Source organism: Melopsittacus undulatus, chromosome 3 (assembly GCF_012275295.1).
Source record: "Melopsittacus undulatus isolate bMelUnd1 chromosome 3, bMelUnd1.mat.Z, whole genome shotgun sequence".
Taxonomy (NCBI): domain Eukaryota; kingdom Metazoa; phylum Chordata; class Aves; order Psittaciformes; family Psittaculidae; genus Melopsittacus; species Melopsittacus undulatus.
The window spans coordinates 79,208,781-79,352,264 of record NC_047529.1 but is presented as its reverse complement, the minus strand read 5'-3'; the positions used below and the strand labels follow the sequence as shown (position 1 = coordinate 79,352,264).

The 143,484-nt window shown below is 41.5% G+C and overlaps 5 protein-coding genes across 5 annotated transcripts; 3 read left to right on the top strand and 2 right to left on the bottom strand.

Annotated features, from left to right (window-relative positions):
* The first annotated feature begins 2,839 nt into the window (after window positions 1-2,839).
* On the top strand, window positions 2,840-35,456 carry AKAP12 (A-kinase anchoring protein 12). The gene is made up of 5 exons (XM_034061107.1): window positions 2,840-2,977; window positions 12,386-12,572; window positions 25,725-29,515; window positions 30,245-32,161; window positions 32,789-35,456. Exons 1-5 carry the CDS (start codon window positions 2,840-2,842, stop codon window positions 32,795-32,797), a joined length of 6,042 nt encoding a protein of 2,013 aa, XP_033916998.1. The 3' UTR covers window positions 32,798-35,456.
* A 14,005-nt stretch (window positions 35,457-49,461) lies between these two features.
* Window positions 49,462-58,112, bottom strand: ZBTB2 (zinc finger and BTB domain containing 2). Its single transcript, XM_034061042.1, has 3 exons — window positions 57,932-58,112; window positions 54,041-54,224; window positions 49,462-52,519 (listed from the first exon to the last, which is right to left on the bottom strand). Exons 2-3 carry the CDS (start codon window positions 54,211-54,213, stop codon window positions 51,157-51,159), a joined length of 1,536 nt encoding a protein of 511 aa, XP_033916933.1. The 5' UTR covers window positions 54,214-54,224; window positions 57,932-58,112; the 3' UTR covers window positions 49,462-51,156.
* Window positions 58,113-67,566: 9,454 nt separating this feature from the next.
* Window positions 67,567-89,459, bottom strand: RMND1 (required for meiotic nuclear division 1 homolog). The gene is made up of 12 exons (XM_034060421.1): window positions 89,375-89,459; window positions 86,047-86,564; window positions 81,270-81,378; window positions 78,321-78,396; window positions 77,920-77,959; window positions 74,414-74,514; window positions 73,129-73,235; window positions 70,991-71,055; window positions 70,074-70,150; window positions 68,847-68,967; window positions 67,992-68,108; window positions 67,567-67,745 (listed from the first exon to the last, which is right to left on the bottom strand). The coding sequence occupies exons 2-12, from the start codon at window positions 86,548-86,550 to the stop codon at window positions 67,713-67,715; spliced, it is 1,350 nt and encodes a 449-aa protein (XP_033916312.1). The 5' UTR covers window positions 86,551-86,564; window positions 89,375-89,459; the 3' UTR covers window positions 67,567-67,712.
* An 85-nt stretch (window positions 89,460-89,544) lies between these two features.
* On the top strand, window positions 89,545-96,081 carry ARMT1 (acidic residue methyltransferase 1). Its single transcript, XM_031049869.2, has 5 exons — window positions 89,545-89,633; window positions 91,037-91,142; window positions 91,634-91,875; window positions 93,328-93,493; window positions 94,432-96,081. Exons 1-5 carry the CDS (start codon window positions 89,584-89,586, stop codon window positions 95,197-95,199), a joined length of 1,332 nt encoding a protein of 443 aa, XP_030905729.1. The 5' UTR covers window positions 89,545-89,583; the 3' UTR covers window positions 95,200-96,081.
* A 10,802-nt stretch (window positions 96,082-106,883) lies between these two features.
* Window positions 106,884-143,137, top strand: CCDC170 (coiled-coil domain containing 170). The gene is made up of 11 exons (XM_031049860.2): window positions 106,884-106,943; window positions 110,421-110,552; window positions 113,128-113,384; window positions 118,181-118,325; window positions 120,123-120,308; window positions 128,502-128,819; window positions 133,623-133,823; window positions 135,677-135,850; window positions 137,079-137,321; window positions 138,170-138,406; window positions 142,928-143,137. The coding sequence occupies exons 1-11, from the start codon at window positions 106,908-106,910 to the stop codon at window positions 143,126-143,128; spliced, it is 2,130 nt and encodes a 709-aa protein (XP_030905720.2). The 5' UTR covers window positions 106,884-106,907; the 3' UTR covers window positions 143,129-143,137.
* Window positions 143,138-143,484: the final 347 nt, after the last annotated feature.

The following is a 143,484-nucleotide window of genomic DNA, read 5'->3' as shown; positions in this document are numbered from 1 at the left end:
GGAATTGACTGGTCTCTGGGCGAGAGTGGAGATGTTGGATATCTCCAGGAAAATGCTATATTTACTCCAAGAGAGACAATAAAAGCAAACAAGTAAGTAAATGGAAAAAGAAAGGAGACAGAAGTTATGCCCACATGAGAGATTAGAGAGGGCTGGAACACCGGCCCATGGCTACAGAGATGGTTCAGAATGGGGAGAAGCTGGGTGTGTACATACAAGCCGTGATGCACTGCCTAACCTTAAAACCAGAAAGCAGACCCCATCAGGTTTCATTTCACCATATAGATGTAGCCAAAGGGCTCCAGCAGAAAGAAAGTATCTGCATTCAGAAAATGACCACTGGATGGGCGTTGAGAAGGGTCTCACTCAGCTGTGGTGTTTGCAGCAGCTGTGCTCTGAGACTTCTGGGCACAGAGCCATGTGGTGCCAGGCACCAGCAAAAGGGCTGAGGAGCAAGTTTAGGCGGGAGGCTGCGTTCTTGCTGCTCGTGAACAAAGCATTTTGTGGTCAATGAGCAGTAAAAAGAGAAATTACATGGCACAGACCTTGAATTATGTCATATTCCACTCCTTGAGAAACTCATTGGCAAACCCCTCATCTCTCCTTCCCTTGCATGTGCTGTTCCCAGCTGCTCCATGTGCTGTGGGGTCCCATGGCTGGCCCTCCCCTCTCCAAAACCTAGGAGACCCCTGTGCTGTGTGCAAGTTCCATGGCTGAAGGGGAACCCAAGATAGCCCTGCAGGAGCCCAGCTGGCCTCAGTGCTCACCAGTGCCTGGAAGGGAGCAACTGAAGGCAGGGAGAAAGGTAGATTTGTTCGTGGAATGGAGGTGGTGCCAGCTCTTCCTCCACTAGAGACATGGGCATAGGGGCCTTGAAGGATGAGTCAGGAAAGGCTGTGAAAGGGCTCCTCACTCCTCTGCTGTGGGTGCTGGCTGATGGGTGATCCAGCAGCATGAGGTGGCTGTGGGGATGTTCTTATACACAGTCTTGGTTAGACACTATCAGAAGCTTAGACCTGTGGCTCTTCTCCAGAGAGAAGAGCCTCAAATGCTCTGTCTATGCTGCTTCAAAGGTTGCCTGGAGTCCAGAGTGTACTAGATACTGCTCCTGCAGTGAGGACTCTGGCCTTTGGTGTGCAGCTGCCCAGCAGCTTTGGCCTAAGTTTAGTCACCACTTTTGCTGCGTTTTGTTTCTACCTCCCTGAACCAGGTGACAGCACAATTGATTTTCATTCCCTTTTGTTGCTCTCCTGTAAAAGAGATGCCCCAATACTAACTTCCTGGAGATGACAAACAATAATGAAATACTAAGAGAACAGTTAGGGAGGTAAGTGGCTTTAGGACAATCCGCTCCCACTGTGACACACACATATATGGAAGAAAAAAGGTTGATCTGAAAATGAGTGAGACTAAGAACAAAGGGGGAGATGTTGACTCCACCTGTGTGATCCATGATGTTAGTTTTGTGGTGCTGAATACCAACAACTCTGGTAGATTCTCGTATTAGCTCAGCAGGGTTGGTGCAGGGGCTTTTTCAATCATTCATGTGATATGTCTTGATTTTTTCAGCCGAAAAACCTGATCATTGTGAAGAAATCGGGCAATTTGTAGAATGGATTTTTAAGAATCTGGTTTTGGTGAGTGAGGACTTGTTTAAATGTTCTAAAGGAAATTGTACATGGCTCTATTGTAGGTGATATGAACTTTTTGGATCATACCTGATTTTAACCATGAATTCCACGGAGGATGGATAGATTTATGTGTTTAAAAAAAAAAGATTTTATATTTATGGTATAGAACAGTGAATGGACCAGTTTGCTACTCTTTTAGAATATTGTGGCTGGTTTATTTTAAAGTATGTGCTATCTCTCCTCTGATAGTTTTGGAAAGTACTGGGTAAAAGCTTGGTTATGCACGCATTGGTCCTTCTGTGACGGGAAAAGAAACTGTGTATTCTGGGCTAGGAGAGAGACCACCATGTTCTTTGCCTTACTTGCTTACGCCATGTAATCTGGCGTGAAATCATAGACGGGAACCTGTCCTGCATGACAAAAAAAAAAAAAGAAAAAAAAAAAAGAAAAAAATAAAAGAAGAATTATTTTGCTTTCTTTTCCTCCAAAGTTGCCAGAGACATAGGACCCTGCTCCAGTGCGTCAGATGAATGCGGACGTCCCCCTCGCAGTCAGGCCCAGCATGGCCGAGGTCTGCAAGCCCATGGCGGGGGAGGCTGGCCGCTCCGGAGCCGAACCTTGTGGTCAAGAGCCGGCAGCAGCCTCGCGGGGTGCCGAGCAGCGCGGCCGGGCGGGGGGCGAAGCCCCTGGGCCTGAGTCCCCGGAAGGTGCTGTCGGGCGCCGGCTCGTCCCGGTCCTGGTCCCGGTGAGGGCGAGGAGGGGGCTGAAACGCTGAGTCAGCGCGGCAGTGTAGCCGCCGAGGGACGGGACCGGGACCATGCGGTGCCCCCACCCCGGCGGCACCTCCCGGCGGTCCCGAGAGGGGAGCGGCCCCGGACGGCGGGGCGGTGGCGGCGGGCAGGGCGCTGCCCCCCTTGGCCGCTCCTTATCAGCCCGATTTGATGCTGCAAGGCGTGTCCAGGGCTCTGCTCATGTGATGGAGCAAGAGGCAGACGGGCGGGGGGATCAGGGGAGGAGGTGATTTTCCTCGCTGGCTCTTGCTCGCTCTCTTCCTTCCCCCCCCCCCCCCCCCCCCCCTTTTTTTTCTCTCTCCTTCTCTCGCTCCCTAAAGGAGTTTGCGGAGAGCAGGGCTCCTTCATTCCCGGCTGCACTGCCGCCGCCCTCCGCCAGCCCCCGCCCGCGGCTCCGCACGGCCGCGGGGCAGCGCCATGGGAGCCGGCAGCTCCGCCGAGCCGCCCGCCGCGCAGGACGGGGCCGGGGCCACCGCCGAGCCCCCCGGCACCCCTCCGGAGCCGCTGCCGGCAGAAGAAGCGGCGGCGCCCCAGGCTCCAGCGGAGCCCGCCAAGGTAAGGCAGGGGCGGAGGGGAGTGGGGGGAAACGCTGCGAGGCGGCTCCCGCCGCACCCCCGGCCCGGGGAAACTTTCCCTCCGCGGCGGCGGGCACCTGCCGCGGCACCGGGCTCCCTCCGGGCCGGGCGCAGGGCTGGGGCTGGGGCTGCGCCACCGCCAGCGCCGCAGTCATAAAACTCCCGCCGGTGGCAGCGGGCGGCGAGCGCGGCCGAGGGGCACCGCCGCTTTTGTGTACGGCCCGGGGGGGAGGGAGGGATGGTGGTGGTGGAGGAACGGCCGCACCCACCCTCGGCGGGGTCTGCGCCAAGAAAGCTCCGGACTGCGGTCCTGCAGCCGCCGCCGCGGTACCCAGCGCTCCCGGCGCTCTCCGCAGCCTCCCCCCCTCCGTCCCTGCCCTCCCGGGGATGCAGGTGGGAGGCGCGGCCGGGCGCGGCCAGCCCGCCGCTTTGCCGTGTCTTCAGCGGGGCGCCGGTATCGCTGTGCCCCCCCCCCTCCCAAACGCCCGCCTCTTCCCCCCTATTCCTTGGGTCACCGGAGGCGCAGACCCCGCTGCGGGCGGGCGGGCGGGCGGGGAAGGGGCGGCGGTGGCCGCGGCGTGGCCGTCTACGGCTTTCGCGGTCCCTGGTGTTTTACCGCATAGGGGGGAAAGGGGGAGTGACTTGCCAACTCTCAGCCAGTGGGGAGCGAAGGAGCTCTAGGTATGTGTTATTTTTATTAAGGACGTTGAAGAATTGAAAGAAATTTTTTTAAAACATGTCTGGTGTTTAAAAATAGATTATGAATGAACCCATTTATCCCTCTGGAATAGGCGCGTTTAGGGGATTCTGGGACTGAAAGGGAGATTATGTGCATCTGCGCCTTCACATAGCGTTGCTTCGGGGTTAGGCGTTAGTTGGTGAGGAGGGAAGTAACACCACGTTCCACCGAGATCCCCTTCTCCAGGCGCCTCGGAGTTCGGGCCCTCCGAGCTGGGTTACTCCAAAGTTTCTGTAGCTGGCGCGTGGGTGCGTTGGAGCTTGGGAACGGGTGATGACTTTGTTTCTTTGACCTTGTGGTTCAGATTTAACTTTCAAGTTGAATTTCCCATAGTTCCTGGCTGTCGCTCAGACCTCCGTGTGCTTGTTTTGACATATTTGAAAGCCACATTAAGAACGAACTTTAAATTAGCCGAGGATTATTCTATTTTCCTTTCTAAGTGTTAGGGGCTGGTGTTGGTGAACAAATTATTTAGCAATTGCATTGAACGGTTTTGTAATTCAGGTGCTGAATTTAAGACATGAGTGAGTTATTGAGGGCCAGCATTTGGTTACTGCTTTGGTTACATTTGTTTAAAAATGAAGATAATGTGACTTTGAACATGGGGCATAACATTAGTAGCCATATTTATCCAGTTATAGGAACAGGGACCCCCCAGTAAAAGATAATACCATTGATGCTGTTGTCACATACAGATTATTATTATTAATACAGTGGTTTATGTTTTTGACACCTTAGGAAAAATGCTTTCTAATAGTTTTTTACGTTGTTGTTTAAGTAGAACTACTTAAAGGTGGGGAAGTTCTTTTATCATTTCACTGCTGTAAGAAGTTGTATTGCTACTGTTCTGAAACAGCTATTTTTGCCCTCCATTACATTAAATAAAAAGCAAAATAAGTTTTAATAAAGTTTGGTCATACTTTTTTTTTGGTATCTCATTTAGTCTGTTATTACTACAGTAGGGCAATTTCATGCAGATTTGTGACACAATTTTTCACTGTTATTCCTTCCAGCCCTTTGAATTTGAAAATTACCAGATCCTGCACTGCCCCTGGAGAAATCTATCAAAGAGCTAATTTGTTTGCAGATGATACAATGGAGACATTTAAAAGATGGTTTTCTTTCTTGCACTTTCCAAACTAAAACACTTATCGTACCCCTGTCTTCTAGAAGAAAAACTTGGAAGACTGATTTTAATGGGATCCAGTTTGATAGAGCTTTGGCAGGTCAATCAGAAATTAATTGTCTAGGCAACTAGTCTAATACAGGTTATAACACCTCACAGCAGTTGTGCTTTCTTGTCACTTGAAGTTCTTTCAAATATTTAACCAAGTTTATTTCATGGCATAGTTGTATTTTGTACATGATGGAAAGCTTCTTTGCCTTTTCTTCTAGAAAGGGACAACGTTATACTCTTTAATCTGTTTTGTTATTCACATGTGACTCTGGCTAGATAACAGCTTTTGGGGTGTCCTAGTTACTGGAAGAGGAAGTGTGTATTTTGGTGTATCTCACCCCCACAGCTCAGGAGATGTGAGAAACCTGGTAAAGCACTAAGATATTTAGGAGTCTTTTGGTGTTGTCTCACGAGCACTGCAGGTTAAATGTGTGCTCAGCAGGTTGGGACCTCAGCTGTTCACCCCATCCTTTCACAAGTTGCTGGTGACTTGCACATAAAGGAGCTTCAGAGTTTCCAGCCCAGTATGTTATGGGACATGGAACTGGTGGGATTTTTTACTGTAGCAGACAAGGCTTAAACTCTGGCAGTGGAGGAGCTGCTCCTTATCTCGCATAGCCACCCTCTGCAGGAAGCCCCTCTGCAGGGGAGTGTGACAGATCCTGGAGGTACTAATCCGTTAGCATGCCTGAACTGAATGCATCAGATTTGTGAATCAACACCCAGAGTCCTACTGAAATCATGGGACAGAGTGTGGCTCACAGAGGCTGATCTATCTGATGTAGTTACCTTCTTGTTTGAGCAGCAATACTCTTTTCCCTCTCCTTTTCTTCCTCCCCTATCCTTCTTCTCTCTCTGGCCCCAGATGATGCAGGCTGATCTCACACTGTGTCTGCTCATGGCCTTGCCTTTCCATAAGCAGTTTAAACTCACTATGCCTTCTGGGAACAGTGGAGTTTTAAGTTTATGTTTTCTTTTTTTTATTCCCTGATGTGTTAGTGAATTCATTTGACTCCTGTGATGCCCAGGTGACACCCAGAGCCAGGACAAGGCAAGTAGCAGCTACAGTGCAGGAGGGGAAATGGAAAACCTCTGTGTTGGTGGCAGTGAGTTGGTAGGCCCTGTCTGCTTGTGAGACCTCCCTGACACACTGCCCTGAGCAGTACAGAGACTTGAATCTTGGCCTGAGAAGGATTTAAAAACTTTGAGGTGTCTAATGGAATGGGTCCTGTGCTCTTGCCTCCTCACCACAGCACCTGCATCATCGCCTTTGTTGCTTCCAGCACAGGGCAAGCTTGTTCAAGGAGCTAGAAAGCTGTTCAGCCTCTTTGGTGAGGTCATTATTTGCTGATTCAGCAAGATGCATTGGCTTCTGGGATTTGGACAGCAGAAGCAGCAACTGCAGGGGAGCAGTCAGGCCTTTTTGACTGGGACTGGGCAGAGTGACAGTTCTGTTGCTGGCAGCACATGGCTGGATTGGTTTGGGCACCTCCATCTTGTGAGCCTCCTCTCTGTTCATAGCAGTGGTACACTTCTTTCCCGACTTCCCGTTTGGATGCTGAGCATCAGGGAGAGCTGGAAAGAGATGTCAGTGCACTGCTTGCTGCAGTGGTGCCCTCCAAGGTCCCATGGGGTGGAAGGCAGCTATGAGCCACGTGGGTGACATGAGGAGAGCTGCGTCATCCAACCAACATCTCAGCTAAAGCTATTGCATTCCCCCCCCCCCCGCTTTTATTTTGTTTAGGAGCTCAAGGTACCAGTTCTAATACAGGGTTTTTTTCTTGCTGCCCTGCTGAGAGTGTGTTGGAACAGCTACTTGAAACAGTGTAGGGGAAATCCTAAAGAGAGAATCTGGAAAAATACCAGTGTGCTAATAGGCTGTTCTTGCAGCAAAACCTGGCTTTGGCAGAGATAATGTTTTATGGGAATTGATGGCTTTAAAAGGTCACGTGGTGAATTCCTGGCTTGCTTGCATGTGAGAGCCCCCACTTGAGCAGTGAGTCCTTCAACCAGTGTTTTCGGGATGGTTCCCGTTTCTGAGTAGTAACTTGATTACGCTACCTGCGTTGTAATGAGAGCAAGTGTCTGCTAGACAGTAAATATTTGGAACTGTCCCTTCTAAAGAGGTTACCAGCTGAGATGTCAGGGTGTCTTATTGTCTGAGTGCTTGACAAATAACAGCTGGGACAGACTTACATCTGCTGTTTAAACAACTGCGTTCTGGTGAGGGAGCTGTGTCAGCCTGAAAATACTGCATTAGCAATGGTAAAACTAAGCTTAATCAAGTATCAGAGGAAAGTCCTCAGACTGTGTCTCTAAGAGGCCCACTTTGAGGCACTTGATCTGAATGACAAGGCTGCAGGGTTCTCCTGGTGCAATGGGGTCTGATTGCCTTTAGTACTTTTCTTTTGAATGGGAAGGAAGAAGCTGGTGTAGTTTGGTGGTAAGGTTTGGAGGCTTGCCCGTGCCTGTGGAGTGACTGGGAAGAAAGCATAAAAATGTTGAATTGGAAAAATGCACAATGGAAATTGGTGTTATGGGTCCACCAAAAGCGTGAAATAACCCCCTAATCATGTAGGAGATAAGAGGGAAGAGGGAGTGTATGGGCACTTTGAAAGCCAAGGCAATTAGCTTGTGTTTGATGTTGTGGAGGCTAAAGAGATGCAAAGAGGAGTATCTGATCTTTGAAAGGCCTTCTGGTTGGAAATGCAAGCCCTGGTTGTAGTTACTAAAAGGAGAGTAACTTGTTTTGAGCTCAGTCCTTGTTCTGACCCATCCTTAGCGTCTACTGGTGAGTTGCACCCCTGTGAATGCGTAGGCAAGGTTGTGTGTGAGGGCTGCTGTGCAGGAAGAGCTGAAAGGTGAGAGACTGGGAGGGAGTTCAGATTGGCTCAGGCTTAAAGTGTGGACCAGAATGACAGACTGGGAGTAATGCTTCCTTTGCAGGTTGCAGAAAGAGATCACAAAGATGATTTGGGAACAAAGCCTGTTGGTTTTGGTTTAGCCGCATGGATTTTGAGGGTAGTCATCCATGGGGAGGTGTCACAACAAAGTTAGGCTAAGAGTTAGGACAGAAGAGGATATATCTGAGGGAATGAAAAGTAATGAGAAGGCTCTTGGCTTTGTCTGCAGAAATGTTACCCAGAAACAAGGTACTGGAATTAAGTATGTTGTTATGTGCCTTAGAGAGTAAGGGGCCTAATGTTTTCTCCACCTGGAACTTGCATTGTCCTGTGAACCTCTAATGCCTTAGCTAACGCAAAACAAGACAAACTGCTGTGAACAAAGAGCTGGAATGACCTAAATTCAGGGTTTTTTTTTCTCCCGAATGCTGGTGGTTGAAGCTCTTTTTAACAAAGCAGTGTGTGATAAGAGCAGACCCCCAGAGCAGACCAATAATGCTGCAAGCTTTCCCAGAGTTTCAAAATCAAACTTCAAGAAAAATATTAGAGACCATTATGTTAGTTTGCTCAGTTGTTCAGACAGCTGGATCTGGCTATTTTAGTAATCTAATGTAGAATCAGTGTAGCAGGATTAACAGAATGAGGCAAAATTAACTTGGGTGCATTTGGGCCTGGTGTGAGGAATCCCTGGAATGATTTGGGTCTGGTACAAAGAATGTTGGGAATGGTGGTGATTGCTGGTAGGGGAAGAAGCTGGGTGCTGGTGGCCCCTTCAGAACAGTGCATGAATTAGGCATGCACTAATGTACAGTGAGAGATCAGGGACCTGCTGTTCATCCGTATCTCATGTAATTCTTCGTGTTTTCTTCATGCATTTTACATTTTTTATGCATTTAATCAGTCCAACAGCTGGACCCAGTGCTATATGCAAAATGGAGCAGAAGCTGCTGCTGTTGGTTAGAGTGATGTGAGCAGCAAGCCCTATGCTTTCTTGTCTCATTAGCTGTGTGTCTGCCCTTTGCTTCCACCTTTGTGGTGGATAAGAGGGGAATCTTTAAAGACACATGTATGATGTATAGTAGTGGCATGACAGAAGCCTAAGTGTTGCTTCACTGGTGGCCCTTCGTTTTGGGAAGGAAGAAACTGAAGGATCAGTGACTTGGGTAGCCAGTTCTCTTCAGTTGCTCCTGCATTTATTTGACAACGCATCCATGAATTAATTAATAACCAGAGGAGAGTGATAAATGTGAGATGCAGAAACCTCATAAACATTGATAAGCCTGCCAATATTTATAATTGGTAGTAATGTCTCATTACCTGCAGATAAATACACAGAGCTGAATAAAGCATTTCCTAATACCGTTAATTTTGTCTCTAAGGTTTTCACCCATTTCTCTAAACTTTGAGTTTATGTTTGTCTAAGCCTTACAACTATTCTCAATGGAATTAAGAACAGAGCTCACTAAATTAGACATAATTGGACTGAACTGGGGTTTAGATCCCTTCAGAGAAATTAAGCAGTTAATGTGAGGGAAAATGGAAATTAGTTTCTTTTGAGAACTAATGCAGTGGGATAGACTGCACTGGCCCTCCTAAAGAGCCTGAGCAACTTCCCTCAGCATAGAAAATGTTTTTGTTTTTAAACTAATGATGCTGTTGTGTCTTCCTTCACATTACAACCTCCTCCCCCCAAAGATGCATATTTTCTTCTCCTTTGCATGCATTTTAATTTGAAAAAAAAAATACCTTTGTTTTATTAGTTTTGATTATTCAATTATTTAAAACAGGACACTTGATTTGAAAATCTAAATTTGCCAAGAATCACATCAAACTCTTTTCTGAGAGACTGGGGCAAAAAAGTTCCTACTCCCTGGCAGAGTAAGGTTAAGCTGAAGCTCTGGTCAAATTTGAGAATATGGGGGGTTTAACGTATTTACATTTTTACTCAGTTATCACTAATCCTGCTTTTAAAATTGAATTTATGTACAGGGTGAACAGGGATTTTAATTATGCTAACTGGTAGTAAAAAGTGCTTATAGTCTTACATTTAATAATGTTTTTACATTTAGTTTTGCTCTTCATACTGGGAACTGTCACAGCATTTTACAGATCCAAAGGGTTATCTGCCAGATCCAGTGACTTCTGAATTTTGGTCATGAATCTTCGGGGTGATATATAGTCACTGTTTTCCTGAATGCATCATGGCTGTGAAATAAATTCAGAGCTGGAGGAATACTTAGTTTTGCCATAGTTAATATTTTGTCATAACACTCAGAGCTCAATTTAGAAAAGGAGATAAGTTGTACTTGATTTGGGTTCCCAGTCCCTTTGCACCCTAGTTCCTTGCAGAGTCTGCTTTGTGTCTGTACACGTATATGCATACATCGGGCTTTAAAATGGTTTGCTGACTGGGGGAGGTTTGGAAAGAAAGGCATGGAAATCTTTGAATGAAGTGAGGGGTGCTAAGATATTCAGTGCTATTGCCTTTCTTGTGACTTCAAAGAATTGTTGGTGCTAATTCTGAGGGTGTCATCTCGAAATAGCCATCTGTGGATTATCTCCAGATAGCCAAGTGCCCTTAGAGCTGGTAAAGTTAAGGTTGTTCCTGTGTTTGCAGGGCTAGCAGTTGTCTTACAAGAATGAATGAGTAAAATTTGTCATTAAAAAAATAAGTCTTTTAATAAATGTGCATTGCAGAATCTCAAAGCCGATTGTTACTTCTGTGTCTATTTGTTGCAAGTCTTCAGCCAGTTGCTACCGCTCAGTTAATGCTGTATGCAACTGCAGAAAAGCTTCCCAGAGTTTACATGCCTTTGTTCAGTGGTGTGGCATTTTTATTTCTCCTGAGTTCCTGTGTTTTAGATTTATGAGAAGGATGATGTGAGACACGGGAATGTAATCTGAGTGTTGAGCCATTCCGTATTTCTTCTATTTAATATCTGGTCTCAGCATGTGAAAACTCTGAAGCCAAATTATTCCATCTGTGGTATTGGCAGTAGAGCAGAATGGGGTCCTTTTTCGTGAGGTGGATTATGTGGCTGTGAAAGGCAGCTTTGAGGAGTGCAGCAATGCCAGGTGGAAACAATTTGGCTTAATTAAGGGCTTCTGAACTGAGAACTGGGAACCCGAACGCACACTTCGTTGCCTGTGGAAGCAGGGGTATGGCACTTCTCTTGGATCCTGCCCAGCGTGTGGAAAGAGGATGATAAGAGGAATGTTGTTTGTATGCTGATTTGAAATGCTGTTGCAGTAGGCTAGTTCCTAATGAAAATAAATACATGGATCTCCCCATTCAGATGCTTGTTTTAGTGGGTTTTGGAAGAGAATTGTCAGGAATGTGGCATCTTTCTGATCCCAGTTTGGCACTGCAAGCATTTGGATGATACATGACAGTGAAAGATGGGATTATCTGTGGTTCCTTCATGTAATTAACAGGGCTTCAGTGGCAGTATTTTGGGAGTACAGCTGAGTAATAAGACAATGATGTGTAATTAAGGTTTGCTGTTCTACCAGAGGAACTTGAAACCTATGCTTCAGGAATAGAGATGTAAGTCATGGTTAATTAGTTGAAATGGCTTCTGTTGGATTGAAATGGATTATGTTGGAAGGCAATACACTTGGTTGCAAAGCTAGTTAATTAAATAATTAAAGGGTAAGGAAGCATATTTTGATGACCACAACACATTTCATACCTTTTAAAGAAAAATATGCTTCTGAAAGGAGCTTCTTTGTTGTATGGCAAGCCAATACAAATTCTGAAAATAATTAAAATCTATCAAATGTGGAAGCTGAAAAAGAGGTTTTTTTTCACATATATTAGCAAATCCAGAGAAAATATTTCAAACATTACAGTGCAGAGTCACAAAGAATTGCAAAGCTTTTTCCCCCATGACAATATTCTCTGCCTAATAACTGAGACCCCAAAAATCTAGTTTTAATCCCAGTTTCATTATATTTCTTCATGGGATTTATATATACATACATTTTCTGCTTTCTGTCCTGAATGGTTCAGTTTCTTTGTAATTGCATTGTTTGTGATAATCAGGTAAGTGCATAAGCAGGGGAGCAATACCAATGGCTGTAACACAGGCAGGATTCATGCATATATCAGAGCAATTATGCCAGACATATTGAAGAATGGAAAATATCTTTCCATCAGTTAGACTCATGTTATCCTGAAGTTTTCCTTCATGGTAGAAACCAATTTCTATACAAGATTATAGGCTGTTGTCTGTAAGACTTGGTTCTTACAGATATTTCATGTGGGAGAACAGTAAAGTAAATAGTCCCAGATTGTCTTTTTTTTTTTTTTTTTCTTTTCCTCACAGAAGTACTTTGATTTATTAAGGTTAATTATTTTGAAAGGAGGAATGCTGCACAGAAGTATTTCTTTCCCAAAATGCTTGCTTGTATATATGCAAAATAAGAACAAAAGAACAATATGTTGTGTGGAGGAAAACCTTGCCTGATACTGATGTTCTTTTTATTTTTTGTTTTATTTTTCCTCTCTCTTTCCTTTCCCCTTCTTTCTTTCTCCTTCCCTACCATCCTTCAACCTTGGACGTGCAGGTTTTAGATGCAAGTTCACCAGTACCTGATGTTAATGCAGAGAGTTTGGAGCATGATACCCCACCTCAGGAGCCACAGCAGCCAGGAGCTGTTACAGCACCTCAGGAGCTGGATGGGCAGCAGGCAGAGGTGGCTTCACCCCTTGAAGGACCGTCCGGAGAGCAATCAGAGGCTGCTGGAACAAATGGTAAGTGAAAACCTGTGTTTAATGCACTGACTGTAGAGGCCTGGATGCTATATGGAGTGAGAAGTTGAAATGGGGCTCAACTAGCTAACTCCTAGTGATCACGTATTACTCAAGGGATCTCTTGGTTGCTCAACTGCTTCTTCCAGGGTATTGTTTTGTTGAGACATGTTTTCCCTGTAGCAGACTTTGAATATCAACTGGGTTGTGGATTGCAGCTGTCGGTCTCAGTGGCAGGGGATGCTACCCATTCCCCTGCAGGGGTGGTTCTCTGCTCTCAGTGCACCCTGCAGGGCCTCTGCTTGCCTACTGCCCATCGCTCAACCAGTCACCTGAAAGTATCCACTTGTTACATTAAGAGTTTTCACTGCACAGCTCTGTCTCTTTCTTCATAGGGCAAAAATCTATTTATGTTCATTCATTAGTGATACTGATGATGATAAACTGTTTTGAACTCGGGAGGTGACAGGCTGCTGATCCGTTGGCTCTACCTTGATTAAAATTCCCTTTCCTATTCCTTTTAATCAGGTACGCATTTTGACCACAAAAACTCTATCAGTTGAGGCACCCCTGTCTGCTCTGTCCTAGGCATCTCTTTCTCACCTTGCTGTGTAATCAGAGATGTGCTGCTCTTTCTCCTGTGCTGCCTGCCTCTCCTGCCCTCATCAGCATCTTGTGGCTGCCCCTTTCTCTCTGCTCCCATTCACAGCAGCATGGCAGGAGATCTACTTCCGTGATCCTGCTGCATACTGACATTTTTGGCAGGGGTGGCAAGAGGGAGGGATAGTTTTCAGTCAGAGCAGGCAACTAATACTGGTGTGAAAGGGTGGGATGGGGAAGGAGTAGGAGGGAGCAAGTTCTTCAGTGTCTGCCTGTAGAGCAGCTCAAGGCATTTGTGTAGCCTTTGGTGTACTTTGGGGTGTGGATCCTAATAAAGGCAATTCTTTGCCATATCTTCAGAATAATTGCCATAGCCCTATTATCCCAATGGAAGGTTGCCATGTTTTATGCTGAGAGTTTGTACTTTCTTCTTTTAGTCATATTGGGAGAGGTTTTGGGTGCTGTAGAAAGAGGAGGCAACATGTTTTATCTCTTATTTGTTATAAACACTGATTCTCTTGAAAATTTCACTCTTAAATGGATAGGGATGGAGAGAGGATACTCATTGACAGTCATGAAGGAAAGGAAAAAACGTGATGATTTGAAGTAGTGTCAGAAGATTCCATGTTACTATTCAACTTCTGGATCATGTAACAGTGAACGCCTTTAAAAGGGCATGAGTGTCAAGTTGAAGATTATAGTTCTTGTTGAATAATTCTTGGCTGTAGCTTTAGTTGTACAGAAATTGTGCTCCTAGGACATGTAATGAAGAAGAGGTGAGAAGCTCCCTTTAATGCAGACATGCAGTTACATGAGACTAAATGCATGATGTGTTGGAAAAGACCTGTAAGATCATCAAGTAGGTAGCATTAGGAGTTTGTGTATGAGTAGAGTGCCTGAAAATTCTTCACTTTCTTTGGTAATATTTTTTCATGTGGTCATGTGATATTACTGTTTTAATCAGGCTTTATTTCACTGCTGTCAGTGGAACCAAGCCTACATGGTAGCATAATTTTTGTGAAAGGAAAAACACTTCTAGGGTTTGGTCACAAAGTAAAAAAGCCCATTGATGGAGGCCATGCAGCATTTATTTTCGGGTAACAAAGCTGAAAATTACATCATCCATAGACACAAATAAAATCTGTCTAACAAGGGATTGGAAAGATAGTTCTTCAAGTAAAGACTACATTAAGATATTCCTAACTTTATATCCACCTCTCTGGACCTTAGAGGCTGGCGCAGATGAGTAAAGGTAGGGAAAACCTCTCTCTTAAATACTCTATGCAAAGAAATCTCTGCACATAAAGTAATATATTATTTTAGCTCTAGATTCCTTCTCATTTCGGCACTCATTCTTTACTTCATCTTGTTTTCAAAGTCTATAAAATCAGAAATAAAGCATCATAGCACTGAGGTAATTGCCTGCAGTCAAGGAATATTTATGATTGAAGGGGTTTTCTGTTGGCTGGTTTGTTCTTGTTGCCATTGTTTGAATCTCACATTCACAGCCATTTGTGAGATGATCCAGACTCATCAAAGCTGCCACTAGCAGATTAAATTAACTGGGAAGTAAGGTAAATCAACTGGGAAGTTGGTGCTGGCCATCGAGCTACAGCCAAAGGCTGTGAACGGCTGGTCCAGGCAGCTGTGTTTCATCAGAACTGTGGAGATACCTAATGTACCCCACAGAAATATAATTGGAAGTCACCTATATCAGATACTAATCCTTTGTGTTTTATTTAATCATACTGCCTCCATTTTACTAGCACTAAGAGATGCTAGTTGTGTTACTATACAAGTATCCAGAGTAATACCTTTCTGCAACCCTGGACAGCAGTATTTGAGACAATTTATAATGTATTTATGAATGTAATTATGGCTGTAGAGAATCCAACTCAAAAAATAAAAAAATCACCCCAATGGAAAACCCCAAAACAAACAACACCACCCCCCCCCAAAAAAAAAAACAAACAAGAACAAAAACCCAGCAGCACCAAAAACCCCAACCTCCTAAGTGACTGTTAATCAGCAAAGCAGCAAGTGTACTGGTATGGAGAAACAGTTGTGTTTCATATGTCTTTTGTTTATGAGGGGTAAACTACTTTGGGCTTCCAAGTATGGTCTCATGAGGTTTGGTCTGGATACTTTGTGGCATCAAGGACATCAAGGAGGTGTTGCAGAAATGGGAACCGAATCAGTCTGCTGCTTAGAAAGTGGCAATTTCTTACTGTGGAGGTGGCATCCCCTCTCTTTGGGGCAAAAACACCCAACCAGGAGGTACTCGAGAGTTTCAAGTTGGGGATTTTGGGGTGTAATGATATGAGTGGAAAAGCTGCCCAGTGGAAAAGGACCTGAGAGTGCTGATTGATGGAGCTGAACATGGGCCAGCCTGTCTCCAGGCAGCCAAGAAGGCCAAGAGCATCCTGGCCTGTATCAGAAATAGTGTGGCTAGCAGGGCTGAGGCAGTGATCGTCCCTTGTACTTGGCACTGGTGAGGCTGCACATTGAATTCTGTGTTTAGCTCTGTGCCTCTCACTACAAGACAGACCTTGAGGTGCTGGAGCAGGTGCAGAAAAGGGCAACACAGCCGATGAAGGGTCTGGAGCTCAAGTCTGAGGAGGAATGGCTGAGGGAACTGTTGTTTAGTCTGGAGAAGGGAATGCTCAGGGGGATCTTATTGCTCTCTGAAACTGCCTGAAAGGAGGTTGTAGTGAGGTTGATGTTGGCCTCTTCTCCCAGGTAACAAGTGATAGGACAAGAGGTAACAGCCTCAAGTTGTGCCAGGGGAGGTTTAGATTGGGTATTAGGAAAAATGTCTTCACTGAAAGGGTTGTCAAGCACTGGAACAGGCTGCCCAGGGAAGTGGTTGAGTCACCATCCCTGGAGATGCTTCAGAGATGTGTAGATGTGGCACTTAGGAGCACGGTTTAGCGGAGAACTTGGCAGTGCTCAGTTAAAGGTTGAACTTGCTGATCTTAATTGTCTTTTCCAACCTAAACGGTTCTGTGGTTCTATGTAATGATATTGCACGCCAGCAGCGCCCCTTCTGTGGGGCGAGGGGCGTGCCCGGACCAAGCTCTGCCCCCCTGGGGCGAGGCGATGGGCGGTGCGGGCGGTTTCGGCCCGGCGTGCTCGGCAGTGCGTCGGTCCGGTCCTCACTCCGCTCCGCATTCCGCCGCGCCGGCGGGGTCTGGGGCCGAGAGAAGGGAGCGTCTCATAGTCAGAGCAGCTCCGGCAGTGTTGGGACCGTGGCGATGACGGGTAAGGCGGTGTGGCACTGCTGGGGTGCAGGCACGCTCGTTTGCGTTTATTTTCTCCGTGTGTGAAATTTCTGGTTTAAATACTTTTATCCCGAAGAAAACCGTTTGACAGGCTCAAAGGTGCTGAAATTTAAAAATGTCATGTCTCCCCAGTCAGGATGTCTGATGCTAACTAGGTTTTTTTTCTTCAGCCCCAGAAAATGACATAGAATTAAGAAACGGAAAGAAAAATGACCGTATTGATGAGGTTATGTTAGTCAAGCAGTAAGGCAGTGCAATGTCTTGAGAGCCAAACTTGGCAAAAATGAAGGAAATATAGAAGTTAGTATCATTTGTATCCTGTAAAAAATATCTGTTGGAACAAAGCTGTTACTCTAGAGTTGTTTTAATTTGAATGGATGAAAATCCAGAAGAGACCACACCATGGCCCGGTGGGGGTGTCTGTGTGTGTGTACATGTATGTGTGGTGGCAGGGTCTCAGCCTGGGGTAGGAAGAACTCACTGCTATATTCACTGAACTCTGGACATCTTATTTGACAAAGTAGTGTGTGATCCACTGAAGTGCGAGAGTTCACACCATAAACTGAGTGGGCTTTCTGAAAACATCACAGTGTTTGGCGGAGCAAAGAATTAAAACGGAAAAAAGATTTTTTTTTTATTTTTTTTTTCTGATTTAGCACAAACTTGTGTCTTTTTCTGGGAAAGAAAAGTGGCATTACAAAATTTAAATAAACCTCACTCTCTTTTCCCCTAATGCATTTGAATTTCTCTCAGATTGGTGATACATGTCTTAAGCAATCTAGGAAATCTTTTTTATTTCACTGTATTAATAAGTATTTAGTTGTGAATATCGTATTGACTGGAGATAGCAAATGAATTCAGTGGATAGTGAGGTTTTTTCATGCAAAATACTTTAGCTTGACAATATGTATTGACAATAAAGCCTGTAGAAGTCTGGCCCCATTTGGAGCTGACCCTGGAGACAACTGTACGTGATTTGAATCAGTTAGTACGGGAGGAGATATCCTACTGCTGTTTACAATAGGGTTTTCATTAAACTCGATGTTTAATGAGCTTATCACATGCTGAGTCTTTTTCCTCAAGGGTTCTCTATTTTTTTTATTTCCTTTTATTGTTAGTAATTAAAGGTTAAACTGTTTTTCAAAAGTGATCTCTTTATAGGGTTGCACAGTTTGATCATTTGAGGTTTTCCTTATTTAATAATTCTTGTGGAAACTTGGGATTTTCACTACAGCACAGCTGCTTCTATAGTATGTTTAGCAAGAGCTGCATCTAGCTCGTAGTACAAATTATTGCTGCTTTAAAGGGGCAGAGTACCTCTCATTGCTGGTATGCGGGAGTGTCTTAAGCTATCATATGTCTAATTCATGCAGATGCAGCTGTATCTCCTTTGTGGTGAGTTGGTCCGTGGTGTTTATGTTGCTCTTTATGCAGTCATTTTGATAAAGAAAAGTTTCAATCTATTTTTCATTGTACATTTTTATTAATCATTGGGGTCCTTAAAAATGTTCCAGCATTTACTGATCTGTATCGCTTATCCCTGTATTCCGTGTTCCTAGCAGAGCAGATTTCTTTCTTTTCTTTTCTTTTCCCCTGGTCAAATCCCCTAGTGCTAGTGTTGCATCGATCTTATGCCTGGTGGGTACATTTTAAAGTGGAACCAAGTCGCTGAATGTGAGACATGGACAGCATGGGTAACTATAAAATTTCATGAATATTTGTAGCATGCTGGTTTGGTTCCCAGGCAGAACAGCTGGACTAGTTAAAAGCAGTTTATTATTACGAGTTCATTTAATGAAGAATCCATAACTACAGTAACTGTATGTCCAAGCCATAGCTAATGATCATTTCAGTTTAAAAACAAACAAAACAATTTTAAAATAACTTGAATGTTTTATTTTTATTTTTTAATTCATTTCAATGGTTTTTGAAACATTAAAATGAAAAAAGTATTTTAAGGTCTCAAATGAATAAAATATATCAGTTCCCTTGCTGGAATTTGAGCAGTTGTCTAGGTTGGAGCAGACAAGCAAAGCTAAAGCAAAATCTTTTTAACAAAAAAAGGTTTCTGAGGAATGTTACAGCATCACAGCGGAAATGATTGTGCTTTCTTGTGAGTTATTTCAAGTACAATGTCTTTTTCTGGGGATGTTGCTTTTGCTTTCTGAAGTTCAAAGCCATGGAAAATCACAGCTATTTTGCAACTTTTTCCTTTTTTCCATTATTAAAAATGGACATGCAAAAGTATGTGAGATTTTAAAACTTAACTCTGCAGTTGTCACCCAAGTACCAGAGAATTGAAGACTGAACTTAGTGGCATTTTTTTCTAAAGCTTTGAAAGTACAACATGGTTAGAAAGCTCATGAATTGCATGTATGCACTGTGAAATGTATGCAAAAATCTCTATGAATCCTCCCTTATTTAATTATTTTGAAATAATTCCCCCCCTAATTCACATGGCAAGTCAGTCTTTAGAAATAATTGAGGGAATAGAATAGGGAAGGAAGTAGCATGTGCTTTCCATGAAAGAAGTTTCTGTACATTGGAAACAAATATTGTGAATAGTAGGGAAAGGAAGGAGGAATTAGTGAAATTTATTGTCAAGAAACAGCAGTGTCACAGAATTTAAGCCTTGTAGTTAAAAAAAAGTTGGAAGGGTAACACCTGGACATATCTGTGTTATTTTGTTACTGCAAAGTGAGTGGCGTGTTTGATTTATTAAACCCAACTTACTGTAACTTGTTAAAAGAATTGGGACTTGTGACACAATGTCCAGTTTTTACATTCTGCAATGAAAACCTAAAAGCATAGCTTGCGTTTTTTTGGGGTTTTTTTTGTTTGGTTTGTTTTTTTTTAATTGTTCCAGTATTCAGTTCCTGTAATAATTCCAAATATCTACTGTATACTAAATGAGTTTGTTCAGGGCAGGTTTTTCATGGCTATTGTCATTTCAGTCTGTGGGGTTTTGGTTTTTTTCAATTAGTGCCTCTTCATCCTTACCAGTTTTTACCTTTTCTTGACTTTGTCTTTAAATGTTTCTAATAATAATTAGAAGAATTGTGCAGTTAAGGGCAAACTGTGTTTAACAAAAACTTGGTATATCATGAGCACTTGGTTCAAATTACCTTTTTTAATTGCATTCTGTTTCAGTGCCATGTGACTTGTAGAGCAGTAGGTGTTTTGTACAAGTCATATTCATAGCAAATATAGATTCGAATGAGAAATGATTGTAAAATACCTCTTCAACCCTGACATTCGTTTACACTCATGCAAACCTACCCATAGTATTGCGTATGTGACTGAAAGCACGATTTGATTCTAAATACTTAAAACACTGAATAAATGAAAACAGCACAAAGTCCTCTGGAGCCCTTCAGTGGCCAGAAGATTTTGGAAGGCGGGTGCTGGGTGTGTGAGACATCCATCTGAGAGATTGAGAATGTAGGGAATTCGTGGAAAAAATCCAGCGACGTGCTGCAAATCCTTAGGGGGAAAAGTCAACCAGCTCCAGATGTTGACATGGTTGACTGCAAGCACATGAAGTGCTGTGGATTTAACTCTTGCAGTCAGAGTGCTTTTTTGTTTTTTAAACTGTGGTGACTACCAGGAGAAAGAGACATTTTCACTTCTAGAGACAGATGAGACGATGGAGCAGCTAAATGGCACTGCCAACAGTATCTATCAGCCTCCTAAAAGCATGGTGTTATTTATTAATTCCATTTTTAATGGGATGAGACAGGAATTAAGTCATTTTGAAAATACTAATTTTTCTAATAGCTTATCAGTATACTTCCAATAAAACAGACGTAAATTCCTACCATGGGCTAAGCTACCTATGAAATTGTGTGATTAAGCACTTCTGATTCGTAAGGCTGTCAATTGCCTGGTTTTTTTTTTCAGAATAAAACAAACCACTTGCAGGTATTAAAACACAAGGAACACATTGATTCAATTAAAAATGTTTAAGAGCTGAACTGGTACATAAGCAGTTAAAATAGAATTTCAGTGTTAGTTCTTACCACAGTGGATTTAAATAGCAAAGTGGATCAATTTTATTATATCACCTTTGATTTTTATCGCTGCCTCTGGATATGTTTTTATTGTAGTGTTTTCCTTGACTAGCACATAGCTGGTGAATTGCAGCTATGCTCAGGACAGACTTAAGAGAAATTGGTTTGTGTTTTAATGGATTTTTTTTTTTGTCTTAAAGATGTGTATGCAGTGAGTTAATTCAGAAAGTGCTAGTTGTCTTGCCAAAATACCTGTGGTACTGACACTCTACAGTACTCTGAACAACAATACCTAGTGTAAATAACTTCTAAACCTTTCCAAGTGGAGTTACTCATGATTTACTTTGTGTTCAGAAGTGCACTCACAATGTTTGGGCACCAAGAATGCCATTAATAAAAATGTCACTAAAAAATCCCACTGTTAAATATAAATTTCAGTGCATACAGTTTGACTTCATGGGTCTTCTGTTTCTATTGTGCTCCACTGAATATGAAAATGCTCTTTGGGGTGTATCTTGTGAAAGCACTGTGAGCTGGTCATACACCAGTGGCAGCCTCCTGGCAGCTGGCAGCATGCAGGCAAATTTCCTCCTGAATGACATATTTCTCTTCAAATGCTGAGGAAGGGCACCAAAAATTCAGTTTAAAAGACTCTTAAAGGGATTTAAATGTGAAAGAAATAGACAAAGAACAGACTGGGAGCAACAGGAGCAGGTAGTTTAACAGCTGACATCCAAGCGCTGTGTTACCTTGGGGGTGAAATGCCTTCTGGACAGGTTAAATGCTTTTTGTTTGGAACTGAAGGGGAGGTATTTGGACTAAGTCTACAGGTATATGCACTGTGTGCTATTGGGGGAGCAATGGATGCATGATGTGTGTAGTAGCATAGTTGCAGCTCTTGAGACTGGTATTGGAAGTACATGTTAAGTCAGTCAACATTTCTTTTAGTTTTTCCTTTTGAAGTTTATTCAACGAAGTATTGCCAGGTAGCATGTTTGCTGGGCTCACAAGGAAGACCTAATTCCTATCAGCCTGAATTAACAGTTTTGAAAGCTTATCACTGTGCCTCCATACTGTGTTCTCCATTGTTGATTGCATTTGCTCTCTTAATACATACCCATACCTGCAGATTTTCTAATAGCTATTCAGTTCTTTTCACCTGCAAAGTGTTTTACAGAGACATAATCTGTATCTTAAGGTGTTCTGAACACATATTACAATTAAAAGAAGCAAAAATCCTTTGAATGCTTATGAACACGAAGGGGTGCTTTTATGCACTTTGGAAATGGAGTACCTCATTCATTTATGTTCTGTTTTATTCCACTTTTATAATAATCCTGTTTACCTGTAAAACCTTGAAACTTCCCTTAATAATTTTTTGTTCTAGGAATAAATAAAAAAAGAGAGATGCAGATGTTTTATGATAGTTTTGAACATCAAGATTTTCAAAATGGTAGGCATGCATTCCTGCAGCGTGTTTGCAAGAGGAAGGGGACCCTCCTAGAAAGCTGTGTCTCTAGCTGCCTACCAGTTGCCTGAACTGAGTCATGAGTGCCTTTTGACCTCTCCTTCACTCCTACTGCCTCCCTGCTTCTGGTCTTTCCCACTTAGACCTAGCATTTCCCACTGGTTCTCAGCCCCATTTTTTCATTCTACCTTTCTCTAGGTCATGTCAGATGGAGCTAGAGATTTCCATGTGGCTAAAGGCAAACCACATTGGCATTAATGCAGGACTGAGAAAGAACAGAAGGGAGACTATAGACCTTGTTTTCACCAGGGATAAGAGGCCTGGATTATGAACATATTTTTATTTGCTAAATGATCAGTGTTTGATTTCATATGTGGTTCAATGAGGAAAATTACTTTTGGTGTAGACAAACTGAAGAATATATTAAGTACCTGATACTGAATAATTGTAAGAGATGTGATATCATAGATTGGTTAGGGTTGGCAGGGACCTTAAACATCCTCTAGTTCCAACCCCCCTGCCATGGCCAGGGACACCTTCCACTAGACCAGGTTGCTCAAAGACCTGTCCAACCTGGTCTTGACCACTGCCAGGGATGGGGCAGCGACAGCAGCAACCTGGGAAATGCCTGACTTTGCTGCCCATTATTGGATTTTTTTAAAGAGTTGTAAGGTTTGCCCAGCCCTGAGTGGGGTAAGTTAGGCTGAGGAATATTTACAGTTCCCAGCAACTGTGGCAGAAAGGATAAAAGACTTGGCAAAGAAAAATAAAAACCTGGAAAGGGAAAAGTGATGTGTTAGGGGTAGCCTTGATGGCCACCCAGAAAGACGTTAATAAGCAAACTGAAAAAGAAACTGATGAATCTCTACTAGGATTAAGAGCTTACAAAATGAATTGGAAACTGAACACTGGGTATGGTGACAGGCTGAAGAAGCATTGGCTTATGAGAAAAGAATTACAGGAAACCTGTGAAATAGCTTGCAGGACATTTCCCAGGGCGAGAGAGAATTAAGATTAGGAATAGCCCACTGATGAGGAGCAGACCAAGACAGCAAAGCTGGGTTTTCTAGCCTCACTATGGAGGCTGAACTCCTCGATTGAGAAGTCCACTCTTACTAGCCCTGGAAACAGCTGAAAAAGCTAGGACTGATTTTCCTTCCAACCATAAATTTAGGTATATAAGAAGGCTCAATGAGGCTCAATTACATTTCCCTTTGGCTCTTTTAAACACTGGTTACCTTTCTAGAAGATGTGGGAGCCCAAATGTCAGCTCTAAATTCTGAGACAGCACAGCAGAGTGGGGTTATGCCTGACAAAAGACAAGTTTCTGATGTGTCTGGAGACTCTAAACCTCAGCCCACAGCTTGGGTAGAATGTTGATTACCTGTTGATTCCACTCTGACAGATTGTCATGGTATTTGGCACATTACCTTCTGAGATCTTGGGGATAGATCTATTTAAAGGAAAAGCTTGGATAATTCAAATAGGAACAAATGGCGATTCGGACTTCCCATGATGTCCATATGTCTTTTACAATTCACTCCCAAAATTTCCCCATCCGAGACTGTAAATGTAAAACTATGCCCCTTACCACTGGGTGCAAGAGAGGGGATCACCCCAGTCATTCAGGAGTTAAAAGATGAGTATTGTCATCCAGACCCACTCACAATTCTCTGCTATGCCAATTTATAAACCGAATGGAAAATGGCAACTAACAGTTGACTGTTGCTGCCTGAATGCAAACACCAGCCCCTTCACTGCTGCCTTACTCAATATAGCAGAATTGATATCTACGATACAGGAGCAGTGTCATTCAGTATGAGCTATCATAGATGTAAAAGCTATGGCTCTTACAGTACCTATCCAAGAAAATGACCAAGAATAATTTACCTTTATTTGGGAAGCTGATCAAACAGCTAGTTTGAATCCCTACAACCTCATAATTGGTTTAAGGGATGGATCCCCATTTCACAGCTGTCATCTGTGCTGTGTCACTGGGACTCACAGGGTGGTCCCTGGAATTGCCATTATAATTGGTTTTGTATTTTTAATGATAGGAATTGGAATTGTAAGATGCGTAAGATCTTGCCTACTTCCCTGGTTTTCCTCTCTCTTTCCTCCTTTGTGTGTTATGTGAGGATCACCACCAAAAATCAGGAAGATGTTCCTCCAGGTTCTATTATTGTTGAGTCACAGGGTTTCAACCTCCAGAGAGCCTGTGGTTTCTCCTGTCAACCACACAGAGTATTGTGAGGTCACATCCCTGCTCACCCGCTGAGCAGGACAGGACAAAGACGTGAACAGGACAAAGACGTGATAAGTACTCTGTTAAATTACATTGTTTGTTGGAAATGACAAGGATTTTATTTCTGGAACTCAGAGTAAGTGAACACTACTAGTACAAAAGCTGTTCTTCGGCTTTATCCTTGTGTAGTCTCAGCATACAACTTACATAATGTTTAATTTATAAGAGTCCAAAAATTTAGAAAATAAACACATGGGGTTTTTTTTTTATAACTTTCTTAAAATGAAAAGTGAGTTCAATGTGTTATTGCCGCTTCTAGCTGTGCTTACAATCTTATTTCCCTTCCCCACCCTGCCACTGCCTGAAGTGTTCTCAGAGTTATTTTTCCTTGCGGAGTGTTCTGGTGTTTGCAAGAGGTATATTACCAATAGAGTAATAATCCTGTCTTTAGAAAAATACCCATTTCTTCTTACTCTTCTCCCTTGCAAGTGACTAGGTTTGAACATCTATTTTAAGATGCGCAGGGAGTTAGGGTGTTATCAGAGGTCAGACTTCTAAGTGAATTAGGAATTAATCATTGAAGTAAACAATTTTAAACTGTTAGATAAAGGGGAAAACAAAAATCTTTCCTTATGTCGACTGTGAGACAACAAACAGTATGCTGCTGATAGTGACTGTAAACATTATTTGCCCTCTACAGAGCCAGTAGACTTGTAGATTTGTTTTTGCTTATTATTTAGTTATATGTCAGCCTTACCTAGTCTGCATTGTCTATATGCTTATGAAGATGCAGTTCTTTGCAACAGGGACATAGACAAGCAGAATGGAGGGAGCTTCTAGGCTGGAAGGGATCTCTGGAGACCAGGTGGTCCAGCCCCTGAGCAAAGCGGGACCAACTGCAGAGTTGGATCCGGCTTAAAGGTGGACCAAATCACTAAATCACTACTTTGGAGAATCTCTTTCTGGCTATAAAGGTGATGTGATGTATAGAGGGATTCCAAGATTCATCATCTTTAAAACAAGTACTTTGTAATGTAACTGGTGTTGGGGTTACAGGTTCTCAGAAAAACAGGAGATTTCCCATAGGCTTTTTCACATCTTACTATTCTTCTGGGACAGTTCTGTAAAATAGCTTTTATTCTTGTCATAATTTTAGTTCAACAAGGGGTTTTTGTTTGTTTGTTTCCCCTTTTCCCTCAGAGGTGTCTCTGTGCATAGGAAGAAGAAAGAATAGAATAGAAAAACGACCAAAACAAAACAACCAAACTGCAAAAGAAGGAAAGAGAATGAGAAAACATGAGTTTGAAAGGTGCATTTACAAATAAAGTTTGAAAAGACCAATCCAATGATAGGAGGAAGAAATGCAATTGCTGTTACCTTACAATAAAAACTAGTCCTTAAAAAATTAGCACATAGAAGAGGAACACAGATAATAGAACAGTATGTTTAGAAAAGTTTGATAAAAGTGAAAAATAAAATTCTATAAAAGCATAATATAACATTAAATGGGAAGTAAACTGACTGGGGTTTTCTTTGTTCTTTTTTGATCAGTTGGACAAAAAGAACATTCCAGTGTAACTTTGAAAGAAGACACTGAAACTATGGAGACAAATCCATCTGACTCAAGCACCAGGAATGGTGTAGATGCTGAGAAAGAGGATGTTCATGCAGTTAAACAGTTGCCATCTTCCGAAGAAGATGCAGAAGACCACACATCTGAGCCACAGTCTTATGATCTGGGTTTTAAAAAGGTTTTCAAATTTGTTGGGTTCAGATTCACAGTGAAGAAGGAAAAGACTGGAAAATCGGAACCAGTTCAGCTGCTTACTGTGAAAAAGGAAACACAAGCCCCTGAAGGAGCTGATGATCAAAAAGAAGTCAACATAGAAGAAACAGTGATGCCTGAGGATGCGCTCTCTGCAGAAGACACCACCAAAGACACAGTAAAAAATGACAAAACAGAAGATGAATCTCCTAAAACACCAGAAGCAAATGAGATTTGTTCTCAGTCAGCTGCCTTAGCCACCGATACTGCATCACCACTAAGAAAACTTTTTACTCAGGGATGGACTGGATTTAGAAAAAAGAAGAGTTTCAGGAAGCCTAAAGAAGATGAGCTACAGTCTCCTACAAAAGAAGAGGAGCAAGAAAAAGAGGGGGCAACATTAACAACTGAAACCACTGAAAAGGAGGAGAAATCTGAGCTGAAGAAGCAAGATGAAGAGAAGAATGTGACAGCAGTGACTATTGAAGCACGTGAGAAAGAGCAAACTAAAGGTGAAAAGCAGGAGTTAGAAAAGACTGTGGCAGCCACAGGAGTCGAAGCAAGTGAAAAAGAAGAGCTAACTAAGCTTGATGAGCAGGGTCAAAAAGAGGATGTAGCAGCAGCATCTGTTAGAGAAAGTGTGAAGGAGAAAACAGCTGAAGAAGATCAGGAAAGGAAACTGGTGGAAATCTCAGAAGATCTTGGTAAAAAAGAAGAAAAATCTGGAGAAGGAGAGAAAGAAAGTGAAATGATAGAGAAACTGGAAGAAACAGTGTCAGTGGTACCTGTTGTTGCTGACAGTGTGAACGGAGAATTGAAAAGATCCTCAAAAGTCCTACCTGTGGGAGAAAAACTGGAGCTAGTGGAGAAGTGTGAAATAGATGACAGGACTGAAATATCCTCTGAAAAGAAACTTGAAGAAGGATCTTTGGCAACTGAAATTTCCAGTGAACAGCTTAAAAAAAATGAAGGAAGCGAAGCAAATATACCTGCCTTGCTGGGGAAAGAAACACATGAAAAAATGGAGGAAGCAGAATTGAAAATGTCACCCACAGCAGAAGTCATCACAAAAGGAGATGCTCAAGACAGAACCACAGAGAAGAAAGAAAGCAAAGAACATGAGGCAAAATTGACTCCAGATGCTCCTGGATCAAAGTCCTTTTCTATTTCTGAACCTTCAGTTGACACAGAGGATGATCAACAGTCAATCAAACCCACTGATGAAGGCCTACAGGGAAAAACTGGCATAGTTACGACTGATACTATCAAACCAGATGAAATAACTCCTGAAGAGGCAGCTGGAAAGAAGCTTCCAGAAGGTATCACAAATGAAGCTGATCTGCTGTCTTCTCAAGAAAAAAATAAACTACAAGGCAGCCCTTTAAAGAAACTCTTTACAGGTACTGGATTAAAAAAACTGTCTGGAAAGAAGCATAAAGGCAAAAGAGAAGAATCTAAGTTGGGGGAACAGGGTGAGCCAATTCAACATTTATCAGATTCCCCAGATAGCCCAGAAGAACAAAAAGGGGAGAGTTCTGCCTCTTCTCCTGAGGAGATGAATGAAATACCTACTTTGGAAAAACCTGTAGATGGAATGCAGGTTACTGAAAATGAGGATGCTGCAATTTCAGATGTGGAGCGAAAAAGAGAAAGTGTTACACCCTGGGCATCATTCAAAAAGATGGTGACTCCCAAGAAACGTGTCAGAAGACCTTCTGAAAGTGATAAAGAAGAAGAAACTGATAAGACAAAGAGCATTGCAGCATCTGCAACTGAAAACACTGTTGATGAAAGTCAAGGAGAAATAAAAGAAAATGGGGTGGACCAGAAGCCAGAAAAAAACATAGAAGAGCCCAAAAGAAAGGTTGACACCTCTGTGTCCTGGGAAGCTTTTATATGCGTAGGCTCTTCAAAGAAAAGAGCAAGGAAGTCGTCATCATCTGATGAAGAAACTGAACATAAGCTTGGTCAAGAAAGCCAAAAAGTAGAAGAGTCTGGACAGAGCAAAGAAACAGCAACAGATGCAGTTCTTACTAGTTCTCAGGAGAGTGATCAAGGACAAGGGAATTCTTCCCCAGAACAAGCTGGAAGCCCATCTGAAGGTGAAGGCATTTCAACATGGGAGTCATTTAAAAGGTTAGTCACTCCAAGAAGGAGATCCAAAACCAAAATGGAAGAGAAAACTGAAGACTCTGTTGTGGGATCTAGCCTGGAGCATTCAACATCAGATGGTGAGCCTGGAAAAGATGAATCATGGGTATCATTTAGAAAACTGATGCCTGGGCGTAGGAAGAAAAAGTCAGATGGAAAGCCAGAACCAACTCGTCTTAAACAAGCAAAAGAAGACATGGCAGAAATGACTGAAGAAGATCCAGATATTCCAGCTGTTGTTCCTTTATCTGAATATGAAGCAGCAGAGCAGGAGAAAATGGAAGCCCAAAAAGCAAAAGATGCTGAAGCAACAAGAGAACAAGCATCAAAGGATGAGAGAGCAGAAAAATTAGAGGAGACCCTACGAGTTGAGCAAGCACATGAAGGATTGGTACATGCAGTTACTGTTACTGTTGTGGAAGGGGAAAGGGCCATTACCAGTATTGAAGAAAGGTCACCGTCTTGGATATCTGCAGCTCTGACAGAGTGCATTGAGCAGGCAGAAGAAGAGGAAGAAACTGAGAAAATACTTGAATCAGATGTTATTGTGGAAGAAGCAGTTATAGCTGCTAAGACAGTGCCAGAGGCAAGAAAGGATATAAGTGATGACACCACAGCAAGTGAGATAGAGCTAACCTCAGAAGCAGTGACAGCTCTGGAGGAGACAGCAGCAGCTTTATGCACTGAAGAAACAATGGAAATGTCCCTTGCTGAGGAGACAACTGAGATGGTTTCTGCTGTTTCACAGTTGTTAGAAACCCCAGATACTACAGAGGAAGTTACACCTGTACAAGAAGTAGAGGCCACTGAACAAAATTTGAAAGAACTGGACAAACAAACGCAAAAAGTTCTTCATGAAGTTGCTGAAAGAGTAAAGTCAGCAGATGTAGCACAGCTGGTTAGTGAAAGAACTGTGACAGCAACAGTACAAGGGATCGAGGCAGAAGTGAAAGATGATGCTAAAGATGAGAATGTTGTTGGCCAGGGAACTCTTTTGCTTGAACAGTCCTTGGGAAAAGGAGAACATGAGGAGGATGGCCTCCAACCCCAAGGAAGTGCAGGGAACATTCAGAGCCAAAATGGAGTCGAAGAGAGTGTTCTACATGAAGGTTCAGAGAGAAGTGAAATATCTGGTGCAGTGAAGGAAGGCACAGAAGGATATGAAAATGTAGATGTAGTGAGAGATGAAAGCCAGTGGCAGGCATGTGAAGAAGCAGTTGTAGAAGACCATGAAAAAATATCTGAAGTAGAGAGGACAATAGAGGAACCTTCATCAGATGACAGAGAGTTTCACAGCATCAAAGCAGTCACTCCCCAAGAAGAGCCAATTGCAAAGCAGGAGCCTTCAGGACAAGAGAAGCTGCCCATAACAGAGTTGAGAGTAGATGACACAAGAGATGAATATATTCCCAAAGTACAAACTGCAGTAAGTATTACATGTAACACAATGGCTGGTTTGTAAAAGAAAACAATCAGCAAGTGTTAGGTACTATGCCTAATTTAGAACCAGGTTATGGCAATATTACTGTCACAGACCTTCCTTGTGCGGCCTAGGTAACTGAAGTTCATTTCCAGTGAGACACACACACAGATGTCTAGAGACTGGTGTGCAGAGTGAGGTGGATGTGATTCCTACAGAAATAGTGAGAGACTGTGTGCGTGGATCTGAAGGTGCTAAAAAAATTGCCATTAAGGTTCCTGCACAGCACAGCATGATGGAAGATGCATGAATGCTTAAGATATGTATGTGATCCATATGGTACCGTACATGGTGGTATTTTCAGTTGTAGGCAGAGGTACAATTGTAGCTGAGATACTTCTGCAAAGGGAGGAAATGAAATGACAGCACTATCTCCAGCTTTAAATGAACAGGAGTTATTGTGGCTGATGTGTTCCTACCTTCTTCCTGAACTCCCCACCATCTTTCTGGCTTACTCTTGATTTCAAGTACTGTCAGCTGTCCTTTGCTCTAGGCTGCCGATTGTTTAATGAGCTGTGTGTCCTGAGAAACTGGGGTCTTGGTGCCCCACTAATCTCAGTGTCATCACCTCATGCTCTTCCTCATAGCCTTCTTCCTTTTGGCCATTGCTTGTACTTTTTTTACCCAGAACATTTGTGGTACCCTTTTTCACAAGTCTGTTGCAATTCTCCACAGGTGCAGGATGAGACAGATGATGAAATTGCTTCTTTGAAGTTTAAAGCTGAAGAGCCTGTGCAGCTTGAAGGACAGGACAAACCCCTTACTATGGGACCAGAGTGCACAGGAGCAATTGTCACTGTGGTCCCTGTTAAGCCTGAAAGACAAGATGAAATTCCTGACTTAAGCTCAGAAGACCAAGCTTGTACTAAAGGAGTGCCTAGCAGGGTGCTTGCTCAGAGAGAGGAAGAGAAAGATGGTACTGCACTCCTTGGTGTAAAAAGCACAGAAGTCACTGTTACTGAAGTTCCACTGCAGAATGAGGTAAAAACCTCTGCCCTTGCTTCAGAAGCAGCTGCAGATGCTGAGCCAAGTCTGACAGATGGGGCTGTCAGGCACATTACAGCAAAAGGTTCTGTGCCCATCTTAGAGCTGCAATGCAAAGAAAAAACAACTGAAACCCCGAGTGAGGAAACCAAGGGTGGCAAAATGGAAGATGCTATGCTCAAAACTGAAACACACTCAGAGAGCGATAACACTGTCACTGAGGCTCCCACACAGATTGAAGCAGACAGTGCATCTACTTTAACATCAGCATGCCCAGATATCACTGAAAATGGAAGCACTGTCCTCACTGACATAAGCCCTAAGAAATGTGAAACACCAAGCAGTTTTGCTGGAGAAGAGACTTCAGAAAAAGAACAAGAACTTTCAAACACTCAAGATTTTGATAAAGATAATGATGAATATGAGCAATTGGTGGAAAGAACCGAAGAAGTATTGGAATCTGGAAAAGCAGAAGCTGTGAGAGCTGATGCAACTTCAGCTGCTGTCCAGCAAGAGGTTTTAACTGTGCAAGGCAAAGGCTCTGACTCAGCCTTCCTACAAGCTGAAGGCATGGAGGCTCTGAAAGTGCCTGTGCCTGTAGCAGCCACAGCAGTTGAAGTGCATGTCATGGCAGAAAACGTAACACCCACAGATGTGCCAGCTGAAACTGTACAGTCCTTGGCAACCACATCAGAGCAAATGACTTCTGAAGAGCTCCAAATTACTGCTGTTGACTATTCAGGATGGGGGGCTGCAGATCTTGGTAATGCAGAAGCACCTGAACCTCAAGTAAGTCCTGCTTCCATGAATGGACTACCAGAGGAGCAAGAGAGGCCCCAGAGTACAAGGCAACCTGAACAAAATGGTATTCTAAGTGACAGTCTGTCTCTCACCCACACTGAATTTGAGCAGGATGTTGTCCAGTCTGTGACTATAGAGTCCCAGAGTACAAAAATTGTACTGAATGCCATCCACACGGCTGTTCACAAACTTGCAGAAGCAGAAGAGTCAACTGCCTTTGAGCCAGAGCAGCACATGAAGTCCATGGAGAAAAGCTCATTAGATACAAATATATCTGAACTTCTGGAAAGTATGCAGGTGGATCATCAACTTCCAGTAAAAGAGGGAGAGACGGGCAGTAAAGAACAAGAGCTCCAGCAATCAGGAATAGTGAAAACTGCTACCTTAACAGGCTCTGCAGAAATTCATGCAACTGTAGAAAAAACAAAAGACATGCTGTTAACTTCTGAGATGCTGAAAGATGGACAAAGTCAGAATTCTTTATCATTTGTAACTAGGCTCGAAGATGTTTCAAGGGAAAGTGTGAGACTTCAGAAATCAGCACTAGAACTAAGTACTTCAGAAGATTCAACCAAAGATCTCCTAGACATACACCTACCAAAATTAAGGGAAAAAGAGGCTGGACAGATTATGGAAATCCCACATCAACATACAAGTCAGCAGATATGCAGAGAAAGTGAGGAAGACCATCATCACTCACCAGTGGAAGATGGAAAAAGACAGACATGGGAAGATGGTAGTTGCCAGGAAGGAACTTCCTGTGATAGTCCACAAAGTCAGAACTCAGTGGCTGCTGATGCTTTGAATGTAAGTAGTATTTTTTAGACAGCAGTTTCTTTCTTTTTCCAAGATTATTTTGGGTGGTATCTAAAAAGCTGTGTCTTTTTCATTGTGGTAAAAGACAGCTGCTCCCCAGTGTAACCAACAGGCCACAGATCTTGTATTTCTTTTTCTTTTCCTTCCCTTCTCATTTTATTGCCTCTCTCTGGCTACGCAACACTTTATTTTCTGTACAGTTACCTACATCTTAATGGCCTTTGACATGGCCATAGTTTGGGGTGATATTTCTGGGAGGTTGAAAATGTGGTTTCGGTTTTCCTAGTACATACTCATATATGGCACATGTTTAATGTGTGGGATTTAAACCACAAACACGTGTCCTGTCTTGTCAATGCTCTTTTAAGATCTAAAGGATGTGAGTATTGCCTTCCATGGTAAACCTGGGGTGCCTCATGTACCAAAGCTCTTTGCACTTCAGTAAAATCTGAATCAGAAATTAAAGGTGCATTCTCTTCTGAGGGTATTTACTGCACTTGCTTCACTAAGTCATGAGACCTTTATCTCTATCTTTGAGAACTGCTTGGAAAAATAAGATTTTCTTGGGAGAGTAAGTTGTCATTAATAAAGCATTTTTTACTATCATCTTTCTTTCAGATGTGCTAAACATCCGTGTGGCATTTGGAGAGACGAGAACAGTCCTAGAGAACAACCGACAATCCTGTGATAAAACCAGGAGCTTTATTCACTACCTTTATTCTTGGATGTTAACGTCCGCTCTTTCGAAGACCTTACCTTCTTTGTCATTTCTATTAAAACAACGCCTTTTATGTTGGCTATGTCCACATATGTGTTCCATTCAAAGGTCATTTGCCTCTACCCCAGAATACACCATTTAAACCAGAGATGCACAACTGAGTGAATGGACAGACCACTAAAATTTGTGCCACAGCTGTTACTGTCCCCTCACTTGATGTGTGCCCTGTCTGTCCCATCTCCTTGAATCCCTTCAGTTCCCTGGACCCTCCTCCTTCTTTCTTTCTGCAGTCTCTCTTGCCCCCCCACACGTTCCGTAGCTGCCTTGATTTGACCAATGAGTGGCTGTAGATGCTGCTTGACTTTTATGTGAGGGGAAAAAGGAGGGCTGACTGATGAGAACATGTGAGACTTCTGGCCAAGTAGCAGACATGTCTATCAAACAGTAGGAACTGGATCACGCACAAATTCTTGAGCAAGATGCTTAAGATTGCTGCCTTTCAGGCCCATTCAGGTATCTCTATCCATCCTTCAGTTGTATTTGTGCAGGCCTGATTCAGTCAGAAATTACTTCTACAGTGTAGCTTGAAAGGAGATTGAAATTACTTCTACAGTGTAGCTTGAAAGGAGATTGATAATACCCTTCTTCTGTTGTTCCAGACTTCAGGTCTCAGGACTGGACTGTAATGTGTTGAGTATTTATATGTATGTCTTAAACCCAGTTCTGATTTTAATGTAGAACTATGATACTTCTGTATTATTTAGGCATACCCTTAAATGAATTTTGTAGAGTAGCCTGGAGAGGAAATTGATACCATTGGAGTGGAAATTGATAACACATTGTTTCCTATTTATTGTTCCAGGTTCTTCCCCTTGTAAAATCTCTCAAAAACTTGGCTGTCTTGCTTTGAATATTTATATGTATATCCTAAACCCAGTTCTGATTTTAATGTAGAGCTATGATATTCCTAAAGACAAAAGGAGAGCCCTGACCTGTGTTAGATCCACCGATCACTTCTGCTTGCAGTCCTCTCTTGTTTCTGAGAACCCTCCTGACTGACCATTTCTCTGTCATCTTGCTCATGTATCACAACCTTCAAATTGTAGCCTTCTCATTCCAGGGCCTTATCATTTCTGGTCACTGCCCCATCCAACCCCAAGCTTTTCCCTACACTTAAACCATCTAACATCCCTCCTTATTTCTTGCCCAAGTCCTGCCTGAACCTCTTTCCCATTGCAGCATTTCCTGAGATTCTTCATGCTCCTGTCAATTCCCGGTCTTCATAGAGGGCAGAGTAGGAAGGAGGGTAAGGGCTTAGTGATGAATTCTGCCTTGGATTGCAAAAAAACTTGTGAGACTGTAGGTGTGCTGAGATCTTAAAAACCTTTATGTAAGTTGGATTGGACTTGACAATAGCTGGAGACCAGAATGAACAGGAAAATTTAAAGATGGAGAGAAGTCCTAAGACCAAGAGTTGTGGGAAGTCTGTCCCCAACAGGAGCTGGTCCTCTCTTTTGTTGTTTACATTAAAATCAAACATGGGGTACAAGTCACTACTTTCAGCTCTGATTTCTAAAGTGAAGGTTACAAATCGCACTTTGTGAAACCGATGCCCATCAATTTGAACAATAGCTCACTATCCTACCTGTATAGTAATTTATTTTAAAATCAACTTTTAGTGTACAAATGCTCTTGTTATGGCAGGTGCTTGCCTCTCCTCAGGCTGCACATACAGCAAGCAATGTGACTGATTGCACTGGTGTGATTGCACCATCTGGTGCTGCCCTGTGTGGAAGCATCAAAAGATTTTTCCTTACCTCAGAGCAAATTACATAAATACTTAAAGCCAAACAATGTGGTTTCAAACAATCCAGTCTATCTCTGTCCATCATTAGTGGCAGCTTTCCCCTAAAGCTTTGGGCAATTCCAGCAACCTTGGTTTCCACAGGTTGGCTTGCAAGTTAATCATGCTCTTAATAACACCTCACAAGTGCAAACTTGGCTGAATTTGTACAAATTGTACACCTATGTACGTTAAGCCATATTGCAGTAACTGCAGCAGGTAAAACAAAGTAACAGTAGCATGACCTGTGTAATCCTGATTCTTATGTTTGTAGCTCCAAAGCTGTTAATAATATGTAAAGTTAATTCCTGTCTGAACCTCATTTAAATAAAGCTAGTGTTACCACAATGTAAATGTCTGTTGGTAGTAATTGGATAGGTGAGTGCTTTAACTTGCCTGTTTTCTCTATTAATCCAGGGCCTAGGTAAGCAATGCAACAAACTTAACGATAAAACAAATACAAAAGCTGCTTCTTATAACTGACAGCTAAATAAATACTGTACCTGAAACTACACTAGTGATGCAGGGAGCATGCCTCCACATAAAGATACTACCTTGTTCCAGCATATTGCTTTGGCCTCTGAAACTCTCATTTGAGACTGTGACTTCTGGCTTGTGCTTAAAAGCTTGAAGCTTTCTCTAATCCAGTGTATTGGGTTACCAAATTTGATTTTATGTTTTTAAGGTAGATTTTCGTTGATTAAATAAAATACAACTACAAATTTGTTCTAATGTGTATATGTGGTGTTTTTTCAGCTTGCTTACTGTAAATTATTTTCTGATGGTTACTTCATCTTCAGAGAGTTAGATTTGCTCCTGACACTTCATTGGTGACTGATGTTCAGCTCTTGATGTGAATTAAAGGAACTGATTACAGAATTAAACTGCTTCTAGATTTCTATGAAATATGCATACTTCACAAGAAGTAATAAGAGTAAGGTACTTCAGAAGTCTGTTAAGAAAAAAAAAAACCCTTTAAATTCAAGATAGATAACAGTATTCAGTGAGACAGAACGAAAAATTAGTAAATCATATACTTTGCTGGTACAACTGAAGTATAAAAAGAACCAGCAAAGCAAAAACATACATGTCACAAAAAAATCATAGAGTAGTAGATTATGGCCCTCAGGCCCATAACTGGTATCTTCTAGCTTAGCCAGCATATACTCCTCATGGCACCAAAAACCCAGAGGTACTTGTGATTTATGTTTACAGACCTTGGACTGAAATTTTTCCAGCCATCTATATTCTGTGGCTAAGGGTGTTTAGCATCATTTGTACCTCAATAGACTTTCATAGATTCACACCTGAACTCATTTTATAAAGCTACATGTATCTGCAACCACCTGCACTGATTACAGCAAACAAAGGGATGTTGAAACATTGCAGGATGCTTTGCCCCTTGCTTTTATATTGCATCAAATAAATTGAAATTATTATGATAATTATATGAAATAAGTTGCTGCAGGCAACTTATTTCACTGTCCAACTGGCATCTACAGGTAGGGATCCAACCAGCATCTCTGTCAGACTTTACACTCAAGGCACACAACCTCTGTCAGTCTTCTGCAAGGCTTATGCATTTGTACTATCTTGTTGCTCGTTAACATGAAGTCCCTAAATAGCCATCAAATTGGACGCCAAGCTTCTTACATCCCAGGAAGGTTTTTGTGCTGTTTTCTCTTCTGAAATGCTGGTTTATTGGCAACAGTTCAAGTATCTTGCCTATTAATTCAAGCTATAGAAGTGAGTCTGGCTCTCCCATTCAGATCTAGAACATATGGGAGGCAGCTGTGCTTGTTGTGGAACCTGCACAGCTTGGATACAGCAAGTGCCTAGGGATGGGCAGGCAGTTTGCCAAAAGTGCAGAGGTTTCCTGAAATGGTCATATCTGGGTGCCGGACATTTGTCATTCACGCTGCCACATGGGAGGGGAGCAAGCCTGAGGAGGCTGATGGCCCTGCAAGGAAGGATGTGGTTTGGAATGAGGAGCAATATGGATCAAATGGCCAGTGGGATTTACAGCATAGTTTGGAGGTCTGATTTGAGTGAAATGGATGAAATGTGGTGAAAGAGGGTGACTCTATGAACATGATGCTGCTAAGATGGAAGCCTAGCCACAACAATACTAGTACCCAATTTAGGGCTCATGTCATTTCTAGTTCGACATTAAACTTAGTCTTTACAAAAGTAAGAATGAAAGATAAGGGATAAGGCTGTAGTAAAGTCCTGTGTCTGTTCTGCTCCAACATCCTCTTGGAAAAATGTTGACCCTTTAAAATAGTAAGAACAGTTTTAAAAACTGTCTTCTATTCCTCCTTGAAAATGACATCCATTCCCAGAGCTTGAAAAACTCACACATCTCAGTCCTTAGTGCAAGGACTGGTAATAAAATGAAAGTAGAGAAGAAGTCCAATATGCCATGGAGTTGCTTCCTGGGCATGGTCTCTGTGAAAAGTCCTGTGGCAGCTTGACTGTGTTTGCATGACCTACACTACAGATACGTCTCTGCCCCTCTGAGAAAGTCACCAGACTATAAAGAAAAAACAGCAACATGCCTTTTTGTCTAAGCAGCTAGACAAGACAGAATTGTAAAAAAATTGCAAGGCATTTACAAGCCAGCTGCTCTTCTGGAAGGCAGGCATCCCAAGAAGCCTTCAGGAAGCAGCCTGCCAGCAATCCCTGCCTCTTCCCCAGTGCTACTGCTCCCCTGTCACCATTTTCTGTGGCCCCTTGGTTTTGCAGTGCTATGGCCTTCTGTCTGCTGCTTGAACTATCTGTCTCCCTGCTCAGTAAGCAGGCTCCTTGTGAACTTTTAAAGTAATTTCTGGGAGATTATCAGCACACAGTCCCAGGGTCAGCAGAACATTGTCAGCGGTGCCTGTCATTTCTCACAGAAACAACTGTATGAAGCAGAAAACCTGACACACAACCACCTGTACTAACACTTTATCCTGAGGCTCACAAACTCCAGGACAGAGAGAGGTGATGCTCAGCCAGTATCTGAGAACAGCTACCTGTATAGTGTATGCCCAGGGCTCCAGGGTATCCAGACCCAACGCACCCCAGGGTCCCAAGCTATCTCTGCCCCATGCAGCATTAGGTACAAATATGAGTTCACACACTCATGCATCTGGGCCCAGCCACCAGCACTAGGATCACCTCTTCTGCATGCTAAGACCCCCTGGCAAGACATCAAGGCAGGAAGGCAAACATGAGAGGAGGCTGACCACAGGATTTCAAATTCACTTGCTTTTGTATTTTAAGAGGTGCCTGGAAAAAGTGAAGGTATTAAGGCTGTCTCACTATAGTGAAGGGGATGGAAAGTTATATACAGCTCTGAGGGGGAAATGCTGGCCAAACTGAGATACTGACTGGAAAGGCAGTCTTCCCACAGTCCCTAGCACCAATGTGGGTGTTTGTTTAGGAAAAACTTTTCTTAGCCCAAATACATTGGGTCTGGGGGTTTTTTTATTTGTTTAACTCCCAGATGGTGTTTTCACTGTCATTTCATGTGAGCAATTAAGAACTACAACCATGACCTGCCCATTATTTTAGTGCTGACACAAACTCTTCTAAACATTAGCATTATTCTCTTTGGTATAAGTCTTCCTGCTGGGAAAATGCTTTTATTGGACTTTTGCGTAATCTGTCTTGATCCTGCAATTGCGTTCAGGCTTATATATCCTCTCTCCTCCCCACAGTAGAGCCAGTTAATGCTTCACAGATGCAGGGGAGGAACCCACATCAGTAAGAATTGTGTGGCAAAGGCTGGGCATATTTCTTACAGTTCTTAATACAAAAGTATATTTAATTAAAAAAAAAAACCAAACAACAACAAACAGACAAATCCTTTTAGCCAGCATTGATAACAATTGGTAGAAGTAGGCTCATGTTCACTATGGCAGCATATTGACTATGTTGAAATTGCTATTTTGTTTTCTTTCACTCATAACCAATAGTTCATGGAAAGAATAGATGCAATACTTCTTTCTGTAATCACTTCTTGATGTGCCTCAAGGCTCTGGACATCCTGTTGTTTATTACTTATTTATTTTTTCAATAAAAGAGACATCACGTCTTTGCTTTCTTGTTAAGAGCTTGGGTCACTGGGGAGCATCTAACCTTACAATCTAAGCACCAGAGATGATTTTGCTTAAAACTTCAAAACCTCCTATTTTTGGTTGTGGCTTAATGTACAGGAGGGCAGTGGTGATGTGCTAAGGCAAACCAACCTGTTACGCTGCTGGATCATAATATAAAAACCATGAACCTTGGCACATCCCTGAAAAATAACGTAATCCTGCTTGAATTTTGAGTTGTAAACTGTGCAAAGTATTGATTTATTGCCCCCACTGAGTGGCAAGGTACAACTAGCAGGGAAGTGGCAGTGAGTGGCACTGACAACATGCAGGGAAGCAGAAGAGCACAGCTGGAGAAGAACTGCACGAGCAGAGAAACATTCACGCAGTGATGTAAGATTTCTGTTACTGGGAACAAAACTCTTTGTTATGATCAACTTGGCTCTAGAAGAAAATCCAAGAGGCTCCACAATCTGTTGCAAAACCAGAAAAAGCTTGAAATGAGTTATAAAAAAAAGAAAGCACTTTTAATTGAACATTAATTTGAGACCTGTTTGCAGCAACACAAGAAAGTAAAATAGGTCATCCAAGGCAGCTGGGGGAAGCAGAATGGTAGGCAACAAGCAAGAGCTTCTTGGGGGCTGCATATCCCACTCTGCACAGATAGGTGAGAAATGGAAGGGGAAAGATGGGATCTTGATTCCTTATTCTCTACGCTTTTTCCTGTAGCCAGGAAATACACTTTACTGGCTATGGAGCTTCCATTCTATGTACTGGGTTTTTATACTCTCTGTCCTCAAGCCAACTGCATTTTAACCAGATACACTTTTCCAGAACTTGGCCCTGCTGTGACCATGGGCTCCTCCCAGGCAGAAATGTTCTGAACCACTCACTGCCATGTGCAAACCCCCATAATTGAAAAACCCCCACCCACCACCTCAAAAATCCTACACAAACCAAGGAAACCACAACAAACAAAAAAAGCCCCAAAGTGAATTTCCCTCTATATGCAGTATGGAGAAAACTATCTTGATAACAAATAAAGTCCATCAATAAACTGCAGCAGATAAATGCTTTCTGGCCACAGTGGCATCTCTGTGATGGAGTCCTTTTCAAAGAATATGTTCATACATATGAAAACTTGAAGTAAGAATATCTTCAATTTAAAGGTAAGTTCATATCTTTAAAGTAACACTTAGCAATGAACCAAAGATGCTGCGAGGCTAGTGCTTTCCCTTTCTGCTGAGGGAAAGGGAGAATAGTTTTTAAAATTTGCTGAAAGCAAGAAATACAAAAGTATCTATTAGTACATGATTAGTACAACTAATTATGATGTGTGAAGTGTAAAGTTGAGTGCTCAGTTTTCCCCCTAATTACCTATTTAACTAAGTAATAGAAAGGAAGACACCAGAACTGGCTCCTACTCTAGATACAGGACACAGATCAAAGTTTAGAAGGTTATGTTTGAATTTTAAATGAGATAGACTGAAATATTAATGATTCTTTAGCTCAGAAGAGTTTAAAGTAGACTCAAAAAAGTACTGAAGTTAGCCTGTCTTAATGTTCCATGGAAAAATCTACACTTGTTTCTGATCCTCTTGTGAGCTGAAAATATAACCAAACAATGTGGAGCAGAGTGTCTATAAAGGGAGAAGATACTCTGTTTTTTTAAGCAGAGAAAATTAAACAGATGGAGTATAGTGCTGATGTTTGGAGAATTAATGCTTCTTACCCCTCTTATAAGGTGGTGCTCCAGGCTGGAGGACCATTTGTATACTCTGTATGCGTGCATCCATGTACGCTCCCACTGGCAGGACATGCTCAGGCTCTGTCTCCTCTCTGGACCTGGGGACAGGGTCCCCAGCCACACTGAAGCCTAGGGTTACTTCCCCTTGTCCTTTCACTTCCCTGCTGTAGCTGGAACACAGCGTGCAGGGAAATGCTGGTGTTTCCGCCCTGCTGAAGTTTCTCTGTCACCTGTTTGTCAGATCATGGGTCTCTCAGGGTTACTGCCAACAGTAACACTAACACCCCCTTGAGGCTCATTTTCCCTTCCTGTCCTGTTCACCTCAGGGCTGGGGGACCTGTCATGTTGGTATTCCAGGGGCTGCTTGCTGAAGAGGCTGGTCTTTCCTGCTTCAACACCTTCCCCTGACTCCAGCATCTCTTTCTGCAGGAACCAGATGCTCAGATCCAGAGAAAGGTTTCTGTTTCACCACAGAGGCAAGAATTTCAAGAACAGTGATACATCCTGGAGTTCAGGAAACTATCTTGCTCTGTCTCCCACCTTTCAGAACATCTATTCCTACATACATTCGTATGTACCAATGTATGTATGTATCTACATATCTATATGTCTATATGTCTATAATTACCTCAAGGTGCTTACAGTGGGAAAGACAGACAGTCATCCAAGGCCCTCCCACAGGTCTTTCCATAGCAAAGTGTCCTCACCAAGCTGCTGAACAAGGGCAGGTCAGTGGCAGTGAAAGTGTTATCTTCTGCCTTCTGAATCGTTGAGTGGTGCCAGCACACTGGCCTGGTCCTCGTCAGCCCTGCATGGCAGGTGTGATGGTATAAGAAACTTTTTCTCATCACTGAAGATGTGAAAAGGTCCCCCCTTGTGCACCTGCTTCTGCAAGCCTCAGGACTTTGTGCTTTCGGATCTCTGCAGCCCACCGTGGAAAGGGCTCTGCTCTCTGGGGCAGGCCTGCTGCTAAGCAAAGTGCTTTCTGCCCTCTTTGGCTTCCCAGTGCAGCCTCTCGGAATAGCAATGCTGTCACAGGAACAAACACTCCTTGGGGTTCTCAGTGCTGGCCCCTGCGAAGGGCAGCGGGACAGCCAGCCAGGACTCCCGTGTGATTGTGCTGGTGTGACTGCACCATCTAGTGCTGCCTGCTGCAAATTCACCAGACAAAAGGAGACACAGCTTTTTGGTTTATCACCGGTAGGCGTGGATTGCACCCCAAATGCATTTAGGACCAGACTCCCTGTTTCATAACACCTCAAAAGCTGGAGAGATGATTGGCATGGCAAAATCAGCAACTTCCAGCTGTTGCTTTCCCATACAGGTGAGCTTCCATCCAACTTGAACAGCTGTTACAGAGGAAAAAGCATGACCCAGCACTAGCTTGCATCAGTGAAGTGTGAGCACAAGATATACATGTGAAATAATGAGCTGCCTCAGTGGTCTTTGCAGAGAAACGCAGATTTAGTTCTAGATTGCCACCTGTAATCAGTACTAGATTGAATTAAGTCAGGAAACAAGACAGCAGCAGAAATGGGGCCCAGACTCACAGAGGTAGCTTGCTCAGCTCCTGCCCAAGCACTGCCCTGAGGCAGAGCTGCTGCATGTGCCTGATGTGAACTGGGGGCAGCGCCTTTTGATTGCGGAAGGAAGATCATGTACACTGGGTACAGAGACCACAAAGAGGGAAGGCCTGCTGCCTCTACACCTGTGCTAGTTTCTGATAGGCATAAAAGTCTCCAGAACTACTTGCAACAAGACACATGAAAGTTATAGACCAGACTTCTGAGCTGGAAGGGTGGAATACACAAGGTTATCCCAAAAAGCTTTCAGAAGTGTATCCACCATGAGCTGGGCTGCTGATGCTTTCCTGCTTCCTACGGTGGTATAGGAGACACCTTCAGCATGATGGAAAGGAAGCAAAGGGAACACTGGAATTCTTAGCCTTAGCCAGGGTTAGGTGGTAATATCTTCTAAGAGGTCCTCCAGTGTATGTTTGCAGATATACCAGTATATGCCACAAATTATAAAAAGCAGAGGAAAACCTCATCTAAAGTGAATGTAGTGGAAAAGAACTACCCTGTCTCTATGCAAAAAGGAGAAAGCAAAACGGGAAAATAGAGGAGCACGTGCATTAATACTGAGCATAAGTCATTATGGAAAATACGTTTAGATACAGAGCAATTTTCAAGTCAGTTAGATGTGCTGACAATACATTTGATTTACAAAAAAAAAAAACCTTATTTACAGCAACAGGCTGAGTTTGCCTCATCGACTTTTCATTATCGTCCTCTGGGATCCATATCAGGGGGTGACAGTGACACAGTATCACTTAATGAAGTAGTGACTAAGGCAGAGTCACAGACCATGTGAGCTCTGGGAGACCCACATCTATCAACACTGACCCTACACCATGAATATGCAGGAAACCAAGGTAGGAGCTTGATCCTGTGCCAGTCCAAGCAGCTGCTACTTGCCCTCCTGGGGACTGAAGTACCAAAGTGATGGTGGCACCTAATGACTACTGCTTTACAACATTGACACAGGAGCCCAAATGTAGTTGGTAGATAAGGACACTTGCCAAGGACAGCCTTCACTTAGCAAAAAATTAGCCATAACTGTAGGTGTCAATAGGCAAGTCACTACTCACCCACTGGCCCCACGGCTATATTATTTCTGGAGAAGAGAAGGCTGCATGGAGACCTCATAGCAGCCTTCCAGTATCTGCAGGGGGCCTACAGGGATGCTGGTGAGGGAGTATTCATTAGGGACTGTAGTGATAGGACAAGGGGTAATGGGTTGAAACTTAAACACCAGGGGTTTAGATTGGATATAAGGAAGAAATTCTTTACTGTTAGCGTGGTGAGGTACTGGAATGGGTTGCCCAGGGAGGTAGTGAAGGCTCCAACCCTGGCAGTGTTCAAGACCAGGTTGGATGAAGCCTTGGGTGATATGGTTTAGTGTGAGGTTTCCTTGCCCATGGCAAGGGGGTTGACACTAGATGATCTTAAGGTCCTTTCCAACCCTAATTCTATGATTCTATGATTCTATGACCAGCACTCTACCTGACATTACTCTTAGGTCCTCACAGTAGGTGTCTCCAGCTTTCATGATCCCAGCACCGGAGGCAGATAGGATGAGGTCTGCTTTCATCTGACAGGGACTCCAGTACACGTTTTCTCTCCTACCTCAAGTCTTAAACACATAGTCCCAGCACTCGTGTAGCACACGCTCCATTGGCTGAAAAGCTGGAAACGTTACTATTTCCACAAGAGGTCACTGTGGGGCAGCGCATCGGTGATGTCTTAAGAGTTGATGGCTTTACTGAACCTGTGAACAGGCCATAAACGCTCGCTACAGCGTACACATGGTCAGCTGTGGTAGAGGTACCAGAACAAGAGAAACATAGGCCTTGTCACGAATTCATCTTTTGAGGAGTCAGAAGGATAGGTGGGAGAAAACCAGCCCTCGATAGAGTGCTACAAGAAATCCAATGGTTACCTCTGCCTCAGAGTAAGAATAGAATTAGGTGCTGTGCTAGAGATGTCAGGATCTTGGAGAGCACATATTCCAGGATTTAGTATAAAAGCCTGACCACTCCATAGCTTACTACAGAAAAATGCCATCTGGGAATGGACCCTACAAAATAACAAGGCCCCCAGAGCTGTTAAAGAAAACCACAAATGTTTATGTCACTGGGACTCATCCAGCCTACATATCCCCTCTCACCGTATGCTCAGGTGGAGAGAAGGGATGTTAATGAGGACTAGAGCAATAGTGGCTGTCTGGATCCATGCAACATTGCATCACTTTGGCCTCCAAATCACAGGAGAAGTTTGTGTAAGAGTGCAGTCATATACAACATAAGACTACTATTATAAAATTATTTTTTTAAAAAACCCAAACCAGCTGGTTTTGAATAGGGAACCAGAGATTATGCCTTTCCAGGAAGAGTGTGAGACTGAGAAGTGGGTCATTGTGAGGTCAAATAGACTTCCCCTTCTTGTAAAGCTCTGAAAATCCATAAGAGCATGAGTGGGTTTTTTTTTCATGGTAAGCATGGAGTGTCTTGCTCCCAAAGGATTTTGCACTTCAGTGAAATCTGAATCAGAAAAGATGACAGGTAAAGTCTCTCCCTAGACTATTTTACTGCCCCTGCTTAACTGAGACCTTTTTTACCTCCACCTCTGAAAACTGCTTGGCAAAATAAGGTGGTCTTGAGAGAGTAGTAATTAATAAAGCATTTCCAGTTGTCTTCTTTCTGTCAGACGTGTGAAGCGTTCACATGTGATTTGGAGAGATGCCAGTCTTGGAGAAAAACTGGTAAGGCTGTGGCAGAGCCAGAAGCTTTATCAATAAGGCTGCTTTTTTGGAGTCTTTTGAAAGACTTCACCTCTTTGTCATGGTCATTAAAAAACAATGCCTTTAATACTCAGTGTGGCCACACATGTGCTCCATGCAAAGGTGTACACAACTGACCCAAGGTAGCAGCAGATATCTCAGCTAACTCCCCTCACCTCCTTCTCCCCTTTCCTATGAGGAGATGGGGACAGAAACAGAAGCATCTCCTGCACATGCTCTCAGGCAAAAGGGAAAACTGAAGCTGAGGGAAGACAAGACCAAGAAAGAAGGAGAGAAAACCACATTCTCTTTAGTGCTTCCATGCTTGAAACACTTGTTTGGTGCATTCGTTTGGTGCCATTCCAGCTGAAGAGTGTCCTCTGCTTGCATTCTCCACCAGTTGTTACACAGAGTTTTTGCAGTCTTCCCCTTTCTTCTGCAGATCCTTAGCAGCCCTACCCAGTGAGAGGCTCCTATTCTACTTCTCTCCCAGTCCTAACCACCTCATTCTACACCTACAGCCTGGTTGTGAGTGGGGCCTTGTCCAAAATCACCAGGCCTGGCACAAGGTGAAAAACCCTTTGGGTGGGTAGAGTGTGGCCCCTCAGTCATGTGTACATGACTTGTTCTAGACTGTGGCATTGCCTGCATCAAAACAGCAGTCTCAGGGAGCACTGGGGTTGTGGCCTTCTTGACAGGGCCAGTGTGGCTGGCTGCAGCATAAGCCTTTGCCAGGGATGTCCCTCTCACCTGGAGAGGCTGTGCCATTCCTAGACCAAACTGTCTCTTCAGCAAGTGCTTGAATTTCTCTAGTTATACCCTGCAGTTTCTCCCGGGTTTCTGAGTAGCTGGAGCAACTCACCTGTGTAAACTTAATACATTTGTTACTGCAGGATGATACCAAGAAACTCCCTTGGAGAGCAAACACTGAAGAATGATTTTGCCACTTAGCTAGTAGGTCTTACAGACAAACTGAGGAACTGCCCTCTTCCACAGTGCTTGCAAGCTGGCATGTCTTCAAACCCACCAGCTTTATTTTAGTCATAACAATTCAAGGCTACCCAGAAGACCACGTAAAGCTCAGAGTGTTACTCTTTTGTAAATGACTTCTCCATATAAATCCTTGACAGCTATAGGAAATAAATGTGCTCATTTCCCACATAACAGCCACCACTGAGGAGTGGCACTGCAAGTGAGTACTGCTACCAGCAGCTACTTGCCAGAGCAAATAAATCCTCTTGGCAGCAGCTGCAGTTGCTTCCTCTCACCATGCAAAGACCTCAGCTCTTGTATGTCTAGAGGGGATGTATGCACTCTGGAAGGCATGGCAAGGCGCAGAGGAAGCTGTCACCTCACACTCACTTGCAGGAGTATCAGAGGCAGGAAAATGTTTTACATGGTGTTGCAACACTAGGTGACTTCCCATGGTAAAACACTGCAACAGGCTGCCCAGAAACGTGGTAGATGCACCATCCCTGGAGCCATGCATAGCCAGGCTGGATGTGGTTCTGAGCAACCTGATCTAGTTGATGGTGTCCCTGCTCATTGCAGGGGGGTTGGACCAGATGAGCTTTGGAGGCCCCTTCCAACCCAAACTATGTTATGAAATGTAAAACACCTCAGTGCTATTTCTGTGCCTTGAATTTTCCCACTCTCTTAAGAGGAAACAGTTACTAGAGTGTTAAAACTAAACACACCAACCCAAAACAACCCCAAACTCCACCCCAGAACAGGAAAGGTGGTGTCCTTAGAGGCACGGCCACAGTTTAGGTGGCTGCTTCCTGAGTAGCTGCATAACTGTCTTTCCGAGTGACTGTTTACCATGAGCTGCTTTCACTGTATGTCGGCTCTCACAGCGCAGCTCTGCACACAGCTACGAGCATTACAGATTTTAGCCAGGCACTGGTGACATGGTAGCCCTTTGCTCCGAGATACACTTTATTCAGTGAGACTTCCCAGGCCTCAATAACACTCTAGCCTGTGGGAAAGGTAACACACTGCCCCAGTCTGTCAGTTTTCAGGACTAAACCAACTGCGAGGATCCAATTCGCGCTACCCAAGCGGACAGCGGGTATCGGGTAAGACGAGCCCACTCCGCCCCTCAGGCACACAGCAACGGGACGCCATGTCCTTCCGCTCACACCAGCTGTGACCCGGAGTGGAGGGGGGCGGGGAGGAAGCATAAACCCGCCTGAGGAGAACGGTGATAACCGCCACCGGCTAACCGCAGCCCTGCGCATGCGCGCTGCTGGCTGTTACTGCTTCCTACAGTCTCCCGACCCGCTCTCTGCAGTGGCGGCTCTGCGCCTCTTCCGCCCTGTCAGGGACCAAGCACCGGCGAGCCGTGAGTGTTAACCTCCGCCTTCCAGCCCTGCACGCCTCGCCCGCAGCTCCCCGGCAGCGGCTCGGTGGGACACGCCGTCTCAGTGCCCCTTTACTTGGGGTGTACTCGGAGGGCTGCGTCATCGCCCCGGTTGGTGCTTTTGAGGGATGTTGTGGGGAGAGGGAACGTATTTGTTACACACGCCTCGTGTGTGAGGTGAGCGGTGACCCTTCAGGGCATACCCGCCGTAGGGGTTTTGTAAATGCAGGTGGTACCGCAGTTTTACTGGAAAACAGTAAGTAGGACAAGGAAACTGAACTTAAATAAAGTCGGAGAACAGGAGTGAGGTTTCTCTGAAGGTTATTTTGCAGTTCTTATACGCAAATCAGGACTTGTCCTGGGTCTCTTTCCTTTGTCAATATTGCCAAAGATGTCTGTATGCCTCAAAATGAGCCTTTTTTTTTTTTTTAAATCTGCAGATTAAAAAAAAAAAGCAGATTTAAAATGCATATCAAAGAGTAAGATTGAACTGTATAAATTGAAACATAAAAGTTCAGGTAGGACAACAGCTAGGCTTTTTAAACAGCCAGGATTTATCAGCACTGCTAGTGTATCAGCCTTGAATGATGGCTGATTTTCACTGGTTAGTCAGCAGTTCCTGCAAAGCTGTCGTCTTTTGTAAAAATTCACACCTTCAGGTGAGCATATTGACTGGATAATGAGCAACTGGGTCACAAATTTCTGTGTCAGAATTTTAACGTTAAAACCTAAAGTTATCTTTACCTGTAATAATAATTCAGGCAGGATTTAATGAAGAATCTTGAACAAAACTAATTGTAATTACCCACATTCTTGATGCAGCTTGTTAATAAACATAATATTCCTAATTCATTGTAGAGGAACAAAACTGCTCAAGCAGGGAGAGGCAATGACTTAAACATCATGATGGAACATCAGACAATAACAGGTATTTAAAATAAACCATTATCATAGCTGAACACATATAAAAATAATCTCTTTATTATGACTTTTTTTTTCCTCTTTACCTAACAGTGTTATTTCTTAAGAATAAATATGAACAGTTGAAAGTATCTTTTCTGGGCCTGCAGTTTCACGCTTCTGGCCACAGCAGTGCTGCCATAAGCATCTTCTTCCCTGTCTGCTTATTCCCTGCTCTACACTGCCCATTTCTTTCAGCAGCTGGGAGGCTATGCTGCCCAGCAGATAAGGGTCCACCCAGGTGGGAGTCACCACTTCCCACCCTCTTCAGCCTGGCTACTGCCAGCAGCAGCGCTCTCTTCAGTAAGCCTCCTCCCTCCTCCTCCCTGCTTGTTTCTGCCCTTGTGCAATCCATGAGTTGCCTAAAACCCTCTGCAGAGCTGAAATAGGGAACAGATTTTACAGAAAAATAGCACTTTTAGAGACTGGTTGTTGTTCAACACTTGAGTCCATTCAGCGTGTTCTCCAAACAGTGGAGAAGGAGAGGTGAGAGCAGGAATAAGGTAAACCTGGTGCTGCTGAATGTCTCACAAAAAATGGTGTGGCCATCCATATGTCCCCTTCTGATACAGCCAGCTACCTGGGGCGTTGAGCTGTTGTACTCTGCACTGGAGCAGAGCTGGAGTTCTGTAGAAACGAGCATCTGACTAAGCAGTAGCTGATAGATGAGGCAGCAGCACCTTTGGCAGCTGTAGTCATTTTGGAAATGAACTTGTGACTACCTCCTAAACCACAGCTACCTCAAAAGCCAACCTTACCCTGAATCAGGAAATATGAATTCTTTTGTTTTCCTGCTCTGAAAGAATTTCAGGCTAAGTGAGATGAAATAAAAATCTTCTAAAGAAATTGTACTGGAAGATGAAGATCCTAAACCAGTTTTAAAATGGGCAACACTAAAATAATTGTGTAGGATGTGATTTCTTTTTACCTCAAAACACTTTCATACTTCAAAGTAAAATAAATTGATATTAAATTATTACTATAATACAACAGATAATAAACACTACTTATAATAATTGTCACATAATAAACTTGGAAAAAATGAGTATGCAGCGATTTTTTGTTTCCCTCTAAATCCACTGCTTTAACCTTTAGTAAGGTATTTGTTCATATGTATGATGGAGGTTTCAGTCTGATAAACAGAATATATTGCTTAGGTTTTAAACTAATTCAGTAGGAGCTCTTTCAGGAAGATTGAAAGACAACAACCTTTCACCTTCAACTGAATAAATCATATCCCATTTAATTAAGTTTTTATTCAATGAAATGATGTATAAAAACTTACAAATCTGAGAACTTAACTATACACAAAAAGATGATACTAAATTTAAATGTATATGCAGAGAAGAGCTGTAGTTTGTGACTTGCCCTCCCACCCCTCCCCAAAACCACACACCGTCTCCATTTATGAAGGGGCACTTATTCTGTCTGCTTACGCCTTCTGTTGGCCCAGTAATTGCTCCGTGGGCTTCATTGCTGCTGTCAGTTTAGGGTTTTAGTCTACCAGCAAGAAGTCTGGGCATCTATATAAAATAATAAGAATCAACAACTTGATCTTGAACACAAAGATGCAGTGCTACCATCAGCAGTAACTAAAACTACAAAATTCACCCTTTCAGGTTTTGCAGACTTTGTCTTGGCTTTGAAAATAATGGGATGCTCACAAAGCAAAATTTGCCAGCACTACAGATTCACTTTAAAACAACCATGATCCCCTATTACTACAATGTCTCTTCACCACTTTTTCCTCTTAACTCATGCCGTTAAACCAAATGAAATTGTGGACATTCCTTGCCTGGGTAAAAAGCTTGTCTCTCTCCTTCCATCCAGAATGACTGAAACCTACAGCTAACAATCCATACTTGTGCTGCACTAACAATGGCACTATGCTCACCAGTATGGAATTCTCTAGTTTCCTTTGTAGCTTGGGTGACCTCACCTACCTATTAGCTTCTCCTCAACAGGCCAATAAAGATGCACACAGCTTGGAATGCTTCACATTTGATTAAAATAACCGTGCCATGGCTAGTTTTGACAAACAACTAAAAGACATTCTGGGCTGACTCTGATCGTAGATGGCCAGTTACTTAAAAAGGACGTGCATTTATTTGCCTGTACCCAATATACACACAAGCACTTTATATATATATATATGCATATATATATATATATATAAAAAATCTTTATACATATACAGTATTTATATATATATAAAGATTTCCATCACATTATTATTATTATAGCTACTTAAGTAAAAATTTGACCAAGTAAATACTTTGCTTGACTCAATGATGCTATCTGAAACAGATACCCAAAGGCATACTTGAAGGAAAACATATGGCTAATAGAAATCCAACACCCTCAGCTCTTTTTAACTCAATGAACAGAGATATTTAAATTCACTGAGAAAAGTTCTGAGGGTTTTAAGTTATAACCGTAACCAACTTGCACATAGTCTTCTAAAAAGCATGGCGTTTTAATCTGCCAGATCTTCTCAGAATGCCTTTTACCAGGGAAACTAATATAAATATATATTTTTTTCTTTGTTTACCAAACTGATACTCGTTTCTCATTATGCTCATCATTGTATCTAAATACACTTTTAAGCAATCTAAATTTTGTTTAAAATCTATTAAATTTGGATTAACTAATATTATCAGCATAGCTAGCTGGATTATTTTTTCAGACATTCCTTTGTATTAAAATCAATTATGTTGTGGTTTGACGCAATAGCTTTTTGTTTGTTTTGGTGGGAGAGGCAAGTCCAATTTCCTAACGTGCCAGTACAGTTCTTGTTGCTGAAGAGAAAGGGTGGGAAGGAGGCTGGTGGAAAAGATGGCAGGGGTACGTGAGGTAAGAGGTGGGGGGAGGAAAAGATTGATTTAATAAAAAATAAGTAAAGAAACTTTAAAAAACTGATATAGGTTTCACATTCAGTCTAACAACACTGCTTCCTGCTCCTTTTTGATGGAGGCTAACACTGCATTATCAGTCTCTGTGGCTTCTGTGTCCCCACCGCCTAGCAGAATGGAGCGATCTTCTTCTAGTGTAAAGACAGAGTTTTGATTTTGGCACGAATGTTTGACTACTTCATTGGGAGTGGAAAACGTTTTGTCACACAAGTTACATTTGTAGGGCTTGTTGGTCTGTACTAGCATGTTGTCCATTTGACTACCTTCCTCAAAAGTACAGAGTTCCAGAGTCTGTTTGTCCACCATGGTGTACGTGTCCATGCTCTGATTTAGGCACACGTGTCTGGCAGCCTGGTTAGCCCTACAAAAGCTTTTGTCACAAGTGCTGCATTTGAAGGGCTTGCCAGTGTGTATGTACATGTGCTCCCTCCAGTGGCTTTTCTGAATAAATTTGCGACCACAAATGGAACATTCGTATTTCCGTCTTTTTACTTCCCTCTCTTGATCTGCCTGCTCCAAGTTGTCTATGTCTGCAATATCAGAGGGGGGCGGTGTCTCTGACTGCTGCTGCCCATCAATTATTGGGGAGTCTGAGATCTGCTGCAGCTCGCTGTCACTGATCATCCCTGCTTCAGGCACTTCCACAGCATCTTTGTCACCTGTATTATTACAGAGAGACAAAGACATATTACTTTCTCCCTGCTGGTTAGATATGAAGGGAACTCCTGTGTGAATCTGCAGGTGCTCACGCAAACTACTTCGCAGATTAAACCGGCGACCACAGAGGTGGCAGGCATAGTATTTCGGGAAGCTTCCGTTCCTTTTCATAATGCTTGGCTTGACATGTGCTATTGTGAGTGAGGCAGGCTGCTCATCTGAAGAAGATGCTTCCATGTTGGCCTCTTCACCTGAAGGTGAATTATTACCAGCAGCAGACACCAATTCTGGAGATAAGGAAGATGGCAATGGGTCGGAAGCAGACATATTCGTCCGGCTCACTTGTGGCAGATTTGTAGCTAACTGCGAGAGCTGCGAGCCTTCGGAAACTTGCTCCTGGTTCATTCGTGACGTCTGTGGCCTTGGTTCTCGCCCGAGTTTGTCAGCTGCTGATGAAACCTTAGTGGGATGTCTTATCTGGTGATCTGCAATCTGAATGCCATATAATGAGGATGCTAATGGAAAAACTTGATCCGGGTGAGAAAAAGTTCCTTGACTTGCAAGGCTGGCCTCCTGAATTAGTGGATATGCATGCAGAAACTTTATTCCCTGTTCTAGTCGAACTGGGTCAATAAGTTGCGGTGCCATCTTCCCCGTGTACATCAAATGCAAGAGATAACTGAAGATATCAGGCTGTATGTCAGTCGCTTTCAAGCGGACACATTCACTGAAAGGAGAAACAGAATGATCAATAAGAGATAAGGAAAACTTTTTTTTAAACCAGATCTAGGTTATTCCAGCTTTGGTAAAAATCAGAGACATCTACTTAAATTCAAAAGGCAGAATCTGCGATAAATACAGAGACATGCTTTAATTTAAAAAAGCTCATCTTACTGGCCACTTGAAAGATGACTTTTTTTTTGTCCTCGGAAGAGCAACTGGCTTGAAAGACAAAGCTGCTCCGTTGCAATTTGCTCCTTTCTAAATTGCTATTACAGATTTGTTGTCACACGTTAACATGTTTTGTAAATTGTGATGGTATTTTCTCCCTTATTTTGGTTGGATCCAAACACATCAGTAGCTAAATTAAAATCTGCTAGCACTGCACTCTAAATTCACAATCCACTAAGCTTTTCTAAGTACTTAGCCCTGGAAACACCTAAAACTTGCCTGTTTGGCTTCTATGTCTTACTAAATGTTTACAGTTAAGAGTTCTGCAAATGCGTGTATCACCTTGTGTCAACTGCATTATGATCCAGAAACCACGCAGGACAGGATGTGAATCCCCTGAGGATCTGGTGCAATAGGTACAGCCTGAGCACATCCAACCCGTGGATGACAGGCTCCTTCCAAAGCAGAACAGTAACTTCTTCCCTTGATCAGGGAAGAAGAAATGGCAGCACCAGTGGTACACCTGGTCAGGTTACAGACTCTTGGTTACAGTGTTCAGCAAAGGGAGATGCTTTGGCTGCCATGGCAGCCTAACAGGACTGGCAGCCTAACAGGACTGAAAGCACCACCATCCTCCAGCTGAGAGCATTCCCTGTGCCATCAACCTTTTGAAACACCCACCACTCCTCCAACTGAAGCTGGATTTCTGTGCAGAAAGAGAGGCAAGGTTCACAGAAGAAAGAAAATCAGGAACACCTTGGTTAGGCCACTTGGCTAACAGGAGAGGAACTGTGATTCTTGCTGGTTTTCAGAGTTATTTGCAGCTCTTGTATTAAACAAGCATTAAGGAAAGGACAGAAATTCAGGAATGGTCATGACTCCACTCTGCGGTCTGAATACTCTTGACCACAGTAGGTTACCAAGCCAAAGAGTTAAGAGTTTCACTTACTTAACAAACTTTTTGAGATAGTTCAAACATTTGTGAAAAAGACCAAATAATCTGTAAAACAGTCTTATGCTTTCATTACAGAAATGCCAAGAATAGTGCCAAGACAGACTAGAAGATAGAGAGTGGGGGAATGAAAGCGTAAGAGTGTAGACAAGATCCTTTAAATTCTAGGAATTCTGTGCTTTTTTTAAGGATAAAGAACTTGTGCTAAATTGTAACAGTAGGGTTAATGTATCACAGTTTAACACATTTTAAAGTGAGATTCTATTTTGCAGATAAGTCTGGATTCCCTATTCCTCATGTCATTGCAAGAAGCAAAATGAACATTTTTAGGTTTCAAAATGCTGTTAGACCTCCTTAGCTTAGCTAACTTAATACCCTTTGAACACTGAACCTTTTTACAGTTACCTGGTTTGATGAACAAACAACATCTTGAAGTAGTTGGAGAAAGAGGCAAGGACCGATTTGTGTGCCTTGAAGTAGACATCACCAATGGCCACTGTGCAGTCACACAGGAAACCAAACTCTCTCTGAGCATTTAGCTGCTGCAGCAGAATAAGTCCATGGTTGGCCAAATCCATTTTTTTGCACTCTGAAAAGCAAATGACTTCCATGTAAAAACAGCAGATGCACAGATGCAACAGTAGCTGTCTCTTAACAGGTATTTTCCTCTAATATCCATATGTCATGCTCTAGTAACACCTCTTAATCCCAAGCTACTGTATAAATTACATCGTACATGCAGGCAGATTTCATGCTGACCAATGTGATTCACAAAGGTGCAAGCAGTTTGCCGAGCCTTAAAGAGCAAAGAAGAGCCAGGACTAAAGAGTGCTGAAAAGGTACGTGGGGGTTTGGATACAGAAATACAAATAACTAAAAGAGAGGAAGAAACATTGTTAAGTAGTTAAAACAACTACTTGTTAATGGGAAGGACAAAGTATTTTGATTATTACTTGACTGTTCAAACAGGAAAAATAAATCTCCCTTCTGGTATCAGCTATGTTCACCTAACTGTGGAAGAGACAAGAGCAGAACCCACTAAAAGACAAGTTTAGATACTTTTAACTTGAATTTTCAGTGTCTCTGTGTATCTTTTTCTTTTCTGTTCATAGAGCATCTGCACTGCCTATAGCAGTAAAACAGAAAAGAAAAAGAAGGTAAAACTAGGGGAAGTGCCTCAAAAGCAGTAAATTTATCATAGAATGGTTTGTGTTGGAAAGGACCTTAAGATCCTCTAGTTCCAAGCCTCCTGCTGTGGGCAGGGACACCTTTCACTAGACTGTTATCACCCAAGGCCCTGTCCAACCTGGCCTTGAATGCTGCCAAGAATGGAATAGTCTTGTTTGTTGCTTCCCCCGCCCCAGTGTAATAGGAAGTAACTGAAATTTTAGATAAGGTACAAAGAACTCATTTCAGTAAGAAACACAGTGAATACTTATATAATAGAACATACCATGCAGTATAATTTCAGTGAAAAGCAGAGTGTGGCTATTTTGGGAAAGGGAATAAAAGTGTATTCCATGTGTGCCAATATATTTAGTCATTGAAAAAACAAGTATTTCTACTTGCTGGACAGTGAAGAATGCACTCTTATTTAGACCAGCAACCAGACTGACCAAGTGCATTCCTTTGCATTCACAAGAGATCAGAACTCGCTTATGTCAGGGGTGAAAGGGCAAACAAATACAATTTAAGATACAGTTGATTATTTTCTTACACTAAAAAAAATCTTTAGCTCTCTTCAGGTCCATCCTCTCCTCCCTAAGTTACTGCATGTTTGTACAGACAATAATCCTCTCCTTTCCAAAAGGGGTAACACTCACTATCAGCAGTAGCTAAACCCGTATTAATCGTTATTTAATCCTGCAAAATGCCCCATGCAGGTAGACTTTGCCATGTTACAGAAAACACACCTTTTTCTTTTTTTTTCTTTTCTTTTAGCTTCAAGATTATTCAGTTTGCTACGTATTTTAATTCATCCGTGCTAAGTCCAGTTTGTAGTTGGACAGCAAAATTTGTCAGGCAAAGCAAACCATCAGTGGGAGGGAACTCCAAGCCAGAAAGGCATTTTTTTTCTGGTTACTATCACCTTGAGTTTGTTTTGCTCATAGTGACAGCAAACACTGTGGCACTCAAAGCTGTTGTCTTTTGTCAGAGACCTGAATTAATCTCTTTGCATGAAATGACACGGTTCATATGCAGGCACAACACTAAGTTGTTGTGTATATTCAAAAGATATTTAAATGCTTTAAACTGAAAGCACTAGAAGAATTACACAGCAGAGGGAAAGAGTAAGGAAAGCACCCTGTACATTATATAGCAGTCTTCTAATACCTGAAGGGGGCCTACATAAATCTGGAGAGGAACTTTTTACAAGGGCCCGGAGGGGCAAGACAAAAAGTAATGGCTTTAAGCTGTCAGAGGGGAGATTTAGATTAGACATTAGGAAAAAGTTCTTCCCTATGAGGGTGGTGAGGCGCTGGCAGAGGTTGCCCAGAGAAACTGTGGCTGCCCCATAACTGGAAGTGTTCAAGGCCAGGTTGGATGGGGCTTGGAGCAACCTGGTGTAGTGGAAGGTGTCCCTGCCCATTGGAACAAGATGGGGTTGGAACTAGACGATCTTTAAGGTCCTTTCCAACCCAAAACATGCTATGATTTTAGGGGTGTGTATGTGTGTATGTGTGTGTTCAGTTTTACCCTTAGCTACAAAAACAAACCAGTGATCAAGACCAGCACGGCCTGCTTTAGTGTTCACAGGTTCAAGAGCTGCCTAACATACTTCTTGTTCCCAGAAACGGCTTGGGCAGAGTCCTTCGGCCACACGGCTGACAGGTGGGCCGGCTCAGCCTTGTCACAACTTTTCACATCACCCAGCTCGACGGCGGGTGAAAAACCACGCGAGGCCGAGCCCTGTCTGAAAGCGTGCTTTTATTTCGGAGGCACGGGGGAAAAGCGGTGGGCACGGTTCAAGGACGAGACGGAGAAAGCGCCGGTGCCGCCTCGCAGAGGGGGCGAGGCAGGCCCGGGAGAATAGCGTTGCAGCCGCCGGTGAAAGAGGGGAGCACAGGGACGGCAGCGCAGCAAACACCTGCCGGTCCAGTGCTACCCGGCCGGCCGCTTCCCGATACTCACTCGCACACCTCACGGACACCAAACCCCCCACCGAGCGCCCGGCGTCCCTTCCGCTTCAGCGGCGGAGGGCAGCAGCCCGGGCCGCTCATGAAAGCGCCGCTCCGCCTGGCAGTGCCTGCTCCTCCGGGACAGCGGCAGCCGCTCCGCACCGGGCGAGCTGCGCTACGATCCCCGGGCGGAGACCCGCGCTGGAGCCCGAACCAGCCGCGCCCGTCACGGCGGGACCGCGCGCGCGCGCTGGCGGCAAGGAGCGGGAGGCGAGCGCGACGCTGGGGAGCTCCTGCCGGCGCCGTAGCGCGCGGCGGGGGCGTGGCCACGAGCCCGCCCGCTCCCCCGCCCCTCTCGTCCCCGGAGTCCCGCTCGGCCCCAGTGGCAGAGGTGCCGGAGCCCTCCCATTGGCCGGCGGGCCGGAAGGCCGGGTGTCCGCTCGCCGCTCTCACTGGCTGCGCCCGCCCCTCCTCCCCTCACCCTCTGCCCGCCTTTTCCCCACCCTCCCCTCCCCACCCCCCGCGCACGCCACGCGCGCACGGACGGAGGCAGCGCGAGACGCAGCGCGAGCGAAGCCGCCAGGGCGCGCGAGACGGGAACCGCCGCTGCCGCCGCCGCCGGGAGGGCCGCCCAGCCTGCCGGGGACAGACAGGCGGGGCCGCCCCCTCCGCACCGCCCCGCCCGCCTCCTGCGCCGGATGCCGCCGGACGGGGGGGCCGCCCCGCTGCGGGCGGCAGGCCGCGCGGGCCCCAACCGGCCGGGCCGGGAGACACCCCCTCCTTTCCTACCCCATCCCTTCTGTCTTTCCCTTCCCCCCCTCAAATCCCCGGCCCTCCTCTCCCCTCAGCGCGGGCCCATATCTCCCCCCCTCCCCGGGCTGTGTCCCGGATGGAGCCGCCCGGCCCGGCCCGGCCCGGCGGGGGTTTGTCAGGAGGGCAGGCAGCCCCGGCGGCGCCAGGCGCAGACCTCCGCCGCCTCCGCTCCCCCCATGGCCCGCCGCGGTGTGGCCGGACCCCGCACCCGCCGCCCCTCGCACACAATGAGGAGGTAGGGCCGAGCAGGCCCCGCCGCGCCCGCCGCCGCCTCGGCGAGGGCCGCGGCCGGTGCGGCGGAGCTGGGCGCACGTGCGGGCGGCGCCGGGATCCCCCCGCGAGGCACGGCGCGGCCGGTACTCACCTGAGGGGCGCGGGCCGCCGAGGCGCCTGGTGCCGCACGGGCCGCCGCCGTCTCCGCGCCAAGCAGCAGCAGCAACAACGGAGTCAGCGCGGCGGCGGCGGCGGCGGCTTTTCCTGTCCGGTTACGTTAGGGTCACATGACCGAGAGCGGAGCACAGAGGCTGCAGCGAGGAGCCCCCGCCGGGGGGGAGGGGAGGCGGCGAGCGCTGTGGCGGCAGCAGCAGCAGCAGGAGACACCCAGCCCCCGCCCGCCCCTCCCTCTCTCCGACCGCCGCGCGGGCCGCACCGGCGGGACCGGCCCCGGCGCCGCCTCCCTGCCGGGCACCTCCGGGACTGCCGCCGCTCCGGGGCGCTGCCCCTTTAAAACTGCCGGGGGTGGGGGCCGGTGCGGCTCCCCCTCCTCTGCGCCGCTCGAGTGCGGCGGAGGCGGCTCTGCCGCTGCCAGCGCCCTTCTGCTGCACGGGCTACGGAATAACGGGCCGGGCCGGCTTACCGGTGGGCCTGGCTCGGGACCGTGGCAGCGTGCGGGGCCGGGGCGGCGCTGTGCTGCGTTCGCTGCCGCCGCCGATGCATTCCCGGCGCCCTGCCGGCCTCGCCGCGGCGGTAGAGGCTGCCCGCCGCCAGCGTGCCCGGGGGCGCCCGGCCGCGATGCCGGTGGGCACCGGGTGGTTATTGCCGGGCAGTGTGTGTCCCCGGGTTCTCCCCTCGCTGTCCCGGTAAAGAGTGACGGGCGCAGATGTGTCCCCCCTTCCCCGGAGCTACCGGGGACAGCCCGGCTGAGGGGGTGGAGCGGGAGGTGCGATGTCCGGGGCTCTCGGGCACGAACTCCGCTACGTTTTTATCCGCGGGTTCTCGCTGGTGTCGTTTCTAGTACAGGCCCTCGGTGGGTGCTTGGGCCAGGGGGAGGTGAGGGCTTCAGGGCCTGGGCCCGATACAACTGCCCCGGTTGTTGTGGTTGAGCTGTCAAATGAGAGGTTGGTTACAAGTTCACTTGTCAAAAGAGTGACTTGGAGTGCAAAAATGGGAAAGTTGGGATTGCTTTTGCCTGTTCAGGTGGACTCATGATTTGAAACGAGTGTTTTTAGCTCTGCTCTTTCAGGCAGTGAGGTAGCAGCCTTCTGTAAAAATCACATCTGCAGCTTTGTGCAGCGTTGGGTTCAGGCACAGTTTGGGAATGCGGCTGTAGCCAGGCCTCAAGGACCCAAAGTCAAGGTATGCTTTGGAATTCACGGGTGCTTGTGCACCAATGGGCACCGTGATACGTGACAAATTGTCAGTCTTGCAGAAGTCAGAGTTGTTGGTGCGGAGCAGGGAGGCTGTCTTCTGGGAGAGAACGGCAAAGAAGTCCCAGAAATGGAAGGGTGAGCTCTGCAGTGGGCTTGGGGTGATACCTCCAAGTCACAGAATCAGTCTGGGTATGGCCTGGGTCTGTGCTTCTTTGTAAGGTGACATCCAGTAACTGGAGTGGTTGAGCAGATCAAACTGTTTTTGTTCTGGGGAGATACTTGGCTGGGAATAAAGAAGGATCTTTTGCACTGCTGCCCCGGGCGCCTGCTCCTGCTGTCCTTAAGTATGCTTTTTGTGCTACAGTGCCAATGATTTGAGTTAGGTTGAGATGGTTATTACCTTTGCAAAGGTCCTTATCTAAGCAACATTTGAGGTTGCTAGCTGTAGCTGGAATGATGTTTCCACAGTCGTTAAATAAGATGTTCTGTGGAAAAAAGGCTCAAACTCCTGTAATTTAGGGCCTTGACAGCAAGAGTGCTGTCAGGAGGAGGGTGAGTCTGGCTTCTTGTCTGGTTTGTAGATCAGCAGAGGGTTGCAGCCATCCCAGGCTAAGTACTATTTGTACAGGATTTAAATTGATCAAGGATTAGACCAGTTTATGTGAGTCTGACTCTGCCATTTCCCACTGATGTTAATGGAAGGTTGGATAGACACAGCTTGAGTCTGTTTGGATTATATACCCCAATGAATGTTAATTTATTTATCCAAGTTAAGCTGCCCTTGAAAACTACTCGGGTCTTAAGGAAACCACCGATCCCAAGACCCAACGACTTACTTTAATTCTGGTGGAGCTGAAAGCTGGTCATTTATGGCTAGTGCAGTACTTTGAATGAAGCAGCTGGACATACCTGCAACTGTAGAACCTGCCTTGAGTACCTGTGATGGGTGTGCTGAACTACAAGGGCTGTGTTCTTAGCAGCTCTCCTGCTGTGTGAGACCATAGCCAAAACTGATGGAGTGTATTTAACCAGCCTGATTGGCAAACTTTACATGTCCCTTGTGTTTCAGCCCTGCTGACTAAATGCAAAGTAAAGAGAGTATAGAGGAACACTTGAACTCAAGTCAGTAGCAGATGATTTTTCTCATTCTTGTGGAAGATGGTGAAAGCGATATAATTTTTAATTAAATTGAGTGGGATACTTAGGAAAACCAGTGTGTTTCTGGCAGGTACCTGCCAGGCTTTGTGGTCTGTTTTTTTCTCTTCTGTGCTGCACTCAAGTACTTCGGTGTTGGCATTTGTGCGGGATTCTCCTCTGTGCTGCCTCTGAAACTGGAGGAAAGTCAACTTAGTTATGTTTTTTTAATTAATAGCTCATAATTCAGCTTTAAAGCAACTTCATTTGGACCACAATACTTTAATCCTGCAGTAATGCATTTCTTAATTTAGAAGTATCCTCTCTGAAACAAGGCCTGCTGGAAGCTGTGGGAAGATTGCTGTGTTGAGTTTAATGCAGCTGAACTTCACATCCTCAGTACTGGCCTACAGCTGAGAGATGTCATCAGTGCTGATAAACTCCTTTTGGATGCTCAGCTCAAGACGTGAATCTAGAATTTTGCTTCCATTTTGTGTTTTGAGGTATATTTTAAACAGTTACAATCCCTGCAACTGAAATTATGTTCCAAGTTTACTCTTGTCTTACTAAGTGGTATTATTGTGCTTTTAGTTTTTATGTGCTTATTTCCCCCCCCCCCCCCAAGTACTAGTGTAGGATTTCCTTCCTACCTTTATGACTTCTGGAAAGGACTGTTCAGACTGACTCAGATAGTGCTACATATCTGAGAGCATCCCAGTTGTGCTGTTGTTGATGATAGGATCAGTCCTTTAGTTTTCGGTTCTGCTTTGGTCTGTGCGTACCCAGATTAAAGGCAGAGTTTTGTCTGGTAAGCTCATGTTTTGCATTGTAAATGAGCACACTGCTGATGATTTAAGTGTTAATAAAATGATGAAAGTGTCTGTTAATCTGAGTAAAAATTCACTTGAGCAGTGAAAGGGACTTGAGCCAGACTGAAGTCCTATAAGCATGCCTTTTAATGGTAGAGTTCAGTTGAAATCTGGACTGGTACAGCAGATAATTTTATCATTATAGTAAAAAACTTAACAGCTCTAGTGATTATAATTAGGCTCAAAATGCTGAGATTTCAATGAATTTTCAAATTCCTCACATTTTCAAAGAAAAGAGAGCAGAGTCCCTGTTCTGAAGAGCTCTTTGCGGTACTGCTGACCTGCTCCAGTGGGACCATTGCTGCCTCTGCTGGAGCTGTGGGAATCTGGGAGTTTAATGTGCCAGGCAATGAGTGGGAGCTGCTTCCACCTCGGTGCAACTGTCATAGAACATGAGTTTGTGTCAATGCTGTAAATCTGCTTTATTAGCTCAGCTGCCATTTCTAACACTTCCAATCCTGATTTATGTCGGCAAAGTGCAACAGCTGCAGTAGCTGCTCTCTAGAGCATTTACTGTTGTACCTCTGGTAGTCTCCAGCCTTTCCATCCAAGCCTGTGCCCTCCCTCCCTGTTAGGGTTTCTCACACAGTCTGAATTTTGCTTGTGTTTCACACCACACTGGCAGCACATAAAAGTGACCCTAGGAAAACTGCTGATGTGAGGGTACAGCAGCTGTCGTGGAAGGGCTCTGCTTTTCTCACCTTGGCCTCCCTGCCATGGGGAGGCTGTTGGGGTACACTTGTGATAGTGACTGATCAGCCCGAGTGGAACTGAGCTCTCATTCTTGTTGCGAGTAGGCCCGGCTGTCCTGGAGGTGCAGGAGAGCCATCGTGTGTGAACCATGTTTGTGTAGGCTGTGCAAGGTGAAAAAATGAAGAAAAAGGTCTTTGCCATTCTGTAGACTAAACAATGTTTCTGGTATCAGTGTGTTAACTGGGAATTGCCAGCGAACAAAGCTTTATCAACAGCTAGCGGTTAGCTGCAGCTTACACCAGGGGAACAAATAACGCTAACAATAATAATTTGTCCTTGTGTTAGTGCGAGGTATGTAATCCAAGGAAATGGCTTAATAGCACGCACAGAGTTGGGTTTTCTGGTTAGGAGCCTCATCTCTGTCAGGAATTGTTAGTGTGGCCGAAGTGACACAGCTTCTGCAGTGTAGATTAGCCTTCTGCTTTCTGGCTTTGTGTAAGTCCCAGATTAGCCATGGCCCTGCCCACTTTTAAATGGAAAAATTCAAACTGCATTCTTGTCTGGAATGGCATTTTTAGTGGAGCGTAACTATAAAATTGCAGCAATATATGTTCTTGCGTGTTTTGTTTTCCTTGGAGAAAGGGATTCAAACTGGAACTGTTATGAGTGCGTTTTTAAAGCCCATGCAGGTGAGGTATTCTGTAGAGGAGGAAGTGGAAGTGAAGTATCAGTTGATACTATGTTCACATTGCTAAGTAATATCTAAATGGTGACTTTGAGCTCCTGAGATACTTAATAAACAGTTATAACTAAATAGAGAGTTTGTCAGCATTGATTCAGATTTAGGAAAGTGTTAAGTATTTGGGGGGCAATAGAATTGGTGGTTACCATCATTTAATAGTCGTATTTCATGAGTTTGGCATAAGTGTTTCTTGAACGGCTGGAGCTTGAAGACTGACACAAACAGGCAAATGAATGAGCACTAATGGAGAAACAGTGATACCAGCCATAGCCGCAATGCTTTCAGCAGCTAAAATAGAGTGAAGGAGAAGACATGCCTGTCCGTGTTTTGAGTTTTTTAATGAGGTTTTTTAAAGAACCAGAAATGGGGTGGCTGTCATGCTGCATGTGCGAGGAGAGGAGACTTTTTGTCCTGTTCCCCAGTATGACTGGGTCTGCCCAACTCCGGCTGTGTGCACCAAGGAGCACCCTGCGCTGCTGGAATTGCTTGGTTTTCAGAGATCCAGCCACTGGGGGTTTGTGTCGTGCAGAGAACACGGGTGGCATCCAGAATTATGTCAGTGGCAGGCACGTGGGGGATCGGGAGAAGTGGGCTACCTCATACACTGTTTAGCTATGGCAAAATCATGTTCTAAGACTGACAGATCTTTGCTTTCCTGCTGACTGTAAAGAATTACAGTCCCTTAGAAATCCTTTTATCAGCTGCAGCTATAGACATTTCCAGGCACTTTCCCCCTCCTGGATAGCTAAGACAGACAGTTAAGCTCTTCCTCCCCCCCCCCCCCCCCCCCCCCCCCAGACAAATGCTTTGGGCTGTAGTTTTGTCTTTTAAACCCTGTATCACTTACTGTATGTGGCTACCTCAGATTCTGCATTTCTTTTTGGTAGTTGCCACACTAGTATCTTAAACCAGTCTGTACACAAGGCAGGGGGAGGGGGTGGAACTGGATTCTCTTAAGGTCCTTTCAAACATGAATCATTATATGATTCTGTGATAATGAGACTCTTGGCAGATGTTAAATGCCATCCAGTGAAGGAGGTGAGTACATCACAGGTCGGTAGTTTCCACCCTGTAGACTTTCCTTAGACAGAATCTTGATGGTCCAGGGAGAGTGACTGAGAGAAGTAAGCTGACAAACTCAATGCAGCTTCTAAATTGGTCTGCACATGAAGAGCCCATAAATCGGAAAGGTTCACTGCAACTGTTACCAGGACCAAGGACATCCATCTGTGTCTCGTCTTAATGTCTAGTGCATTCCTATATCAGTAAATAAACTCGTGTAGATGGGCACACACAGTCTGGCTTTTCCCCTCCTTTCGAAACTGAGCCAAAGCTTGTTCAGTTCCTAGGACTGAGGTAGGATGGGAAAGGACAGACCCTTCCTTACATGTTTTAGTGTTCCTGTGCTTTGTTTCAGGCCGGCGCTTGTAGTTGGTGTGTGCTGGCTGAATTGAACACGTGTTATGTTTGCAGAGAGCTCTAGGGAGGTGTCATGTATATACCGTTGCTCATCTAGCCAGCAGAGCTGATGTGCTAAGCGGGACAGGCTCTGCAGCCAGGAGAGCTGTTACCCCACAAAGTAGGGCTGGAAGTCAGTAGTCCCAGCTCTAAGCATTCTGCTGTTTTACAAGTAGCCAGTCTCACGAGCACTTCCTAACAAATCTGCTAAAAATCATCTCTAAGCTGTCCTTTACCTCATCTAATGGAACAAACACAAGTAGAAGCAGTCTGCACAGTTGGGATCCTCATAAAGGATAATCTGACGAAGTCCTATGTGAACAGAATTTTACCAGTCCTCGTGTTGTTAAAAAGGTTAAAATTTTGGAGTTCTGGATATACCAGATTCCTCTGTTTTTCCTTCTGTATTCTGTATTTATTGCTGTGGCATTTTCTGTTTCTTTCCCCAGGTGACCCTTACTGCTTAGAACAGGCACGTTTTGAATACTTGGACTGTGCAAACTGTGTAGTGACAGAGATGGCTCTTTTCAGTTACACTGTGAAGGCACATGGTGGACAAGGCAAATGAAAGGTGGGTGTGTTCAGCAGCTAAGACAGTTCTGTGTTGCTCTGGAACTGAAGTCTCATCTTGCCTCTGCCCTAAAAGCTCCTGCTGGTCAGGCCACAATACACTTGCACAAGGTCCCCATGGGATCTCCAGTGAGAACACTCTCACTTTGTAAGAGACTGTACAGTTGTTGCTGAAACAAACCCCTCATACTTAGATGCAGGTGCCCATGGATACATTGTGAAAAAGATGGATAGAGAGTTCTAATGCACAGTTAAGTCTTAACTGAAGCTGCAGAACTCTTAATAGCCACTGGACACTGTAAATGGCACTGGGGGTTTGATGGGAGGAAGAGAGCATGGTTTTATGGCTACAGTTTATGTGCCAATGTAAACAGACCTAAGGTTTCAAAAGTAACCTTCTCTCATTTTGAGGTGTTTGGCTGGTAACTCTTAAATACAGTCCCAAGACAGAACATTTGAGGTAATCACTTCATGCTTTTGAAGAGCATCCAGGAGTCCTCAAATGATTTTGTTAAAACCACTTTTCCTGATATATGCAGTTGGTCTGTAAATTTACATTTTAGCAATTTAGCTGAAATACTGAAACTTAATATGTGAGATGGATAGGAAGTTGATGCTCTTAAGTGTTACACTCAAATTGGGGGGAAAACCCCCTATTTGTGTAAGAGAGTGAAAAATGTTTGCTAGGAAATTTACAATTAAAATGTAACCTTATTGTTACTGGAATTAAGTGGTGCTTGGTAAGGTTCTCTGCTGCATAAAGGATGTAATGTACTGTTTCTGCAACAGCCCTGGGTCAGTCAGATCATCCCTGAGGAGCTGTTCTATACCATACTCCCAGACCCTGTTACCAGGCTGGTCTGCTGACCAGTTAACTTCTGTGAGTGGGGCTGATGGTTCCGACCTTCTCAGCAGTGCAGGGAAGTGGTAGGTGACCTATTCCAAAACCAGCATCTCTGGGTTTGACCTGTTCTGGTTCTGAGAAGAAAGCCTACTTCTGAGAGAAGCTGATGCTTGAGAGGTTCCCATGCCATTGCTAATGTAACATACAGCAAAAGGATGGGTTTGTAGTCAGGTGTTTTTCCTAGCTCTACCTGACTTTATTCTCTTCCCCATCATGCATGTGTTTGATGTATTCAACAGTCTAGCATCCCATTCAGAAATGCTGTTTTCAGGTGAAGACAGGACAGTAAGTTATGGCAAATGTGGTTGCACTTCCAGGCTGAATTTAGTGATCATGGCTTCAGGAGCTTTCAATAAACTTCCTAGGTTATGTTGCTGAAGCAATACACTGTGCACTAACCTGATTTTGAAAGGGCTGATAAAATAGCACTTGTATAGTGATTCCTGAAAATGTGTTTAGAAAGAGAAGTTGCTGGGGAAAAAAAGTCCCCTCATCTTCTCGTGAGTGGTAACATCCTGGAGATGTGAATCTGCACACCTGTAAACTAGAAATAGATTAAAAAACCCAACCCAAACAAGATCTACCTTACAGGGTAATTAAATTACATTTTCATAGAACAGTTTGGGTTGGAACAGACGTTAAAGATCATCCAGTTCCAAACCGCTGCCAGGGGCAGAGGCACCTTCCACTAGACCAGGTTGCTCAAAGCCCCATCCAACCTGACCTTGAACATTGCCAGGGATGGGGCAGCCACAGCTTCTCTGGGCAACCTGTGCCAGAGTCTCACCACTTTCATAGGGAAGAATTTTTTCCTAGTATCTAAATCTACCCTCTTTCAGCTTAAAGCCATTCTCCTTTATTCAACCCTTACATGCCCTCATAAAAAGCCCCTCTCCAGAGTTGTTGTAGGCCCCTTTAGGTACTGGAAGGGTGCTCTAAAGTCTCCCAAGCTTTCTATTCTGCAGGCTGAACAAGCTCAATGCTCTCAGCCTGTCTTCACGGGAGAGATGCTCCAGCCCTCTGAGAATCTTCATGGTCTTGTCTGAACTCTCTCAAGCAGGTCCACATCTCTCTTGTCCTGTGGGCTCCTGAGCTGAATGCAGTACTGTGGGAGGAGTCTCAGGAGGGGCAGGATCACCTCCTTCGACCTGCTGGTCATGCTCCTTTTGATGCAGCCCAGGACACAGTTGACTTTCTGGGCTGCAAGTGCACACTGCTGGGTCAACCAACAGTCCCAAGTCCTTCTCCTGAGGGCTGTTCTCACTCCATTCTCTGCCCAACCTGTAGCTGTGCCTGGGACTGCCCTGACCCAGGTGCAGTACCTTGCACTTGGCTTGGTTGAACTTCATGAGGTTTGCACTAGCCCACTTCCCAACCCAGTCCAGGGCCCTGTGGATGCTATCCCCTCTAAGCATGTCAACTGCACCACACAGCTGGGTGTTGCTGACAAGACTTGCTGAGAGTGCACTCAATCCCACCATATACTACTTCACTCCTTGCAGCTTCTACTGGTAAGAATCAGGAAATGTGATCAGGTAGACAGCCTAATAATAGAGAAGTTTTGTGAATTTTAGTTTATCATTTTGCTACAGCTTTGTGTGACCTCAGATGGAAGTTCAGCCAAGTATGGGACTACATTTATTTAGAAGGTATACAATTATGTAAATACCTTGCTGTGATGGGTAGAATATAACATTACATACAACTACCAGGTATATTAAAATCATGACACATAAGTTAAGGAGAACAAGCTTGGGGCAGTCATGGCTACTGAAGAAGGAGCTGGGAAAACTTAGAAATCCATGAAGGAGCAAAGTACCGAGCATCTTTTTAACTGTCCAGGGACAAGGCAGTAGAGTCCTTCACCAGATCAGTACAATCAGCACAGAAGGGATCCATCGTTCTGTCCTTGCTTATTAAGAAGACAAAGCTAAATCTCTCCTGCACCACCCCTGCATACATTTGGGCCTACTCACAGATTCAGACTTCTCTAACAGTGCTAGCACAGCAGCTGGGAACAACATTCACAAACTGATTTATTATTATTATGTTTTTTTTTTATTTGAGTAGAAGATGTACGTATCAATCAAGAGACATGATTCCACTGTTTTCCAGAAGGATACCATAGGCAGTCATTTTCTGGGCCATATAAGTTTGTCAGTTTTCTTCTTGAGTTTCTTCTGTCATCAGAAAACTACCCTTGCGAGTTCAAACAGAACCTGTGGAATAGCAAACACATGAACATGAGGTTTTATTTAATAATTCTTAAAACAGCTTACACAGGAAACAAGATAATCTGAAAACAACTATAGCTGCAATTCAAAAGTGCCTTGCGAAGAACTGAAGACCAATCCTACTGTACAGTATAGTGCATTACATCAATAAAGTAATATTCATTCTCAAAATACACAAACTACACTTGTTATTACGTATTCAGTGTGATAGTGGAAAAGAGCCCCACCAACCTCTATGGTGATGAGTATCACTATCATCCACTCGAGGCGCAGAGTGTGCTTTTCATTCAGGTGATTTCGCATCAGGTCTGTCAGCTCCATGCAGTGCTGAAGCTTCTCATTCATTACCTGCATAAAGAGATTGCAAATACATAGCAAACCTGTATTCTGTAACTGGAATGAGATCACTAAATAGAGGAACACAGTCCACAGAAGGGCTTACTGAACGGAACTAAAAGGATGTTGACACTCTTCTGTGAAATAATAGCCCTGAAGGCAATGTACACAAGCAACAGAGGTTTCAATATGTTGTTTCTATAGGTTCACAAAAATAACAGGAATTTAGATATGCATCTGCAGGCATTAAACTGCTTCTAGATGATACCTGCTCAGAGAACAGGCACAAGCAAAAGAAGATGCAGCTACTGGAATGCCTCAAAAGTAACTAAATATTTAAAACTGCTGAACCAGCAGAAGGGGCAGTTTTTGTGTTGCTTCTTCTGGTTCAGCAGTAAGCATCTTGTCACCCATCAAACTGACCTGGATGATTGTATCAGTAAAAAGAACACATCACATCTCAAATTTTTTTGTTTTCTTGCACACATTTCAGAAGAAGAATTAAATCTCGTAACTACTTAAAGCCTAATTTAGTGGCTCAGGAAATAGGCAGTCAATTCACATAAGGCAGTACTGTTAACCTTAAGTGGGTGGTTTATGAACACATGGAAAAAGGGACAGTGCACAGGATCCTGTTTTTCTTTATCCAGTTTCTGCAATTAAAACACATTCAGGAGCAGTATGTAACCCTGCTGAGCTGGAGACAGCTGATCTGAGCATGGAAAATTCTTATACCAGTAAGATACCTACCTTAACTCTGCGATTAATGTTGAGGAACTGGCACGTCTTGTCATAAAGTTCTTCAAGTTTTTCTCTGTCCCAGTAGAAGTCGGGTGTTATTAGTAGGTCTGAACTCAGATTTATACGGTGCCTAAAAAACAAATGAGTACTACAGCAGTTCAAACTTCTCTTTGGTAAGTACAGGAGCAAATATTTACGTAACAATTAAAAAAAACAGGGAAAATTTCCTGTAATTTTAAGTAAATTGTGAAAAAAATCTCCTTTCATAGTAAAAAATACAATTGTCACTGTTTACAATTAGCTACATCTCCTGAAACTTCTGAGAACACTACTGGGTAACAGTTCTGAGCACAAATGACTTTTGCTTTATGGCAATACTGTGTCCTCAGCTGGTCACCTTCCTTAACTTTTGATCTCTGCAGCAAAGTCCTTGACTGTGTTGAAGCTGAGGTAGTATATGAATGAGTTACACTATATGAACAAGTTAACAGCTCATACCTCAGAACTCTTAAGTGTGCCTGGTACTGCATGCTGGACATGTGGGCATGGCTCACCCTTCAGAACCAGGCTAGTGTCTCAACATTATAAAGGCCAAAAGCTAAAGCCTCCCACCCTCAACCTACTGCTCACATAAATCTTTGGACACTTAGACCACCACTGCTCATTACTTCACTAATCCTTCAAGTAAGGATATAAACCCCAATGTTTAAAATAGGGATTGCTTTTTTAATAGGCAATATTTCTTCACCAAGTTTGAAGTTTTTTTTAAACAGCTTGTAATGCTCTGTATTCTCAATGGCCAAATGTCACTGGGGGGGGGGGGGGAATCGCAACTTTTACATTCTTGTAACAGTGGTTTCTGATTAAGTCAAAAGAAGAACAGAACTCACAGAAGAATTTTACTAACTCTAGGCTGTAGTTAACACTTCTATCTCCTGGTATCCTTTGCATACTCTAGTATACACTAAAGTTACTGGTGATGAGACAGGTGCTGCTAGACCCAGGGAAGGGAAAGGGTGTGGAATTTGGACATTTACAATACACTTAAATACTGCCCATCTACAGCTGTAGTGGGTCCTCTAACACGAACAGCACGCACATCTCTAGCCAAAACAGGGTTGAAGGAATCCACTCCCAGACCCTGTGTCTAGTGTGTATTCTCATCTTTGTATCATGCACAAGTTAAAAATTAAGTTCTGTGTAAACCAATGTCTTGGGGGTAACAAAAAAAGTTACCTTAAAGCAAAAAGTTCTCCAATTTTTTGCATTACATCTGCATGAGACAGTTTTACCTTCCGTCGTGACTTCAGTATCTGCAAAGTAACAAGTTTTTCACTGCTTGATCAAGTAGCATGTACTAGTAGTTAACTGTTGTGGTGTTTTACAGCCTGAAGTATGGATATGAATTAGAATCTGAATGTGTATTGTACTTACTAACATCTAAGTTTTGTTTGCTTAGTACTTTGCTTACCTAGCTGTTTAAGCATATCACCATGCAACTGTTCATCCAGGTTTTCCAATACATCACTGTCATCAGTATCTATAACAAAATTCTGACGCATTTTCTATGAATGATTTCCTGAACAAGAGATACTTTGTTTTTTCTTCCTACTACTGTTATTTTTAAGTAATGACAACATTCTTTCACCGTTAGCCTTTTCCTTACAACAAACAATGTATTACCATTTATTTCCTTCAAATAATAAAAAAGATGCTGTTTTCTCTGTTGAACCCTACAAATCTTATTTCTACATGCTTTGTACTTCAGTTATTCTCACAAAAAAACTGTGATTTAAGTAATTCACTCAAACTCTCTATTACATTCCAGTTAAAGCATGTTATTTTTAGCCCAAACTGCCACACATGGTGTTTGGCCAGGTTTTTAAATGCTACTTGTCCTGTCACATATACACATTCAACAGCAGCATAACATGGGAAACATTATTCCAATGCAGAACCCCACTCCCAGCACTTCAAAGACTGAGATGGTTTCTTGTCCCACCACTTTGGAGGTGTTCTGAGCTTCTCCACATTGATGGCTTTACCATCAAACATGTTCAGCATTCAGTTACTTTTTCCATATCCTCAGCTGCATCTGGACTGATCTTTTAAAAAGCATAGGAGAAAAGGGAGGGGTATAAACAGGACCTCACCTCAGGAATTGACTGGATGGATTCCACAAAGTTATCCAATAATGATTCCCAAATAGCCAGCTTTACTGCAACACAGAGGTGACAAATAAGAACACTGTGAGTGGTATATATGCCTTCAAGTAATCATAACCTTAAATCTGCCAATGTGCTGCTTCCAGGCACTGTTTATATGTATCAATGCATTTGCAACAAGTTACCATTAGTATTATATGATCAATGTTCATAAGCCTATGGACAAGTCGAGGCTGGGCACTGACATAGCTCTGCACAAGGAACCACCCTGAGGGCAAGTCTCTTCTCCAAATCATCAGTTCAGATCCTGGGGAGTTTCCAGCTCAAAAGTTGGTGTTTAAGTGCTCCACTGTATTTAGGAAGTCTTTGCAAACTAAATTCAAAGGAGGTTCAAGATAATGAGTCACACTGGAGCCCAGCTGACTTGATCAGAGTCTGCAAGTTTCTGATCTGCAGAAATGCAAAATCACTGCTTTTCTAGTGTCCTGCAGAACTCTCATGCTCCATGTGTCCAGTACTTGGTGCAGCATATTCAAACCACAGTTAGGTTGTACAGACACACTACCTGTACTTGTTAAAGCTAAATTCCAACTTAAGCAATCTCCCATTTTGGTTATAGGTGAATATACTGTTCAGTGAAGATGCAAATTCTCTTCTGTGGAAGCTGTTCAGCACAGGCAATGGCAACACAAATTCTATCTCAAGCTCCAGCTTGAGCCTGGAAAGACGTTTCTACAGGAAGATGATATAACTCAGGCCTTTGTTCTTTAGTCTGCAGATTTCCCGACAAGAACAAAGTGGAAACAGATAAAAAATGAACCCTACTCACTCAGCAGAAATTAGGGAAGATTTAATTGTCAAAATGAACTCTTTCATGGTAGTAATCAGTGGTGTCATCTAGTCAGGTCACTGACAGTAAATCCAATGCCAAACATTTTCCACACTCATCTTCTGAATACAGAGGCCTACTCCAAGTCAGTGACTTAAATGACATCTAATTTAACCCCTGAAAAAAAAGCCAACAGGCATTTCAGCTATCACTGGTTATTTCACAGAGGTTGATTCCTGCTGTGTCACAAATCTGACCTGGACTATACTTGCATCCTTCATTTTATTGAACATTATTGAACTGTTTTCCTTTATGATGTGCATGTCTCTAACATAAATCGGTACCAATTACCTCCTGGGAATAAATTGCTTGCTCCATTATATGTGGCACTACTGTTCCACACAGTGCTTTATGAAAAGGAAAACTGTAGCGAACAAAAGGCGCTTTCTCAATTGCTCTTCCTTTGACCGTCACGAACTATGTAGTTATGCTGTACTCCTTGATCAAATGGTGTATCATTTCAAAAAACACACATTCTCTTTCTTGGTATCTCTTCTGTTTAAAGGTGCACTTCCACCAATACTACAGGAACCTACATTTAGGACCCTAAAAGTAGGGGTAGAGAAACCAGCCTTCCTTAAAGGTCTTTTTGAGGACAGGCTTCCTGCTGTCAGCTTCTACTATGACATCCTACCTCATCTGAGGTCTGAAGCAGCAGAGAGGTGTACTTCCTGAAGCAGCAGGCCCACTGTTGAGCCTGACTCCTTCCCAGTGCCTCCCACTGCCTCCTGCCATGGCCAGTACACCTGGAACACATTATCTGTGACTCTGGTCCACAGCCCTGATACTGGTACACCTCCCAGCTGGGAATCACTGCTCTACATGACTTCTTTAGCTGGCATCTATCTTTTTCTGCTAGAGGATATGATGTCAGGATGAATTACCTAAGTTTACTGACAGCTTTCTAATACTGGACTCTGCACTTGTTGCCATCCTGGAATTAGCTGTCAAGGGTGGGGAACAGGATGCTCAGCAGAATGTGTCTCTTTTGCAACATATGTTTCTTAATGTGCCTTGTTCAACTTGAAGACAATTAACACTGAATGAATGCATTCCCATTTACAGAAAACAAGGTAAAGCTTTGAAAAAAAGGCTTTGAAAATGAATCCTCCCACTGAAGCGCTATCAACCTTTACAGTTTGCCTAAACGAGATACAGCCACTGTACAAGTCCCACTTACGACAACATTTCACAAAATCTATAACATAGGCTGATACGACAAACAGCATTAACTTACCAGAAAGACAAAGGGCATTTGAAAAAGCGAATTTCTGCAGAACAACTTCATCACTATCCAGCTCAGAATTTAACAAGATTTCTCCTTTATGAAGCTTTGACTGCCCTCTGTTAAAACAGGAATGAAGCACCTTTACTGACTAAGCCACCAGCAAAGGAGCATTTTAAGAACAGTCAATGCAAGAAAGCTTGGTTATTTATATAAAGCATGCCCCTTCTACATGTATATTAACCCCATCCTTGCATTTTACTCATGTTCAACCTGACAGTTACAGAAACAAATCACTGAAGATTAGTTCCTCTAATATTATGATCAAATTTTCTAGGTTTAAATGAAACTGCAGCAAGCTATGATTACAATATTACTACATACACACAAATCAATCAGAGTAAGTGGGATGCTGGCCTCTCTCCTGTTCTCCATCTCCTGTACTATCTCTGTGCTTGCTTTCGTTTTCTTCTATCACTTTTACCAACCTCCCTCCCTCCCTGCTATGATGTTACTTTCCCTGAAGCCTCTATTGTACAGTGGGGTCAGGAGCAACGAAAAGAGTGTAGGAGTCATTCAATTTATCATGTCAATCTCACTATGAAACTTGCAAAACCACAAGGGAATACGTCAGGAATCACAAATTATACAGCTGGATAGCATCTGCAATTTTTAAATGACCAGGAAAAAGAAAAAGCAAACCAAACAAAAACTTGTCCTCTTAATCAGATTACCTTAAATAAGCTCAACCTCATTAGCTCGGCTCCTAGTGTTACAGTGTCCTGTCTAGGAATTGTTTTTTGGTGCTGTTGAAAAGTTACAGATGATTTATACAACAATTTACATTGAGAAATTTTCTGTAGAGATCATTTGCTCCCCAAGATGAAAAAATACTATTTAACAAGGTAAGACAACTTGCCAGGTTATCGTTCCACAGTATTCAAGTTACAGCTTTCCTAGGAAGTGACATATGTGCATAATTACATTTTTGTAAAGGAACCTACAGGGCACTAAGGAAACTTACGTAGGGAATACTCCTTAAGATCAGACTTGTCTCAGTAATGTCTATCTGTTTTTTAATGTGAGGAACACAGTTTCTGTTTGGGATTGCTGAAGAACACACTTACTATGGCGATTTTAGCAGTACAGAAAAAATATCAATTTAGATTTACTGTTTTCTCCTTATTTCACTAATTAGAAAAAAGAGTAAAGAAAGTATATTTTTACTAGCTGCTTCCATTTGGTTTTGTTTCAGGTGTCTATCAGCTTCTATATAGAGTGCCTAAAGATTACTCACTCTCCTATTCTATAGTTGATCTCTTCATTCTCCCAGTGGACCAGTGCAACTTCATATGGCTGAATTTCATGCTGTTCTAGCACTTGCATGACACTCTTCATCTAAGCAAAAGACAATTGCACACACAGAGGAACAGTCACTATGCAGGATACTATCACTCTACAAAGATCTCCCATACAATAGGTTCATGAATACAACTTTCATGCTGAAGTTATTTAAATAATGACGAATTGGTTTGCTAAGTAACAAAGTGATTATTGACACCATTCACCTCTGAAGCTATCAGTAGCCACATGGAATAATTTGTGGCTATGAACAACTGCAAGGAATCTGTGAAGATTAAAATTTCATTTAATGCCCACATATATAAAACAGGGTAAAGATTAACCACAGCAGCAGTAAAGACAACGTGTGCATTGTAACAACAAGCTGTACAAGATTCTGGCATGTGTTTGAGTGCGGGAATGAATCTTTAGGACAAGTACTTCAGGTGTCTGTTTCCATCAAAATTACTAGTTTGCTGCTAAAGTCAACAGTTTTGTTTCAACTACCAGAGATTGCTGAAACAAAAGAAATATTATAGACATCCTTTACCCCTACAGAAATCTGTAAGAATTGTTTCAGCTGCCCACATTTTAACAAACAGTTAAATACACAGCTTTACTTGCATGAATAATTTCACTGTCATTTTATTCTCAAGCACACTAAAACCTGATGCAGGAAGAAAGAGCCCTTTTCTCTCACAAAGCTTTCTTCTCCAATATCTGACTTAGGAACCCTCATCCTTGTTCCTTTCATGAGCTACAAGGCTCCCCTCATAAAAATCATTCTGCAATTAGAACAAATTCTGAACTAAAAAAAGCATTCACCTTAAAAGGCATTTAGCTACATGACAGCCAACAAAAAAAACCCCAACACAAACCCCAAACAAAACCACCACAAACTTTTGATATCTAAATAATTTAAAGAGATGAATCTTCTACTGAATCATACTTAAACCACTCTCTTCAAAATAACAGATAATAGTTAATCTGTTAGTGCAGAACTGTATGCTAGTAAACTGTTCATGAAGCCTGGTTTCAGGCTAACTATTCTAAAAAAATCTGTTGGATCACCTGCAAGAGGGATTTTCTTTTTTTCTTAATCTATGTAAGACATACCATTTTTCACTAAAAAACTCCAACCCTACAGCTCTAACTGCTTGTTCCTATAATCCTGTTAGCATTCGCATGACCAGTACTGCCACATATTCCAAATCTTGTGGTAAAAAAAAGGTATGAAAAATTATAGTCATTTTTTAAGCAAGAAGTGTGTGCTGTGTGGCTGGTCAGCTTGGCCAACCAGCTATGCTGTGTCCGGGGACAGTTCAGCAATGCAAACCCCACTGAAACAATGTCAGAGTTAACAGCCAATCCATAATGCAGCACGCCCGGCTCCACAAGCGTGTTCATTTGGATCCAGCTTTGTGAAGTCATTACTAATACAGTAATAATTATGCTACTAATAGGCTTCAGAACTACAACCAGCTCAGGCTTCCCAGGACCAGTACACAGCAAGATTTAACAAAGCTTTTCAGACCATAACTGACTCTCTAAAATTCATACCTCTTGTAACATGCACACTTCCAAAGTTCTTCCATTGCTCTGGATAATGACAAACTGTATTTCAGTGGCAGCTTTCTTTTAGCTAGATGGAATAATACAAAGGCTTCCACCAAGTGATGTGAGGCCCAGCCTTATTTTACAGAAGGGACTAGCTATGACACAGTACATTTAATGAGAACTTCAGGACTCACTAAATGCAAACTCCTGCTATTACAGGCAAATGCATCACACAATTTCCTGTTAAAAAAAAAACCCAAACAAACAGATAAAACTGCACCTCAAAGCTAGCCTTGCTTTTGCTCTTGCTATTTTTTTGTGGGGAAGCTGTTGCACAGCCTCCCTCCTCAGGTACGTGAAAACTGTTTTACATTTTAAATTTCTATTCATGATCAGTCTGTATTTACTGTTCCTTCTGTTCAGTGTCTGTTTCAAAATTTTTCTTCTCTTAATAGCAGTTCTGGAGTATCTTTTAAAAAGCAGTTTTGTCCATTCACAGTAATTCTCTATGTCGTGTTTTACCAAATTACTTTCGGTTTCGTTCTATAGACCAGACCAGTTTGGTTTGGTGCTGGTGGGGTTTTTTTTGTTTGTTTCAGTTCATTAAAACACGTAGATTAAAATAACTGCTCTATCTGAGCAAGCTGTTTGGAAGTTCAAGTTTTGACTAGGATTTCATAAGCAGAGAGAGGCAGTTCTTTTATAAATAAAGATAGCAAAGGATCAACTAAAGTTACTAGTACTGATAAGAAAAACATGGTATCAAATTTTCAAAGGTACTTAAGCACATACAGCAAACAGATTTTAGAGTACTGTGTGGGTAGAGGTGCCCAAGTTATAAAAACAACAGGAGTTAGTCAGCTAGTCTTCAGTAATACCTATAAATCAGTAGCATAGTTACAACCATAGCATCCTAAGCGTGCTACAGGTAAGGTTTGAAGGGAGAACTAGTATTTTTGGTAGACCAGCTAATACACTGAAACCCCCAAAACCAGACAGGCAATCAGGAACATTTCAGGTCTGAAACAGAAAAAAGTGAACTTGAATCCAGCAATTGTTTGCATCTGGAAACAACTGCCCTGTGTTTTTGTTTACCTTAATGAAAATCCTCCTGTGAACTTCTGTACATCTCAGTATCATCTGTTTAATCCACCATTTAATTTAACATACTCTGTATCTAGAATCCAGCTTTATTTAACCACAGTAATAAAAATCTATGTATTAAAAAAAAGCAACTGACTATAAATATGCTCATAAAAATAGATATGCCTGTGCCATACCCCCTTTGCTCAACAAAGAGTGACAGATTATGGTAAGGAATATGTCATTTCAGTATCAACATATTTTAACAACTACATCAACCAATACAAATCCTCCTTCAGGAAAATTGCTAACTGGTAGAAACAGTATTAAGAAGTTCCTTACAAATTCTGACTCTTTCAAAGTTAACCAAATGTTAAGTTTTGAATACTTTTGAGTTAAATCTAACAAAATATAATGATCTTTTTCTTCTAAGACATTTTCTGTTACATTACTGTGTCTCAAACAACCATTCACAGGCTTATTTTTCTCATCAACTTCTTTGACATGTACAGCTGCAAGAATTTTCTTCTTGTCAGTCTCACCAGATTAAAGTTTCAGATTTTTTGCCTTGAGTAGAAAATGTTACTCACTTTCTATGTTACACGTGTATTTGCTCATTTTGTACATAAAGTCAAGTTTCAAAGGTGACATATCGGCAACAGGCAAGGTGAGGCAGCAGCAGGCAAGTACCTGCACTCAACAGGAGAAGAATCTGTCCTTTGTGGAGAGATCCAAGCTCCCAAACAAAGCCCAACCTTGCTGACTTTGGTGGGACTGACAAAACATCTGCTTATGGTGTTTTAACAGTTTTGCTTTACTTACACTTTTCTCTTCCACATTCCAAAACACAACAGCCCCTTCCCTGTGAATTCAAGGAAAAACTGAGCTGTAATTATGCTGTTTTAAATCAATTTCAGTGCAACACTCAAGTTGTACAGTTGGCAATTTTTGACACTGTGAATCAAGAAACTTAATACTACCTTCACAAAAACTACCTAATAGTTGCTTTTGAATCACACTTTAACAAAACGCATGAGGAGGTAAGTCATCTTTCAACCAGTTAGACAATTCTGATTTTTTTTTTAATCATTCTGATAGGACAGTTATTCCTTGAGTTTCACGAGGTACTATTATGCAATGATCTAGCAAGCTACACTACTTCTTTCACATCACTGCTATTAATAAAACTTTAATAAAAGTTTTGGGTGTGATTTATAGCTTACCTGAAGAAAAAAATCATGCCAGGATCATCATCTTTTGCAGATTTCTCAGTGCCCATCACCAAAACGTTTGCAGCATCTAGTTTGAAATAAATGGAAAAAAAATAATTGGTCAAACTTCTAAACATGATAGCTACAAGCATATCATTCCAGCTTAACAGTTACATGCCAACACATCAGCCACACAGTCAGTCCCATATTTTATTTTTCTGATGGAAATACTTGCCAGCAAACTATAGTATTAAACTACATTGTTGCTCTGAAGTGCCAGGCTCCAGAGAGACTCAGCTGCTATGCTGAAGTTTACTGGAATATTTAGTTAATGAAATGCAAGAGTTCTGAAGAACAAGACTTAAGGGAAAACTGATGCAGGGCATAGTAAATAACCAGTAACAGAATACAGAAGCAGACAAGCAACTATCAAAGTTGCCCACAGCTGCAGAGAAATTACCATTCAAATCTGCTTACCCGGAAGAGCTTTCTTTTTTCTATACAGTAAGGGACTAATCTGCACTCAAATTGTGCTGACTTTGCTTTGACAGTCAGAAACTTGAAAGAACATACCCCAAGGCCAGGAGAGGGTACACCTGCATCTTCCTTCAGTTCAGAAGCATGCTTTTGAAACAAACCTTCCAGCCACCCTCATTTACCACACTTCTGACGTGCATTGCAGAACAGTGACAAGAGTACAAACTGGATTTTTTTTGTTGCATTAAACTGAAAAAGAAGCTCCAAAAAATGCACCTGTGGTACTCCAACTGCCAACTGGCATTTCTTACAAAGAACTAGACTTGAGCTAGTATAAGTAGAATGCCCCAAAACTTACAAACTGTGGATGCTAGGTTCTCAAAACAGGATCTTTTTTTTTCCTCTATATATCTGCTTACTTGCTTATATAGATAACATTTTAGAAATCCTGATGTTGTTTTGACAGAAAAGGTTACTTTTCAGCATGACTGACCTTGTTGCAGAACTACTGGGAACAAGACCAGCAACCCCCCCCACCTCTATTATAAAGTGAGACTCTGCAAAGAAAAATTTGCAGGGCCTAACAGCTAAGCCGTAGTAAGTTCAAATCCTCTGCAGAAAGACCACAAGACAAACAACAAGGCATTAAGTTCAACCTGTATACAAATTCCACATTTTGACTTACTGCCACAGAGGCCAGGTGGACTAAGGCAGCAGAGAGAGATGACTACATATCAGATATACTTTTGCTAATACCTGAATTGAGATCACACAATTGGTCTGTATGAACCCTGTAACTTTCCTTTCACTTGCTATTCCAGTTAGAAACACGTGATTTGATGAATCACTAGAGCAAGTTCTGGCTGTGAAGTTTGAGTCACCATGGAAGAAATATTTCTCTGCATTTTCTTATCTGACTTTTCAGATAGCACCCTTATCTTTCTTTATCCACCCCAGACAAAACATAACACAACTGGAGAAAATCTCGTCCATTGTAAGTGGAGGTAGAGGACTTGCCTCTAAAATATAATTTAAAAGCTTAAAAAAAATACTCATGCTTAGGAAGAACAATGCAAAGCAACAAATCCACACCATAATTGCTGATTTAGATTTCTATGTGCTAGTGTTTTTTGATTTTCCAAGATTCAGTGTTTGAGTTGGTAACCAATCATTGCTACATGCACAAGCCAACCACTACAACACAACCAATCTGCTGGCACAATCCACCATCCTGTCATCATTACTTCCTCCAAACTTTCTATAAATGAAGAGTCTATTGTAAGGAGTCAGAAACACACCATAAAGAAATCAAAGAACTGGCAAACCCCCCCACTCTCAAGGTAAAATATCAGCAACAGCCTTATGGTTAATTCCCAGTCTTGCTGGGATCATAGAAAGTTTCTATCCCAAAACTGTGAAACTAGTGCTGGTTTTAATAAAATGAAACTACAAAGAAAGACAAAGCCCAGAATCTAAAGCACCCTGTCTCTGTGCGCAGGATGATCATGAGTAAATCTTGATTTTGAGCAAGACCCACTGGAGAATTACTGCACTTGGATTATTAAGTGTTTGACAGGCAGCCAGATATTTGATAACCTCTACTGAAATGCCCATAAGCACTGTCATTTCCTTAGCTTCATCCACTGGTCATTCTAAGAAAAAAAAAAAAAAGACACTCTACTGCCATCATACGAAAACCACAGCTGCTCTAGGGCATAAGGTTCCTTCAGCTATAAAAAGCTCCATTTGTTTTTCTCTTGTAGTATACTTCAGCTATTTCTAAGCCATACCTTCCCAAGTCTTCAGAGATACCCCGTATGGAAACCAGAGCCAATTTTTTTCCTGACACATAGCTAAGCGAAGCAGCAATCAACAATTGCTAGGATATATTTGACCAAATAATAATAACTAAAACAGGTATCAACTGCATTCTCTCTACTAGAATTAAGCATTTATGCACATACCTTTTTCATTTCACTTAAGTCAGCAAGATTCTCTCTTGCATGCCTTCCTCTCCACCCCTCAGTGATTTTTACATTAAGAGAAGTGTGGGTATGGAAAGAAGATGCAACACTTCAAATCATAAAATCATTTTGACAGCTGAGGCACTATGGTATCACATTACTGAAAGATTAATTAAAATAAACTTTCAGATTTTTTCAGTTACTGAATTTTTATGGAAATTCTTTGTATTAGAAAATTTCTGTATTTATTTTTCCTGCATCTAATTTTTCACTACTTTTAGTGTAAACTTATCATAGGTTAACAGCAAATGCTTGTTATAGTCTACTCTGAAAAGTTTAGTTGCGGGGCCTTTTTTTTTAGGTGAATGGAATGTTTAAGCAAAGCAGTATTTTATAGGCAGTATGATATATTCCAGGGGACTACGAGAATAAGTATACATCAAGTTATAAAAATTATCTACCTCACCCGTATTTCATTTCCCAAGGTAAAACATTGCTTTAATATGTTTCAAAAATCTACCTCTAGGCAAACTTGTTATTTCAACATATCCATGTGAAGTCAGGTCATGACACAGATTACCAAGATGATATTCATCTGCTGTTGCAAAGGCTGTGCACTGCATCAGATTCTGTGCCAAAGGAACAGAGATTTGAGTTAGGGCAAGGCTGAAGCAAGATGTTCATAAAGACAACTGTTTGCCTCAAATGTATCATGAGAGTGACATTTTTCATTCATTCACTCTTTTCTACAACATCATTGCCATGTTGTCAATCTGGTGTAGAAGCACTAACTAGATTACTCGCTCCCTGTTAAGTGGAAAAGCAAATCACAGACTGAGATCAAACCAGGTGACATGAGAAAGCAGCACCAAAAAACTTTGTGATAGAACCACAAAGCGAACCCTTCCTCCCTGTATGCCGATCAAATGCTTCAACAGTAGAGATACACTTGCTACTGCTCTCCCATCCTACAGTTTATGACATACTCATCTGACCACTGAAATCAAAAACAAGACACCCCCAATACCAGCTTTAGCATCTATATTTTAAAGATAAATGGAGTTAACTATCACAGCCTGCTTATCAAGCAAACATCATGTTCTTTACTGTAAGGGTGGTGTGGCACTGGAATGGGTTGCCCAAGGAAGCTGTGAATGCTCCATCCCTGGCAGTGCTCAAGGCCAGGTTGGACAGAGCCTTGGGTGACATGGTTTAGTGTGAGGTGAGCTGTCCTTGCCCATGGCACAGGGGTTGGAACTAAATGATCTTAAAGTCCTTTCCAACCCTAACTATTCTATGGTTCTATGATTTCAGGCACAAAGCTCACTGTTGAGATAAGAGCTTACTGTTGAGATAATGAGCCACTGCAACACTGCAGCACAGAAAGCAACAGATCTGGGCCAGCTGTAGGTGCTGCAGATCTACAGTGTCACCCCGAGCTGAATCTTGTGCTAAACAACATGATTTCAACTGACACCACAGTCAAACCAGACACAACAGACAGAGTTTGTCTCAATATCCACCATCTTAAACAACTAAAATGCCATATTCAAAACAATGACTACACTGACTCAGGCATGGTGAGAATAAGAAAGTCAACTGTATAAAGATTTTCTTGATTAATCAAACAGGTCACAGTAAACCAATTCACAAATTCTACTACTCATTTTAAGTGGATTCATTTGTTCTGATAGCATGTATGTCTCATGATAATGTTTTTTAGTACAATGCAGTATAAGATATCCAGAAAGCAGTGTGTCTCATTGTGGATCAGTCATTTCCCAGCTTTTTGTAACTAATACAAATCAGGATGTAACTAACAACAAATGAACAAAAGAACTGTACCCATCTGCAAGCATTTATAACGATAATACACTTCAACTTAAAATCCAAATTATGTTCTCACAGCAATCATACATTATCAAACAGCAAGGCACTCCTTGGAGGGTCTGTTATCAGTCATCAGAATCATGACCAGACAAGTTTAACTTCTGTTCTTCAATGCTAACATTCTGTTATCACTTCCAAAGCTTTCCTTACACATCATCTTAATTCACTGATCACTAATAAAAAATAAACTTTAAAAGTAATTACAATATTCAGTGAGCAATTTTGCAGGCCTATTTCTGTGACTGTGCTATGAGGCCGAGTTAACAGAACACTGTTTTCAGTTCCTTTGCTACTCTACCTTTTAAAGTTGCATTATCACATTTTCATCTGTATAATCCATTCTCAATCCCTAAAATGGCAAGGCAAATTGTATATTTCAAATTCTTCCAAAAAATTCTGGTTATTAGAAGTATACATGCTCTGCCATTAAACTCGGGAGTTAAGGGAGCAAACTCTTCTAGCTAAGATATTATCCGAAAACCTCTATCCTGCTCCATGCTTCCCACAGTTTACTACTTGTGCTACTGTTCATTTCAGGGCAGATGCACTACAGGACAGACTTTCTGCCTTACTGCTGCAATTTAGTTTTGATGTAAAGACTTTACATTTAGTTAGAACCAGAAGGTTCCTACTAAGACTACGTACTTGAAATAGCATTTTGGATATGCAGTAGTTCGGTTCTTTTAACAATGTACTGTTTCATGGAAGTTTTTACTAAAATCTTGTTAGATGGAGAATATTTGGATTGCGTGTAATCGGGGATTAAGATGCCTAAAATATATGTGTCCATAGGCACTCTAAATGTCTAAGCTCCCATGACAGTTGGTGGAGATACAGCCAAAGAGTCTACAGTGAGTGATCTGGCACATTAACTGGCTAATTAATGCTATGCCTTCTGCTATGTCACTTTCACCTGAAAACTTCAAAAAAAAGTAAAAAAAAAAATCAAACAACCAAAACAAGCCTGGAGCACAAGATCTGAACTGGTGCTAGAAAGAAACTCCAGCTACTCACCATCCTCCTCCATTCTGCCAACAGCTGGGGCTTCACTGAGATTCTGTTCAGAGCACCACAACCTAGGAGCAGCCATCCTTAAGTACCTCAACAACTCACTTTCCACATCACCAACAACTGTAATAATCCTCCTCAGCCCATCCCTTCCACTTCAAGCATACAGAAATTTTTAAGAAAGAAAACCTGTAGGATGAAATTAAATCTTCCTATCACCATAGGAATCAATCTTTATCCTAAGTGTAGTAAAAACTACATCTTTAGTTGAATTTCAAGCTTTTTCTATACTATGTGGCTATAGCATTAAAAATTAGCTCAGAGGTTTTTCACGCCATCAGACTTTAAGAAATTAACTGAGTAGTGGTACCACTAACTGACAGACTGACTAAATCACTTAACTGCTTTCAAGTGACTCCTCCATCTATCCTGAAAAACTGGTCTTACAACCATTTATCACTGCTGTTGCTCAGCACTCTGCCTGTAAACACCATACCAAGACCAGTGCTGGGGAGGGGTGGGAAGGAGCTCATTCACAGTGTTCTGCAAAAGAAAGGTGTCACCTGCAACGCCCTCACAGGCAGAAAATACCAGAGATCCCCGGGGTTCAACTAACTGAGAAACTTAGGAGTGGGCCCAGAGCTAATGTCTCAAGAAGCAGAGCAGGAAAAAGAGGCAGCAGCTTGCCCTGAGGTAACAGCCTTGGTAATAGGGCCTGTGTTACCCAAGGGCCCTTGGTTGCCTCCACACAGACGCGGGAAGGCAGCAGTATGTTTTGTGACACCAGGATTTAGAGAAAACCAACAGTGCACTAAAAATGCCCTAAGGATTCTCCATTTGCACTAGTTCTATCAGTCATCTTGCAGAAACCAGCAGCATCTTTCAGCTGTTTTTCTATACACAAACAGGTAAAAACCCATTCTTATTCCCAAGTACCATCAGCCTGCAGTCAAGGTGACAGCCTGGATTCCTGTACATGGGGCTGTATATCTGACAAAACCACATGGGGTTTATTAAAAAACAGCAAATATTTTTGTTAGGTCTGAGTTTATGTCATTTCTGGCACAGCATTTTGCCATGTGGAAGCTTTCTTAGAATATATATTATTATTTCAGTATGTCAGGCAGTATTTTCTCCATTTCTTCACATTGGAAGAAAGTAAAAATAGCAATGTATATTACTTGCATACAATATGTATGAAAATGTCAAAGAAACTGTTTATGTTCTGTACTGCCATTTAAAAGCCTCACAAATCTAAAAAAAAAAAGGTCACTTCACCCAACAACAAAAAGCTGCAATGCCTGAATGTAGTTATCATAGCATTAATAGAAATCTTGAAACACTGCATGGTATTTCAGGACTCATACTCTTCACTTTCTTTTTTCAAAGCAATGGGAAAATACAAACAGGAGCTAACTTTTCTTGAATGGAGTCTTTATCTTACATTAAAGCATACTCCTGCTCACCATACAAAATATTAAACAGAAGCTTAGATGACAAGAAGGCAAGCATTAAAACTTCTGCACTCACATTCAGTGGATCACGTAATGGACACATTTGCATCCCTGAAGCTATTTCTGAAAGCACAAGACTTGTTTCAGTTTCATCTGTAACAAAATTTTATTAACAACATCCTGGAACTCAGTTGTTGTAGCTTGAAGAGAACAGTAACACTTCTGATAGCAGGATTTTCCTTTGACATCTTATATTCAAGTATTCTTAAGGCCTGCCTTGGATAATATTGAGGATTGTAAAGAACTATCTTAAGGAAAAACTGCCACAGGTATGCACTGTTCCACTTAACCATATCTCATTCTATCCAAAACAGTTTGTTGCTGCAGTTACTCTACAGACCTTGGAGCCTGGAGATCAAGGTGTTATTTCTCCACATGGAATAATCTTCCTCAAGTAACACTGCCTACATTTGCCATTCCATTTCCTATCTGAAACTTAATCTGAATATAAACCTTGTACTATTCATTTTCATCTTGCATTGTTTGAGTGAGGCCTTAAAACTGGGCAGAACCAGACAAGCAAGGATACCTAGGGAAAGTTAAATTATTCCGAAAGATAACTTTGTTTCTCAATATTGAATATAATGTGAGAGCACTGGTTAAAATTATTTTTAATGGATTTCGTATTTCCACATTAATAACCACTTATCTCCCCCCCCACTTTTGTTTACACATTGCTAATAATCTCCATTTTATCTTCAAAATACCAGACATGTTAACTTGTATCAAGCTTGTTTCTGTTTGCAGATAGGGTAAATAATGAAATCTTCCTCCCAGACAAACATATTCATTTCATTAACATGTTAATCTAAACCCAAATCTGAATCTAAATTAAACCGATGAAGTTCCCTTAATGTTGTACAGACTGTAAACCTTATCTCTTACCTGCATGTCTGACAGTAGTGGCTGGTTAGCTCTGGATGGCTGCTTAGTCCTTGGTGCCTTCGGTGGCCTCTTAACTGGCTGGCTACTGTGTTTTGGAATAATTTTGCCAGCTGATACAACTGTGTAAAATCTTGATGATATGTTCCTTAGCTTTGTAATATGCTCTGTACTGAGCTTGTAGTTTTCCATCATCGCCACACCAAAATGTTTCCAGGATGGAAAAAAACCCTCCCCACTCCGAAAGTAAGCATTTTTTCCCAAAGCCGATACATTTCCCTGGAGCAGCTGCCAATTCTTGACTTGCACACATCGACTTGTCAAACAAGGGAATGCAGTTTTCAGTGCATACAAATCCCAAGACTTTGCTCTTCTGTCAGATGTTCTGTTAACTTCATTATTCAGCTTTAATAGCAGACATCCAGTTTTATTAAAGCTTTGGCATCGGTGTATTGTTGTTAAAGTGTGGAAAGATCTAGCTTGAAGATTTGGAATTTTCAGTCTCATTGCTTCACTCAGAACTGTATTTAAAACAAAGAAACAAAATCATCCACCAGTGCTTTGTAAAGAAATAATAGTATTTTCCCCTTATCTAAAAGGTAAGACCCCTCCACTCATACTTCATGTGTTAGTACTCATAAGCACATAAACACTCCTGGGATTAAATGTCCTTCTTTTCAGTGCTATGGAAATACTGTAATTAAGACCAAAACACATTACTGATCCGTGTGCTCGCAACACATGGTGAAAAAGTAGAATGGGTTGCTATGTCAGTACGTAAGCAGGCATCTTTTCCTTCTGTTGCTCATTCTGTGTAGCAGTCTGTACCCTCAGTAACCCCACTGATGAAATTACTCATGAGCAAGCACACACCTCAAAGACGACATCAGACTCTGTGAATCATTATTTTACACATAATAAAAACAATTAGATTACTATGCAGTTGCATGGGAATGTCACCCGTGAATACTCTTACACTGAGCACCAGCTCAATCTGCTGTATCACAAACAGCCAAGCATGGATCCAGCTCCGTTCGTCTCTCTCGACTACAGCAGGTACTCACTGGTGCCACAGGGCCTGCAAGGCCTGCTTGCAGCTCTACCCGTGCTGACAGAAACCCGATAGAGTCCTTATTCTGTTATTCCAGGCGAAGGAAGCTTATTATAGTTATGCTATGTTGCAAGAGCTGATCAAATAAACTTCAGAAGTATTCACCTCAGTGGGTGTGTCTCACTGAAAAAACTGCAGTGTCAAGTCCCTGCCCCATCTGCTTTTATTAACCAAGAACATTTCCCTTGCAACATAAAATCCATCTTTAGCAATTTATATGAGAAATTAAGCTGTACAGTTTGAAGAAAACGCCAATTTCGGATTATTTTTCAAAAACTGTGTGAAGAAGGGTCTTTAATACCAATACATTTACCGTAATAGCTCAATCAAGCATTTTCTTTTAAGAACAAATAGTTGTGTGCTGACTGCAACATAACCTCCATCCTGACAAGGATGCCTAGATACTAGCACAATACGCACACAACATGCAAAAAAACAAAACCAAACCCCATCCTGACATAACTTAATGAGAGTACTCATGTAATGGTGAAAGGGTCACAATTCTTAAAAGGAGAAAACAAAGTCGTGGGGGGGACCACCGAAAACACCTTTAGGTTACCACAGAATAAGTAACAGGTTTCTACCCAATTTCTGAACCTAGTATTTGCATACTTACTAAACTAATGATTTTCATTTCAAACTTGTCCTGTATTGAAAAGGGGACCCAGAAGACTATGCCCAGAAGGCACTCTGTTGTTCCTATAGGCCTGTTACCACCAGATAATCAGGAGATCTGAAAAACTCAGCAAATGCAACCCAGGATGGTGGAGACCCAGGACAAGGGGAGACATCTCAGGAGTACCTAATAGAGACTCACAAATACCAGGTGAGCCCGTGCTTTCCTAGCCAACAACACCTTGGTCTGAATCACAGTGATCCCAGGGGTGACTTTTCAACCGCACAAGCTTATAGTAAGTTACAGGAAGCACTGATCATCTGGACTAAATTCCACTGGGGAGCCTGACCACCAGATTTATAGCAGCTGAGGTACCTAGCTAGGAAGTGCAGGAAAAAGCAACCAATGAGATATGCAGGATAAAAAGCTACCAGAGCAAGGCAGCTGTCTCCAAGCAGCAGGAGAAAAACAGCACTTTATCTTCCAACGTCTCTCCTACACAGAACACACTTTATTCACACCCGTTGCCTTGCCAGCCGGAAGCCCACAAGACGTATGGAGAAGCCGGGCCTGCTCCGCTGACGGGAAGACGCAAACCAGCGCAGACCGGCCCGGTCCAGCTCCCCCACTGCGGCACTGCAATCCCCGAAGCAGCAGTAGGCCCGGGCCTCACCCTACTCCTTCCCAGCCCCCATAACCCCCGGTGAACAACGGCCGCAACTGCCGCCCTGCCCCCACGGCCGACAACGCCCCCTCCCGTATGCACGGGGGGAGGGGAGCAGCGGGCTCCCATTGGTTGCCTGCCGGGGCGGGAAGCAGGCCGCCAGGAAGCCAATCAGGAGAAGGAGACCACGCCCCGCCTCCGCAGGAAGAGCGAGGCCGGCACCGCCCCCGCCCTAGGCGGCAGCCAGGCCCGCAGGCGGCTGACGGGCGCCCCTAGGGGCCGAGGTGAGGTACCGCAGCCAGGCCGAGCGCCCCCAAGGGGGGGGCCCGGCCCCCTTTTCCACAACACTCGGCTGCCGCCGCAGCCGCCCCATCGCTGAGAGGCGCTTAGCGGTGCGGCCCCGCAGTACCAAACTACGGGGGGGGGGGGGGAGCGCAGAGCGCGGCCCGGCACCTTGCCTACACTGGCAGTAGCAGTCTGGGGCGGAGGAAGCGACGGGGCAGGAAATCTCCCCCCACCACGAGCAGGGCTCTTTCTCGCCCCTGGACCTGCTTCACCCCCCTCAGCCCACGATCGTGCCCGCGAGAGGAAGCAGAGCCCCCCACTCGCGGCACGATCGGGGTCGTGGACAGAGTGGCTGAGGCCGGGCCGAGTGGCCCACATCCTCCCCCAGGCGCTGCGGCAGGCCTAGCCCCGGGCGGCCGAGCAGCCGTCGCCGGCCAGGGCAGGGGGGTAGTGTCTCAGCAGGGGCCCCAGAGCGCCCTCCCCCTGCCCAGGGCCCCATGGCGGCCGGGACCGGCGGCGGGGACTCGTCAGAGGCAGCCGCACCGCCGCCGTCCCGCCCTTCCCCCTCCCCCTGTGTTCCTCCCGCGGCGCGCTCCCGCCCGCCGCCGCCGCCGCGGGAGGGGCGAGGCGGTTCCCGCCGCGCGCCAACACTGACCTGGGGGAGGGGGCGAGCCGCTCTCCGCCGCGCGAGCCCGCGGCCCCGCCCACCGCCCGCCGAGCTCCGCCAGGGCGCGCGGGCCGCCAGGCCCCGCCCGCCCGTCCGTCTCCGTGCCGCGCGGCGGGCGCGGCTGGCTCACCAATAACGTCCGGCTGCCTCGCCCCACTTCCGGGGGGTGGCCCGGCAGTAAGCGGGGGCGGAGCAAGATGGCGGCCGTAACGGTGTTACCGGTCTCCCTCTCGGCCAGGTTTAAGGGGTCCGTTATGGCCTGTGGGGTGGCGGGTCATGAGGGAGCTGAGGGGCCGGCTGGTGGTCCCCTGGCCCGGGTGGCGGCTGCTACCTCAGGGCGTAGGGTCCCGGGCCCATCGGCTGGGGCCTCTAGCCTAGCGGTGGGTGCTGGTTCTCAGCGTACTTGTGCGGGCGGTAGGTGGCGCTGTGGTGCAAGGGCACGCGCCTTCTCGGCTGGCTTGGCCTCGGTCCCGGTCCCGGACAGCGCCGCGGCTTCCCTGTGTTAGCGGCCGGGAGGGCGCCGGTGGTATCTGCGCTTGTCTCGGGTTCCTTCGGGTACGCTGTTCAGCTGCGGGTGGCTGTCCGGGCCAAGGCCGTACGGCCTGGCTACGGGTCCCGGAGCAGAAATCTTCAAGTGAAAAATTATTCTTCGGGCGGGGTTGCAGCTGTCGGTTGGGCTAGTCACGTTTTGCTCGCCGTGGTCCTCACCTGTGAGCCACGTGTGGGGAATGCTAAGTCACGTATGCACTGGAGAGCAAGTAGTGCTGGTACACTTAAACTTTGAATAAACATCTATGCTTTTAATTTGAAATTTCCTTGACTTCATCTGGGTAACTGAGCAATTAGAGAATGTGTTTTATCCTAGAATTAACTGTAATTTTCACTCTTTTAGTCATTTAGCATTGCCTTAGCTGAAAACGCTTGAGTTTATCTCTTCAAAAGTAGACCTAAGAACCTGACCAATTTGATTGGTTTTTATTGGTGTCTGCTGCTTTAAAGGCACGTAAGCTTACATTAAGAGTGTCGTGGTTTAACCCCAGCCTGCAGCTAAGCACCACACAGCTGCTCACTCTTTCCCCTCTGCGGCGTGAATGGGGGGAAGAGAATTGGAAGGGTAGAAGTGAGAAAACTCGTGAGTTGAAATAATGACAGTTTGTTTCACAATTGAAATAAAATACTAATAAATTTTAATGAAAAGGAAAATAACAGAAATAAAGCCTAAGAAAAGTGATGCAAATAAATCAAGAGTTGCTCACCACCAACTGACTGATGCTCAGCCAGTCCCCGAGCAGTGGGTCCCCTGGCCAACTTCCCCCCTTAGTTTATTGCTGAGCTCAATACCGTGTGGTGTGAGATATCCCTGGAGTCAGCTGGGGCAAACTGTGCTGTCTTCTTATGTACCTCACTGACAGGGTGGCGAGAGCAGAAAATCCCTTTACTGTGTGAGCTCTGCTCAGAAATAAATCATCCCTGTATTATCAACACTGTTTTCAGCACAAATCCAAAACTTAGCCCCATATCAGTTACTGTGAAGAAAATTAATTCTGTCCCAGCTGAACCCAGCAGAAAGACCTTGCATTTATTTTTAAAAAATAGTAGATATTTCATCATTTCTTCTCTATAATAAAATTTTGGTCATCTCCTTTTTAGATCCTTTGCATATTTTACAATTAAAGACAGACTGCCCCAGATCCTCACAAAAGTTATTGATACTCTGCATCGACATAAAAATGAATTTTTTGAAGAACATGGTGAGGTAAGAATAAGGTCTTTTTTTTGCCTGAGATTTTTTTTTTTTCTCCACTAACTTGAGACCCCTTCTCTGCCTTGTTTTTCCTGATTTCTTACTACAGTCATTACTTACCTGTCTTAATATTTTTGTTTTTTTCTTTTTTTATTTATTGTCTCTAATTTTGTAACTCGTCTTTCTGTCTAACCTTTTTCTGATGTATCTCTTCTGCACTCCTTCACTTTCTCAGGTTATTGTGTTGATGCAGTGTTAATGGATGGTAGCATCTTCTGAACATGGCAATGTTTCAGTTCTCTCTTCCCGTCTAATAAGCCAAAAGCTAACTAAAAAGAAGTCCCATATGTGACTCATTTTAGGATACTGGGTGTAAAATGAGCTTCATTCACCAAAATGTGTTTGTATTTGGCAATTAAAACTTATCTTTCAGGAAAAGCTGATCTGTATCTCTACAGGAATAAATACTAAGAATAGAAATTTTTGTTCTCCACTTATTTCAGAAGGGTGTGGAAGCGGAAAAGAGAGCTATATCTTTCCTCTCCAAGCTGCGGAATGAACTGCAAACAGACAAACCAGTGACCCCTTTAGAAGATGAGCTGCCTGATGCTGCTCTGTGGAACCAGTACCTAGACTACCAACGAAATTTAGCAAATGGGAGTGGAGAACTGAGTTGGTTTCAATCCCCTTGGTTATTTGTAGAATGTTACATGTATCGAAGAATTCATGCAGCATTAGCACAGAAGTAAGTATTTACTAGCTTGGTATATTACTCTTAAAAAAAATCATTCTTTCCCATGTTCGTTTGAGGAGAAAGGAGGACAGCTGGGAAGAAGATAAAAGAAAATCTTAAGCTTTTACAGTGTTCCTTGTCCCTTATCTTGCACCTCAGATATAAAATGAATACTTTTTCTTCTTCCATGCAGCAGAATTTGAAGCTTATTGGGTTTTTTTATGCTTCAGCATCTGTGACTTGGTCTACATGAAAACTCTTAAGCTTAACTATATAGCTGGACCTTCTTGCAGATTAATGTACATTGACATATGAAAGTTATTTAGTATTTCTAAAGGTTTGTTAGTCTAGAATTGTTTCTTAGGACATATGTTAGCCTGAAACACAGAATGTGAGAGCCACTCATCTGCTGGACATTCTCAGTTGTTTTGCTGCTCAAAATCTGAAGTTACTGTTTGAGAACTGTCTCTTGTAGCAGTAGCCCCACTTTAAGCAGCCCCTGTTGTTCATTCTACACCATCTTCTTAATTACAGCAGTGTTTGCAGACCATGTGTTGCATCGAAATTTGGGAGCTGATCCTGGTTAAAAATAACTTTGCAGGAGAAACTTGCTGTGCTGGTACTGTGGAGAGGTGCCAGTACAATGTAATGGGGGAGGAAAGAGCAGTTCCCATGGCTGTCAAGAAAAAAAAATAATTGAAAGCTCCCTGTGTACTGTATTTGCCCTTAGTATTACAGAGTTGCAAACACATGGGATCCTGTTTCCACTGGTGTGTTGTGTAATTCGAACTCTTGTACCAAAAGCTTCAAATACGAGATGGATCTTCTGGATTGCAGTTGAAGAACTCGGCAGATACTTTTCATTAGTAAGCTCTAAGTTGCTTCATCTCCCTTACTTAGGTTCTCTTAAGCATATGCTTGGAAGGAAGTTCACTCAAGCGTAATAAGGTGTATGTGCAAATATGTCTCACAATAAATGAGTATTTCTTATGTATTAGAAGAATTGAATTGTTTTGTCATCTTTGTCATGTTACTTTTCTAGTCCTAGTTAAAAACTTCTGTAAGAGTTAGCTTCATATCACTGTAAGAGACCTTGGTATGGGAAGTACATTTCAGCACATGCTAAAATTGAGCCAGCAATTCACTGTCTGAAGACTAGAGTTCAGAATTTTCCATGTGTACGTGCAGTTCCCAGAATTGCTGTGACTGAACACTTGTTCACTTTCAGAATATATTGCTAGAAATATAAAGATGTCTCATATACTGTCTTTCAGTGAGACATGATATCAGGCTGTAATTGAGATGTGTGAAAATCTAGTATGACAAATTAGAAGTGGAAAATCTAGCTGGAGCTCATAGGATGGCCTGAAAAAGCTGAGCTTCAGGCTTGCATTTTCAAATGTATTTAGTGTGCTATTGGAAAATGTTCCAAGTATGTTAATATACTTGTTCTTATTTTTTTAGCCCACCTATTGAGAACTTCGACGTTTTTAAGGAAGGAAAGGCTCAAAATTTCTTTGAATCCCAAGAGGCAGTTATTGCCTTATGCACTTACTTTCAGGAACTTCTTAAAAACATCAAGGATCTAGATGAAAAGCAACTTCAGGAGGAACTTTTTAAGCTATTGCAGGTGAAGTAGTAGTGTTTAACCTAAGAATTTAAAGTATCTCTTCTACGTATCAGACAAAAACTTGAGGCTGTAAAGAATCTGAACGTCATAAGGCAATTAAAATATGGCTCTTTTGTGTGTAAAATGTGGCGAAATCCTGGCAGCCATACTGTATGGCTGCTACTCTGGAAATTTTTAAATTTTAGTTATTAAATGTGACATTTTCATTATACTGCTGTTCTTCATTGTGTATTTGAAAACCCAGCTTATTGTCCTTAACACACCCTCTAAAATGCTTTAAATCAAGTTCCAGGTCACTTATTTGTTATTTAACTGTAAAATTTTAAATCAGTTCATTTTATTGACACTAAAAATTTTTAAAGTTCTTTGGAAAATAAAGTTAGCAGTCAGGGCCAGAAGCGGGGTAAAAGCTTTGTAACTGCATTATTATTGGAAAATAATGCTTTTGGGTAGAATATGAAATAGTGCAGGATTGCAAGTAAGTCCATTAGCTGGCAACAGTGCCCAATAGGTATCTGATGAATCTTTATTAAGACCTCATTGGTGTGTACTTAAAATACTTGGCAGCATGCCATAAAGAAACAACCTTGCTTTTATTACTCTTTTTTCTGTATTCTCACTGATATTTTCTGGAATTACAGTATAGAGAATATTTGTGTTTTAAGCTTTATGATCTCCCTATTGATGTTGATCTAAATTTTTCATATTTGTCATTGCTGATGCATGTTTCTGATGCCTGCATAAATACAGTGTGTTGTTTGGTTTGTAAGATTTCAGTATATAAAGTTGGATTTTATTAAAGCTTGGATGAAAACACAGAGTTAGAGCCTTCATGACCCTAAAATGAAAACAAACGAACAAAATCTTTAGTGTACGTGTAATTTAGAATGTAACTATAGTGAGACTTAGCAAATGTTTTTGGTTTTTCCTCCTTCCAGGTGTCATTGTGGGGCAATAAGTGCGACCTTTCATTTTCAGCTGGTGGAGACAGCTCTCAGAAATCTAGTCCTTTACAATCCCTGGGAAACCTGTTACCTTACATTGTGGTGAATGATATGGAAAAAATTTGGTCACTATTTGTAAACGCAAAAAAAAGAAATACAGAAAAAAGTAATGTTAGAGTTGACATAGTCCTGGATAATGCCGGATTTGAACTTGTGAGTGATTTTGTGTTGGCTGACTTCCTGTTATCGTCAAAGCTAGCTGATGAAGTCCATTTTCATGGAAAAAGTATTCCATGGTATGTTTCAGATACCACAAAGCATGATTTTAACTGGACTGTTAAACAACTGCAGTCAGCTAATCATATGTGGATGTCTAGATGTGGGATAAACTGGGAGGGCAATTTGAAAAAGGGAGTTTGGGTTTACCATGATCACATGTTTTGGACTTTGCCACATGATTTTTCGAGTATGGCTGGAGTTGCTCCTGACTTGTATGCTGATCTACAGAAGTCAAACTTGATTTTTTTCAAAGGTGACCTAAACTATAGAAAATTAACAGGAGATAGAAAATGGGAGTATACTGTTCCGTTCCATCAAGCCTTGAACAAGTTTCATCCTGCACCTCTCTGTAGTTTGAGAACACTGAAATCTGATACTCAGGTTGGCCTAAAACCTGGCCAAGGGGAAGAAATTCAGGCTTCTGAACCTGAATGGATGGTAATGGGAAAATACGGGATAGTTCAGATTGATGCTGCCCTCTAGTTAAATGGTTCCTAACATTCTGAAAAAGAGATTCAGTCTGAGTTTTAACTACTTTGTTCCATGCTTGGGTTCAGCAAAGATTCTTTTTTGTTAGCATTTTTTACTTCCAAGTGATATGTTGGTTTTGTTCCACAAGACTTTAATGTGGTGCAGAAATTTGCAAACTGTCTTTTAGACATAAATCAATCTGCATTTCAGTGTATTTTGCTTTCCTAGTGTCCAATGTCAGCAAATGTTTAAGGTGAACATTTAGTTGCCCATAATACTTTTCATCAGTGAGTATGAGAGTTTATGGCTAAGATGTGAAAAGTCTACTTGAGAAACCATTTCTGCAATCCCACATTAGCATGTTTGTACTTATTTCAGGATAATTTGTGGTCCACATGCTATTCATTGCATGAAAGTTAATATTCTGGAGAATGCACAGATTAATTCCAGCTAGATTCTTTGCAAGCCATTACAGGATCGTGTTTTAAAGTTGAGAACTGAGTTGACTTCTGTCAAGTTTTTATTACATAAGTTTTACTTGCTTCTTGTGTCCGTGGACAAACAGCTTTTGATGTTTTAAGTGTAATTTGCTGTACATTAAGAGAAGAGTCCTTGGATGATGCCTTGTAAATATTAATTTAGAATTTGAAGCTTGAATTTTAATTTTAAAATGCAAGTGGATGTTGCCAGGAGAGGAGTTGTCCCATCTGGTAGGCAGATGAGTGGGACAAAGGACCATCTCATTTTAAGCATGTGGAAGATACTGTTCATCTTAGAACTTCCACCAAGGAAAGCACACAGTCCCTCACCCCCCCAACCAACCAACATACCCAACCAGTTACGTTAATTTTAGGTTAAATAAAGATTTGAATTAAAGGTGGCCTGTCAGCAGTGTTCTTCTGTTGTGATAATTCACTTTATTTGTCAAATGTTTTGTTTTTAAGAAGGATGCCATAATTTTCGTGGGGGTACTACAATCCCATTTGCACCAAGAAGTATATGCTAGAGAAGCATACACCATACAGGTTTGTTGAGGTGTTTGCTGCTAGTTGGAGTTGTTAGATGTCCATTTCTTCTCTTCTAGCCTGGTTTCAAATTACTCAGAACTTTTTTTTTTTTAAGACAGATGTAGCTCAGTGAAAAAATAAAAATAGGTTCTGTCAAGTCTTAAAGTACTTCTGTGGTTTGAAATAGGGGACTGGGGAAATGCCCGTGATAACCACAGGTTTGTTACAAAATGGTGGCAGAATTCCCTATGGAGTCTGACTGGGTTATGCTCTTGTCTAGAGCTGCTGAAACGAGGTAACTTGCCTCTAGTGGCCAAGGTGGCTATAGCATAGAGAACAAGAGTAGAGAGTAGAGAAACTTCCATTTTACATGTGTCTTACACAGTGAGAAGGAGAGCACAGAAGTGGCCTTGATTGAGTATGTTCTGGAAGTGATGCTATGGCAAGGGAATTGGGATGAGTGTGTGGTAGAAAGTGGATTTAGAGATTTTTGCACTTAATGGTTACTGAAAAACAAGGGTAAGCATTGGCAGGCCTAAACAAGTGGGTATGGGAAGGTGGGGCAGTATTTTGTACCTATTTGGCTCTGAAAATGTTGGATTCCCCTTTTGCTCAGTGAAATCGCTGGCAAAGCACATCTGAAGTGGAGAGAATTGGCTGCTGCTTCTTGTGTTCATACAGTGAAGATCTATACAGTGGGTAAATAGCTTCTGATGACTTTGTGTTCTTATATCTGAAAGTAAAGTTGCAAGATCAGGTATACAAAATCTAAGATGCTAGGAATTTCAGGAGGCAATGTTATATTGTAGGTAGGGTTCTACTTTTGAGACCGGGTTCTTACCTCCTGTATCTCTGGGTTAGTACTCCTAAAGAATGAAATCATTCTTATCATTAGGCACCCAATTAAACTGCAGTAATTAGAAATCCAGCTGAAAGGCAGACTGTTGAAGGTCACTCTGACTGGAGAGAGTTCACGGGGACTCAGCTTTGGAGCTTCAATCAAATACATAAATGACATGATGAATTGGGACACTGGAGCCTCAGTTTTCCATCTGTGAAAATGCTGTTACCTTGTTTCAAATGCACTTTGAAACAACAACTTTGGGTCAAGAATGGAGGGATGAAAGTTGTGGAATATGTGCAATTGAAAGCTTTCTGCATTGGTCCGAGAGACAGAATGATTAGGGGAAGAAATCTGCTTTGCCTGTAGACAGATTGTTTGTAAGGTGCTGTCTTAGAGCCATGGAATCATAGGATAGTTAGGGTTGGAAAGGACCTTAAGATTATATAGTTCCAGCCCCCTGCCATGAGCTGGGACACCTCACACTAAACCATGCCACCCAAGTCTTAACTTCCTGAAGAGGTTTAGAAGTGTGTAATAGACAAGAAGAGAAAGCATTGTTTCACTGTTGAGGCCACCCATGAAGAATGGATATGCCTCTTGTACAATCCTTACACATTCAGAGAAACTTGGTTTCATTTTTCACTGGTTATTAATCTGTGCCCAGGTTGCTTTCAAGCTGTTAATTCTGGGAACTCAAAATGCAGATCAGTGAAAATAAATATGAAGTTATGATAAGTAGAATCCTACAAAATGCTAAATCACCTAGGAGATGCAGCAGTATTCACTTGGTATTACCAAACCATCCCCTTGGATATTGTTGCATTGTTTGTGAGGAAGCAGGATAGTGATTTCATGAGTACTATCAGTATCAGGGTTTTAACCAAGCCGGCAACAAGCCCCACACAGCTGCTTGCTCACTCCCCTTTAGTGGGGTGGGGGACAGAATCAGAAGAGTGAAAGTGAGAAAACTCATGGGTTGAGATAAAGACAGTTGGATAGGTAAAGAAAAAGCTGTACACACACAGGCAAAGCAAAACCAGGAATTCATTCATTTCCCATTGTCAGGTGTTCAGTCATCTCCAGGACAGCAGGGCTCCGTCATATGCAACGGTTACTTTGGAAGGCAGATGCCATCACTGATCTTCCCCCATTCCTCCTTCTTCACCCAGCTTTTAAATGCTGAGCATGACACCATGTGGTGTTGGACACCCGTTTGGTCAGTTGGGGTCAGTTGTCCTGTCTGTGTCACCTCCAACTTCTTGTGCACCCTCAGCCTGCTCACTGCTGGGGTGGTATGAGATTCACAAAAGGCTTTGGCTCTGTGTGAGCTCTGCTCAGCAGTAACTAAAACATCCCTGTGCTACCAGCACTATTTCCAGAGCGAATCCAACACATAGCCCCATATCAGCTACAGGGAAGAAAATTAATTCTATCCCAAATCAAACTAGTGGAACTGTAGTGTGTATAATTCTAGATTAGCATTTGAATAAGCATTCATGTACAGAGAATTTCCAAGATAACTGCATGAATTGAATTTAGACTTTCAAAGATATTCTATCTGGTTTAAGTTCCCCAAACTGAAAATGACCTAATACGTCAGCAGCAGCTTTCGAAACAGAAACTCCTAGATTTTCAAGGAAAATAATTCCATATAAATTCTCCAGACTTTTTAGGTTTTTTTGCTGTACTTTTTTTTTTTTTCCAACAGCTGCAAGTATCATTTAATGAATTCTTTGTCTTTGCTTTCATTTAACATTGTACACTTTATGCTGATGTTCTGAGCTGGAAAGCAGCTGTGCAAAATGTTGTTCTGAGTCCTCTCTCCGATGTCTCCAGATGTAGCAAGAGGTATGTTTGTCTGTGCATAAAGTATATTTAACCAAATTTAACCATATTTTAATTTAAACCAATTTTAATTTTAACCAGTTTTTAACCATATTTGCTTACATGGACATTATCTTAGTATTCCTCTTGTTTCTGCCTCACTAAAACATAGCATGTATTTTAAATATAATGCTTGAATTTACAAGCAGAAAATTTCAGCTGTCTTTTCCAGAACTTCAGAGTATATTCTTTGGGAAGTGTAAATAATAGTAAATAAGCACAGTGTTTGTTATACCATAAGGCTTTATGTTTTCATCATTACTGTTTGCCTTGTGTTTCAGAATTGACTTCTTGTTTTCAGTCCGTGGTTATTCTGCCCTTGCAAGATGAGAAGGCATCTAGTAATGCTAACATAAAAATGTTTAGTTACTGTTTTTGTCATCCAAAGATATTTACTATTTGCTTATAGGCAGGCTAAACTGTTTTACTGTCACATAGGAGATCTGCAGGAAAATCTCCCTAGAAGTGATTTCTTTTTACCTGATGGTTCTGGGAACACTTGCACAAACCTGAAATGCTGGGGCAGGAGAGGTCATGCTTAAACACTTTCTGTGTTAAAATCTCACTTCTTTCCCAAGTCTTTTTAGTTCCCCTGTGAGCATAATGCATTTTCATTACCAGGCTTTGCTCCAGGGTGGGAGTCCAGTGTTGTGAAACCAGCTGGTTTATTTCCTCCAGAAGGTGTCTCCATCAGTTTGGTTGAACTGTGCAAATTTGTATGGGATGAAGACAGTGTTAAACTAAGTATTTTTGGGAAATGTTTTGGGCAAAAACAAGGACTCCCATTTTGTTCAGGCAAAGGAACAGCTAGACTTAATCAGACCACCTAATCTTTCTCAAGCTTGTCCACTGTCTGCTTTACAATAGTAACTGGTATCAGACACAATTTTGTAGAATCACTGAAGGGTTTGCATTGGAAGGGAACTTTAAAGATTATTTAATTTCAACCCCACTGCCATGGGCAGGAACACCTTCCACCGGACCAGGTTGCTCAAAGACCTGTCCAACTTAGCCTTTAACACTTCCAGGGAATAAGGCAGCCACAGCTTCTCTGGGTAGCCTGCACCGGTGCCTCACAATCCTCATAGTGAAAATTCTTTTCTTTAAGTCTACCTTCTTTCAGTTTAAAGCCATTCCCCCTTGTCCTGTCCCTACACGCCCTTGTAAAAAGTCCCTCTCCAGATTTCTTGCAGGCCCCCTTCAGGTACTGAAAGGTTGCTTTAAGGTCTCCCTGGAGCCTTCTGTTCTCCACGCTGAACAAGCCCAGCTCTCTTAACTGTTTCCACAGGAGAGGTGCTCAGCCCTCTGATCATCTTCATGGCCCTCCTCTGCACTCACTCCAACAGGTCCACATCTCTTTTGGGTTATGGTTAAAGTTCAGAGCTTAACTGCAGGTGGGATCTCATGAAAGCTGAGTAGAGGAGGAGAAACCTACATACAACTTACACATACATCTTAATGATATGAATTAGCGATATTGTCTCTCCACTTTCCTGTATGAGCCTATTTTTCCCTAATAATGGTGTTAATTATTTTTTTTTCACCTAGAAATCTGTAAATGGGTCAGGGAATTACTTCCATGAAGGCAGTATCTCCCTTTGTTAGCTGAAGTTGTATTTTCAAAGACTTTTCAGGATCTCTGCATCAAACCATCTGCCACTGGTCATGAGCTAGACCTCTGCATCAGCTGACTAAAAAGAAATGGGTTTAAGTTGCATCCCTTTTTGTTCATTAGTTTTTGAAGTAGGTCAAAGCTGAGGTAAGCTGAGGATAAGGGACCTGTCAAGAAAACATTACTACAGGATGTGATACTTCTGATTTGATGGGGTAGAGGAGGAGCACAGCTTGGTGTTGGGACATACTGTGCTTCTGGAGTTGATACCTTTTGGAAGGCAAGCAGATGAGAACCTTGGCAAGCTGTGCCCATGACTGTCATGACAAGTATTTTTAGGAATGTGACTGGTTTAGTTACTGTAGCTAAATCTGTAGATAATGAAGTCCTGTAGACTAAATTCCTGCTGAATCTCTTTTGGCTAAATACATTTAATATTTTTTTTTTTAATGTTGATGGTGTGCTATTCTACCTCAGCTATAGCTGCTTTTAGATAATGAGTATCTGAAATGTGTATATGCGTTCAGGAAACCATTTGGAATTCATGTGCATGGCAAGACACAAATCCTCAATATGGTGTTGATGTCAATGGCTTGAGGTTAATAGCAAAGCATTTTTTTTTAATATAGTACTAGTAAAGAAAGAAACTTTGTTTTCAAAACTAATATTAAATATTTTGATTCACTCTTTTAACCACTTGTTATGACATATTTGAATTACAAGATCTGTGAACAGATTAATGAAGCAAAACTTTCCTCCCAACCCTAGATTCTGTCCCATGGGTACCTGAAGACCTGGTAGTTTGCCTCATTTCCTCATGGAGCATTTGAAAAACCAAAACAAAGCCCCAAACCAACAGACAAACTTCAGGACAGGTTATAATAATAGACACAAGTGTACTGCAGGCTTTCCATACAGTTGGGGCACTTCAGTGTTCATTCTGTGCTTGGCTGTCTGTGTTTCACAATATTTGCAGGAAATTAAGCATCATTCTGACTTAATCTCTGCTTGAGATTTGTCAGGGACTTTTTAGAAAAAAAATCTTAAGTAGATGCCTGCATGCTTAAAGACTGTGACTGCACTTGCTTCTGTTGAAATCAGTTTAAAAATACAAAACCAAAAGATGCATTTTTCCTTAGTGCTTTTGGTTGTTTTTTCCTTTTTTTAATAACTGAAAATCAAAAGCAACTCAATTTATGAAAAGATCTCACCTCTCACTTCTGTTACAGAAGGGGAAGGCTGTAGTAAGATTTTTTTACTATTCTGTTCTAAAAATTAGAGTGACTTAATTTGATACATACATTCAAGAGATTCCACATCATTCTTTGCTCAGAAAGGCTGAGCTGTCCATGTATTTTCTGTAACACAGCATGAAAATCTTATTCACAAAAATGACTCCTTGAAATTATTTTTAAGTAAAGATCCCGAAGTAACTCTTCCTAAGTTCTTGTTTCCTGCCCCTGTTAAATAAAAAGAACAACGGAGTCCTTTTGAGAACTTTACCTGTAGTATTTTGCAAACAAGCTTAAAGCAATTTTAAGTGTGAGCATCCTGCAATAAGATCCTTTTTTTCTTAGGCAAATGATTTGAAGAGTGGGTATTGCTCCCCCTCGAACTGCCCCATTCTTTTTTCAGTGTTATATAACATGCATCAGTGGTGTATGACATATCAGTGCTATTTACTGTACTGTTTTTCTTCATCTCTTTTTTTCTTGTTCTCTTTTTGTTACTCTCGCTACAGTTCATCAGATTCAGTGGATACTTTTGGGTTTGTTTGGGGTTTTTTGTTTTTTTTGTTTGTTTGTTTTGTGTTTTTTTTTTTTTTTTAAGGCCAAATAACTTTATAGATCTACTGTAAGAAACAGCTGTATAAGCATTCTTCTGCCATCACCACGGGTGTAGAAGTGGCTGAAGTATAGCTCTTGAACCAGCTGTGGCACTGCAGGACTAGTGATGGGGAGGTGCGCTCAAGCATTTGCTGAAGAAAGTTAGGATAAAATTTCACAAGTATTTAAACCTGCATCTGCACACTGTTCTGGTAGCAGGACAGATTATGCTGTAGTCAGATGCTGGACAAATGCAGGATGATATTTTTGTCCCAGTTTGCAAAGGAAATTGAAACTTGTGTCAGATTTATGCTGATTTTATATAAGACCACCAGTACAAATTTAACCTGTCAAGAATACTTAATAGATTTGAACTGCAGAACCTCACACTCCTATTGCAGCTGTGTCTTTCTCCAGTCTCTCTGCGACGTGGAGGCCACTGGCTCCTACCACTGCTGTCATCTGCACTGCACAGCCTTAGCCCCATGCTGGTCTCCATTTCCCCTGATCTGTTCCTAGTACTGCTTCTGCATGTCAAGACATTTTCACCTTTCCTGTATGAGTTTCATGGCAGATTCCAGCTGTGGCATGGCATTATCTAGCTCTGTGCTTGAAGCGGTGCAGCATTTTAAAATGAATGATGATCCACACTGGAACCCCTCTGCTTGGGCAGAGGTCTTCTCTGTCAGTGGCAGCGGCAGTGAAATGGCATCATGTACACAGAGAGGAGGACAAAGTCCCCCCAGACAGTTAGTAGTATCCCTAGCTTTTCCATTTTCTTCACTGAAAAACATGAATAAGTCAGTGTTCCTAGGAAAGGCAGGATATTTCTTGATTTGTGAGTGAGTACAGAAATGGTGCAAGATTGTACCATCCCCAGAGGCCTTGGGCATGGCCTGATAAAGCAGCTTATGGGTTTTCCAAAGCAAATGATGTGCAGCACTAACACACGTGAAGGTTTCATTTTCTTTTACTGCTAGTTTCTCTCATCCCCTCTCAGCATAGAGGAGGAAGCAGTCCTGGTTCAGCTGGAGGTGCTTCAGCAGCCATCAAGGCGAGCTGCTTTCCCGGGCTGTGGGAGGTACTGGTTTCACAAGTTCTGTGAGGAGAGAAGCAAACCCTGCAGGTGTCAGAGCATGCTGCTGTCCAAACCTCATCTGCTCTGCTTGCCTCTGTTTTGATTCTTGTCAAGTTCACCTTCGGGCTCTGAGCACTGTGCCTCCATCCCTAACGAGGCTCCCCACTGCGAGCCCTGGGACTGAGGAGGCGGCAGGCCGCGCAGTTCGCTTCCCGTTGCCAGGGGAACGGCGACACCGCGGCCGCTGCCAGGAGCGACACCAGGGCTGGCCGGCAGCGGTGGCCTCTCCGGCTGAAAGGGGCAGCAGCGCGGCGGCGGCAGAGGTACCGCGTCCGTGGGGACCAGCGGGGGTTCCTGCGGGCGGGAGGCTGCAGCCCCGGCACCCGTCCCAGGGGAAGAAAGAAGAGGAAGGCAGCCCGGACAAGGAGAACGGGGTGGCCCGGCGGCCGGGCCTGGCGGGCTGCCGCCGGGAGGGCCGCTTCGGGGCGCCCTCGGTCTCCCGTCAGAGCAGTGAGGCTTGATCCCCTGCGCCCGGCATAACCAGATCTGGGCACTTATAGGGGGTGGCGCAGGAGACAGGGTCTAGAGTTTTGGTTTGTTTTGGGGTTTTTTTGCAGTTCTCCTACTAGGGAATAAAGCCTTGATTTTGCAGAATACCCCCGACCCTACTCTGGGCCTTCAGTAGCTGCCTGTACGGTGTTTCTGTGGAGGCTGACTGCCATTGAGGCTGGCTGTAACCCTCCTTGCAAGTTACCTTTTCTATTTTAAATTTAACTTCACCTTTTTAAAACACCCCACACCTCCTGCGGCTGCAGAGCTGTACCTGACGGTAGGCATGTGCTTCAGTTGCAGCTCAGTGAGCTTCAGCTGATCATTATAGCTTATCTGTAAAAATTCAAGGACAAAAGTTTTTACTTAAGTGCTGCAGGAGGGAGTTATCTTTCATGGAGCAGGAATTTATAGTTATCTAAGAATTTCTTCTTTGCACTTCTTCCTTTGAAACTGGCTTGCTGGCTTTCATAGGAATTTAAAGGAGGTGCTTGAGGATATTGTTCAGCAGGATCAAACTATTTTGTACTATAGATATTGTAGAAAACTTGTAGCAAGTTTGTATTCCCAAGGATAAATAATTCATTAGCGTGTGAACAGCTTGCTATCTCCTTAACAGCTGAACACCAGTTTTGTCATTATGTTAATTTGTAGTTACCACAGAGTTTTCTTAGTTTGTCATGGCAAAATCAATACCATTATATTAAACATAACTTTTTTGACCCATTAAAAAGTTTGTTAGCCGTGCTTAGTTACAGAGTTGACAGCAACCTGTTCCTTGTCCTAGTGACCTGAAGTCAAACAGTATGTGAATGTTACTTTTGGACTCAGAATCACATTAGAAACTATGTATTTATAAAACGTGAGTTACAAATGGTAAATCAAACTACAGCGCTAGTCAGTCTGAATTATCTGTATACCAACAGACTTGAATATATCTAAAGTATTTGTCTTTCACTGACGGTAGTATAGGAGGCATTGTGGGCAAATTGCAGGAGTATTGGCATTGCTTTGTTGGCTGTTTTTTAAGTCTCTCAATCTATTCTCTTACAAAAGTTATTTAATTCTGTTCAGCACTGATAAAACCAGTAGAACAATGAGTAGTTTGCAAAAATCCCTGCATAAGCACTTAATCTTTTTACTTTTTCCCCCTAAATTTTACCTTAGCCTTGTTATTATCTTGACATTAAACACGGCAGCACCTTCTTGTTATTAATTTTGGAAAAGCTGTGAGACAAAGTATCAGGGGAGATCCAAGTTACATAATTTAGCCATATAGCCGATGGATGAAGTAAAACAAAAGACATGTTAAGTAATATATACAGGAGGTGATGTGTCTGCCTAATTGCCTTGAGATGACTGCTGTCTTTCATCATATTAAATGCATTCATTGTATTTAGATGCAAAGTCACCTCATTATAACAGAGGAAAATGGGAAATGAAAATGCTTTAACTGCAGCTTGTAGTAGTATAGGGTAAGACTAACATTTTGATTGTCATGAAACTTTCATTTGGGCCTATTAATCAAGCTTGAAATTTGGCTTCTTCAGTAGACTAACAACACCAGAGAGTGATTTTAATCTTTCAGTAATACCTTTCAATGATTACTGCAAAAGGAGGGAGGGCAGAGCTAAGCAGTACCCTTCTGAAAGGAATTTAGAAAATCCCTTTGGTGATTTATTTGAGCTGTTTGGAACATCTGGTGCACTGTTCCAAAAATACTAATGCATAAAAACCTCTACAGTCATATAACAACAGAAAAATAACTTCAGAGTTACACACACAAGCTGCAAGTAATGAGTTGGGCATAGTAACCAGCAGAAGTCAAGAGAGGGGAAAGAGGAATTCACTGGGTGAGAAGTGATCAAAAGTAATTGGGCACTGGGGTGAGTGAGAAGTTATCAAAAGCAATTGGGTATTTCTGGCATTTTAATATGTGGAACTGGAACTGACAGAACTGAAATGGTTTTGAAATGTTACTTGCAGATTTTGATTTATGTTAATAAAGCATTGCCAATGCATTTTGAGATCTCTGACAGGCACACTGGGCAAAGCATTATGTAGAAAGAAGACAACTTTACCAAAAAATATACATGCAGGATGGCTAACATGTGAACAGGTTTTTTCCCTCCAAAGTGACTGATTCACTTTAGTCTGCTTTCACACACTTAACAAAACCTGACTTACTTATAACAGTGGCTCACCCTTCTCACACTCATCGGTGTGTGTAGCTGCTGTGGCTATTCTGAAAGTGATGTATACACTGGCTGGATAGCTTCTGCTACTAAGAAAAATCTGCAATAGCCAAGGGCTACCTGCCTTCCCTCTGTTTGACTCAGAAAGTAGCTCTAAAAACTGTTCAGCACCTGATTTTCATGTAACTTATTTTTATAATATTTGCTTTTTAACCTGTTGATTTTATGAAAAGCAATACATTCTAAAAGTTGTATTTTCTTATATTAGAATAGATTATTTGGCAAAATAAAATAAAAAATTAATATCCTCTGCATGCTGAATAGAATTTCTTTTTTGAATCTATTTGCACAAGGTAGTTTTTCAAATGGCCTTGTAAGAACATGTCTTGATTGTTTAATCAGATTAAGCTAGTTAGGTTGTGGATGGCAACACACTTTAATATCAAATTTCTAGCCCTAGTTAGAATAGTTACAAGCAAAACATTATGTTTAAGCTCCCTTTTTCAGCAGTTCAGCCCATACACAAATTCCTCTTCATCCCTGTTGTCCTAAAAGGCATAGCATTCTGCTTTTATGCCTTTCTTTGCTGATGGTAATCTATGACATAGTTTAGTAAAGCAGTTCTGTGAAAAATTACTGTCATGTGTCATCATACTGCATCATACTGTTTAATTTTGTACCTCTCTTTCCCTCTTCCCCATTTGTTTTGCAGAAGCAAAGGGAGAATGGAATCTACAAAGGTTCGTGGATCATTATTTTTAGTACGCAAACCCTAATGTGCTTAGACACTTTGGAAATGGAAAGAAGTAGTGTCCCTCTGCTAGGGACAAGAGGCAATACATTGACAAGTTACTCAGGGTAGTGCTCAGTGTTTAAATGCTTACTGACAGCTTTCTGTTTCATTAGAGATTTTTTTTTAATACATATTTTGGGAAAGGGAGGCAGTGGTAGCAGCGTTTGTCAGGGTTGAAATAAGAAATGTAGGCAGGAAATAAAACTAAACCTCTCAAAAGCAGAATGGGAGTGAGTGACTTGACAGTTGGTCAATTTCAAAGTACATGGTGAGGTATAAAACTACTGAATGTTGTTGAAGTTCTGCTGTTTCCGAATCAGGTGAAGTTTGCCAACTGTATGCCAGATTACAGAGAGATAAAAGTAGTTACTTGGTAAAAGCTCAGAACAAAATCCCCCACAATAACAACATAGATCTTATGTTGTTAATCTTCTAAAGAACTCCTATTGCTAATAAAGCCAAAGGTCCAAATAAATACTACTCTTAAGTATTGAAAATATAGATTTAGCTTCTTTATAGCTAAAATATAGATTTAGCTTCTTTAGTTTTTAGCTAAATGCATTTGAAGTGAAATAGAAACTTAATTTTCTTGCAAGTAAGTGGGAAGGGATCATGAAGTTAACATCAATGGGAGAAAACCTCAAAACCTTAATTATTTAGAGCTGATTGAGTGATTGTGTACTGCCTCTTATGAACTACATAGTACTCATGAAACATTACAAATCTGAATTTTTCTGGAGATACAAAAGTGCCAAATCTGCATTACAAATGTTATCCCTATAGCAGAGTCATGCCAAATTAATTGCATTGCTGTAAGTATGATTAATGATCAGATTTGTAAATTGCTGCTCGCAAAACATAGAAAACTACTTAAATATTAAATCGTGCACATTCCCTGACAAAAGTATGATAATCATACCAGCTTCCCTTGTATCAGCTTCTGTAAATCTCACTAGGACAGTAAATGAGCGAAGTGATAATTCCCATTGACTTTTGAACCTGCTTCATTTAAACCTCCTTTAAATGCTTCTAGGTATGTTTCCGCATATTTAAAGTGCTCATCATTTTAAAATCTAAATTTGTATGACAAATGTAGGTTTTGGAAGTTCTAGCTTTTTTCCTCAGCTATAATCTGACGAATTTTACCTTATCATTTTGGAGATATATTTCTTCTTTCTGTAAAGTCGTAAGTGGTTGTCTTTGTTTAGGGAGGAAAGCATACATGAATACAGTAATATAAAATAACAACATACGTAAATAATATACACAGTGTTAACTTCACAAGCTCTATCCATGGCTTTGGAGCCCTGGTGTATTCCAGAATGTAAAAAAAAAAAAAAAAAGCCTGTCAAAGAATTTCATGTGATTGTACAATGTGAAACAAGTGGGATAAAGCAAAAAGGAAGACAAAGTAGCAAAGAGATGGCACATGCCTTCCCTCACTCCCTCAGAATGGTGATAAAGCGCTGAAAAAATTAGCAGCCCTTTTATCTGTGAGATTGTGAGCTATGTTGTATATGGCTACGAGCTCTACTACATGTATCCATCCGGCTTGATGAGTGGCAACTCCTTCGCGAAGGAGCACAGCTGAGTGTCTTTGAGGGAGATTAATGCGATTGCACTTGATAGGTCTAATCTAGTGTGTACTTGAAGAAATATTAAAGAAAACTGTTGACAGCATTATAGAAACTAACCCAAGGTAATATGTTTTCTGCTACATTCTGGAGTCCAAACTAGTAGTTTTGCCTTATTCCCCAGGGATTTCTGTGTGTGTTTCTTGGTAGAGACTTATTTTACTGGATGTTCACTTATTCAGAGAGGTCTTTGTGTTGGTTTTTTGTTTGTTTTTGTTTGTTGGGGTTTGTTTGTTTATTTGTTTGTTTTCTTCTATTTAGAATGGGTAGGAGCTGAACTTGTGATTCATCTCAGCCTGGAAACAGGTGCTGGTGTAGAACAGTATGAAGTGAAGACATCTTGTCTCTGTTTCAACAGCAGTCATTAGCTGGGGGAGATTTGCATTTTGTAATACATACCTAAATGATTGAGGTTTTGTTTCAGTCCTGTGTAGGAGCTGATGGAATATAAATCTCATGTTCTCTCTGCTGCAGTGTGTGCATCCAGTATCACATAAACCCAGTTCTGTTCTGAAGATGTTAAATTTCATCATCCTGTAGCCAGTATTGATGGGGGGGGGGGGGGGGGGGGAATAATAAAACTACTATGAAGACCTGAGGTCCGAATTTCCATACTGAAAGATTTAAGTAACAAAGACTAAGAAATTCAATGTATTTCTGCTCTACTGTAAAAAAACAAAACCACACACAAAAAAGAGAAAGCTTACTATAAAGAGTCTAAAAGACACAGCTAAAAGAGTTGCACAAGTAGTGTGAAGGAGACTGTGCTAGAAGCATAGAGCCAGTGCTTGCCATCATTCAGAAGGGCTTGAAAAAGGGTGAAAAGAGTCAGTATGGTGATTGCTGGGGATGAGGAAGCATCATTCAGAAAGCTGAAGTTATGTCCAAGTGAAGGAGTTTAAAAGGACCTTTAGCCTTGGCAGGTTATAAGTAAAAGCGCAAATGTGCAAGCCAGAAAGCTACTTTAGGAGTGGGTAGGAGTGTCGGAATAATAAGCATTTATGATATAATTATATAATAGGTATATTTAATTATATATATATTATATAATATATATATCACATATATAAAATTTTTATAATAATTAGCATTTATTATAATAAGCAAAGGACTCTTTAATCTGGTAGAGAGACTGCGGAGGTGAGATGTGACAGAAACCTGCAAAACCATAAGTGGCACAGAGAAGATTGAGAGCCATTTCTTCCAAAATGAAAATGAGGAGGCATGTAAATGTAACTGAAGGCCAAGTTCAAGGCCAGGTTCAATGTGGCCTAGAGCAACCTGCTGTAGTGGAAGGTGTCTCTGCCCTTGGCAGGGGGGTTGGAACTAAATGATCTTTAAGGTCCCTTCAACACAAACCATTCAATGAAGTCTAAAAGCCAAAGCTGTTGTTTGCATAAGGAACACCTGAGCACTCTCCTTTGCTTAAAGTTTACATCGGTTGAAGGAGTGACAGGATAAATGTGTAGAAGAAGGGCCTTTGGATTTTGCTAAATCACATAGAAATTACTGGAAATAACCTGAGCTGAAAACAGTGGGAGGCCAAGAGATTATTGAGAAGGGTGTATCTTACATGCTGATATACTTTAGCACTGGTGTTGGTGGCTGAACTTGCAGTTGAAAGTGGTGACTGGTATAAAAGTGACTGTTTACCCTATTTTTCAGTAAGGATCTGAGAGAAAGTTACTCTGGGAATAACAGGTTTGGAATAAGTGCCCTTGGGCCCCTTAATCAAGTGAAAAAACACTGAAGGAAAAATGTTAAAAAAAAATACAGTGTCTAATGGTTTTGTTTTCCTGCTGCCTTCCCAGGAATCTCATGATCACGTTCTATTGGATATTCCTGTCACTAGAGAGGAGATGAATCACTATCGAGCTGCAGCTGAAACTGCTCAAAGTGAACTTGCAGCACTTTCAGTGAAGTATAGTTGTGCCCAGTCAGAGGTACATTTAAAAATGCTTCCAAATTCTTCTCCGAACCTAAGGATTCTTTATGGTTACTTTCTGCAAAGAGCAGAAACCTTTGTTTGGATACAGGATGTCTAGTTTCTCATAACATTCTTTTCAGAATTTCAATGTGATTTTCACTCTCCTGACTTCTGTGTTAATGAACTGATTATGAGTTCATACTCAAAATTAAAAAAGGCCCTATAAATGAAACAAAATTTCTTTAATTTTGAGTAGCTGAATATGGGAAACAACAAGAACATGTAATATTGTAGGAGAATTAATTGTTACTACAGTATTCAGCCAGGACTATAAGGATAAATGTCCATTGGCTGAGCTTGAATTTGACCAGTTGATCCTGAAATCACTGCAGAGTTCCCCTCCATTTAATGGTTACACAGGACCAGTACTTTAAATTTCAATTTTATAAAGCCATACAGAATCTTGTGTTCTCATAGAAAGAATGCATTACTGGAAATACTGAATGGCTTTTTTGCCAGCATGACTGATTGATTTATAGATTCTTCCAGCACTGTGCTTGCAAAAGCAAAAGGATAGTTAAGAAAGCAGCTTCATGCTCTTGTTAATAAAGACCTTCGTGACCCAGCTGAGGTCAGAACCTTGTTCTGCTGAGTGCTCTGTAAAACTCATGACATGGGATTATTCTTGCTTTTTCTGCAGCTGGAACTGACCACAAGGACAATGGACAGAGGAAAAAATATCACATTTTGCAGATGGGGAGTTGAACCACAAAGAAATTTTAAGGTTATGGACACTTTAAGCCACCATAGCTTGGTCCAGCTGCCAAGCAAAGCAATCCTTTTGTTCCTTTGGCTGCTCATTTCCTTCCCTACACTGCTCCATCCCTAGTGCTGGCACAGATATATGCGTAGCTTTACAGTGCACTCTTATGTTGAGGAACTGATGCAACTGAAAAATAAAATTTTCCTCATGAGTTGTTTTTTACCCAGACCTGTTTTCCAATCTTATTTCACCTTTTAGTCACATAAATACCTCTGCTAGCACAAAGAGGGTGAAGTATAGAAACAAAGCCATCAGCCTGTAAAAAGGCAGAGCTGCTTTTCTTGAAGTCAGTGCTCTTTTATGTCAACTCCAAAGTGTCTCTTAAACCAATGCTTGCAGGTGAAACTTTTCAGAGACTATGTTGCTGCTGCAAGACTGGTGCTCCTGCCTGACTCCCTGATGCTAACCTTTTTCTCTGTGGCATGGCCAGCTCCCCTTCCTCTTCTTCCTCTGTAGAAAATGAATCCTTTTCTGTCAGCTGTGTTGGTTAAGCTGTTTATGAAGGACTCAGACAAATACCAGAGCTGGTGCAAGGGAGAGGACAGGCATGTGGGCTGGGAGCAGGAGGAGCAGGAATTCTCTTTTCCAAGGCACTTGGCTCACTGGCTTCCTGGAATTTCTCTAAGTATCTTTGGTTTGGTCACACTGGAAGCCTCTGGCGGAGCCATGAATTTCCTGACATCCTGAATTGCAGCTTAATATCTTAAATATTTATTGCCTTAAAATATTTGTCATGAGTTAAAAGCCCTAGCACACATCATGAAGAGCAGTTAATGTGGCTTAATTATTTGTCTATACATTTTACCTAGTGGGAGATTAATGCTTCATATTGCATCTCGCTGCTTTTATCTGCAATCTGAAGCATCCAGGAAAGCTGAAACATGCATTAACACTTATTGTGACAAAAAAAAATCCATTTTAAATGACTTGTTCATTTAAGAAAAATAAAACACACTGAAATTATGTGTCCCTGGTGTGTCTGCCTCAAGCTCAGTCTTTTAGAAAAGCTTATAGCAGAAATAAGGTAGAAAAAAAATGGTATTTTTAGCTAAGAGAGAGGAAAGCAAAGAAACTCCACAAACTGTTAGGAAGTTCTAGCATCATCTCTGCAAGAGGTCCTTGACATTTGGTGGTGATGTCCCTCCTCCTCCCCTTCCTTAATAAAAGGCTCTCTTGCTGTTTCTGTGTAAATCGAGCTGCATTTGATTGGATATCAGATCAAAAAATAACCGTGTGCCAAAGATAAGCCTACCATGTGTCTACAGCACAGGTCTCCAAAAATTAGTTTGAATATGCTGCAAGTCATCAATAGGCTCCACCCTCATACAACAGGATACTGTGCTGTTACAGATCCCTCCAGGTATAGATTATCTGTGCAACTGTGCACCAGAACTGGGAGGAGGCAGGCAGAAAAGAGGGAATAGAAGTGTCAATATTTAATGTAGATGCATAAGGGAGGTGATTTAAGGTGGACTGTTTTAAATTTTGGATTTGTAAATAAATTTATCTGCAAGAGATTACCTTGAAAATTTGTATTACACAACAGTAGCACTTGCTTACACAAACCTCTCCTATTGCTTTTTCCTAGGTACATGAAAATAAAGTTGTGTACATCCGCTCAATCCTGTAGTGAGAGAAGACTCTGAGTCTTTTGTTCCAAAATGTGCTTCTTGTCATATTATTAAACTTGTAGCTCAATCATGTATTTAAACCTTGACAAAATTCTTCTTTTTTTTTTTTAATGAAATTTCTTCTTTTCTATCTGTAGCTTCTTAAACTAAGGTCCAGAATGGTCTCTAAGGAAGCCTCTTTTCAAGAGCTGAAATCTGAAGCTGAAAGCTACAAGGAAAACAATGCTAGACAGATGTCTCGCCTCCTGTCTTTGCAAGCCCGAATTCAGGAGATGGAAGAAGAAGTATATGTGCTTGCCAGTTCTAAAAACCAGGCTGAGCTGAAAACTCAGGTGACATTAAAGGAAAACTTGGAGCTGAAGGAGGAGCTTCATGAGCAAAATGCCAAACTTGAGTAAGATTCGTGTGAGATAAGAAACAATTTTTGTTTGGGATGACAGAATGGTACTAGTTAAAGTTGTAAAGTAGGTATGCTTTTATTCAGCGCTGAGGTGCATGGGGACAGCTCCTGCAAAGCATGCACACGTCAGGGTTGTTGTCCCTTTACATTTATTCTCTTAAGGTATACATAGACATGAGGTTGCTCAATCCACCTATACATATTTATTATCTATCCCCGCTTCGTATTATAATGAGCTGGAAGGTCCTTTGCACCTGCGCAGTGCCCCTTCTGATCATGGGCAGGGGTCTCAGGACAAAGTAAATGAGTCTTCCTCCTGTGGGTAGGGGTCTTCCAGATGAAGTAAATGAGTCTTCCTCTTCTTAAACTTTACACCTTTTAACCTTCAGACATGGACTTAGGGTTTAGTCAGCCCCCAGTCTGCTTCTCCTGCCACTTATCAGTAGGACCAAACATCTGTGCTTTTGTCATGGTCTTAAGGCTTGGTCACCCAGTCTGCCTCTCCCCAGCTTATCAGCAGAACCTTTCATCTGCTTTTGTCAGTAGAACTAGCATCTGCTTCTTCCCCTCCAGCAGTAATCAATGCCTTGGCAAGGTGGCAGTGGCAGGTACTTAGGACAGACAATACTTTTGTTTAAGCAAAGGAATTCCTTTAACTCCCTTGTACAATTTCTCTGTATTACCCCCCCTGTACATTGGTTACCCGTGTATCACTGTTGTCAGGACAGAAAAATATGTTGGTGGATAAGCTTTATTGCAGATTGAATTCAGTACAATGTCTTGCACAACCGTTGTACCCGAAAGTGTGGAAGGTATTGGAACTTGAATTTTGGTGTGAGTTGTTAGCCTATAAATGGGGTTTTGCATTGTGGCAAACCTTGTGCCTTTCATAGCACACTCATGATGAGCAGTACCTGGAAATACTGTGTAGTGCCCTGGTCCAGCTCTATCATATGACATCCTTTGCAGATGTTTACTTGTCACTTGACATGCTGCGTGGGCTGTGCAGTGGTGAGTGACTGTGCTGCTGCATTGCTCTGGTCTATTTTCCCATCTTCTGTGTCACAGCTGGAACCAGAACAGTGTCAACTGTATTTCTTCCTTAATGTAAACCTGTCCCTTAGGAGCAGAGTAATAAAGAAAACATGTTAGCATCCTGAAGGGAGCATGTTAATGTTTGTTTAATGGCTGTGCAGCTCTCAGTAATGTTATCTTTCTCTGACTTACACTTACTTCTGGACATTGTGTGCATTTTTTATTTTTTTAAACATGCATACTGATTGCATGAAACTTTTATTAACAGATAGTATCCTTAGCTATGCTGTTGTTAGCATAGTGTGTCAGAACGCTGATATGTCAGTTCTGCATAAATACTAATATTTCAGGTTTGTGAGATGGAGACTGATAGCAGTGTTAGTCACAAAGAAAACTGAGTGGTATAAAAATATTCTGAGCTCTAAAATTCCAAAATCAGTGTCAGTCATATTATGTTGACACCTTGTAGACTTCTATAATGGATTTTTTCCACCATTACAAGGCTAATATCCATTTCTTCCTTGATACTGTCTATTTAATAGCAAGGTGAGTGTTTACCAGATGTCTGCATTTCCCAACTCAGTACTCCACACAGCTCTTCCAGGCTTTGTACATTAGAAGTGGATAATCAAGTTATTCTAAAGTCTGGAGAAATCCATTGCAGTGCACTTGTCTATTACCAGCTGATTTGACAAAAGCCCTGCATGGAGAGTAATGATGTTGATCACCAAAGATTTTAGGTATGACCCAAATATAAGTGTGGAGATAGTTAAGCCAAGAAGTGTATTATGCATCCTAGCAACATAGAGAATATCACAGTCTCTGACATATGGTTAAGTTTCTTTAAAGTGCTACTTCTTGGAGTAAAAATATAGCTTAATTTCCAGCTCTACAAATCTCAGGTCCAATTCACTGTGCACCTGGCAAAGAGTGCTGTCAAAAGGGAAAGTGAGGGTGAATCCACTCTGTTGGAAGGAAAAAACATGTTGCACTGGCCGTAAATCCACAGTGTGTGCTTTCAAAGGTTTTTCTCATCATCAGCTAATGGTTTTATGTGCCACTTAATGCTAATCAATGTATGACTTAATGAGTTTTAGTCACTTGGTCTGGCAAACTTAGTAGTACATGGCACAAGCCTAGTCCTGAATAGGTATTCAAGAAAGACTTTCACTGAAAACCGTTAATAAAAGGGAAGAGTAAGTCAGTAGGCCTGAAATGCACCTTTACATCCTATACCTAGAGGCATAGCAAAAAAAATGTTTAATGAACTCTGTGATTGGTTTCCAGGAGGTACACCTCTCCTGTTGAAAATGGGGCTTTTTTACTCAACAGGTCTATTGCCAAGTTATTTTTAGAGCCTGAACTGTGAAAAGCTTTTTCCTTTTTTCTCCCTTTCCTTGCTTTGTCTGTGCTCATTAGTTCTGAAGAGCTAGCAAAACTGTGAAAGACCTGCCTTTCTACTTTTTTGTACCTGATTCCCTATTTTCTAGGTGCTCACATCTTTATGGCCCTACTGGAGATAATTAGGTTATTTGTAGAGTTGTCAAGTAAGTCCTTTGTACTTCAGATTGTTTATTTTTAGAAGTAGGCATGGTTCTGTGTGTGCTGTGCCTCAGTTTTTCAGAACCACATAACAACTTGCAGGGTTGGTGGTCAATCTTATACAATATTCTAACATACAGGCATGCATGTTGGGTGTGCTTGGAATGTTGCAGCTTTTCACTTCTGACATACCCCTCCTCAGGACAGCAGTTAAGTGGCATGTTAGTTTGGCTGGGACTACACAGGAGATGAAGGTGCTCAGAGGTGGGGAAACTGTGAGGCTCTTGTTTTCTGAGGGCCAGCGCCTGCTACAGAAGGCAGAGCTCTTTTGGCTCAAGATATATGCCGTGCAGTAGCACACGGAACTATCTTTGTCCTGTCAAGAGCAGTAATTGATGTTTTCCATTTCTCCCTGTTATTATTCCATTTTACTCCACTTGGCAGCATTAGCAACAATTGTGCTGATCTCCCTTCTAAGGCAATATCTTAATTTTTTTTCATGGACCATCTCTTTTGCTCACTGTTTTATAACTATTTAAAGTACTATGTATGCAGTCAATGTGGATTTTTTATAGGAGTCTCATGCTGCTTTTTGGTTATGGAGTGATGCTCTGTTGCCTGTTTGATTCCTAACCTAGAGAGGAAAAAATAAGAAATGGAAAAGAATTAGTACAGAAATGACAAGCATACTCACCTTGAAAACTGACAATAATGCTATGTTCTTGATAAGGAGATGAGGTTCAATGAAATATTTGCTTCATGTGTTTTGTGATATCTCACATCTTTTTTTATTCTAGTGATCAAATCTTTGTGAAGATCTTGCTTTAGAAAGTACGTTGTTTCTCAGCTAGAAGCTCAGTAGTTTTGTCTCTTGCACTCTACCACTGATTACCTCTCTTATGGGTGTTATCTGAGAGGTATTGGAGCTGATATCTGGATTATCCTAATAGTCACTTTGAGCTTTGTTTGGCCTTTTTTGTTAATCTGTTTCTTTGTAGTTTTTCAGAATCAGAGAATCATAGAGACAACTACATTGGAAATAACCTTTAAGATCATCCATCCAACCTTTACCCCAGGATTGCCAAGTCCACCAGTAAACCATGTCAATGAGGGCCTCATCTACATGGTGTCTGAACACTTCCAGGGATAGCAATCTCACTACTTCCTTAGGCAGCCTGTTCCAATGCCTGACTGCCCTTTCAAGTGAAGAAATTCTTCCTAATATCCAGTCTAAACCTCTCCTGGCACAGCTTGAAGTGATGCTCAGTGTTTCAGCATCATGAGCAAGATTTTAATTTATATGTTTGCTACTCATGCAGTCTGTGACAATGCTTGTTTGCTGGGCTTGTCTTTGGTAACAGGAGGGATGTAACCACATATTGCCAATGAGTTAAACTGAGTTAAACTGACTGCTCAGTTATTTGGTTGTTCATTTTTATAGAGCCTCTATAACCTGATACCTGCAGTTAAGGATGATAACATATTTCATGTGGGATGTGTATCCCCATGATAGGCAACTTTTAAAGAGTGATGAAATTGATGACAAAGAGCTGCCTTTTCTCCATGCTTTTGTAGTAGTCCCTTGATACTTTCTGTTTTGATCCATCTCTTTCATTGGCAGTGTTACACTGCAAAAGTGTACAAAAAGTACAGTGAAATAGTTTCCCTCATCTCTGTTTGCTTCTGCTGGTAAACTTTCCTTAGTAGATATTCTGCATGTCCTACAATTCCATTAGTGTAGTTAGAGGGGCTTCTTCTTCCCCAGAGTTTGTTGATCAGCACTATCAGCTTCTTTACAGAGGGGATGAGAAGTGCTGTTAGCATATTTTTATTATAATTTGATCACTCTTTTCTCCCTTATTTTTTCCTAAGCTTTCGCTTGTAGCCCCCATTTCAAGTATATTGAAGGCACTTTTTATTGATGTCTCGCGGTTCTTGTGTCTTATTGAAATCCTGTGTTGAGAATTAGGTTGGGATCACAAAAGATTCTTTAAAATGTTAATCAAAATCCAAAATGAAGAAATGTTGCATATAAGCTAACAAATACGTTATAGTTATACATCGTCAAATAACAGATATAGAGAATTATATTCAACTTTTAAAATTCATTTTGTGGTATGCAGAAGCTAGCAATAAACTTGGGATGTCTTTTGCCTGGAATTTTGTTTCAGAGAACATTCATATTGATGCCTGTAATTTTTTTTTCTGTCCAGTAAATATTTGAAAGAGTGTGAAGAAGGCATGACTCAGGCTTCTAAAATCAGCAGAAAGTATGAAGAGCTTCTTACAGAGCTTTCTGGATTATTGGATACAGACATCAAAGAAAAAGAGAAACCACAGGAACATTTAATGTCAAAGGTGATTATGTGTAGGCAAGGGTTTCAGTAGAGCTATTTAATAGAAGAATATTTGGTTGTCAAAGAAATAAGATGATGAAGACAGGAAACTTTGCATTAAATAATGATCTGCAGACAATGTTATCATTTAAGAAGATTTTTTTTTTCATATTGCGCTGATTTTCAAAGGTGCTGAACACTAACAGACCTTAATGAATTCAGTCTGCTCTTATTTGTATAAATATTTTATCAGCTTGTAGTTCCCAAGTACAGCCCTGGTTAGATACTTGTTTGAAAGCTTTCCCGAAAACACTAACACTGGGAGTCTCTAGGTGACATGCAAACTCCATTACTAGATCTTAACACTTGTCTCAAGCCAACATACTATAAATAGAAACATCTGAAATGGCATACTCTAAAACAATCTTAACTATTCACTGTAAAAAAAAGCTGTAAATTACTGTGTGGTGGTTTTGAGACTTAATCATAAAACTCTATTATTTACCTATCTTCAGAATACTTCTGAAGTTCCAAAAACTAAGCTTCCAGAAAGGAATGGAAAATGATTTGTATTCTCTTTTAATGTTCATCAATGCTGCTGAAGGGCAATTTATCCCAATTTTATGCTTTTTTTTCCCCCCTCATGTTCTGCTAGTCTTTGCTGTCCCTATTTTTCTGCATTTGAGAGCATCCTAGGTATTTTGGGAAATTCTGTTTCATTATATTCATATTATTATAAGAGTTCTGTCTATAAGGAATTCCTTAATACACTAAGATTTTCTAAGTACATATCATAGCTATTTCTTTGAGTACTTGTCCTTATAATATTACAGGCACATTGAAATTGTATTAGATGATCTAATAAAGCTTGGCTCGTTGTCATTAGAAGCCAAAATGTTTGCAAGCTGTAACTCTTACATGCTTTAAGTTAAGGAAATAACTGGAGTTTAAAAGAGAAAAGTATATGTTGATGTCTTGTTTTAACAAGATAGTAATAAACCTAGTTGGAAATCTAATTTGTGCAGAAAACTCTGTGCATTAGGAAACGTTAGCCACTCTTTTGTTTGGGGTCACGGCACTTCTATTTTTTTCACATCATGGTTTTGTTTAAGACTGAATTGATCTTAGTCTTAACAAACGTCTTGCCGGTAGGAGTCAGGGTACATTTTTTACCTTGTGCACTCTCTGAAGTGCCCACATTAACTTATTCCACTTACAAATAGTGTAATATATCGAAACAGCCCTAGAATCCTCCTGGAAATTACTCCTTTTTCCAAGGGGTCAGCTGCTTAGAACAGCAACCCACCAACTATTTGGCCCTGTCCTTGGATATGCTTATGAGATAGCTGTTACTAACTCAAATCTCCCCATGCCTAAAAAGTTCCAAGCATAAAATGCAGCTTTCAGTTCCTCATTCCAAATGAGAGGCATAAATCTTAACAATCCAAACTGAAACAGTCTGCTTTTCACATGAAGTTAGCTACATGATCTGTTTTCATTTTCTGATCTGCTTCATGTCAAGTGCAGATATGTAACGAAAGTAACTTTCCACCTGTTTAACAGATCATGCAGGTTGTGTGGGAGTAAATCTGAACTACATTACACTAAGTTGTGGGTTTCTGGTGGGAATATATTTCTCTTTTTAAAAGTCTTTCTACTCTTTTTAGAAAGGAATAATTGAGCACAATTATAAATCTGACCTAGGGGTCACCAGTAACACCATGCCTTTATTGAGATGATTAGGAGCATGTATGTACTGGGATGAATATATGTAGTTTTAGGTGCTTTAAAAAACTAATATTTTTAATTATTTCTCTAGGTCTCTGAAATATGTAAAGAAAATCTGACCCTAAAAGACCAGGTTGCTGCTCTTCAAGAAGCTATCAACGTCCATGAGATGGAGTCCAAAGCTAGTAGAGAAACTATCATGAGGCTTGTTTCAGAGGTGACTAAGGAACAGAAAAAAACAGCAGGATGCTACCAAGACATGGAAAAACTTAGTAAGGTACATAATTACACGATGTGTATGTTTGGTTTTCAAATGTTTTCTCAAAATTTCTATTTAATTTTCAGTAAGAGTTGTATGAGAAAAAAAGCTTCTGAGAGATTAGGGTCTCTCCTAAAAATGACATTTTCCAACAGTTATTCTCAACTTTTTTAAAGCTTCAAATTATATGGAGATTAAGCAATAACATTGTGTAAAATAGATCTGTTGTAGATTTGATGTCATCCAACAATGCTTGCAAATTTCCATTTTTGCTTCCTTCGTATTATTGTAGCCTTTTCTGTGCTTGCACAAACACGTAAATAAACACATGCTTATAGCATTAATGAGTGAGTATATCTGAGTCATGAGCATGGAACAATAAAACATGCTATTTTAAATACATTTATGTGATATTTCAAGTTTTCTGAGGATTCTTTTATTTAGTTTCTCTAAAAAAATCTAATGAAAATTGAAAGGAATTGGTAGGACACAATTTTATTCTTTCTCTTAAGGAACTGGAAGTAAAGTGTCTTGACTTCCATACACCCTAGATTATCTTTTCATTATTATGAAGTTGTATTTCAGAACTGTAAATACTCAGTTGGCTTGTACCCAAAATGTTGCAGGCAGTAGCATGGATCTTGCAGGTAAGCACTGTTTTTTTTTTTGTGGGGAATCCATAGAAGAAATCTGTGCAGCAGGAATGATGCTGAAATTAGAATTCTAAGTTAAGTTGTAAGTCAAGTATTCACCAAATTCACCTAGATATGATTTGGAAAGGAAAAGGATATGATTTAAGGATTTAATTGCTCCAGGAATGTTTGTCATTAAGGGGGTTTGTATACTGCAAAGGATGGATGAATAAAGTTCTGCTGCAGTTTTCCTTATAACTTTGTACTTTGTGTGATAACTGTGGGAAGTGAGCAGTTTAGTAAAACCATGATGAAAATTTCCCACAGGTACTAGAGCCAGGGTGGTTAAATCTGAGCTTTAAGAAAATAAGAAACTTCTAAATATGTAGCTGAGTTGTGTGTGACTGAGTTTGTAGAATTTTTTAACATAAAGGCAACCTTGTGCAAAGAAGTTTTCAAATGTAATGCAACATTTTCCCTACCCCCTTGCCATTACTTTTTTCCTGAACAGACCACCACCAACATACACTTGGGATGCAGTGTTCTGATTTGGTTGTAGGCAAAATACTTAGGAGATGAGGAATAGCTGAGAGTGTGCTCTGCAGAAGAAAGAATTTGTTGTGGAGAAGATAAATGTTAAGTACCACAAGAGTCATAAATTTTACTTACTGCTGAAAATAGTTCTTACCAAGCTGTGCAAAAATTTCTCAGATACAAAGGGGACTAAGTGAGAATCTGCACCAAAAAGTTAAACAAGTCATTTTTGAGAACATTTTCTTCTCATCCTTCACTTCAGACACAGGTGTGTGATTAAGAACAGAGAGTATTTTGCTCACTAAGTAAGCTGGAATCAGGAGATGTTTCAAACCAAGACGAGAGCTTCAACTGTGACTTGTTTTGCAAGTTTGCTCTGACTGCCAAAACATTTCCAAAGTTGAGCTGGTTTTATGAAAAATATTTTCCTATCATTGTTGTGCATATGCCAAATACATGATTTATTTAACACCATTTTACAGAAATGTCATACTAAATTATTAGTCCTGCCTTTCAAATGAAGTGCCTATCTAGAGGCTGCAGATTTCTCTGTTGCTGTTTCAGCTACTTAAATTTACAGATATGGAGTAAATCTCTTGTGAAGATTTTGTATTCATAGATGCATATTAAGAAATTCAGTATTGTAGAAGTAAGTAAAAAAAAAACAAAAAATGCTTTAATTCCACATATGTAACAGAGGATACATGGCATCCCCTGTTACCCTGATGGGTTTATTATTACGTTACAGGAATGGCATCAGTGGCATAAAGTTGGTTTGACTTTGTTGTATACTTTGCTGTGCAGTTTTAGCTCATGAACTGTTGTGACATGTTCACCTGTGAAGGTAAAAAGCAGAGATCCATACTATTCTTGTAGCAGAAGAAACAGCCACAGAGGTGTGCTTCTGGGCTGTTGTCTGGGCTTTAATTAATGGAATTGCCTGTAGCAGTTTACCCAGCACAGACTGAGTACAAGTGACTCTTGCCTGCATTTGCCTGAAGCTTCCAGGGCCAAACATGTTGGCCATCTCCTGTATTACAGATTGAGCTGGCAGCCTCCCAAGTATAGAGGCCATCACACCGTTCTGTCAGCATTCTCCAGCAACCCTCAGTCACCACACTGTTCCCTGCCACCTCTGAATCATTTTTTCTGGCCAGGTAGCTCTTCACTCCTGCTCCTTGGGATTTCTGTGAACTCCCCTGACCACATGCCTTTCTTTATGTCTAAGGTGGAGGCAGCTGTCCAAAGGCCTCTTAAGCAGATTGTAGATTCTGAAATTCTTGATGAAAAAAATGAAAACAAATTGGTTATGCTTTAAGATTAGTAAGTGAGGGTAATTCACAGTGTCCTTTAGTATATTTGATGCTTGAGTATTTGTTGCAGTTAGCTGGTTTTCATTTGAAGAACACTGACAAGTGAATGATAGTTTTACGTGTTCCTCTCTCAGCCTCACTGCATCACAGTAACAAACAGCAAAGAATAGGAACCAATGCAGTCTCAAAACTAATATAAGTATCAAAAGCTGGCCACCATGCTTTCATGGTAATATATTTTCTGTTAGAATTCTAAACATCTCAACTTTCTGACCAAATATTGCAAGAGCTTGCTTCTGGAATTCTACAAATATTTTGCATACCTTTATTCTGGCAGTGCTGGGTATCAAATCAACAACTGATATAAAATAACTTTTGAATGCAGTTTTCTAGACTGAGAATTAGAATACCTGTTCTTTCTTTCTGTATGTCCAGATAGTGATTACAATGATAATCATAATTACAGAATTATAACATTATTTAAGTTGTAGAGGCCATCACACTGTTCTGTCAGTCTTCTTCAAGAAGCCTCAGCCACCACAACATTCCCTGCCACCTTTGAGAAAGCAGGTCCTTAAAAACATTGTATTTATTTGCTTTAGCCAAGTTTCTTTCTAGTATTCCTATATGGTATTTATTGAAGGTATAGAAGAAGATGCATATATTTTTCTACCAGCTGAATTTGCCTTTTGTACAGCATTGCTATTGATGAACCACAAAGCTAGTAAACTTTCTTGTTCTGTTTCATGTCTTTGCTGATGATTCCACCTGGAAATATTTGTGATTCCCTCTTTAAGTGTTTTTTGTGTTAATCTAAAAATCTGTTTTGCAAAGGTATGCACAATGCAATGTCTTTAAAGAACATATTTGAAATATAATTAAGAAATTTTAATTAATACAAATACACAAATTAATTTTAATTAATACAAATATATCTGCACATACTACTGATGCAAAATTCAACAAGAAAATACTCTTCAGTATTCAATACTGACTTGTATGAAATCATGTTATTAATAAAACACATTTAAGTAGCATCAAGTAAGTATAAATTGATTAAAATCAATTGTATGAAAACAATTAATATATAAAATTATTTAAGGAAATTGATTAAACTTGAGAATCATGCCTACATTTTGAATATACTCAAATGCTTTGATTGTAGGAGACACAACCAAACGAATTGAGGTTTTTCTTGTCCCAGTAAGTAATGAGTTTCTCAGAACTTTTGTATTTTTTTTCAGTTCTAAGATATCAGTAAGAAAATACATTATGGACAGGCCTCAGCAGGCATCACAAATATTTCCAGATTGAATCATCAGAGAAGGCAAGAGATAAGAGCAAGCTGATTTGCAGTCCTTATGGTAGGACACAAGGTAACTGAAGGTGTGGCTGGTGTGAGAATTCATCTGGAAGATACCTGCATTCTCTTTTATACCTTATTATTACCATAAATGTAATGTGGGTTTTTTGCATATGCATGTGTAATTGGCTTAGTATATTGAGGTCCTGATGCTGATTGAGGTGCCAGTATTAATAGAATCATAGAGTCATTAGATTGGAAAAGACCTTTAAGACACTGATTCCAGCCTTTAACTGAACACTGCCAAGTCCACCACTAAACCATGTCCCTAAGTAGTACATCTATACATCTTTCTTTTAAATACCTCCAGAGATGGTGATTCAACCACTTCCCTGGGCAGCCAGTTCCAGTGCTTGATAACTCTTTTTGGTGAAGACATTTTTCCTAATAGCCAGTCTAAACCTTTTGAGATGCAACTTGAGGCCATTTCCTCTTCTTATTGCTTGTTACTTTGGAGAAGAGACTGACCCCCACCTCACTACAGCCTCCTTTGAGATAGTGGTAGTGAGTGATAAGGTCTCCCCTGAACCTCTTTTTCTCCAGGCTAAACAACCCAGTTTTCCCAGCTACTCCTCATAAGACTTGTGCTCAAGACCTTTCACAACTTCATTACTCTTCTTTGGACGTGTTCCAGCACCTCACTGTCTTGTTGTGAGGGGCCCAAAACAACATAGTATTTGAGGTGCGGCCTCACCAGTACTGAGCACAGGAAGACAATAACTTCTCTAGTGCTGAATAAACACACTATTTCTGGTTGAGGAGAAGCTCAGTATGACCCAGGATATATACTTGCAGCCCAGAAAGCCAACTGTATCCTGGGCTGCATTTAAAGAAGCATGTCCAATAAGTCAAGCAACGTGATTTTCCTCTTCTGCTCTGCTCTCATGAGACCCCACCTGCAGTACTGCATCCAGCTCTGAGGCCCCCAACATAAGTGGGACCTAGACCTGCTGGAGAGAGTGCAGAGGAGGGCTGTAGATGATCAGAGGGCTGGAGCATCTCTGCTGTGGAGACAGGCTGAGAGAGCTGGGGTTGTTCTGGCTGGAGAAGGCTCCAGGGAGACCTTAGAGCAGCCTCCTAGTACCTAAAGGGGGCATACAAGAAATCTGGAGAGGGACTTTTTACAAGGGCATGTAGGGATGGGATAAGGGGGAGTGGCTTTAACCTAAAAGAAAGCAAATTTAGATTAGATATTTGAAAAAAAATCTTCCCTATGAGGATGGTGACACTGGAACAGTTTTCCCAAGAGAAGCTGTGGATATCCCATCCCTGGCAGTGCTCAAGGCCAGGCTAGATGGGGCTTTGAGCCATGTGGTCTATTGGAAGATGTCCCTGTCCATGGCAGGAGAGTTGGAACTAGATGATCTTTAATGTCCCTTCCAACCCAAACCATTCTATAATTCTATGTATTATTATATAAAAGGCCTTATCCCTTCTTTTCTCCTCTCTTTCACTTGCCTCTTTAATGTGATCATCTCTCTCATTTTGTTTGCAGTGTTAAATACAACTCTCTTAGCCATCCCTTATAAAAGACTCCTCTCTGCTTAAAAGACAGAAGTAATTTTCCTCACCTGTTACAGCTTAAGCACATTTTCTGCTAACACAGCTGACCTTATATTGAACACATAATTTCTCATGAAGGAGTTCTTGCCAACATCCTGTGTAATGTTCTGGTTACTTTTACACCTTCTCTAGTCTAGAGCAGATAGGGTGCTAGCAGTTGATCGTAGAAGATGCATACCAAAACCTTCATATAATTCAGAGCCATGGGACTTTTGCCATAAATGTTGAGGAAACAAGGAGAAAATATGCACTGTCAAGGTTTTACTCTCTCAGTCTTCTGTCGTGGAAGTTGTTTATTTGCCTGCACTGATCACTTAGGCTCTTAGGGGTTTGCTTCTTGTTGGGATACCATCTTTACATGTCTCAGTCTCTAAATTTCCGGGAACTGTTCAATGACCTGGATCTAAATCTTTGAAGATAGCCAGAATAAATGCTCTATATTCAAGAAAGATTTCAAGGATTGTTCAGAATTGTGATGTTTTCAGTTTTACAGCTCTTAGTTCTGTAAATTGCTTTTTTTGTTTGTTTGTTTTTTGTTGTTTAATGTTTGGGCAACAACAAGCTTGCAGTTCCTTATTTTATACCTCGATCTTTTGATTCAACTGTGTTTGCAGATGTTCATAATTTGAAACAAGATTATATAATTAGGTAAACTCCCTGGTATTTGCAACTACTTTTGCACTGCCTTTCTGAAAGGAAAAATACACACTGCTGAAAACTGTAATTGGAATAAATGACTCTTTATTCTTTGCTGTAATTACCATAATGTTATTCTGAGCACAGGTGGGAAATTGCTATTAATAGGACCTGTTTAGAATTAAAAAAGAGAAAATGGCAAGGAATCATGCCAAAATGGGTTTCCAAGAGAGTGCTACAATTACTTTAGAAAGGGTTAGTAACAAATAATTTCCTAAATGGCAGGGTTTGTTTTGGTTTGTTTTCATTTATGTGTTTGCATGTTTGCCTTTTTGAAGCTATTTAAAAAATCTAGTATTTTTAGTATCGTATATTTATATTTCATTTCCAAGTGTACCACCCAAACTCCTTTTTTGTCCACCCTCACTGTTGATCTACATAAATATTCCCAGATTTACTACTTGATTGCCACATATACCATCAATACAAATGACTCGCTATGCTACACAGCAAGCACATGTAGGCCTTGAGAGATCCCTGATTGGTCACCGTATTCACAATTATGCTGGGAACAATTCTTTATCTCCAGTGCACTCAATCTTATTTCTTATTAATCCACTTACTGATCCACTACTAAACAGCTGGAGCTTTCAGAGAAATTCAATCACTCTTTATAAATACGAGCTCATCTGGCAGAATTTTGTGTCTTGTGTGAGATAATATTCTTTCCCATTTGTTCCTAACTATCAGGTTATAGCCTGAGGAATGAAGACAGTCTTTGCTGTAGTATTAGTTGCTTTCATCACAAATTTTATTCTTGCATATGAATGTGTAAGCACTCTTAATATTGGTTTTGTGGGGAAAGGAAAGAAGTTCACAAGTTCACAGAATGAGATATTTTTTATATATTTACATGAGTTATTTTTCTTTAATTTTTCTACCATTACTTGCTTTTGTGTCATGTGCTAGGATACACAGTTCTGTCTGTCTGCTCTGTCCTGTTTGGTCAATATTTTATATTTAACTGATGTATATATCTATGTGCTGACTATTTTTTTTTTCTTTCCAAACTGAGTCTTGATTCATCAGAAAATTTTAAAACCTCTGGGCTTAGGAAAAGAGGATCACAGGTGACAGGTGTTTTCCTGCTGAGGACAATATTGTCTTTGAGTGTGTTACTTCTGGAATGCGAGACTGACTTAAAAATCCCACCAACTTACAAGGATACTAGGTAGAGACACCATCCCATTAGTCCTTCCTCAGTTGTGCTTCTGCACACTGACAGTCCAGCTGACCAGCAGATGGGGAATGGGTCATGTAGCTCTTCACTGACATTCTTCAGTTCAACTCAGGCAATTTCAACCTTATGGTAACAGGGATTTTGCTTTCTTCAGAAGATGACATAGCTCTGAATAATTTGATTTTTGAAAATTTTTCCAAGTGTTTCACCATTTAAGGATATCTTATTTGAGAAGAAATTAGTATTTGAGCACTTGCACCTTCTTTTATGCTGTCTTTAACATCATGATTGTTTTTTGTTTGGCCTCTCAGTCTCCATTTCTGTGTATAAATAATCTCAGGAGTTTTTGTCACATTCAGGTAAGCTAATGTCTGAGATCACCTCTAATTCTGCTCTTAACACTATATTCAGTGAGTTCATTTGTGCTCTTTTGGTCAGCCCTGACTTGGTCAGGCAGTTGGATATGTGATCATTGTAGACTCATTCCAACTGAAAAATCCAATCCTATCCTATCCTATCCTATCCTATCCTATCCTATCCTATCCTATCCTATCCCTTCTGAGTTGTAGTACTTTATTTGCATTACATCTTGTTCACCATTTGCTCTCTAAGTCATATTATCTGAATGAAAAAATCAGATAGTAGTAGTTCTACAATAAAAACTTCTTTTGTGTTTACCTGAAAATTTTATTCATGCATTAATTCCTGCAGGCCACAGCAAGGGGTTAGGCTATAGTGTGATTACAGTGGGCTTTGAGCTTTCACCAGTTTTAGTGGAAGTACTCCTATGAAGCCCTAATGCTGACCCATATGACCAGCATGGGTCTTAATTTCACTATCTACAGTACCTGCTTCTGAGTTATTCCCTGCTTTTGTGCAGGGAGTTATAACATATTTTAAAATACTGGTTTAACCTTTCATGTATTTTAGGATCTTGACAGTGCTATAACAGGGAGACAGAGTTTGGAGATGGAGATCACAAACCTCCAAGATAAACTGACTGCTAACCAGAAAACTTTAGATGCCTCAAAGTGGGAATTGCACAATCTGAAAAAATCTTCTAGTGAACTGGATGGAAGCTTGAAGAGCAGCAGAGAAGAGGCCAGGATTGCTCAGAGCTCTTTAATGTCTTTTAAAAAGCAAATTGCTACCCTACTCAGTGGTGGATCTACAAGAGTTAAACCTTCAGAGAAGTCCATTTTGGAGAGGATTCAAGAAATAAATCGCAAAGAGGAGAGCAAAAAAATAGTAAGTTAGCAACTGCTGTACTCACCCAACATGTGTATTTATTCTATTTGGATCCTATTTAATTTTATTAATCTGTTAAAATGTTGGTTCCGTCAGTGCAGGTTTTGAAATTACAGACATCTTTAATTTTTGTTGTCTATTGATTTGAGATAATAGGTGAAAAACATCAATGTTTTATCAGGTAAAAAGGAGTCAGAAATGAAATAAAATGAGTATTAGATGCTGCTAACAAGAAAAGACACAATAGTGACTTCAAGGACCGACTTGTTTCTGAAAGTGGACATAATTGATGAGTTGCCCTGGGCAACTTCTTTCCCTTCAATCCCTTAAAACCTGCATCTGAAAAGAAAAAAGTACTTTTACTCTTATAATTAAACATTGTTGAAATTATAACTGTTCACCATACAGGAGAAAGGCAAAAGGAAGGTAGCTGAGTATTCTAATGCTTTGGCTCTAGACATTTGGGCTTGCAGTGTTTGCAAAGATTTGTTTGCATGTACAGGTAGAGAATGGACAGCTCAAGAGGAAGGCAAGCCAAAATGCAGTCTGACCAATGTCAGAATTCTGACACTGCACTTTCTCAAATGGGTATATATTAATTTTGTCAGGAAACCCTATCATACAATTAAAAGTCACCCACTAAATCAAAAGTTGTTTTCACTGAGTCACCGAAAAACAACTTCTGTCTCCTTAAAAGATTTTAAGATTTGAGCATCTCCTGCTGATGTGATAGCTTTTTATGTTAGCAAATGTTTTTGTTTTCTGTCCAAGACTGGAAATAATTGTTGAAAATACCCCTGTGCAATTTTATTAGATATTTTATTGAAAATACAGACCAGCTCCCCTATACATTAGTTTGAGAGTCAGTATGCCAAATTTCAATGAAAGCAAGCTTTGTGAAATTTCTTGATATTTGAAAGAGATCCACTGAAGTAGAAGTATGGCAGGAACTTTTTAATACAAAAGCTCTTTACACATGGTTTTGCTATATGTCAGGGACTGTTGTTTACATAAGCAAAATGCTTCCAAATTGAAATCTAATAAGAATTTTATGTGAATTTGTGTTTGCACCATTTGGTGTTTTGGCATATAGTTCACTCTGTTGAGATGTTGATTATGTTGGAGACTGCTGAGGACCACTGAGAAGGGGAAATTTAAGTAGCTATTGTCTAAGAAGGTTTTGCTCTGTCAGGTAGGTCTAGCATAGCATTCTGCCTCTGCTAACAAATACAGCGATCGCCTGCTATGCTTCTAGCAATGCTAACCCAAAATGCTAATTCTTCCTTAAAAATAAATAAATAAATATCTGTGGCTCAGTTTCCTGAATGATAAATGTTAGCTTTAAACTTCATATTGTTTGGTGATTTTGTTCATTGAAGCTGAATGGTGAAACTTTGTCCATCACTCTATTTGCTAAGTATGTTAAGTGATGAAGCTTTCATGTTTTAGTGCTCTGTCTCATTTGAAAAAATTTATTTGCATGGCTCCAAAAGGAACTTTGTCACTAAAACAGTGTTGGCATCTATTCTCAGAAGAGTTTCTGCATTAAGATTAGGGGCTTTGAAATAACTAAGCTAAAATGCCAGTATTATGCATCTGTGAATCCGTTTCTAGTAGAGCATAGACTTTGTCATCAAAAAGCTGTTTTACATTGAGCTGATTTCCCTTCTGCTAATCAGAACTAAAAAAAAAACCAAACCCACATCAACATTTTCTAAGATTATATTTGTAAAGAATATACACGCTTGTATATATTCCTAAATCAGATTCCTAGTGCATCTCTGGGTGATTTTTTTTTTTTTTTTTTTTCCAGCATTTGGATGCCACATCACTGTTAGGATATGTAGGCTTTACTATCAGGCAATCAAGAAAAAGATTAATTGTCTTCAGATAGGATTAGTTTCTTAGATAGACCTTTCAGTAAACTGAGCAACCTTAAGTAAAAGGCATACACAAGTGAGTCATAAAACATCTTGGCAGGGTTAATTAGCCTGTAGTATTGCTGGTGCCCAAGCCAACTTGTTTCAAAACAGTCCCTTTGTGGCTGAAATCCAGCACCACAGCTAGGGTTATGAATCCAGCAGCTGGCTGCCTTGCTGTTGGAAATTAAACATGTGCTAATGAATGTGTTAATGTGTAACAGGAAGGGGATTACAATTAGGTCTTCTCTTTCCCTGAGTAAAGATTGTATCATTTCTGTCAGGACATTTTGCAGACAGCTTGCCTTTGCAATCTAGGCATGTGGTATCCGGAAAAGACAATGCAAGAATATGGCAGAGAGAGGATCCTCTCCAGAGTGTTTTGATGTCTTCTCTAAACAGGTTTTGGTTTATAAATTTTAAATCATCATTGCATCTCCTCTGGGAATTGTGACTAAACGTTCATCTTTACATCCTGGCCTGGGCAGGTATGTCTGGCTCACCTCTGCACGTGCACCTGTCAGAATGAGCTGTGAAAAAATTAATATTTCAAAAGGCCTGTGAGAAAATAATTCCCTGCAAGTGCTGTAGTCATATTTTCCATGAAACTGCTGTAGTCAGAATTTCTGTGAAATCTGAAATGCTCTTGAAGATTATGTCTCCTAATAATAATGATTTTGGTATCTGAAGGGCATTTGAGTTAGCTGTAGTCTCTACACTAGCCCTTAGCATTAACATTAAAAACATAAATCACATATACTCTGACAATGGCCAGTGATAGGTGTTCTACTGCAGGGTTGAGTAAGTGCTTTGAATCAGTGTCCTAATGGTCTTTTCAGCAGTTATTGTAAGATGTGTATTATCAGAATATATTTGGACAGCCCTTGGGTATGTTGGTCCTTTATCAATTGTAACATACTGGAGGGATTCACAGGCACCTGAAGTCCAAGGCAAGCAAATGTTCTCTGTTCATACAGAGTACGGTCCTGGTTATGAAGTCTTCAGGTTCAGGTCCTTTCTGTTTGACAAGTTCTGTTGCAGATCTGTGGCAGTAACTAAAATTCATATGGCTTAAAGTATTTCTCTTAACTACCTGCAGCTGATTGTACATTGCCTTAATTTTATATTGATATACAGACTCTAAGTGCAAAATTGTACTAGGCTATACTACTAAAAGCTTATTATGAGAGAAAAAGGTCAGCAAGATTTTAGTGAGGGTTATTTAGTTGTAGAAGGGAGGTGTTGAAGGGAGGACCTGCCTCTGGAAAAGAGCATTTGCAGCTTCTTATAACACAAGAAATAAAAGGTGTTAGTTCATCTGCTAGCCATACTAAAACAAAAAGCAGGCAGTGTTTATTTGCAGGCTGGCTGATCAAACTGCACAAGTCATAGGCACAGAAAATCATGGGGGTGAGTACTGCAGGACCAAAAATGCAGCCTTTGTAAGTCTTTGGATATAGGTATGGATGGATAACAAGGGTGCAACTCTGTTTTAGGAAATCCATAAGCTGTTGATTGTCCCTTAGCCAAGGATGAAGGATATTCCAGGATGCTCTGGAAGATAAACTGACAGTCTGATGATTTTGCAGTCTCACCTCCTGTGGTACGATACCTCACCTTCTCATGTTTATGGATCTTTAAAGCCTGTCAAAGACCCATGCAGCTGGGCTGTTCCCAGAGCTGCTTTTCAGCCTGGTAAAGGGACTCTGGGTTCTCTGGCAGCAGCACAAGACTTGTGGGAAAAGGTTACTGAAAGTTCTTTATTTTATTTTTTCCCACTGCTGAGAGATGTGTGATGCAGAAAAGCATAAAATATTTGTGTTCTTGCAGCATTATTATTGTTCAGTGTTTTCTACCACTGTGTGAGCAGCAGTAACTTCTCAGTGTTTTTTTAGGCTGGCTGGGTTCAAACTATTGTTCATATTTAATTGCAGTCTAAGTGGGAAACTTTTTTTTTGCCATTAAAATTAATGGGAGTTTTGTATGCTTATTGTTTGTTTTATTAACAGGAGGCAAACAGATGTGTAAAATTAAGAGACTGCATGGAGATGAGTGTTTGAACACTGAGTTACAAATGCAGCATAATTAATTGCATAACCAAATTATGTGACAGAAGAGGAGACAGGGGAAAGAGGGAAGGAAGCAAGCAACTTTTTTGACAGAATTGTCTTCCAGTATTTAGCACTAATCATATGCTTTCAAGCATTTAATTTAGAAATAGTTTACAATTTTAAAACCATGGCATTATGTGTAGGTGTTGCAAAGTTAACAGTGTAGAGCTAGAAGTGTTTTCAGACACTCGTTGTGAATCTAGTTTTGTGTTGTGGGATTTTAGTCTTTAGCCTTGGGTTCTAGTTAGATTACAGAAATTAATATTATTATTTTTTTTTTTTCTGGCGAAACCTTTAAGTTAAACATCCTTTAACTGTTAATGACTCCTCTGAGACTTAGTTATCCATATCTACAGTCTACCTACATACTGCATGTATTTTCTAAATCACTTAACTGTTTTTTCCACTCTCCTAGACAGACTAGTGATTTTATTGGTTTATTTAGAAGAGTGTTAGTTGACTGCCAGGTGTGTCTATTTTGCTAACATCTCTGGAAAGTTTGTGCATAAATTAGCTTGTATTATTTTTTTATGGATATTAGACCCTTTTAGTCAGTTGACTTAAGTATGTTTTTTGAGGTTCACTTTTGGATGTCTCACATGTTATCACTTCTGCCATTTTCTCCTTGCTGTTACAGCAGATTTAAATGCTTGTATTTTAAAGACAGGTATTTTACTATCTTTTTAATAATTTGAAGATGCATCTTTCACATCTTTCTAACCTTTCCATACTCACCTAGCTGCATATATTTTGTTGGTTTGCTTACACCCTAGGTGGTATCTCAGCTTGAAACCCAAATAGCTAAATTGACTGAAGCTTTGGAAAATCAGACCAGATTGTATCAAGAAGCTATGGAGCGGAGCTGGAATGCTGAAAAACGTTCTGAGACTTTCCAGGATCAACTGAAACACTTGGAAGAGGAATTACTCTCTGTAGATCTGATGCAGGATGGCTTGAAGCTTGAGAAACAAAAAGTAGTTGCATGCATTATTTTCTTTGGCACAAAAGTCACTAAAGACAGAGATACAGCTAGTTGCATTGCATTGATCTGCCAGAATATTACTCAACGTACAGCAAGTAATAGAATTTTAGTGTGAGGTGTCCCTGCCCATGGCAGGGAGGTTGGAACTGGATGATCTTAACGTCCTTTCCAACCCTAACTATTCTATGATTCTATGAATTAGCAATGTCAGGCATCATGTAGGGTGTATAATACCTTTTTTTTTAACCAACAATTTTAGTTAGAAAAGCAACTAAGCTTTTGAGTTCAAAGTTCATTTAATGTGAAAAATCCCAAACGGATTAAAAAAAGTTTTTGTAAAGATATCAAAGGCCCTTCAAAGTTCCTCTGATCTCAAAGTTTTTTCTGATCTCTCAGTTTTTCTCTAATATATCATCTAGCCTGCAGTCTTTCAAGATCTTTCAATCCTTGACTCTTTTATATCCTTAGACCATCAAAATACCAGGATTTTTTTACTAATTGTAAGAATGAATACACTGTTAGTCTGTAACACATCCACATACTAAGACTGTGAAAATGACATAGTACCTGGAAAGCTAAACTAGCAATCCCATATAGTGAAGGAAGACAAAGTTGTAGCATGTTAACAAGCAAAGATCAATGCTTAGAAAGTTGAATTTGCAAAGAATCAACAATTTGATGTTGGCTGTTTTGCATTTGTCTATGACACAATTACTTTAATGAATGACATGCCCACCATGTTGGAAGCAAAACAGAAAATGGAGCATTTCCTTCCCCTCTGCTTCCCCTGTAAAGGAAGTGTGGTCCTGGATTCTTAATTTCTCACTAGGTTTTGCTGCAATAGAGAAATTTTTATCATGATTTTTTTTTTCTGTTAATGTACAACCTCAGTGCTTTCTTCTTCTGCTGCTGTTTTTAACTTTTTGAATCAGAAGCATAATGAAACACAAAGAGATTCTTGCTATGTTTTATTGTCTTGGGCTCTAGCAACAATTATGGAAATGGTTTGTAGTGTTGTTTTTTTGATTATGGGTTGCAACAGATGTAGGAGAAAACAAGACAAACATAATTCTTGTCAGAAAGACAGCTTTGAGTTTTGCAAAAGAGGCTTATTGAGACCAGGGAACTAATAGAATTTTTAAAGAGCTAGTAGGGAAATAAGGAAATATAACAAAATAAGGAAAAAACAGATTAAATAGTATTTTATATCTGTATGTGTTCACATCAATAAACCAAATGGAGATGCATTTAAAATAGTCTCTAAAGCAATTTGTAAGCCGTTAACTGTTATCTTTAAAACTTGATGTTCCAAAGAAGGGCAAAAGGCTGACCATGTTGACATTCCTTTGCCTCCTCAGACTACATTGTATCTCACCCATGGCATCCCGGGTACCAGTTTTATTTGTTTTAATGCTCACAGCAGTGAGCAGTCACAGCACTTGCAACTGGTTAGTATGTACCTGTCCTTAAAAACATTTTCCTGCCAATGCATGTCCATGTACAGCAGCAGAGCCACAGACAGAAACTGGAATCAAAAGCAGACACATATATCTAGTGCTCTTCTTACTGCAGAGGAGCAAAAAGAAGAATCTGGTCTTGCTAACAAGATAAATACAGTAGGTCCTGGGATTTATGAACAAAATAATTGTTGACTGAAAAAGGAAAAATGGAGAATTTGCAGTTGTGTCGGGAGTGTGTTCTATAAACATACCATTTCAGCATCCTATTTCTTGTGAATAGTAGACTTATAGTTGGTTGCCAGTGTAAGGGGAATTGTTTTTAAATTGTACTTCAGGACTTTTAATGAAGTTATTCTTTTACCCGCTTTTCTACATCTTATCTTAGTACCTGAAATTTCTGGAACAACTTAATGAGAAGATGAAGCTGGATAGCCTAGCAGCAGAAGTTGGGTTTGATATGAACATGGACACAATTCTAGCCCGGGTAGAACAGCTAGTGAAATTGGAAGGTGATGCAGTGATTGAAAACAAGACTATGGCGTATAGCCTAAAAAGGAAGGTAAGCAAAAAAGGCATGTTATTACTGTTTGATTCAAAGATAAGCATTGTTATGGTTATATTTTTATGGTGGCTTGCTAGAGGCAGCAGTTTGGAGCTTCATGTATGTACAAGGAATTTCAAAGATGTCCATTACATAAAAAAAAAAAACCAAACATTTGCAAACTGTGTAAACAGAGAGTATATTAAACCAACTAAAACCACAAGTCAGTTAAATACGTAATCCTGTTTTTCACAACTTCTTATATAAATGTATGAATTTATGCATGTTCATGTGTATATATATGTCTACTTTTTAATACACATTTATAATATATTTCTTTAAACAACTAACATTGATATTTAAATCTAAAAGGATTATTTGGAAAGGAGGGCATCTTATGCAAACTTCTCTAGAAACTGGTAGGTTGTACTTCACCAGGTATTTCAACATTTTGAATGAGACTGTGACCCTTTAGGGGCACAGATACCCCTCTCATCCTGTTAAGAAAAAGTGAAATCTTCAGGTTTTAGGCTTATCAGAATGGTTCAGAGCTTAGAATTAGGTCTGTTTAAAGTTTAAAACAACACTGTGTTTTCTCTGGATGCAATTGCCTCTTTAGAAGGGAGTATAGTTATGGGAAGGGAGTAAAGTATGTTAATACTACTCCGAAGTTCTGGAGTAAAGCCCGACAGCTCAGCTCAGGCTTTTTTGAAAATGGGTAGCTCCCTGAACACCATAATTACAAAATTAAGCTGCTGGGCCTCGTGTTGTATCCAGCAGTGGATGAGAGCAGTGGATTAGAGCTTTTATATTTCTGTATGTTGATTCTCCTTGCACACTAGCATTAATTAACTGATTAAAGATGGAAATATCTTAAACTACCACCACTGAAACCACTATTTCCTTAATCAATCTCTCTTACATCTTGCATTTGACTAGCATTTTATACTTCAGGCCATCTCAGATGTTATAAATGATGCACAGTGTTTGAATAGTGTACAGTCCACAGATAAATTCATTCTAAAAGGTAGTGCACAAATTCAGAGATGGAGAAGCACAATGAATTGGTAATATGAAAGCTATCGAGTTTTGTATATATGTTTATACTGCTTTACAGAGTTTTCAAGAGAGGAATAGGAGTTCAAGTTAAATATACAAGATAGGGATTAAATTTACAAAGCGATCTGTGTAGTACCATTGTCTTTCACATCTATCTTTTCAAATATCTTTGTGTTTGGAAAATTAGTTGAAGACTCAGAAAGAAAAACTTGAAAGCAAAGAGCTGCACATGAACATTCTGCGGCAGAAAATAACCCAGTTGGAAGAGGAGAAGCAAGTAAGGACCGCCTTAGCTGTAGAGAGGGATGAGGCCAATCTCACTGTCAGAAAGTTACATAAGATGATAGAGAAGTTACAGAAGCAGCTTGATCTGGCTAGGGAAATGAACACTGATCTCAAAGCCAAGCTGTCAGAAACCAATGAACTTAAGGTGAGTTAAAAGATTACTTTTGTGCTTCAATTCATTTTCCTATTCCAGTTGGATACAGCTGGAGTTCATTTAAAGTAAATGTGTTCATGGAAGACTGCTCAAATCCGTGTAGGTGGATAAAGCAAATATAATATTAAATATTTATATTTTTTTGTGTTATTTTACAATTTGTCTTGTTATACTAAACAAAATCTACAAAGCTCAATGTCAATACTTGGGCTTGCATAAGAAAAATACATTACATGCATCCCTTTCTTTCCTGTTGCCGTGCCTATAATCCTACATTTTCCCATACATTGCTCACAGAAGATCTACTCTGATAGGTATGGAGGGAAGGTGGAAGAGGTTTTTCTGCATAAAGCAGGGTGCTAAATTTTCATTGCTCCTGCGTTCAGGTGAGTACAAGTATTTTGCAGTCATTGGTAGCTTGCCACTGCTGAAAGAATTTAATATTGATTTTATGTGAGTTTGTGTCTTGTGGCTGATGGAATGAAAGGGATAATTAGGTGCATGTTCCAACAATTTTTACCAGCAAAACATTTGGCAACTCTTTTTCATACTAGCAGAGTGTGAATTCTCACTGTGGGTTATTGTCTTTCTAATTACCACTTCTCACAAAACCTTCAGAGAATTAACTGCCTTTGAATTGAAAATCTTTTTGTTAATTGAATTAAAATTGACCAGTCTCCTTTAACAGCTTTTCAGTATGCACATACATGTGATTTCAACGAGAACCCATAAGAAACTACATTATAATGCTTATTCATAACTATTCCTGATGTTTTTATTATATGCTTGTGTTAGGTGGAAAAGCTTGACAAATTTAACAGTACTTTATGTTACCGCAGATTAAAACTTTGGAGCAGAACAGAACAATAGAAGAACTCAATAAATCTCAAGGCAAATTGGAAAGAATGAAAGAAAAGGCTGAGAAAGAACTCACCTCTGTTAAATCAGAACTTGTTTTGAAGGAGCGTAAAGCTACTGAAGATAATGAAAAAAACAAAAATATGTTAGAAGCGGTTACTAGTGAGATAAAGGCACTTAAAACAGCCCTTGCAGAATTATCAAAAAGGGAGAGACAGGTAGGTGTATAAGTATTTGGCAAGTGCTAGCTCTCTCAAGAATGTGGTGGTATAGGCGAAGCAGCTATCCAGCTGTGCTGAAAACTTTTGTGAAAGAAATTTTAGCTCATACTTATGAGCCAGAATGACAGCCTGCTTTAGGGCTAATGGTCAGCTCTGGTGGCTGTAGCAGCTAACAGCAAAGTGTGTATATTCTTGAGTAGACGTATAAAACCAATAAAACCCCCTGTTTTCGAAGCATTATTATATCATACTGCAGAGTAAAAAACAGAGAAGTGAAGCTATATGTGAAGAGTCAAAAAAGTAGAGATTGCTAGAAGGGATATATAGTGGGGAAATAGTTGGATATACTGGGATTTTACAAGAGTAACTGTAAGTTTAAAGATATTTATACTGGATTTCCTCTGTCTGTGGGGTTAACAGAAAACTTTCCTGACTTCCTATATCCTTATTGCATATTTCTGGACATAAATAAATATCAGCATAACCAGCATTCATTTTAATAAACCTAGATAAAGAGTATAATGACTTATGACAAAAGGATGTTCACAGAGACTGGTAACATCAGTATATGACCACCACAGTCAACTACTGATTAAAATCTGAATATATTTTGTTTGTATGAAATTACCTAAAGTCCTTATTTTCAGTAGTACTTGGGTAACGAATGTTAATGTCTTGGTTGAGTTTTAATGGTTTTGTTATAAGGATTTTTTCCATTCATAGCCTCCACCCTCCCTTATTTTTTATTTCTTTCTATTGGAACGAGACCTCTTCTATTTTTCTGTAAGTGCAGCATGAAAACAGAATGTAGTGTGTGTTTTTGGCTTCTGCTGCCCCTCCTAATATCTTGGGTTAATGCTTTAAATTGCATTAATTTCCAATTTTACTTCAGACAGTTTTGCTCACTGGATGGAAGGTGCAAAGAAAATAAAGTTCTTACTGCCATACCAAACCTCTGGTTTTGAGTCTTTAGTGTTGTTTATCTTTTATTATTTTTCTCGTTTGCTTCAAGTTGTGCCTATCTTGAGAAGTATTAACTGTTTTTGAAGAAAGTCTTATATAGAGAGTTAGATGGTATTTGTATTAGCTTCTAGTAATTCAGCAGAACTGTTGTGTTCTTAATACCTATGTTGCATTGTTTTTAAAGCTGAAATACATGTTTCATTTATTTTTTTTCCTACAACTTATATGTTTTAGTGCAAGATTTTAAAAAGTTTTTGTGATGAGGCACTGGCATGGGTTGCCCAAGGGAGTTGTGAATGCTCCATCTCTGGCAGTGTTTAAGGTCAGGTTGGACAGAGCCTTGGGTGACATGTTTTAGTGTGAGGTGTCCCTGCCCATGGCAGGGGGGTTGGAACTGGATGATCTTAAGGTCCACCCTCAGCAAGTTTGCCGATGACACCAAGCTGTGTGGTTCTGTTGATACGCTGGAGAGAAGGAATGCCATCCAGAGGGACCTTAGCACGCTTGTGAGGTGGGCTGATGCCAACCTCATGCAGTTTAACCATGCCAAGTGCAAGGTCCTACACCTGGGTCGGAGCAATCCCAGGCACAGCTACAGGTTGGGCAAATAAGAGATTTGGAGCAGCCCTGTGGAGAAGGACTTGGGGTGTTGGTCAATGAGAAAATGGACATGAGCTGGCTTCAGTGTGTGCTCACAGCCCAGAAAGCCACCAGTATTCTGGGCTGCATCAAAAGGAACGTGACCAGCAGGTCGAAGGAGGTGATCCTGCCCCTCTACTCTGCTCTCGTGAGACCTCACTTGGAGTATTGTGTGCAGTTCTGGTGTCCTCAACATAAAAAGGACATGGAACTGTTAGAACAAGTCCAGAGGAGGGCCACGAGGATGATCAGGGGACTGGAGCACCTCCTGTATGAAGACAGGCTGAGAAAGTTGGGGCTGTTCAGCCTGGAGAAGAGAAGGCTGCGTGGAGACCTCATAGCAGCCTTCCAGTGTCTGAAGGGGTCTACAGGGATGCTGGGGAGGGACTATTCATTAGGGACTGTAGTGATAGGACAAGGGGTAATGGGTTCAAACTTAAACAGCAGAGGTTTAGATTGGATATAAGGAAGAAATTCTTTACTGTAAGGGTGGTGAGGCACTGGAATGGGTTGGCCAAGGAAGTTGTCAATGTTCCATCCCTGGCAGTGTTCAAGGCCAGGTTGGATGAAGCCTTGGGTGATATGGTTTAGTGTGAGGTGTCCCTGCCCATGGCAGGGGGGTTGGAACTAGATGATCTTAAGGTCCTTTCCAACCCTAACTATTCTATGATTCTATGATTCTGTGTGCTTACAGTACTATAGCCACACTTAGGAGTCTAATCATGCATGGTGCATCTTGCTCCATGTGAGACATGCAAAGTTGCCTTGCAGTGTGTATTGTCTGTTGCTTTTTTTTGGAGTTTTAAAATTCAGTTTGATGTCTGATACTGGGGCATTTTTTTGCATCCAGGAGTAATGGTTCTCTTTGTTGGTTTATGTGGAAGAATTTCTCTTTGTTGTTAAACCTTTATCTGCATTTTCACTGAAATGCCTGTACTGGACTTTATATACCACAATATAACAGTTAGAAAAGATTTTTTTGTCTGAGTGTTATTCCATTAAAATGAAAAAAAAATCCAGAATTTAAAATTTAAATAAATGAGTGATTTTAAGGATTTCTTTAAGGGCTCTTTGTGTTTTTCAGTTTAGGTTATTTGCTGATGAAAGTTATTGAATTCTTAACATATATATTGCTCATTCAGCATAGCTATGACCTGCTCTTCCCATCAGAAATAAAGTGTGAGATAATTGTGTGTAGGCTTTAATTTGTATCTATTCCCTCTGGCAAAATCCTGCCAGATAAGTAAACTGTGTTAGTGCATCAAGTTTAATTTGACTGCATTTGATACATGGTTGTAGTGCAGTTTGCTCACAGTTGGTGTAATTAAGTTGAACAGATACTAGAGCAAGCAATTTGGTGCAAAGCACATGCCCTAACGTGCTCTCAGGGAATCAGTTAGATTTGCTGTATAAACATCTTGTGGGGTTCTAATTCATCCAAAGACTGGTTCTTTGCAGAGGGCTGTCTTGATCTTTTAACAATAAGTCTCTACAGAAAAAAAAAATCCAGCTTTGCTGCCTGCTCATTCTGTGATCCAGATGTTTAAAAAAATCTTTAGCTTCTGCCAAATTGTACTTACCTAGCACACTGCCAGAGTCCCACATCAATGATCTCCTGACTGTGTTTTGAAGACAGTATATGGGAGCTTGGGGGTTTCTGGTGTTACATTGTTCCAACAGTTCACCCCAAGACATCTCACTGCTTTGGTAAACCAGATAGCTGAGTCTGAATTCTCAAATCCTTCTGTCCTGTCTTAGTTTCCATATGTTTTTCTGAACTCATGATAGCTCCTCAGGGTTTGTAGTGGGATTGAAAAAGTCTTTGTCAAAGTCTTGAAACTGAGACCTTGTTTTCAGGGAGTTGCATCACAGATGTTGCAACTGCTTTAGAGTTCTGCATGGTATTCTTGAGGTTGGACACATATTTCAGGAGTACTTTTATCTCCCTTTCCGTATCTCCCCCTTACCATTAACTGTCAGCATGATTGGTGGAGTGAGGGTGCTGCCACACCAGACCTCTAGCCTGGCTTCTTGATAGCTTTGATATTTCTGTGACATTTCAAGTCTCTCTCATGCTTGGGAATGCAGATCTTGACACTCAAATAGACAGCAAGACAAGGATGTTTCCTCAAATAGGAACATTTTCCTCTTTCAATTGTGTATTGATGATATGGGGTATTAAGGCATTGTCCATTGAAGAGGCATTGAAGTTTGATTTATTATGATCCATATTGTGAATTGAAAAGAGTAAATCAGCATTCATTTTCATCTGACCTTAAGCTTTTAATTTAGTTGCTGAATGAGTCTGATGACAATTACTTGCGGATATCTGTCCATTTGGAACTGGAGAAAAAGCTGGTTTCTTTAATTACTTTGCCAAATACCCTTCGTATGACATATTTTTGGCAGCTATGCGCAGAAGAAAAACGAGCATTTCCCAGGCTGCATCTTGAATTTTGGCTGCATTCTGATTCCAAGTCAGAGTCAGACCAAAGGATGTGCCAAACCTCCACCTTTCTTTTCATTTCCTTCTTTCTGCTGTGGTTTTCACAAAGAAGTACAGAGTGGACGAGAATGTTGGCAGGCTGTGGTCAGGAGCTTGAGGTCAGGACCAGCACTTCAGCCTGTGCTGTGGGATGTGCCCACTGGAGTTTCCAGTTGTCTGTATAGTTCCTTAGCACCTCAGCTGTTTATGTGTTTTGTTATGTGACATATGTCCCAAAAGGCTATTTCCACCCTCATCATCTCTCTGTATTGAGCAACAGCAGAAACTCCTGTAATTCCTGACAATTCCTGCTATTCCAGCTAATGCAAATGCTTGTGTTTGTATTTATGCATATATGTATATGTTCTTCTAGGCATCCCCTTTGCTTGGTATTTAATGTATTAGTAATTCCTTTCTGTTTGATCTTGCAGCTGACAGATTTCCGAGAGGTGGTCTCACGGATGCTGGGCCTCAACATTGCCAGCCTGGCTCTTCCTGACTATGAAATCATTACACGTCTTGAAAGGCTGATTCACTCTCATCACCACCACTACTTCCCCTGTGTCTGCCTCAAAGAAATGGCAAGGGCACCAGAGGAACACTCCCAAAGAAACATACAGCTTCTTCACTGACACACACATTTTGTAAGGAGACAGAACAAATTAAAACTTCCTTCTACACCTCCCTACCTGCTAGACATGTGTAGAAAGCAGATATTTATTTCTGCTCTCTGTGCTACAGACACTAATTTGGGCTGATTTTTAGTGTTTTGATAGGGAGACTTAGTTGAATGGATCAAGTAAACCCAGCAGCCTTGAGATAGCAAACAGAAAATCCCTGGGCAGCATAATACTGAAGTTATAAAAATGATATGTAGTATGTGAACAAGTATAGCCCTCAAGTTTCATTGCAGAGGTGTTGAAGGCATGGGACACTAGAGGTCAGTTTTGGGAAGTGCTTGCTAATGAATGGCAACTTCAGTGACATT

Coding starts and splice junctions, on each gene's coding strand:
- AKAP12 (XM_034061107.1), top strand. CDS start 2,840: ATGGGAGCCGGCAGCTCCGCCGAGCCGCCCGCCGCGCAGGACGGGGCC. Junction 2,978..12,385: donor CTCCAGCGGAGCCCGCCAAG/GTAAGGCAGGGG, acceptor TTGGACGTGCAG/GTTTTAGATGCAAGTTCACC. Junction 29,516..30,244: donor TTCCCAAAGTACAAACTGCA/GTAAGTATTACA, acceptor AATTCTCCACAG/GTGCAGGATGAGACAGATGA.
- ZBTB2 (XM_034061042.1), bottom strand. CDS start 54,213: ATGGATTTGGCCAACCATGGACTTATTCTGCTGCAGCAGCTAAATGCT. Junction 52,520..54,040: donor TTGTTTGTTCATCAAACCAG/GTAACTGTAAAA, acceptor TTCTCCTTTCAG/TGAATGTGTCCGCTTGAAAG.
- RMND1 (XM_034060421.1), bottom strand. CDS start 86,550: ATGAGACTGAAAATTCCAAATCTTCAAGCTAGATCTTTCCACACTTTA. Junction 81,379..86,046: donor CACTACTGTCAGACATGCAG/GTAAGAGATAAG, acceptor CCTTTGGCACAG/AATCTGATGCAGTGCACAGC. Junction 73,236..74,413: donor ATCAACTATAGAATAGGAGA/GTGAGTAATCTT, acceptor CTGTTTTAACAG/AGGGCAGTCAAAGCTTCATA.
- ARMT1 (XM_031049869.2), top strand. CDS start 89,584: ATGGCGGCCGTAACGGTGTTACCGGTCTCCCTCTCGGCCAGGTTTAAG. Junction 91,876..93,327: donor CATGCAGCATTAGCACAGAA/GTAAGTATTTAC, acceptor TTATTTTTTTAG/CCCACCTATTGAGAACTTCG. Junction 93,494..94,431: donor AACTTTTTAAGCTATTGCAG/GTGAAGTAGTAG, acceptor TCCTCCTTCCAG/GTGTCATTGTGGGGCAATAA.
- CCDC170 (XM_031049860.2), top strand. CDS start 106,908: ATGGAATCTACAAAGGTTCGTGGATCATTATTTTTA. Junction 120,309..128,501: donor ACATGGAAAAACTTAGTAAG/GTACATAATTAC, acceptor CATGTATTTTAG/GATCTTGACAGTGCTATAAC. Junction 138,407..142,927: donor TATCAAAAAGGGAGAGACAG/GTAGGTGTATAA, acceptor TTGATCTTGCAG/CTGACAGATTTCCGAGAGGT.